The sequence below is a fragment of the Tenrec ecaudatus genome, chromosome 2, assembly GCF_050624435.1.
Source record: "Tenrec ecaudatus isolate mTenEca1 chromosome 2, mTenEca1.hap1, whole genome shotgun sequence".
Taxonomy (NCBI): Eukaryota; Metazoa; Chordata; class Mammalia; order Afrosoricida; family Tenrecidae; genus Tenrec; species Tenrec ecaudatus.
Window position 1 is genome coordinate 171436334 of NC_134531.1, and position 144179 is coordinate 171580512.

At 46.8% G+C, this 144179-nt stretch overlaps 1 protein-coding gene across 2 annotated transcripts; it reads left to right on the plus strand.

Annotated features, from left to right (window-relative positions):
- Window positions 1-18564: 18564 nt before the first annotated feature.
- On the plus strand, window positions 18565-100371 carry ADRA1B (adrenoceptor alpha 1B). 2 transcript variants are annotated; one of them, XM_075543178.1, is made up of 3 exons: window positions 18565-19935; window positions 21815-21913; window positions 99719-100371. In XM_075543178.1, the coding sequence occupies exons 1-3, from the start codon at window positions 18987-18989 to the stop codon at window positions 100324-100326; spliced, it is 1656 nt and encodes a 551-aa protein (XP_075399293.1). In that variant the 5' UTR covers window positions 18565-18986; the 3' UTR covers window positions 100327-100371. The 2 variants fall into 2 exon arrangements, with proteins under 2 accessions (XP_075399293.1, XP_075399294.1); XM_075543179.1 differs by lacking the exon at window positions 21815-21913.
- The last annotated feature ends 43808 nt before the right edge of the window (window positions 100372-144179 follow it).

A 144179-nucleotide genomic window follows, 5' to 3' on the forward strand; every position in this document is an offset into this window, starting at 1 on the left:
TTCCATCGTTTTACCATAACACAAGTCACTTTATTGCTTTTTTAAGCTATTTGCTTTTGTTTAGTGTTCAAATAAAGGATAAATGTGTTTATTTTCAGTAGATTTATCTTTAAGAATCTTGGGCTTAAGATCAAAGGGTTTCCATCTGGTCCTGTACCTGAGAGGATCTTATCAAGTCATTGTCTGGCCCCAGTCTCCCACCTGTGACATGAGGGAAGGTCTACACAGCTTCTGATTGCTGTGTAGAACAATTAGCTCTGATCCTGAATGCTTATCTCCTTCTATGAATATACACACACAAAAAACAACCTCATTGTCATGCAGTCAATCCTGACCCCCAAAAAAACCCAAAAAATTTACTGCCATTGACTCTATGGGACAGGGTAGGACTGCACCTATGGATTTCCAAGGCTCTTTAACTCTTTACTGAAGTAGAAAGCCTTGTCTTCCTCCCATGAAGCAGCTGGTGGTCTTGAGTTGCTGCCCTTGCACTTGGCTGCCCTACAGGTAACCCACCATGCCACCAAAGCTCATCACGAAGCTGTGTAGGGTTTCTGAGGCTTGGTAAAGCTTCGCTGGGGCAGACAGCATCATCTTTCTTCCTCGGAGTGGCTGATGGGTTCGTAACATTGGAGTCACCAATCCGATCCTTCCCTAACAGTGACAAAAGTGGGGCTTACCTGGGCCCTAGGGGACCTGCGTTAATGTGAAAGAATATGCTCTCCTGATAAATACTGTGTGGTTTAAAATCAGCAAAGATCAGAGTTGTATTCTTTCACTATACTTATTCAAGCCGTATGCTAAGCAAACATACTAGAAGCTAGGCTATATGAGAAAGAACTCGGTGTCAGGATTAGAGGAAGGTTTATTAGCAACCTGCTAAGAGTTCACGACACAACCTTGCTTGCTGAAAACAAGGAGGACTTGAAGCACTTGGAGGTGAAGAGCAAGGATTGTAGTCTTCAGTATGGATTATAACTCGATGTCAAGAAGACCAAAACTCTCACAACTGGATCAGCAGACAACATCCTAATAAAGAGAGAAAAGACTAAAGTTGTCAGAGGTCTCATCTTGTTTGGATCCAGGATCAGCGCTCACAGAAGCAGCAGTCAAGAAACCAGAGACAGTGCACTGGGCAAATCTGCTACCCAGGGTCTCGTTAAAGTGTTGAAGAGCAAGGATGTCACTTTGAAGACCAGTGTGTGCCTGACCTACCCCATGGTAGTTTCTATTTCCTCATAAGCATGTGAACGTTGAGCCATAAATCAGGAAGACTGCAGAAAAAAATTGACGGACTTGAATTGTGGTGCTGGCAAGTAAGATGGAAAGTACCATTGACTGGCAGAAGAACAAACAGGAGGAAGAGCAGCCAAAATGCTCTTTAGAGGCGAGGATAGTGAGACTTCAAGTCACGTGCTTTGAGAGGGACCAGCACCGGAAAAAGACACCAGGCATGGCCAACGTTGTAAAAGAGCTAGGACCTCACGTCACTGAGTTGAGGCGGTGGAAATTAACTGGGCAGTTGGAATTGTGAAGGCTAAGCCAAAAAGAAGGGGAACAAACAAGGAATTCAGAGGGTAATATTTTCTTCTGTTGTACATAGGGGCACGATGAGTCAAAACTGACTCGATGGCGCCTAGCGACAAGAATCAGTTCTGACCAACTGCAAAGACCGACACATAACCTCATCCCACCTCCTGCCCCATCCCCGCCCACCCCCCAGCAGGAGGACAGAGAACAGAAACCATGGGGGAAGGGAGACAGTGGTCGGTGTAAGATATGAAAATAGATCATTTATCCAGGAGTCACGAGGATGGGAGAGGAGAGGGAGGAAAAATAGAGGCGCTGATACCAAGGGCTCAAATAGAAAATAAGTTTGGAAAATAATGATGGCAATATATGTACAAATATGCTTGATACAATTGATGTATAGATTGTTATAAGAGGCCCCACTAAAATGAACTTTTAAAAAAAATTCGTTCTGAATTTAAAAGGGTACATTTATGGAGTCAAAAATCTTTTTACAAGTTAACCAAAAAAGTCTAATGATTCAAAGAAAGCATTCTTCTTTAATGGAGATCATCCAACTCACTCCACCCTAGAAAACCCTTTCCCTCCCTAGAGGGAAGAAACCCTAGCATTACTGAGTCGGACCACTATGTGCCAGGCCCGAAATAAAGTCCATTATCTGTATCGTCTAATTAGCACGGTTTCTAACATTTGATTTGCAAGTAACCGGAGGATGAAGTCTCTTGAAGTGTTATTTAGCTTCCATGTCACTGTTGAATGTTAATTCATAACACCCCATAAAGATTCTTGAGAGGAAGAAATGCTTTGTATTCATCTTTATATGTCCCTTAAACTCTAACTCCAGGCTCAGTAAATGTTTGTATCTCCCCTGAACCACAGTGTTTTTGAACTCCATAGAAATTTCTCTCTAAATATCAAAGGGTTGACCAGTTCATCGGTACAAACACACACACACACACACCATTGGTTAAGAAAGTGACTGCCTTAGTTAAATAAAAAGTCGGAGAGGAGAAACAGAAGATTGAGCCATCATCCATTGTTGGCCGAAATTCATCACTTTGAAGAGGTTCCAGCACTCACCAATCCTTGATGAACTTGGCTATTGGACTGGTAGACCAGGAACAGAAGGTTAGCAAAGGTCCGGACTTGGGGCTTACTAGAGGCAACTCAAGAGTTTGGAGGCCTGAGAGAGGGGCTAAGTTGAAAGACAAGAAAGGTTACACAAGGGGAGGTAGATTTCCAACACAAAAGTTACTACAAAAGTAGAAAGATGATTCATTAATAGTAGGTAGATAGATGGGGGACGGGGGAGAGAAATTAAAGCAAATAAAAAATCAAAGCAAATCTCTTGCACAATTTTGCCTGTGGGAAGTGCCAGCTTCAGGAATGAACTGGGCATTTGGAATCACGTAGGCTGAGCCAAAAAGAATGGAGGCTGGGGAATGTCAAAACAGAGAAGGCCAGTTAGAAAACAGCAGTCGAACAAATGTAATCTCTTCTCCACTCATTTCTTCACCCAATACATAGTTTCTGAGAACACGGCTGTTGTCCCACACCAACCCTGGGCCTTGGACGAGCATAGAGAAACACTATCCCTAGATTCATTTAGCTTGAAGTTTGGAGGAAAGGCAGCTATTAATGAAATAATCACAAAAATGAATGTGTAACCACAACCTGAGATAGTTGTTGTGAAAAAGGGGGTGTGGTTTTCGGAGACCAGAAAACACAGGAACCTTATCGAGACTGGGATAGGGAGGGAGCAAGACAGCCTTCCCTGAGAATGTGAACCTTGACCTGAGGTTTGAAAGCAGAGAAGGGGCAAGACTGGCAGGACATGAACCTACAAGAATCCTCCCTAGGACACATCCAGCCAAGTCATTTGCATGTCTGGGCCTCCATAGGACCATCTGTAAAATGGGAGTGTTGGATTAAAATAATGTTCCTTAAACTGGAAACACAGGGAATCTAGAGCCGATGATCCCTTCAGGACCAGTGGTGAGAGTGACGATCCTGGGAGGGAGGAGAGAGGGAGGAAAGGGGGAACCGACTATAAGGATCTACATATAACCTCCTCCCTGGGGGTGGACAACAGAAAAGTTGGTGAAAGGCAATGTCGGACAGTGTAAGATATGACAAAATAATAATTTATAAATTATGTATAGTTCATGAGGGAGGGGAAGAAGGGAGGGAGGGGGAAAAATGAGGACTTGATGCTTAAGTGGAGAGCAAATGTTTTGAGAATGATGAGGGCAATGAATGTACAAATTTGCTTTACACAATTGATGTATGTATGGATTGTGATAAGAGTTGTATGAGCCCCTAATAAAATGATTTAAAAATAATAATAATGTTCCTTACAATGACGTCTGCAGGTCTCCCCCTGTGGAGTATCACTTGGGTTACTTGGGAAAACTAGACTCCTGGGACCTACTAAATAAGCTTATGGGGTGGGGGGAAGCAGGGGGCGGAGCCAAGGAATATGAATGTTAGGAACCACTCGTAGGGACTCAATGCCCCCATATTTCCTCCTTTCTAAATGCCTGGGCTCTTGATGGAACGACACCCGGAAGAAAGGATGTTGGCTAATCCCCAGAAGACTGAACAAAGGAGCTTGCTGAAGTTCCCTGGTGGCCACAAGAGGTTGGATTCTCACACCTGGAGGTGGTCCACCTGTTTTAGAGACAAGTCTCCCACCTTAACTTGAGAGAAAAGCACTCCGGGTTCAATTTTCTTTTTTTCACCAAACAACTCAACTCCTAGAACTTTATTAAAAATGTGCATTCATTGAAATTAACGTCCCGTCCTTTTTCTCCTCTTTCTCTTCTCATGGGCCTAGCCCCCTCTGCAGACTCTGGAACCAGGTGTCAATTTCCCCCTGCCTTTCCAGGGTAAAGATGGTCTGCCGCCAGTGCCGCAGTCTATTAGCCTTCTCGGCTGGTACACAGGAGCATCCCTGCGGACCAGTTCTAAGAGTGACAAGCCAAGCACCTACTGCCCTGGCTGCTGTACGAAGGTGGCTTCGCTCTCCCTCTGCACACCAAACATACTGGATCAACGACTGTGCCTCGTTCCCCAAGCCCATCAACACCCATGGGGCTTGGTCTCTGACCTCATTGGACACTCTCTGTGTGTAGAAATATTCCCCACAAGCCCTGAGCAATTCAGCCATGGGAGCACCAATTTCAGAAGTTACCTCTCAGCAGCTAGATATATTATTTCTGCCACCTGATAGGAACCGTCTGTTAAAATGAAGCCATGCATGCGAATCACATCCCACAGGCTGGCCCACAACAAGCTCTCAATAAATGGAAGCAATTATTGCTTTTATTCTTTTATTTGTATAACCTCACTCACTGCCATCTAGTCTATTCCGACTCATAGCAACCATTTAGGACAAGGTAGAATTGCCCCTGGGGGTGTCCAAGACTGTAGCTCTTTATGGCAACAGAAAGCCTCATCTTTCTCCTGTGGATAGGCTGGTGGTTTTGAATTGCTGACCTTGCAGTTAACAGCCCAAGATGTAGCCACTGGTTGTTGGTTTTTTGTTTTTTGTGTTTTTCAGAGCTACTCATATCAAAGGGAAACAAAAAAAGTTACAATTACTATCAAGTAAAGAGGTAGACGTCTCCCTGAGAGATCAATGAGGAAAATCTATAACTAAATGCTCCAGATACTGATAAATCTGTTATAAATCGTTAAGTTTATATAAAATATCAACACTAACTTGTCTGGATTGAGGGCTTCCCATGTGCCAGGCCCAGTGCCGCTCCCTCCTCACAGCAGCTCTGTGTGGTGAGCACCATCAAAATCTCCATTTTTCAAATCCGTTGACAGAAGCTAGGAAGCGGCAGGCGCTGGAATGTGATCTGTCTGTAGAAAAGCAGTCTGGGGCTTAATAAGCTGCTTCCTTGGAGCTAACTGGCATCCCTCTGCTCTTCGGAGTCTTTATCTGCTTTCCGTCTTGAATAGAGATGGCCAACAGTTGGCTGTCCTCGTGAGATCATGAACCTTTCGAGTCCTTAAAGCCAACTACTCAATCAGGGCTGCCCACCCTCGCTTTCAAAGCGGTAAGACAGAAGTCGCATGCGAGCCCTTCAGCCCACTTGAAGTGTCTGAGGAAGGGTTTGTTGTTAGTGCTGCCAAGTCTGTCCGACTCATGGCAACCCCTGGGCCACAGAACACAACACTGCCTGCCCTGTGCCATGCTCACAATTGGTGTTCGGTTTGGTTTGGTTTTAATCATTTTATTGGGGGCTCATACAGCTCTCAGCGCCATTCATACATCCAGTGTGTCAAGCATTTTTATACAATGGTTGTCATCATCATTTTTAAAACATTTTCTTTCTACTTGAGCCCTTGGTATCAGCTCCTCATTTTTTCCCTCCCTCACCCACCCTCCCTCTTTCATGAACCCTTGACGACTTATAAATTGTTATTATTTTTTCATGTCTTACACTGACTGATGTCTCCCTTCACCCACTTTTCTGTTGTCTACCCCTCTGGGACGGGGTTATATAGAGATCATTGTGATCGATTCGCCCCTTCTCCTCCCGCACCTTCACCTGACCCTCCTGGTGTCGCTACTCTCATTATTGGTCCTGAGGGATTTATCTGTCCTGGATTCCCTGTGTTTCCAGCTCTTATCTGTATCAGTGTACATGCTCTGGTCTAGCCGGATTTGTAAGGTAGAATTGGGATCATGATAGTGGGAAGTGAGGGAGGGAGCATTAAAGAACTAGAGGGATGTTGTATGTTTCATTGGTGCTATACTGCACCCTAAACTGGCTGGTCTCTTTTTTGTGGCCTTTCTGCAAGGGGATGTCCAATTGTCTACAGATGGGCTTTGAGTGTCCACTCCACACTTCTAATTCCCTAATTCTTTTGTTGTTTTGTTTTTATCTGTCTTGTTTTTGTGCTAATTATTGTCTCTGCATGTCTTTCCGGATAGGATAGGAGGGATAAATAATCCAGAGGAAAAAATTAATGACAAAAAAACGAACGAAAAGCTTATAAATAGTTCCAGGTCTGTTTGTTGACCTTCAGGAATGTTTTCCAGTCGAGTCTGATGGGTTCTATGCCCTGGCCCCAAAATCTATTTTTGGTATTCCCTGGGGACGTCATTGCTTTGCTCCTCTTGCTGTTCTCTCATAATTGTTCTTGCGTTTGAGCCCCGGGTGCCATCACTGTGTCAGTCCATTGCCTGGTGGTCTTCCTCTTTATCAATGCCCTTCCACTTTACCGAGCAGAATGTCCATTTCCAGGCCGGCGGGTAGTGGGGGAGCAGTGCGCCTAAAAGGAGAGATTTAATTCTGTGATCTGGCCCCAGAGAGGAGCCCGTGTTTGCATTGCGTAATGGCACTCAGCCTACAGCAGCTTGCCTCCCTGGATCTGTACCCCTAGCCTGCTGAGTTTTGTTCAGAAGGTTCTGCGGTTGAGTTTAGAAACAAGGCCAACCTGTAGCCACATCATCTGTAGATTCAGATTGCCTCCACTCTAGCCCCATCATAGGGTCCTCTTGGGATAGTTCATTAATTTCTCTGATCCTCAGCAGCTTCACTTGTAAATTATTGTTCTTGGATGTATTCAAGTCGGTTCCAACTTACAGTGACCCTGCGCGTGCACAACAGAACTAAGCACTGCCTGGCCCTGCGCTGCCATCCTCACAATGGTTGTGATGTTTGAGCCCATCGTTGCAGCCACTGTGCCAACAACCCCTCTTGTCAAGGGCCTTCCGCCTTTTCACTGCCCCTCCACTTCACCAAGCATGAGGTCCTCCTCCCGGGCTGGTCTCACCTGACAACATGTCCACGGTAAACTAGAACCAAGAGGATCAACCACAAAGTGCTGTTTGGAGGGTGAAATGAGACGGTGCATGTGAATTGAGTCGGCATAATGCCTAATGCCTTCGTTTTCAGTTAGCCCTGGTTTATGACAATAGGGCCAAAGGTAATCCTTACCGCTCAAAGGACAACACTCGAAAGGGCAGGGGTATGAGCTGGGCCTCGCAAGAGCTCACAGTTCATACGACGCAGCCAGCTGCCACAATGCCAGGCTGCTCCTGTCTAGAGCTGCTGCGAAGCCTTCCCTATTCCCCACCCCCAAGAATTCACCAGGGCAGAAAAGTCAAGAAGCCTCCGTCTCCCCTCATCTTTTCACGACTCTCAAGGCAATCTTCCAAGACGGTCTGTTTGGCCTTCAGCAAACAGCTCAGAAACGCTGGGCATTTCCTGTCCCCACATTCCTCATTACCCCCTAGAGATGGGCAAAGAAAACTGCCTCTCACTCCACCTCCTCCCACTTCACCATGCCCAAAACCCAGAACAATGCCATGGGCCATTTTCCAAGCATGCCTGCCCTCACCCAGGATCCTATACATCCCCTCTGCGAGAGAACGGAGTTGAGAACGCAGAGACCATCCTACGTCTTTGCTGCCTTGTCTTGAGCCCTGGGGGCCTGGTCTGTCCCTCCTAAGCCAGACCCTACACTTTGTCCAGATAGGGTTTTGTTTAGCTGCTCCCAGGGAAAAGGTTCCCACCACTTCCTTTAGACCTTTCTGAACTTGGTGGCCACTGCAAGCGAAAAGCCTCCAAAAGCGGGTGGATGCCTTGGTTCAGAGAGTATCGAAGAGGAAGGATGGAGAAATGTGAGACCCATGTCATTTGTTTATGTTTCCTTATTTAACTCACATCCTGGTTCAATGCCAGGCACAGCCCCACATGCATCCTCAGAGGCACGCTCACATTACCCATTATTCTTCTTGGACTGCAAATGCCAGGACGGCAAGGAAGGCCAGCATCCATGCACTTAAATCATCAATTCAGACTCAGCTCTGTGAGAAACGGTAAAACACTGTGCTTGTTCTGCCCAAGAATGAAAGAAGATGCCTCCAGAGCACTGGTTCTCAACCTGTGGGTCGCGACCCCCTTAGTGGTCAAAGTACCCTTTCATAGGCTTCGCCTGATTCATAACAGTAGCAAAATTATAGTTATGAAGTAGAAATGAAACTAATTTTATGGTTGGGGGGTGGGGGTCACCACTACATGAGGAACTCTATTAAAGGGCCGTGGCATTAGCAAGGTTGAGAACCATTGCTCTAGAGAGAGGTAGTTGAGCGAGAGACTACGCAACATAAATAGAAGTAACACAGTGGAGATCCATCCATCAAGGGCCACTGAGAAAGGCCCATATAAGGATGTCAGGGAAAATGGAGGGCAAGGCAGTGTTCAAAGCTCTCAATAGGTTCGCAATAAAGTCCAAGAAACAAAAAGTTCATGAGCCCACCAGTAAGCGCTTTCTCTTATGAAATTTGGAGTTGGAAAGATGTCATTAATACCTACAATGTCACTGAGAGCATCCATGTAGTAGTGGCAGCTGCCTTCGGTTGAGGGATTATTCTGGGCAACTGAGTCTTCTGGGAGCCCTGGTGGTGTAGTGGTTATGAGTTGAGCTGCCCATCACAGGGTCAACAGTTCAAAACCACCAGCCAACTCATGGGAGAAAGACAGAGCTTTGTACTCCTGTTAAGAGTTAGTCTCTGAAACTCACAAGGGCAGTTCCACCCTGCACTACAGAGTCACTATGAGTCAGAATTGACAGTGAATTTGGTTTTGTTTCTGTTGTTTGGGTCCTATGTTAAGTGCTATAGCCTATGTCGCTGCTGTTTTTGTTGTGGTTGTTACTTGTTGTCAAGTCGACTCCAACCCGCTGATGACCTAAGGCACAACAGCACTAAGTGTTGCCCAGCCCTGAGCCAACTTCTTGATTGTACGTGCATTTACACCCTCTGTTGTGGAGTTGATGTCAAACCACTGGGGATTTCTGCCCTTCTTTTTGGCCCTCTACTTTATCAAGCAAGTTGTTGGTTGGTTGGTTTAGTGATTGTTCTTTCATGATAACACACTGTGTGTTTGTCATGCTGCGGTGGTTAACAGGCCTCTGTGATAACTGGAAGCTATGCTACCAGTATTCCAAATGCCAACAGGATCACTGATGGTAGGCAGGTTTGACAGAGCTTCCAGACCAAGACTCCCTAGAAGGGCCTGCCCATCTACCTCCAAGAATCATTGGTGTTGTTGTTGTTATATGCCATCTACTTGGTCCAGTGGCATAGCAACCCCGTGCGTAACAGAACAGAACACTGTCCAGTCCTGCCCCATCCTCACAATTGTTGCTATGTTTCAATCCACAGTTTCAGCCACGGTGTCAGTCCATCTTGTTGGCCACCTTCCTCTAATTTTACTGACCCTCCACTTTACCAAACATGATATCCTTCTCCAGGAGCCAGTCTCTATTGATAACATGTCTCTAAGGAACATCCTGGATATACTTCTTCCAAGACAGATGTGTTTGTTCCTTTGGCAGTACATGACACTTTCCAAATTCTTCTCGCAGTAATTCAAATCCATTCATTCTTCTCTGATCTTCCCTTATTCATTGTCCACCTTTCACATGCTGTGGGTTAGGTCCGCCTCGGTCTTCAAAGTGATATCTTAGCTGTTTAGCACTTAAGGGCCTCCCGGGCAACAGATTTTCCCAGTGCGATGTGTTATTTTATTTCCTGGCTGCTGTTTCCATGGGCATTGCTAATGAAAACAAGTACAATGAAATCCTGGACAACATTGAAAACCTTAGCGATTACAGGTTATATCTGAAGTCACCTTGTGTTAGACTGGGTTCTGACAGAACAGGAAGACTTAAGCTGGTGGATGTCAAGCTTAATGAATCCAAGATGGGCAGTCCTCTAATAGCCCCTGAGATATCCAGCCATAGAAGAGTATAAGCTTCAGTGACTGGTCAATTTGCACTAAGAATTGGCCACATGCTGAATGAAAGCTCCCTCATTCGTATCAAGGCTGTGACCAGATTAAGGATGTCTGTCCTCCCCATGATTATTTTAAAGATGATCCTATCATGGAGTTGACCACACTGTGTTAGATTGCATCATGGGAGAATCCTGACCCATCTAAAGCCTATCACATACCTCATGTTTATAGTAGCATCTCAGGAAGTAGGAAAGCATTATCTCAGATCACAGATGAAGAAGTGGCATGGGAGAGGGTTTACATGATTTTCCCAAGGTCATCCATGTAGTCAGCTGAAGTCACTATTCAAATTCAGGTCTCTCCCAGAGTTCCTGCCATGCTGCAGACGCAGAAGGCAGCAGAGAGCGCGGCTGAAAAGAACTGTGGGCTCAGTTGAGCCTCTGGCTACTGACTCTGGTTCACCCATAGACCATCTGACCGATCTCGAACCAACCCCTCTGCTTTCTGCGCCTCACTGTCCCCATGTGTAAAATAAAGGCGGGGGGAGGGGGGCAAACTTTTTCTATAAAGGCCCGAGAGTATTTTAGGCTTTTCCCAGCAGATGGTGTCTGTCACAACTCTTCAACTCTGCCCTTGTGGTGTGAAAGCAGCTATAGACTATCTGTTCATAAATGGGTGTGGGTGAATTCCGATAAAACTTTATTTACAAAAACAGCCATCTGACTGGGTCTGGTCCTCGGGCTGCAGTTGGCTGACCCCTGCGCTAGATGATCTCTAAGCCCATCTGCTGCTGACATTTCAGAAGTCTGTGATTCAGACTTGTAGCAATTGCGGCTCAGAGGGCCCCACACCATGAAAAGCAACTGTGAGGTGTTTGCTTCCTTTCTGTATCTTGTTGGTTTGGTTTGGGTTTGGGTTTTTTGCAACCTTGGATGGTTTTCATCGATATGGTTAAAAAAATCAATCTCTGAAGGTGGCAATGCCCAGCAGCTTGGGAGGACATTAAGAAGCCAGTTGTCAGCCAGTCGACTCCGACTCGTGTGTGTCAGAGTGGAACTGGGCTCCCGAGGGTGTTCGGTGGCCGGCTGCCAGGCCTTCCTTCTGAGGGACCTCTTCGTAGCCTCAAATTCCCAACCTTTCTGTTGCAGCTGAGTGTGTGACTCACTGGCATCACTCAGGGACTCCTGGGAGGAAGTTGGCCCGCTAAACCCTCCAGCAGCAACGTACCATCTGTCTTTGATGTGGACAAGTGACATCTCACTCTGGGGGAAAGCACTGTGAAAACACAGCTGCATAAGAGAAATCCTGGAGCCACCGCAGTCCCTAGGAAGAGAGAGAGGTGAGCCCCCAGACAGAATCGGTCCAGCACACACGCCTCTCTGTGCTTAGCCTTCGGGGTTGCTGCCTCCAGCCTGTTTTACCCATCCCACCAGCGTGGCCGCCAGGGGCACAGGAAGGACAGCTAGCTCTGCAACACCTGAGAGGACAGGCTGTTCAGATCCCCACCAGGACCCCATGCCCACCCTGGTCAGGCCCCAGACCAGGGCTGCTGATCGTCGCCAAACAAGTGATGTGACTCCAGCCCCTGAATGACTCAGTATTTCATCTCCACCAGCCAGCCTCAAAGGGCTGCCCCAGAGCTCTGTCCGCCCGCCAGGGGAATGCTGTATGGTGGGAGTATGGTGCTAGGGGGGCCTTGTGTAACATGGCGTCATGACTAGAGAGGACACGGTTTTGCCAAGACAGAGCTAAAACCCCTCACTGCGGGGAGCCTCTCACCAGCTGCCTTTGGTGTGGGAGGAAATGTCTTTGCTTCAGTCAATGTCCCTCGCCCAAAAGATACCAGCTGAGCTACAGAAGGCACAAAAGTCTCCTTTGAACCCCCCCACCCCCAAGGCCCCCATGAATAGTGGTCTCACACCTCCCATTCTTCTCGACATGTTTAGCCTCATTTCATGGGTGCTCTGAAGCCCAGCTGTGCCACCTGCTAAGCATGTGACCCTAGACCAGTTATTGAACCCTCTTCAGCCTCAGTCCCCACATCTATAAAATAGCCGTGACAGCAGCCTCCTCTTCCAGGTTGGTTATCAGGATGGAATGAAAAGCGTACTTACAGCACGATGACTAGCACAGAGCACACCCTCAGTAGCCAAGGCTTAGGCAAGGCTACGACGACTACTGCCTACTTTATGCCGGCACTTTGCACACAATCTCACGTGGCTTCTCGCCACAGGCCTATGAGGGAGGGACTGCTCTTTTCCTATTTCACAGCTAAGGAGACTCTTGCCCAGGGTGGTTTCAGTGACTTGCCCAAAGACAGATAGCTAATGAACGAGTGGAACTAGGACACAAGGCCGAGATTGCATCAACCAAAAAAAACTGTCATGGAGTCTATTCCGACTCCACCTATAGAACAAAGCAGAACCTCCCCACGGGGTTTCCAAGGCTGTCAGACTTCACAAAAGCAGATAGCTACTTCTTTTTTCTGAGCAGCAACTAGTGGATTCAAACCATGGGCCTTTTGGTTACCAGCCAAGTTTAACCAGTGTACTACCAAGCTTCCTAGAGATCATTAAACCCACTGCCATTGAATCTATTCCGACTCATCGTGACCCTATAGGGTAGAGAAGAACTAGCCCCATAGGGGTTCTGAAGCTGTGTCACAGAAACAAACTATTGCTGACCTTCTACAGAGTGGATGGTGGATCCGAACTGTTGATCTTCCGTTGGTCATCCAATGCTTAACACATTGCATCACCATGACTTCCTTAAAGGTCATTCCCATTGAGCTAATCCCTACTCATCACCACCCTGTACAGAGTTTCTGAGAGTGTAAAGTTTAGCAGGAGCTGAGAGATTCATGTGTCTCCAGTAGAACAGTTGGTGCATTTGAACTGCAGATCTGTCAGTTACCAGTGCCAGGCGTAACCCGCGGAGCCACCAGGATTCATTTTAGAGGTGGTATAGTAGTTACAATTTGGGCGACAAACCACACGGTCAGAAACTGGAAGCCACCAGCCATCCTGCAGGAGAAAAATGGGACTTTCTGCTCCCATTAGGAGTTCTAGTCTTAGAAGCCCACAAAGGCAGCTCTATCCTGTCCTCTAGGGTTACTTTGAGTTGGAATCAACTGGATGGAATTGAGAGAAGCTACTCAATGATTGAAGCTGGACTAGAATCCAGATCTGCTCTCCCTACTTCCCAGGTGCTGGCTGGGCAGCAAGACAGCCTGATTTAAGGAGCCTCGTCTAGAACCTTGTCTCCTGGAGAGCTCTGCCTTGTCCTCCCCCAGCCCCATGACCTGCCATGCTCACTCCAGGCCCTAATGACATTCTATCTCGGCTGTAATTTCCTTTAGGACTGAGACTGAGCTGTCTGCTGCCCTTCCCCCATCCTTCCCCCCACCCTGCTTTTTTTTATCTCAGCTTGGTGCGGGGAGAAGGATGCACGCTTGGGAGGCAGACAAAGATGCTTTGAATACCAATCCTGCTTACTCACCCAGCCAACAGTCTTGGGCATGTCACGAGACCTCTCAGGACCTCAGTTTCCTCATTGTGCAATAGGGTAATTCCTACCTTGCATGGCTGTGATTATTTGGGTGCCTTGCACAGTACCTGAAGGCTCTCTCTGAAGGGCTCTCTACCGGGACGAGCATCTCCCATGGCACGGAGCTTAGGGTCGGATTATTTGTGCCTAATTTGATTCATCTTTGACTCACCTCAGCCCCTTGTACCTGGATGCTCCTGCTGGTTGACTTGAAAACCAGAAAAGGCTCAAAGGGAAGAATGGCACAGAGTGGCACCAGCAGAGGTGAGAGATTCCCTTCCCTGGAGCCCTGCGCCTCCTCTCGTCTCAGTTTCCCCACCGGTCAAACTCAGTGGGGGCAGCTCCTGCAAGAGGGCTCGCAGAAACGGGAGCTTGCAGCATCAGAGACTTCTAATGGAATCAGATGGATAATGAAAAGGTGCTTTTTCCCTAAGCCTCAAGTGAGTCAGAGCTCTGTGCTTGGCTTGGCCCCAGGGAGTACCAAGAAAATGAAATATCGTCTGTAGCCTCATGACACCTAAACAAACGGTCAATTCCATGGGTCAGATATCATTCAGAGGGGTTACAGGACATCTCCAGTGATGGAGAGGGAAGAACCACAGGAAAGGGCCGTAAGCAAAGGTTCCTTGATGCGCTCCAAGCGCAGGATGGCCATAAAAGCTAATACCTACTTGCCTATGGTGAGATGTTTGTTTTGCCACCTCGAAGTTCACTGGTAACTGACAACATGTCGGGAAGCTGCAGCAATTTTCAGCCTCTCAAACAGGCTCAATAATCTCTTCCACATCCGGACACCTGACACTTGAATTAAAGCATAAACTCTCCTCTCGATAGCAAACCAGTCTCTTCCATAACAAATATAAACCAGTTCAGAGTCTCAGATTTTCTTATTTTCCATTTCTCCCTGGCCTAAAGCCACCATGGGGGGGGGGGGTGGGAATGTCTGCTGGGTTTGCACAGTGCAGCTGGTTACCGTGATTATGTAGTTACGGCCTCGGTAAATTCAATAGTGTGCTGCTAGCTGTTCAATTGCTGGTGAAATTAATGCCCAGGCAAGTGGGAAATGGGCCGCCACCATCAAAATGTGGACTTGGAACTTGCTTTTCACTTTGCCCCTGGTGTGTGTGTGTGTGTGTTTGTGTGCGTGTGTGTGTGTGTGTGTGTGTGCAAACACACACCTGCCTATGTTGAGACCTCCAGCTTTGAGGCCCTTTGCTGGCATCCTCTTCCTCCTCCAACTTCCCACTGGAAGTAAAACCAGTTCAAGAGAAGCATCACCCTAGACTGAGATGAGAGTGATAGGAACTAAGTCTATGTCACTCCCTCCCTTCTCCCTTGTGGAAGATTGGTGGGAGAAGGGATGGTGACAGGAGGGCATAGAAAAGCTAAGCTGCCTGAGACCTCAGACACAATGTAATGAAGCACTGCCCAGTCCTGCCTGGGATCCCATAACCGGTTACAGATTGGAGCATTCTGATGCACAAGATGCTCAATGGCTGGATTTGGAGGTATATTTCAAGGGGCTTTCTTCCTAGTCCATCAAAGTCTGAAAGGTCCCCTGGAACCTGGAGCTAGCTAGAAGACCTCCACGGATCATGCTGGCCCATGTTAGTATCTCCAACCAAGACCCAAGGACAACTTCTCCTCATCCTCAAGACAACAGGCAGAGAGCTGCCCAAATTGTCCCAGTCTCAGATCCCATGGTGAAAGATCTCTTGATCCCCTGAGCAGCTTCTTCCCACAGCAAAGGAAAGATGGTGGGTCTGTGAGCCAAGGAAGCTGGGGTCTGGTCATCAGCTCTGCACCCCAGCACTGTGAACCTGTCGGTTCCTTTTGGCCCTTGAACCACCTCCAAATGGGAAGAAAGAATTGCCGTCACCTTGTGCCTCTTGTTTTCAAATCTTCAAATACCACTTAAGTCAATTCAGTTGAGATAGGGGGAAAATCTGCTTCAGGATGGTCTGTACCACATGATTCCTTAACCTCAGAGAACTTGAAATTGTGAATTTGTGAGTCTGCTTTTGGGTGGGAGAACAATATATTTTCATGTAAAAATATTAAATAGATGGTTGATGATAACTACCTGTCTACCCCCAATGCAAAGGAAGTTAAGAACCTCGATGGGCATCTTAGACGTAAGTCATCCTGAGAGGCCTTCTCATGCCCCACCCCTGACTCTCCTCGGTGGTAAGGACAATGAGGGCAGAGGCTGGAAAACAAGACGCAGGCTTGAGGGCAAGCATGGAGGAGCAACTGGACTTTATGTTTCCACATCCACTGTCACTGCCCATTGCTGCGTCATGGGTCCAGTGACCATTTGACCTCAGGAATGAAATAACTTTCCCTGACCGACAGTCTTCTGACTGTGCCTGCAGAATGGTTATGCTTCTTTCAAAAGATCTCAGTAGAAAGTGAAAGAAAATTCAGTGATCTATAGGAATTCAGTAAATGTGAGCTCCCTCCTACCAAAAGTTGGAGCCCAAAATTTATGATTTGAAAGATAGCCCATCTGAAAATCACTCCTTCCCCAGCCCTGCCCCAGGAGGAAATGTGTCAGCGTGGCCATTAAATGCCCATTGTTGGAGTCGACCTGCACTTTAATTCAGTTCTCAGCTCCTCTACTTGATGCCTGTAGGCACTTGGGCACAGAGTTCAACTTCCCTATACGCTGGTGCCCTACCCACAAAATGAGAATGATAGTATCTGGTCCCTCCCTCTTAGGGCCTTGAGTAAATGCAAAAGTAGCAGTATCTGGGACATACTCACTGCCACGGAGTCAACTCTGACTCTTAGTGACCTCATAGGACAGGGTAGAACTGCCCCTGTGAGCATCTAAGACTGTAACTCTTTTGTGTGTGTATATGTGTGTTTCCTTGTTTTATCATTTTATTGGGGCTCATACAACTCTTATCACAATCCATACACACATACATTGTGTAAAGCACATTTGTACATTTATTGCCATCATCATTCTCAAAGCATTTTCTTTCTACTTGAGCCCTTGGTATCAGCTCCTCATATTTTCTCCTCCCTCCCTCACAACCCTTGATAATATATTTTTTCATGTCTTGCACTGACCAATGGCTCCCTTCACCCACTTTTCTGTTGTCTGTCCCCCTGGGAGGGGGTTATATGTAGATCATTGTGATTGGTTCCCCCTTTCTCCCCCCACCTTCCCCTTACCCTCCTGGTCTCCCTAATCTCATTATTGGTCCTGAGGAGTTTATCTGTCCTGTGTTTCCAGCTCTTATCTGTACCAGTGTATATCTTCTGGTCTAACCATATCTGTAAGGTAGAATTGGGATCATGACAGTGGCAGGGCAGCGGGGAAGCATTAAAGAATTAGAGGAAAATTGTATGTTTCATCATTGTTACACTGCACCCTCACAAGACTGTAACTCTATGGGGGTAGAAAACCCCACCTTCTTCCACTGGGTGCTGGTGTTTTTGAACTGCTAACCACTAATCCATGTGCCACCAGGGCTCCTGGAACATGGGGGTTGCATAAATGTTTACTTGATAAAGCTTTCCCTCTAGTTTTAGGGGCCATGCCTTCTCTCCAAGGAGTCTTGGTGACCCAAACAATTCACTCACTCAGATGCTAATGAAAAGATTCTGGAGTTCACCCTGAAGACTTTGGAAGAAAGGGCTGACAATCTTGTTCCCAAAAGTCAGTCTTTAGACACTCTGTGGAGCACAGTCCTACTCTGACATGCTTGAGGTGGCCACAAGTCAGCAGCAACCTGGCAGCCCTCTCTCCCAAGTACCAGTCACCTGCCTCTGGGGCGTGTCTGAGCTGCTGAATGTACAACGCGGTATCGGTTTGAAAGTTTGAAAGAAGGAAAAATATAAACAACAGGTAGCCAAGAAACCACCAAGTCCCTCCCCCTGATTTTGGAGGTCTCTGATGCACCCCGAATCCTACCTCCAGATAGCTAACTCATTCACCACCTCATTGTGTGACCGGCTGCACACCCCCATGGAAAGCCTGGATTTTCCCAGGCGCACACCAGCCCATTTCTCCCTCCCTGTTCTCCATAGGTAGGAGCCACCTCCTATCCTGCCTGCCTGGGTGTTTATTGTCTGTTTCCACCCATCAGAATGCAAGCTCTTCAAGGGTCTTGGTCTGATTTGTTCTGCTGCAATGCCCACTGGTGCCTAGAACAGAGCCTTTGCCACCCAGGGGTGCTCGATTAACCATCTGATAGCGAGTAGATGGCTCGGGGAGCGAATGAATGAAAGGAAACCCCAAGGTTGTATCAGGGGGCCCTAGAGTTCTCCAGGTGGGAGCAAAGAAGTGGGGTTGGTTTCAGCCCTGACTCCCCTGTCTAACCCCGGAATTCTGCTTCTGTCTTTCAGGTACCAGAAAAGTTGCATGTGCCCCTAAATCTGGGGGTCTTGCTCCAAGTGCCCCCATTAGAGGTAAGCACCCTCCGATCCCTGTTGAAACTGAAGAGCCACCAAGAGGGGAGAGAATCCCAGGATGTCACCCTGGGGTGGGGAGAGGGGATCCCCACGCCCAAGGGACACTTCTGCACCTACCAAGGGCTGTCCCCAGGGCAGCGGGTGCGGCCGCCCTCCGGCTGACCACGGCGGGGTGGCAGCGCCTTTGCTGGACCCGCATTGCCCCCTAGTGCCTTGCGGAGTCAGGGCGCCGGGCTCCCCTGCCTGATGTCACCGCCGTGCAGTCAGCCCAGAGGTGGCTCATTGAAAGCAGACCCTCCTCGGCGCCGGGCGGCGGAGGCGCCGCTGTCCGCAGAGCTGCCGCCCGCCGCGTGCCGGGCCCGAGCCGGGCGTCCGCTCCGTGCCGCCCCTCCGCCCTCCCCGGCGCTCCCCGGCCAGCCCGGCCCGGCGCGCCTGACGTGGACCATTAAACTTGGAGCTGCCGCCTCGTCCCCTCTCCTCCTCCTCTCATCCTCCTCCCTCTGACAGGCGAGCCGGTGAGCGAGCGGCTTGGTGCAGCCAGGAGACGGCGAGCGGGCCAGCGAGCGAGCAAGCGAGGAGCGAGGCTGGGCTGCCCGTGGGGGAGATGACTTCTCGCCAGGAGGGTGCCTCCAGGAAGCCGACCCCGGTGGCAGCAAAGTTTCAGGGCAACTGAGGAGCCTTGCAGCCCAATCACCCCGCTGGCTATGGAGGGCGGACTCTAAAATGAATCCCAATCTGGACACCGGCCACAATACATCAGCACCTGCCCACTGGGGAGAGTTGAGAGATGCCAACTTCACTGGCCCCAACCAGACCTCCAGCAACTCCACACTGCCCCAGCTGGACATCACCAGGGCCATCTCTGTGGGCCTGGTGCTGGGCACCTTCATCCTCTTTGCCATCGTGGGCAACATCCTGGTCATCTTGTCTGTGGCCTGCAACCGACACCTACGGACGCCCACCAACTACTTCATCGTCAACCTGGCGATTGCTGACCTGCTCTTGAGCTTCACCGTCCTGCCCTTCTCCGCCTCTTTGGAGGTGCTTGGCTACTGGGTCCTGGGGCGGATCTTCTGTGACATCTGGGCCGCCGTGGACGTCCTGTGCTGCACGGCCTCCATTCTGAGCCTGTGCGCCATCTCCATCGATCGCTACATCGGGGTGCGCCACTCTCTGCAGTACCCTGCTCTGGTCACCCGCAGGAAGGCCATCTTGGCCCTCCTGACTGTATGGGTATTGTCCACGGTCATATCCATCGGGCCTCTCCTTGGGTGGAAGGAACCAGCGCCCAACGATGACAAGGAATGCGGGGTGACTGAAGAACCCTTCTACGCCCTCTTCTCCTCCCTGGGCTCCTTCTACATCCCTCTGGCCGTCATCCTGGTCATGTATTGCCGGGTCTACATCGTGGCTAAGAGGACCACCAAGAACCTGGAGGCGGGAGTCATGAAGGAGATGTCCAACTCCAAGGAGCTCACCCTGAGGATTCACTCCAAGAACTTTCATGAGGACACCCTCAGCAGTACCAAGGCCAAGGGCCACAACCCCAGGAGTTCCATCGCCGTCAAACTGTTCAAATTCTCCAGGGAAAAGAAAGCAGCCAAGACCTTGGGCATAGTGGTCGGAATGTTCATCTTGTGCTGGCTACCCTTCTTCATCGCGCTCCCGCTTGGTAAGTTGGGAAGTGGGTGTTTGGGGGAGCTTGGTTTGATTGGTGAACTTTAAGTTTTGTGTGTGTGTGTGTGTGTGTGTGATTTGTTTTTTTGGGGGGGCACTGTTTGGGTTGGGTTTGGGCTTTTCTTCAATGCAGTCTGTGTATGTTTAGAGATTGGATAATATTGTTTATTCTGCAAAGCCTTTGCAGATTGGGTAACTGGCTAAGCACCAACTCGGGTGTTAGTGAAACACACGAAGGTACGATTAGCCACTTGAAATATAACCAGGGGAAGGTGATCTGGGATGTGGGATGACTCACTTGGCGGCCTCGGTTTAATCTTGAAAAGGGACAGCGGGCTTGAGCATCACACCGGCGTCCTCTCAGTAGTAATGATGTGTCTGCTACGGCAGCGTCACTAATGCGGCATACAAAATAGTTTGTAGCTGCTGCAGACGCGGCATTCGGGAAGCAGGGAGGCAGCTCGTACGCAGAAAGGCAGTTTTCATTCAGCATTTCCAGAGCTCTTGCCGAGCCCCACGCTTCTCAAGAGCTTTGCAGAGGCGGGCAAGCCTCCCCCTCCTGCCTTGCTACCACCTCATTGCACACTCGTCATTACCGCTTAATAAGAGTCTTTTACAACCACACCAGCCTTGAAGTTCTCTAATGCTGGAGATACGAAAGAGACGATGACCAAAGGGGCACACACGAATCCATTTGCATCCAAAAATGTGCCCAACGCCGGTGACTTACGGAATGTCCCAGAATTTAAATTGTAGTTGCCAGATTTTTTTAATGCAGGTGAAATGGAATTAGGTGGATGCCTCACCATCTGCCCCTCCTCCTTCCCTCCCCACCTCCCCCCTGGTTTGGTGGTCATCCTAACTGAATGGTCCAAATGCCCCCTGCTTTTTTCTAAGGAAGCAAAGGTTTATTGCTAGGAGATAAACCTGGAGGAAGGTAGTGTGACATGTTGTGCACATGGCATGGGAAGCCCTAGTCGCCTCTCTAAAGCACTGGTCCACTTTTATGTCTTCTCGTATCCCTGGGGGCACGCCACAGAAATGAATGGAGGGATGTGAGGATGGCGCAGTCGTGCGCTGTGGTATGGGCAGAGGCAACAGCTGCTACCTGCCCTGGACCGCATGTGCCTGCGATCACCCCAGGGCCTCAGCCGGGATCGGATAGAACCAAATTCCCCAAGGAACTGGAATTCTGAAGGCACACTGCTCTCAAGAAAAAAAGGAGGATAAATAGAAAGGAAGTAAAATATTTTATCAGGAGTTTTCCTTTTTAAGAAAGGGGTCAGGGGAGGCTGGTTAACCTCCTCCCTATGTCATCTTTTCCAAGGCTGGATTGCAGGCTAATGCTTTTCTGAAATGTTTTCAGCAGTCTCCAGTAGACACTCTTGAAGGTCAACCCTCGAAAGAGAAGCAAATCCCATTGCATAGAAGCTCTCTTTTCTTTCTTTCCTAAGCTTTCCGTGTCCTTTCGTCGACTCACTGAGGTGACAGCAGAGGAAAGTTCATGCTGGGTTGCAGCCCTGGGCGGGATCATGGTTGTACACAGAAGTGATTTCAGCCACTTACTATGGGCAAGCGACTACTCCTCTGTGAGCCTCAGGTTCTCCATCTGAAAAATGGGGCTAAATAATCATTCCCCTCATGGGATTCCCACTGATGCATGGAAGGGCTTAGCACAGCATCTGGTACACAGTGAACGCTCAATGAGAGCTAGCTGTAGGTTGGACAAACTTTTTAAAAAACCCAGTCCCCTCTAGGGTGACTGAAAACCCTCTGCGTTTTCTACTCCACTAATGTGCCAATCCCACGCCAATTACTAAAGACACAGAAGAGACCAGATGTTTCCCACTTCTTCCTTGTGCCTGTCCATCCAGACAGTGACCAGAACATCCACGGGATCCAGAAGGATACAGGAGGAGGATCAAAGGCTCAGACTTCGGCTGTAGAGGACAGGGGACAACTGCTCCAAATAGGTGAGGCGGTTTCCAGCATCCTGGCAGGGCAATCTCAATGCTCCCACAGGGAAGGGAGCAATAGTTCTCATTCGGGCTTTGCTCTCAATCCGCTGTGTGACCTCAAGCTTGTGGCTTTACTTCTCTGGGCTTCAGGTTGTGCTTCTGGAACAAAAGAGAGTTGGATTACATTGAGGGTTGTCAACCTTCCATAAAGTGTCAGAACGACAAATCACCTGTCAAAGCTGATAAAAACGTAGCTTCCTAGCCCATCTCTCAGAGAATCCAATTCAGTAAACCAAATGAATGCCAACAATGTATGCATCCATCAGCCCACCCAGTGACATTGGAGAGGTGGTCCACAGACCAGACGTGGAAGGTCTCTGGCCAGAAGGACCCTAAGCTTCCCCAGGCACCATCATCCCGGATGCTGGGGGGTAAATACTACAAGGCTTAGACCTTCCCCACCTACCCACTAGTGCGGCAGATATGGCTTCTCTCTGGATCTTGTTCTTTCAGCCACCACCACCAGTTGCCGCTGAGTCAACACGGACTCATGGCGGACCTGCCGTGCGTCAGCGTAGAGCTGGCTCTGGGGAGTTACCCAGGGCTGGTTTGGAGTAAGTCAATCCCCAGTCTTTTCTTCCAAGGTGCCTATGGGCATACTCAGACCTCCACCTTTTCCGTTCCTAACAGCATGTTACGCATGTGTACCACCTAAGAACTCCTTCAAGTCATCAACCTTCCTCACTTTCTTCCCTCTCTCACTCACTCTCCCCATCTCTTCCCTCCTTTCTGCCCACCCTTCTGAGCTGCTGTGACTTCCTGGTATTTCAGGTTCTTGGCTTATTCATCTAGGAAGTGAGATCTCTTTCTAGGCAGGTGCTATCAGGACTTGCCTCTCCCATCCTTGCAAAGAAAACCTTCTGACCACCACGCTGTGGTCCTCGAACTGCCTCCAGAGGTACTGCCCCTCACTTGACTTCGTCCCCAGTCTTCTTCCAGGGAAACCCAGCTGTTGGGGAATGAAGGCTATGAACCCCATGCAGGCAGCACTGCCTTGGGTTCGGGATGACTCTGAAAGATGCCCAGGGCTTTACACCAGGGGAGATTCGTGAGTTAATGCTTTCTTCGTAATTAAATGGACAGAAAGCAACCCAGCAACATGGAGATGGGAGTTTTCCCCTTTGCCATTTCAAATAACACCCAAAGAGAACCAAATACAATAGCAAGATCTAGAACAACGACTCCTTTGGAATTGGAAAAGGGCTCCAAATTCGAAATTTTCCATGGAAACTTTTCCCTCAAAAAGATAGAAAGCAGAGGTGAGAGCCTGTGACTGGCCCACTCAGAAGAGCAGGTGGGGGTAACTTCCCATTGGAGATAGACTCCCAGGTGCCGAGATGGCACGAGATTTCCTTAGCTGTGTTTATTTTCTCTGTGGGAGAGAAGGATTGGGATTCTTCCTCAGAAGGAGGGGACGTGCCCATGGATCCCAAAGAACCCAGCGTAGGGTCACGTTTGTTTTCTTACGCCCTTATTTTTATTTTCTGAAGTATGATCAGACTGCCCGCAGAGCAGGGCCTCGAGTCTCCTGCTGGGTCCACCGCACCTGTAACACCCACCCTAGCTCCTCCCAGCTCTGTGGCCTCACACCAAGTTGGGCCAGAGACCAGCATTCACTTGCTCAGCAGTAGAGACAGACCCTGCCAAACAAGGACCTCTTTATTCGGCCCCTGGCATCAGGCCAGGGAGGGACAGGAAGTAATTGGAATATAATACTGCAGCATTTCCACTCGATGGGCCACAGGCAAGATACTCAAGAGGATCTTTAGCTGCCCGGCATTGTAACAAAGTGCTGCTCCCATCTGCTTCAGGGAGGCCTGGCCAGGCTCTCAAGAAGTGGCTGGAGTATGGCTACTGGACTCTGCAGTGGGGGTGGGGCGGGGGTGGGGCAGGAAGTCCTGGGCAGCCAAACACTGGGACCTTGCCTCGCTCCAAATCTTCCTTCCGTCTTTTAAAATGCTGAATGGCACCAAGAAGCCATTATTGAACTAACTGCTTTCCCCTCCAAATAAATGAAGGGCAATTTCAAAGAAACAGTTGTGCTCTCTCTAGTACTGCAACCAAATAGAATTGCTCTCTCCATTGATTTGGTTCTCTCATTCGGAGGGAGGCTGCTCCCCAAAGAGTAAAGGGAGGGAGAGGAAGGGTCTCACAGGTAACTCGGAGCAGAGCCACCCCCACCAACACACATGCTGATGCTCCAGCTCTGAGACTTCGAAACACAAGCATTTGAGGTGCTCGCAAGGAGAGGACTTGGTTTGTGTACTTGATTTTTGCACCCAGGGAAGCATTTCTGGAAGAGAGAAATCATTCATGAAATCATTACTGAAGACTTCCTAAAGCGCCGGTTGGCACTCCTGGGTGATGCAAACAGTTGATGGACTTGGCTACTAACTAAAAGGTTGGAAGTTCAAGTCCACACAGGTGCCTCAATGGCAAGTCTGATGAGCTACTTCCCCCAACACCAGCCATTAAAAACCCTATAATTTTTTTTGAAAACAATAGTAATAATAAATAAAAGCTCTCCAGAGCACAGCTCTAGCCAGACTCCCCCAGGAGTCACGATCAACTTGACATCAGCCGGGTAAATCGTTGTATGTGCGGGGCATTATACTAAACACTGGGTTGTTGAGCTACACATCAACCTGGCCCCTGCCTGCAGGAGACTTGCAGGATGTCACTATTGAGTGTGTACTACATATCAGACTCTTGGCTAGAACCTTTAGCGATGTCATCTCACCGATCCTCACAGATATGCTGCCAGGGGAGAGCATCCGCTCCCTCTTTACAGATGAACATACTGAGTTCAACATGGTGAGTCTGCTAGCTCAAGGTCACACAGCAAGTAGGAAATAGAGCTCAGAGTTGGACACACATCTGTCAGGACAGACCTGCTCTCATCCTCTGGACTGAGGCCATGCCTGGTCTCCTTGCTCTCTGGTCCTAGCCTTCTTTCGTAGCAAATGCTCTCCAGGAACCCCAAAGCCATCTTCACGCGTTCCCTATTGTCCAACCTGTTGCAAGACCCTGCCTTCCTTCCACTCCTCAGTCAACCTTGATGAAGAAGCCATCCATGAAATGATGAAGAAGACAACTCACATTGTAGCTCCACACCTTCTGCGCTGTTATGCTGATGCCTGGAAGTTGGACGCATTTGCCAGTCGTTCAAGTCATCAGGGAGGAGCTTTCCTCCCCTCTCATCTCAAGGCCCAGGTCCATATTTTTTTTTTAGTATCTGTTTTTATTTTTTTTTAATTTTAACAATTTATTAGGGGTTCATACAATTCTTATCACAGTTCATACATATACATACATCAATTGTATAAAGCACATCTGTATAGTCTTTGCCCTAATCATTTTTTTCTCCTCTTTTCTTTTTTTACATTTTATTAGGGACTCATACAACTCTTATCACAACCCATACATATACATACATCAATTGTATAAAGCACATCCATACATTCCCTGCCCCAATCATTCTCAAGGCATTTGCTCTCCACTTAAGCCGCTTGCATCAGGTCCTCTTTTTTTTTCCCTCCCTCCCCTTTCCCCCCTCCCTCATGTGCCCTTGGTAATTTATACCTCGTTATTTTGTCATATCTTGCCCTATCCGGAGTCTCCCTTCCCCCCTTCTCTGCCGTCCCTCTCCCAGGGAGGAGGTCACATGTGGATCCTTGTAATCAGTTCCCCCTTTCCAACCCACTCACCCTCCATTCTCCCAGCATCGTCCCTCACACCCTTGGTCCTGAAGGTATCATCCACCCTGGATTCCCTGTACCTCCAGCCCTCATATGTACCAGTGTACAGCCTCTGTCCTATCCAGGCCTGCAAGGTAGAATTCGGATCATGGTAGTTGAGGGGAGGAAGCATCCAGGTCCATATTTTAATCATTCAATTGTTATGCCCTGGATTAATATGTATTTGTGAGTGTCTGTTCCAGCCAGGCCTGTGATTGGTACTAAAGTTGAAGGAAGAGCCAATCAGCTGTGCTTGTGTGCTCAGAGAACTGAGTTCTAGCAGGTAACACAGGGATTCTGAAAAGCGCTTGGGCAGAAATAAACCTGAATGCAAATTGTGATTCCTTGGGGGGAAAGGGATAAGATGCTGTAGAAATACGTTGCACGAATCGGCGGACCGTGTTTAGGCAGACTCCTGAACAGTTTGAGGTGACAGTTTGTGAAGAGGGCGAGTAGGAGAAGGATCTGGGCAGCAGGAAGGGCAGACCATGCTGAGGCAGGAGAAGGTGAGAACGAACCAGGGCTGTCTAACAGAGGGCAGGCATGCGCAGAGCCGAGGTGGAGAGGTAAGCCGAGGCGAGGCCCTGCAGGGAGCCTGAGGTTTTCTCTTAAGTACCCAGACCACATGCAGAGTTTGAAGCAGATGGGAGATCCTATTTGAGTTGTATCTTTGAAGGAGGGCTGAGCCTGCTGTGTAGATCACAGCCTAGAGACAGGGCCCTCCGCCACAGGGAGAATGGTGGTGGCTTGGCTTAGACCAGGGTGGTGGCAGTGGTGGTGGGGAGCAGTGACAAGCTCCAGGACTTGGGCGTGGGTGGGCTGTGGTGTAAGAAAGTCAGCGAGAGAAACAAATGTGTCCGGAATGATCTCCAGAACTTTCCATGGAGCCACTTGCATGGGTGGAGGCACCATTGACTGAGAAGGAGAAGACTGAGGGAGGGCACTTGGCTAAGAGGATTCCGTCAGACTCTCCTCAGACCATCTACCAGACCCCACACCAGGAAGAATCCCACAGACACTCTCATACATTGAGCAAACTGGAAAAAAAAAATATGTCACCACCCAAGACCCAGGAGAGAGGGGCAAACCTATCTGCTCAGGAGCAGCATCTGTAGCCGGGGGGTGGGAGGTGCTGGTTTTCAGGAGCCTCGCCGCCTGTATCAGAATCTCTACTGGTAGGGAGGCTAAGACTCTCTGTACTAAGTTTCTCAGTTGCATTTTATACGGTCAGCACAACATAGGGCCTGGGGGGCCTGAAAAGAGGATCCCGGGAAGATCCGCACAAAACTTGGGCATGTATGCCTGAGGGCATCAACAAGCAGCCCCCATCCTGCCCAGGCCTCTTGGGCCAGTCCATGACAAAGGTCGCAGGCCAGCTGAAGGGAAGGTGATTTTTTTTTAAGTAGAACCTGGAGAAGGATGAGAGAATGAGTGTTCTGGAAGGATGTCCAACAGAGCAGAAACACTGCCCGGCGCTGAGTTAGCTGTGGTACTGGTCATCGCATCAGCCCTGTCTCTAACATGAGAGGCCTCCTGTTCTGTGAGGGGCTGGACTTTGCTCCAGGTGATGCAGCCAGTAAGCAATGGAGCCTGTCTGCTTCTCCAGATGTCATGCAGTCAACATGATCTTACCCCTACGCATCCTGGTGCCATAGGTACCACAGTGGGTTATGTGGCTGGCTGTAACTTCGAGGTCAACAGTGGGAGTCTACCAGCCACTCCTCAGGAGAAAGATGAGGCTGTCTGCTCTCATAAAGAGGCACAGCCTTGGAAACCCAAAAGGGACTCATCTACCCTGTCCCATCAAGTTGCTATGAGTTAGAATCAAGTCGGTGGGAGTGAATGATAAGATATTAGCCCTGCTCCTTCTATAATGCTGCCTGAGCACTGATCCCAAGTCCCATGTCCATGTGTGACAGACCGCGTTTCCACTATGCATGCTGGAGTGACTAAAAACAACTCCCAAAAAGCTGCATTTAAAATTTAAAGAACTAAATGTATTCAACATAAATGGCTGTCCTTTTATGCTAAAGGCTACGCCCTTCCTATTTGAGATACTCAGATGGCATTTCTTTGATGGAACGGTGATCATAATAGGTCATAATGATAGTAGTGTGTTGTTTTTCTGTCTTAGTGTCCTCCTTGTTAAAATAACAGGCTTATAGCCCCATGTCAATTCCTTCCCCCCTCCAAATTTTTTGTGTGTGGAAATTTTAATGTGACTCTCCTAAAGCGTTGGACTCCAGGAAGACCATGGTGACTAGACACAATAAATATTTATGGGAAAAGAAGAACAGAGGCAAGCTGAGAGGGGAGAGGAGCAGCAGTGAGTCGGCCTCCGCTTTGCTGTGAGAGCTCAGCCCACTGTGGCAGAGGGCCAGGAGAGGGATAGGATGGTGTGTGCCGAGCACTACCTGTATGATGCCACAGGAGACGGGGTAGGGTGCAGGGGTCAGTGATGGAAGCACCCAACCCCGTTGAGGGAAAACAGGCCAGGGAACATCAGAAGGTGCTTGTGTAGCAGCAAGGCCAGCCGAGACAGGCTCATTAAGCTCTGTTATGCAGGAGATGCCCTTTACCTGAGTATGTGTGCGGCTCAGGGAAATAACTGATGGCTGACAACCCATGCTGGGCAATCCTTTCTGCAACCACTGTGTCCCTGGCCACACATCATGATGATGATAATATCAATGCTGTTGTTAGGTGTCTTCAGTCCGTTCTAACTCACAGCCATCCTGTCTCCCAGAACAAAACGCTGCTCATGACAGCACTCTCCCCACAATCATCCCCATGCCTGAGCCCATTGCTGCAGCCACTGTGTTGGTCCATCTCGTCAAGGGACTGACTCCTTTCCGCTGACCTTCTCCTTCACTAACCTGGGTGACCTTCTCCGAGGACTGGTCTCTCCTGACATGTCCACAGCACGGGAGATGAAGTCTTGCCATCCTCGCTTCTAAGGAGCATTCTGGCTGTATTTCTTCCCAGACAGATCTGTCTGGGAGCACTCAGGCTGTATTTCTTCCCAGACACATTTGTCTGGCAGTGCATGGTCCTTTCACTATTCTTTCCTGGCACCGAGGTTCCGATGCAGCCGGTTTCCCTGCTCTTCCTCACTGTGCACCCTGCATGGGCAGATGAAGCCATGGACTATGCTGTGGCTTAGGATCCACAGCGGGACAGACTAAGCGATAAGTGGTGATGGGCGCGGCTACTGCCCCAAATTTACAAATAAGGAAGGTCGGCACGTCTGGATTGCCCCCAGCCACTCGGTTAACTAATGACAAGATCTGGTCTGGAATCTAGGCAACCAGTTAAGACCCAGTGTGGATCTCTGAGCCTCCATTTAAGCGAATGCAAACAAGATCCCACGTCTTTACTGACAAGGAAGAAAGGAAGGACACGGGTCTGCCTGCCCCTCCACAGCCAAGAGGCGCCCTTCCCTGGTGAGGCTGCAAAGACTACGAGATGTAAGCTGGTCTCTCACCGGGGAAGCTGGGCTCGTGAATTAGCCATAGTTTAGAGGCTCAACCTCACAGCTCACTAGTATTAATGCCACATACGATTTTATCCAGTGTGGGGAAGCACACATGGCTGGGTTCTTTCCCCCACAGATCAGCTTCCGGTGGCATGCACTTCAGGCATGCTCCACCACTCACCTGCATGAGGTGCCAGCGCCACCTGGCCCGCCCCTAATGTTGGGGGGTCAGCCACCGGGCCTGCCTGCCTGTGGATTTCACAGGGCCAGTTAGTTAGCACAGTGAGCGAGGGAGTGTGTCTAGAAGCCACTTTTCTACCCCATGGTTACATGGGCCAGAAGCAACCTAACTATACAGAGAAAAGGGCCGTAAACCAAGTACTGATATACCAAAACCAAACGTCCTGCAAAGAATTGATCCTGACTCATAAGACCCTCTCGACCATGGGAGAACTCTCACGGAAGGTCGCCAAGACTGTAAATCAGTACAGAATGACACACCCCTGTCTTTCGCCTGAGGAGTGGCTATTGGGTTTGAATTGCTGACCTTTCCTGGTGGACTTGAACCGCAAACAGTTCAGTCAGCAGCCGGATATGTAGCCTACTGTCTCCACCCCCACCCCCCACATCCACCTACCCCCAGGGCTCTACACCGGGCCACCACATCTCTGCAAGAGTACCTTGAGGAAATGCAGTTTCACTCAACTTCCTCTTTCCTGGCTCCAAAAATACCTCTTAAAATACTGCCAAGCTTCCCTCCAACTTCTGTTGGAGCTGTGCGTGATGTTTATATCCCAGGGGGCTTTAAGGGCTGCTCTCTTTGTGGAACCAGCTTTACCAGGTGGGGGTCTGGTTTGGTTTCCTGTGGTGCGTCCTGGCGGTGCAGAGGTTAAAGTGTCTGGCTGCCAACCAAAAGATCAGTGGCTTAAACCCAGCAGCACCTCTGGGGGAGAAAGAAGAGGCTCCCATGAAGATTGACAGCCGTGGGAGCCCCTGCCCTGTCTGGTTGCTAGGGGTCAGATCGGCTCAGTATCTTTCTGCTGAAGAGTGGCTGGGTGGGTTTGAACCCCCAACCTTTCAGTTAGTAACTGACTGAAACCCGCTTTTGACACCCAGGGTCCCTCAAAGATGCCCATATAGCACCCTCCGTGTGGGGGAAACATGGCAGAGGGCAGGCAGAATGGAAAGTTGGTGAGTTTAAGGGACTGCACTGAATCTGCCAGATGATCATAAGGAGAGGGCCTGAGGCCCAGTGGGCGCCTTTCTCCCCTCTCCAGAGCCAGCTCTCGCCAGCAACGCCATGACTGACCACATACTCGGTAAACAGCTGGGAGTCGTCCCGCCTAACCCAGGTGCTCACGAAGGTTGAATCCATACAGAAGGAGCAGCTCTGTGCGTCCAGCAGAGTTAGACGTGTGAGCTGATGACAGAAAGCGACTCCCCAGTTCTCAAGCTCCCCTGGCGTTGGCCTCCTACTGTGCCTTTGCTTTTCTTCTTCCCTCCGCCGGGACTGCCCAAACCCTGACCACATCTGAGCCCTGCGTTCTGTCGACTCCTCTCTCAGGAAGCCTCCCCTGCTTGCCACCCCTTGAAAGATAAGGACTTACGGTGCTTGCCACATTTTCCCATGGAGCTGGGGGCTGATGTGCACACTGTAGCTGCAACCCCTTAGCTGCCAGACCGCAAACCCCTGGAGGGTAGGGTCCAAGGTGGAATCGTTTCATTGCCCCTCGTGGCCAGAATTTAGCAAATTTTCTGTAAAAACAGTCCAGACAGCTATGATTCCTAGTGTGCCCAGGGCATCATCTCACACCTGTACCTCCCAACAGGGGGTATCCATGAATTGCCCATTTTATAAATGATGAAATGGACTTACGGAAGTTATGTGACCTGGGCATAATTCCTTAAGATTATCACAAACACATTAAAAGGGAACTGTTATACACTGTTTTCTAAAACCAAAATGCCCATATGGGGGTCAATAAAGAAGTCTTGGATAGGTGAAACCCAAAGTGGACTCAAACTGTTGTGGTCAGCTGCTGTCAAGTCCGTTGCAGCTCATTGCAACCCCGTGTGCAGCAGATGAAAGCCCTGCCAGCCCTGAAGGAGCCTCTCAACTGTGTCTTTCAGCCAATTGTTGCAGACACCGTGTCGATCCATTTCCTGGAGGGTCTTCTGTTTTATTGCCCCTCTATTTCACCACCCTTGATGACCATGTCAGGGAACTGATCTGTCCTGAGAACATGTACAGAATTAGTAGGACAAAGCCTCACAATCCTTGCTGCCAAGGACATTCTGGCTGTACTTCTTGTGGGATACCAACCCCCACAATCAAATGGGTCGAAGAGGCAGTTGTGTCATTGAGGGGTAAAATTAAAGAGACGTCAGACAAGATAAAGCACCCAAGTGTTCACCTCCGGGACCGCCATCAGCCAGATTTGCACAGAGAGAGAGAATATATTTCCAACCAAGGCTTATATACTTTCGGGGGAGGTGGGAGGTGTATGTAATTACAGGTAATTGCATGCATAACAAAGTGGGCTCAACCCTAGCCCTAAAGGTCCCAGAGTACACAGGAGGAGCAACCTAACACCAGTCCCTGGGGCAGGTATAGGGGAGTGACTGTCTTCAGAGCCTAGAGAGCAATAGCACACTTCTGCCCCTATAGATAAAGCTGCCAGCTACGTAGCAATCTGTCTTGTGCTTGTAAAAGGTAACTTTGAGGTAGCACTATTATGGGGAACAATATTAATTATAAGAATGTGATTGGGACTGGCATCCAACTCACAAGGGTGACGTCCTCCCTTCACCCCAGAAACACAGCCTGCCAGGCTTCTTAATATATAAAAATAAATGATTCATCCATATACACTCTTTTCCCATTCTCTGATTCCCACAACTTCTTCTAAAACAGATTTGTTTGTTCTTCTGGAAGTCCCTGGTACTGTCAATATTCATCGCCAGCACCATCATAGACTCAAAATTGGAGCTTCAAAAGAGGACCCGCCTGCTGCCAATGGGCCCCAATTTCTCTCACCTTACTAGCCCTCGTCGCCTTTATGTCACCTCTGGGAAAGATGTGACCTGCCTTTGACCCCAAAATAAACAGGAGAGGAGGGACCAAGTCTGATAACTATATCAAGGCCAGTGCTCACTGCTCAGGACCTTTTGAGGCTCCAGGTCCTGAGCAGTGAGTACTGCCCTCACCACCAAACATTCGTCAAGCACAGACACCCACACGATCGAGAACAAATGGGAGCAAGGCCAACGACATGCTGGTGTTTTCCATCACAGCTACTTTGATTTTTTTTCTTCGATATTAAATTCTTTCCAAAGACAGTGGAAAATGTCCCAACGCTGTTAGTGCTCTATGGATGCACGGTGTCTGTTACCGAGCAATGGAACACTGCTTCGTAACGAGGCAGGCATGGAGCCCAGTGTGTCTGCGGCGATCCCTGTGCCAGCTAGCAAAGCGTCATTCATATTATAACCAACCAGTTGCAATTGCGTTTATTCCAACTCACAGCAGCCCCTTGAGTCACAGTAGAACTGTCCTCTCTGGGTCACCAGAGGATGATTTTTCAGAAATAGCTCTCCAAGCCTTGCTTTCTTGGTGCCTCTTGGTGGAGTCAAACCAAAGCTTTTTGGGTTAGCAGCCAGGGGTTGGCTCCATCCAACAGGGAATCTGATTATCACTGCTCTTGCTCTTTCCTTGTTCGGTGCCATTGTTTCTGTTCTGACTCACCGCGACTCTGTGTACAACAGAACAGAACACTGCACCATCTCACAATTGCTGTCATGTTGGAAGCCATTGCTGCAGCCCCTGTGACAGTCCACCTCCAGAGGGTCTTCCAATTTTTTGCTGACTCTCTATTTTAAGAAGCATGTTGTCCTTTCTGGGGACCGTTCTCTGCTGATAACATATCCAAAGCACATGAGATGAAGACTCGCCATGCTTGTTTCTGAAGAGCATTCTGGCTGTACTTCTTCGAAGGCATGGTTATTTGTTCTTCAGGCAGTCCGTGGTTCTTTCAATAGCCTCCACTAACACATAACTCAAATGCACCCCCTCTTCTTCAGTCTCCCTGATTCAATGTCCAACTTTCACATGGATCTGAGGGGACTGCAAAGTCTCTGGCTTGGGCCAGGTTCACTTTAATCCTCAAGGGAACATCTTGCTCTTTACCACTATAAGGAGGTCTTGGGTAGCCACTTTGCCTAATACTATATGTCATTTGACTTCTGGACTGCTGTGTCCATGAATGTTGATTGTGGACCCAGATAAAAAGAAATCCTTGACAACTTCAATCTCTTCTCTGTTTATCATAATACTGTTTATTGGTTCAGTTATAAGGGTTTGTTTGGTTTTTTGTTTGTTTGTTTTTTCCCATCCCTGGTGGTGTCGTGGTTACGTATTGAGCTGAGATCCACACGGTGGGCAGTTCAAAACCACCAGCAGCTCCATGGGAGAAAGATGGGGCTTTCTACTCCCATAAACAGTTATAGTCTCATCCCTAATAAAATGTAAAAAAAGAAAAGAGAAAAAATGATTAGGGCCAAGAATGTACAGATGTGCTTTATACAATTGATGTATGTATATGTATGAACTGTGATAAGAATTGTATGAGCCCCAATAAATTGTTTAAAAAAATAAATAAATAAAATAATTTTAGTTTTATAAACACATTAAATAAAAAATGTTTAAATCAAAAAAAAACAGTTATAGTCTCAGAAACTCATGGGGGAGGACAGGGAGAGGTCCCTCTGAGCCAGCATTGACTCGATGGCAGCAAATAATGTGCAGTTGTAATCCATATGCAAGGCTCCAGGCTCTGGTCACTTTCATCCTTTTCATTTTCAAAACTGTGTCAACATGAACTGTATAAGCATCTCTTGATTTTAAATTCTGGAGTGAGGCTCTGTATATCCAGTAGCTCCGTCCCACCCAGAGCCTGGTGTGGGGCAGGAGGAGGGAACTGACACCGACAGCCCTAACAGCCTGCAGAAAGTAATCATTGAGATCAGTTTTAAGGAGCAAAGAGTCGACTTTTTGTGTGTGCATTTTGTGGGCACCAAGAGCTACATAAGTGTTGCTTGGAAAACTCAAACATATCCTTCATTTAGTGAGCTTGCCCCTGGCTCCACCAGGGAGCCGGGATCTGAATCCGTAGCTGACTGGCTCCAAATGCTGCGCAACTAGGCACAGAGAAGGAATGCAGCCACTTCAGCACAAGACAAATGGTGTGATAAAAACGAGGGGTGTTTCCGGAATTTAGGAGAGGTGGAAGAAAAGAAGATTTGGGGGCAGGGTGGAGGGGCACGGAAAGAAAAGCACCGTCAGGATGTGTCCAACAGGAGCTGCTGCGGGGGGGGGGGGGACCCCTTTCTACCGGAGCCCCATCATCACAGCTCCTGGTAAGATCCAGCCCGCCCCAGCCCAGGACACATTAGGATCCATTCTCAGCTGGCAAACCTGTGGCCTTAAGATCTTCCAACACCACCCGCTTGGCCGCAGCCATCGGCAGCACATTGGAAGCCCTTTGAACAACACAAAGTGGCCCTCTGCGGTATGGGCACACACGCTGTGCTAAAAACGTCACACCAAAGAGCAGGCCCAAGTGTTCCGAGACAGAATGTTCTAGCACACACAAGGGGCCATTGCTCACAGAATCCAATTTAACTGCTGCCAGGGGTGTCCGCCATGGCATCTTGCTCACTGGCATGTAGCTGCCACTTTGCACGCTTTTGAAAATTCTTCTTCAATATAGTCTCCTGCCAAGCTAGCAGGCATGGCTTCGAGGCTGCGCTCATTCAGCACCTTGGCTGTGCCCCAGAAGGAGGTTAAAAATGGGACCAAGGGCAAGCCAGGCTCACTGTCATTGCAGGCATCTGCCCCGGGGCTCACACCATCAGCACAGAGCTGGGCGGAAGTCCAGGGAGACAGCTGGTGGGGGACGAGAAGCTTCCACCAATTGGAACAGCAACACAAAATATTACCTCCACTTCATAGATCCAGGCCATCGATTGTCCTCCGGCACCAAGGGAAAGTGGTAGGGCCTCTCTCCGCTCTTTCAGGAACACCCCTCGCAGCCCATACATGACTGTTAGTCCCTGACCCTATAGAACTTGCCTTCACACAATGGCTCTTGGGCTTGTTTTGTTCTGTGGAGTCTTTTGGCAATCTGGTGAAGCCTCTTCTCAAACCAGATGCATAAAAGCAGACATAGGAAACCAATTATAATGAAATACAGTTATCATCGTGGTGAAAGAACAAATGTACTATAGAACAATGAACGTCCTTCTTTGTTAGCATATTAAATAAACAAGATCGAGGAGCAAGTCAGATAACAACTATAATTTTAAAGTAGTGGCAAGTGGAAGGACTGTTTCAAGATATCCACAACAAATAGAAGGTAAGGTTACACATCTGACTTGGTGACAAATCCTGCTGAGTCTACCGTGGCTTGTGGCCTGCATTCCTATGGAAGAAAACGCTCATTTTCAGCTAAAGTTTTGGGGTTTTTTTTAAGTACCCCCCCCCCGCCCCACCATCCCAGTTCACACATACCCTCAGCCAGGTTAAGAAACTGCCATCGGACCTTTAAAAGATGTGTTCGAGAATGTGAGGTTTGCTGTAACATTGCTGATTTCTTTTTACAAAAAGAATACAATTTGAGTACCACATGGAACTTGGACTGTGCCATGATGCTGGGTGGCTATTTTGACTGATTACTTGTGGAACCTTTTTTTGCCCCTAAATTTTATTTTGTTGCTGATGTTGAGAATGGACACAGCAAAACAAAGACCAATTCAACAGTTTCTACATGTGCAATTCAGCGACGCTGCTGGCACGCTTTAAGTTGTGCAACCGTCCTCCCCCTCATGGCTGAGTTGTTTCTCCCCATTAACAAGAGCTCTCTGGCCCTTGAAGCTTCCAAGAAAGAGCAAGACACTCAAGGCAGACCTTTTGCTACTAGTTAATCTAAATAAGTGTTTGGTTTAAAGATGCTTAGAGACTGTTTGGGGCTGACGATGTAAAGATTATCTCAGAGTAATCATTTCAGAGCTTCATCCTCACTCCCTGGACCCAGATTGTGATCACTTATCAACCCACTGGTTTCTTCTTCACAAACTGAGTGCATGGAGTTGTATTTAAATCAGAAAGAGTGCAAAATTAAACAACGGGGGGAAATGTTCTGTTCGCGCCAGAGCCTAAGACTTCCATCTCCCATGCAGTCGTTTCCTCGAGAGCAAACACAGTTACCGGTTTTCTGTGTGTGAACCTGGAAATACAGGATTTCCTTAGAGACATACATATATGCAGATATGCTTATGTACCAGGGGCTTCAAAAAGTTTGTGGAGAAAATCCATAGTAGATGAATTCCATGTTCCCAAGATCGTTTTGAAGTTCCCTCAAATATGTATGTGTGTTTGAGTGTCTACCCTATTTACTATTCTAAATAGTATCATTCAAAACACAATCGTGGAGCTTACAGTTTTCATTCGACAGCATCTCTCGGACATATTTCTATGTTGGGTTGCACAGAGTTACTGGCCTTCGTTCTTATGGCTGCACAGTCTTCCATTTTATTGACTTGTCTCCTTATCAGTTTCCTATTTGATTGATATTTCGGCTGGTTTAGGTTTTTATGATTAATAATGTTGTTTTGATATACATCTGTGCCCACATATTCAGGATAAATTCCTAGAAATGGGATTGCTAGGGCAAGGAATATTTGGTGTAATAAGATTAGCCGGATGGTGTTTAATTTTATTAAATAAGGGATTTAAATTGCAAAGTAGTGTCAAAAAGCCTACTGTATTAAAAAGCATGATCTGTGAGTTAGAAGAAGAGTTCATGATATTTAAATTAAATAGGCAAGTCTCTGAGTAATGTGTAAACCCATTATTCATAGCTACTAACCCGGTCACCTCAAGAGAGAGGATTGGATTAAGTGAGAGAAAAAGCTCACTTTTGATGCATCTCTGTATTATTTTATGTCTTCTAATAGGCAAATATTTTATTTGTGAATAAGAACATTAAATTAAGCAAATGTGATAGAATATAAACTGGACTTCAATAGAATTCCAATGGGAACTACTTCTCAGTTTAGCTTTCTTCACTAAGAAGAATTTTAACAGAGACTCTGTCAATGACCAAAAATGAAAAGGTTGCTTTTCCTAATAATTTCTATTCTAATTTTACCTGTTTGAAATAAATAAATGTGTATTTGTGAGTGTGTGCAGGTGTGGTATGCACGTGTGTGTGTGTGTGTGTGTGTGTCCCACGTGGTGGCCTCCAGCCCTAGAACCTCTGTTATTACTTGGGCCTCTCCCTCTGCTGTATACAGCCCTGCTCACTCTTTCAAGATCAAAACATGTTGTAAGGCTGCCCGTGACAGTTTCCAGTTTGGTTTGGTTTTTCAGTGTGAGTTTTGTCTCACAATAACAAAAAATAATTCAGACACAATGGCAAGGTATAAAAAGAAAGGAAGAGAACCCCCCATATGTCTACCATCTGTAAAACCAAGTTTAATAGTTTCCAGGAGAAAATTATATTTTCCATCATACATATTAGCTGCTATTTCTTATTTTTGAAAATGATCTATGCCAACTTGTTCACCCCATGCTTTCTTCACTAGGAGTCAAGCATCGACCTCGATCAATAAATCTAAATCTTTTCATTTTTTAATTTCTCTATTGTTCACATGTTTCATAAGTCACTGTATCCTACCATAGAAATTACCATAATGTGTGATCCAATCCACTTATCTAAGACATTACACTTACTTAAGTAGACAGCGCACAGGCCTGATATCACCTCCACAAGATATATGCAGGGATGATAGTATGAAAACATGCCCCTTTCATGTTCCTGTCCCCACCCGGCTCTCCCCTCTGGATACAGCCATGCCAACCCATTCCTTTGACAACTTTTCAGAGATACATATAAAAAGAGACTCACTGAAAAAAATAAACTCACTTGTTCTTTCACAGAAATGAAGCGCACTGTAAACACTATTTAGCACTTTGTTTTCTTACCTGAATAGATCTTGGCGGTCTTTCAACTTCCATACATAGAGAGTGCCTCCTTTCTAACAGCTGCATAGCGCTCCGTGGTTTGGTTTGGTTTTCCATGTAGACCTCTATGGAAGGATAGTTAAGCTGTTTCCAGCCTTCAGTTACTACAAACAATACTCCACTTGTACTCCACTTTCCACACCTGTGATATAAGATAAAATGATGGAATTGGACTATTTAATCTGAGCAAATTATTTATCTTTATCAAGATTGACAAATAATCCTTCACAGAGATTGCAGCAACTTACATTTCCATGATCCTCATAGAAAAGTGTCCACACACACATATTCACCAATAATGTGTTGTCTAACTTTCTAATCGCAGCCAGTTTTTCAGACCATGCTTTGATACATGAGCTCTCCAATCGTTTCTTATGTTTAAACGAATCCTTCCCTGCCTGGGCTCCTCCCTGCCTGGGCTCCTCCCTGCCTGGGCCCGTGAAGTTTCTACATGTGGCTCAGGCGTCATCGGTGACCCCTCATAGTGATAAGATGGCTTGAAAGCTTTAAATTCTTCCAACTAATTTGGTGTCAGCTTCCCATGGTTCAGGGTTATCAAGCTGCCCTCTTGGAAGGCAACACCCCGTCCACCAGGCAGCCCGACAAGGCAGCGGCCTCAGAATGGGTGCCTTTTACCCAGGACCCAAGAACAAAAAGCAGCCACCTAGGGTGAGCGTAAATCTTTATCTTCCTTAAGGCTTTCAGGCTCTCCTCATCAGTGGTTCGGGCCCAGCGCTGATATCCTCCGATTTAAAGTCATAACAAAGGAGACTCCGTTGTCCCGTGAGCACTCAGAGGATGAGTTCATAAGGACGGAACCAATCCTCCAGGTCTTCGGTTGGCTCCGCCCGGGAGCCTACGCAGGTCCAGGGAACTCAGTGCACTGCCAGCATTGAGACAAAGGCATGACAACTGCACCACGTTTTATTTGCAAACTTCAAACTGGCTCGGGAAGAATTGGATATGGACTCGAGCACCACTGGAGAAGTAAGGAGATGGCTCCGGGTGCCCGTTTGGCCTCGTTAAAAAAGGTTTCTGAAGGGAAGAGTTGGTGAGGGGCATCATTTGATCCTGATCTTGAACTGGCAGTCTGGAAGAATAGGCAGGGTTATTTTCAGACTGTACTAAATCTAGAGGTGTTAGAACCAACCGTGAAGATAAAGCAGGGACAGGGTGAACTTTGACCCACTCAGTGCCCACTGGTGGCCGGAGAAGAAGCAAAGCCACGTGTCTGTGATCAGAGCTGGGCAAGCCTTTCCTTATTCCTCTCTCTGTCATCTCAGCCCTCGGTCCTGGGTCCTGGGTCCTGGGATAAAGCTCGGCACCTGCCCCTTCCTTTCTCTGGGGCATCCGTGCTGGTTCTTCATGACTCCTGATGGCACTGGGAGCTTGGGACGCTAGGAGAACCAAATCAAACAAGGCAGCGGCCGGCAGGTGGATTCTGACATGTGGCAAGCCTGCCTGTGTCCAAGCAGAACTAGGGTTTTCTGTGGCTGCTACCTTTCTTCTGAGATGTCTCTGAGTGGACTTGAATTGCTCACCTTTCCACCAGTAGCAGGATGTCTATCCACTTGGTCATTGAGGAACCCCTTGTGGAAAGAAGAGGGACAGAGAATCAGAAGAAGCTTGCTCCGGCGTCCTAGCTCTCCACTCATCCCTCTAAGCCAGTGGTCCTCAACCTTCCTAATGTCTCGACCCTTTCATACAGGTCTTCATGTGGTGGTGACCCCCAACCATCAAATTATTTACTTTGCTAATTCATAACTGTAATTTTGCTACTGTTATGAATCGGGCAACCCCTGTGAAAGGGTCATTCGACCCCCAAAGATGTTAAGACCCACAGGTTGAGAACCACGACAAGAATTGACTTCATGGCAGTGAGATTTTTTGCTTCTAATAGGAGGACAGGGGAGCCCTTGTGGGTTACATGTTGGGCTGTTAACCGCAGGGTCAGCAGTTTGAAACCACCAGCCACCTGGCAGGAGAGAGGCTGGAAAATGAAATCAATCATGCATACCAGGGTGCAAGCCCCATGGGGGTTGTCTGTGAGCCTGCCTCAACTGTCCGGGTCTGAGACCCTGTGAGCCTCACGGCTTGGGATGGGCAGTGTAGCCAGCCCAGTGGCTCCGCAGGAGACAAGACAGGGGGATCTACTTCTGTTCAGATAAAGCTCATTGTCCTCCAGTCCATCCTCTGGTGGTATGGAGGCTAAAGCGCTTGGTGGGCAGTTTGAAGCCACTCTGGGAGGAAGCAGGGGCAGTTTGCTTCCAAGAGGATTCCAATATGGCCTCACCTGTGAAATGTGACTGGCGCCGCCAACATCATCTAATGGCTGTTGCTGTTGTTGTTGCTGTGCGGTGTTATCGAGTCCGTGCCGACCCAGAGCGACCCTATGCACACCAGAGGGACCACTGCCACACCATGCTCACAGTTGTTCTCTTTGAGCCCACTGATGTAACAACTGCACCACTCCATCTGGAGGGCCTTCCTCTTTTTCGCTGCCGCTCCACTTTACCAAGCGTGGTGTCCTTCTCAAGGAGCTGGTCACTCCTGACAACCTGTATGGGAGCTGGGCTCCCGCCATCCTTGCTTCTAAGGAGCATTCTGGCTGTACTTCTTCCAACACAGACCTGTTTGTTCTTCTGGCAGTCCGTGACACTTTCAATATTTTTCACCAACACCAGAGTTCAAGTGCATCGGTTTTTCCCTGGTCTCCATTATTCTTTGTTTTTTAATCACTTTATTGGGAGCTCTTACAAATATCATAACATTCCATAGCTCAATCACATCAAGCAGTATTGTACAATTGCTCCCACAATCCCACAAAAAAAAAACACATTTTCTTCCTTCTTGAATTCCTTGATATTAGCTCCTCTTTATACCCTACCTCTCCCACCCTACCCCCCAGGAACCCTTTTTACTCCCTCTAATAGTGTAATTGTGGTATGTGGTATAAGATATGGTAAGATATCCTACGCCATCCAATATGTCCATTCACATACAATTAATTCTGTTGTTTGTGCCCCTAGAGTGGGGTAAACAGTCGTCGATAGTCTCAGCCCCACCTTACTCCTACCCTTCTCCCGCGCCCGCAGGGAACCATTACTCCCCTTACCGTTTCTAAAGCATTATCTATCTTGGCATTCATGTATCAAACAATCTTAATTAAGCAAATAACATGCACAAGTTTAACATGATTAATGAGGGAAAGCAAATAAAAATCATAATACTAAGGGGAGGAAATATTAAAGAACTAGAGGGTAGTGATATGGTTCATCAGTGCTATACCACATCCTGGGTTTATCATCCCTCCCATTTATCCTTTCTGAGAGGAACTGTCCAGTTATCTTACAGATGGATTTTGGGTCTCCACTACATCCATGCCCCTTCACATTGATTCAGTTGCTTGGTTTTGAACTTCTGATATCTCTTCCCTTGGACACCTCACGATCACGCAGCGTGGTGTGCTTCTTCTATGCAGGCTTTGTTGCCGCCCTGCTAGATGGCTGCCTGTTTAACCACAAGCCTTTAAGACCCTAGTCTTCCTTACCCAATGTCCAACTTTACATGCACATGAGACCATTGAAAATGCCATGACTTGGGTAAGGCATGTCAAACAGTAGTGACAAATAAATTAGAAAAGAATAAATGAAAAGTATTCAGCTGAGTGCCACATTATTCCCGAAACATCAGCTCTACATGGGTGTGACACGCCAACTACAGTATCCACTTTGGAAGCGAGAGCTAATCATTACTTCCTAATCCTATCATGATTTTAGTAAACTCTGTGAATGGGCTTTGTCCTTAGAGAAAGCAAAAGGGGGACTTGCTCATTTCCATTAAAAAGTTGGGGTTCACTCTGTTAAGAAAGACAAAAAGGGTCTGAAATTAAGTCAATTACTGGCCAGAATGATGAGAATGCTAGAAAAACATCAGAAGAGCTCAGCCAGCATTTCTCCTCATGTCTCTCCCACTTTCTAAGATCGTTTTCATAATCAATCATGAAATGGTTCAGTCATCCAAAAAAAACAAAAAGTAACTTAGAGACACCCATGCACCTTCCAGCCGGATTTCATAAATGTTAACACGCTGCTGGGTTTGCAGAAAATATTTCCTCTTTTAATAAATAAAATGTTTCAAATGCAGTAAAGAGACCCCACACACATCCCATTCACCTTTCTCCTTCTCAGAGGCAGCCACCAACACCCTGAATAGATTTAAATGTGTACTCAAAGAAGCAAATTGAATTACTTGCCACCGGTGAGGCTCTAGGTTACGGTATGTCAGTCCCGGGTTTAGTTCCAGTTCCTGCCTCTTACTTGCTGTGGGACCATTGGAAAATTATGCAACCTGTTTCTCCTTTGCCTGCCTTTCTAAAAGCCAGCGAAGAGCTCCTCCTGTTCCTGGAGTTACTCGCGGGGTGAAATAGAACTACTCCTGTTAGGCAGAGGTTCTCCCAAGGGACACGATGTCGTGGGTTACACGTTGGGCTGCTAACAGCAAGGTCAGCAGTTCAAACCCACCAGCCCCTCTGAGGAAGAAAGATGAGGATTTGACTGTCACATGTGGGGTGTGCTAGGGGCATCGAGCAGCAAGAGGCCTGGGGTGCTGCCACACATCTCTATTGCACGAGACAGCCTCTAAGGACAGGATCGTCAGGCCCCCAACATGTCAGTCACGCTGCTTTCGGCAAGCCCTGACGAGAGCATGCAATGCCTTTATAAGGGCTCCAAAAACGTTTGCTCAATAAACAAAATGATTCTAATTGTTAGCCTTTTGTTGTTTTGAGGACATCGTGCTAAATGCTTTTCCATCCGTTACCTCCCCAGTCTCCAATGAATTGCCCTGTTTGGGAAACGAGTGATCGAAGGCATTGTTTCTTCTGCACAGCTAAGAATGTGTGTGTCACAGCGCTAAGTCACAGACACACTCTTTAATGTAAAGCCGCATGCTAATAGAGTAATTGGGATTTGTGACTCAGCGCCTAGCCTTCCCTGCCCTCAGTGAAGAACGAATTGTATCGACACTTTCAGCCACAAAATTGGTTCTTTTAGACCACAAATACCCCTTCAAGCTAAGCAGGCTCAGTGACTGTCGTGGCAAGAAAGCAAAGCAAACGCCATCATAATTAGATTTTCTTTGGCCTCTGTTAGCAAGGATTGCCTCTGCAGCGCTCACGAAACCACAGAAACCAGGAAGGAAAGAAGGACGCACGCTGCTCTGGTTTCTCACCTCCCCAGCTTGGGTGGAATATGCTGCCCATGGCCATCCTAGAGGTCAGCATGGTCACCTGTGTTGTCAGCAAGCATCGGACGTGGGCAGCCTAACCTGCTGGGTCTCTGAGCGTGGTCCCCCGCCCAGCAGCGTTCCCATGCCCCGGAGCTCGTCAGGAATGACAGTTCCTGGGTCTCACTCCACACCTCCTGACTCAGAAACCAGGCATCATCTCCGGCCTTTTGGGTCTTACCAAAGCCCTTCAGGTAATTCTAGGGCACACTCAAGCTTACAAATCGCTCCCCTGCTAAAATTAGGTACTCCATGTCCTGTGGGTCAATCTTTTGTTGACCTGTCCCTCTACGCTCCCAGCACCTTTAGAAGTAGGAGAGCGACCCCTTTCTGACTTTTCTCTTTGGCCAGATGCTTTACATGGATTGTGAAGCTTTTACAAGATAAGTCTAAGAGAGATACGACATCTCTCTTTCCAGATAAGAAACCCAAGGTTTAGAGAGCTTGAACAAACTGCCGGGTCATGTCTACAGAAGAAGGCTGGAACCAGGTTCTGATGCCAGATCCTATCTTCTGAGTGAAGACATTCCGCTGTCCTTTCATGAAGCATGAGACCAAGCACAAGCAGGCCCGCCCTGTCTGGGACACTTTGTGAGCCCTGTCAGGTGCGTTGTCCCCATTACCTTCCCTGGGGCTCACCTGCTCACAGGTGCAGTTAACCCCAATGTTCTGATACTGCCCCCTAGAGACCATGACTCCCCACATTGCAATGCTTCACTCAGCTTCACCTGAGGCTCTGGAACTTCAGGTCCCCATGCTCCCTATTAACTGTGGGACTCTTAACTTATTAACTTACGTACTTGACTTCTCCATGCCCCTGTTTTTCATCTGTAAGTCAGCTATAATAAGACATGTATATCAAAGTTGGAGGGCGCGCTGGTGGCACAGTAGTTAAGCATTGGTTTGCTAGCCAGGATTTTAGCAGTTCAAATCTACCAGCTGCTGAAGGAAGACAAGGCTTTCTACGCCTATAAAGAGTCACAGTCTTGAAAACCCACAGGGGCAGTTTATTCTGTCCTATAGGTAATCAAAATCTACTCCATAGCGGTGCGTTTGGGGTTCTTTGGTTTTAGCAGGGTTGGTAAGAGAATTAAATGAAATAATTAATGTGAGACTATCTCACCCCGTGCCTGTAGTGCATAGTAGAAGCTAATTAGCTCTAGCTTTTCTCCCATCCTCCTCTGCACACCTGTGTGTTCCTTTGTTGTTCTGATGGGTCTCGGGTGACAGAGGTGAACAGCCTCCAAGGGTTTTCTCAGTGATCATAGTGACAGGAGCAAACCATCAGGCGTGGCTTCTGCCCAGCTCTGCGGGCTTGAACTGCCACCTTTTAGGTCAGCTTAAAAAAAAATTTTTTTTTTAAATACTCACTGCCATCGAGTCAATTCTGGCACACAGCATCCCTATAAGATAAGCAAAACTGGGCCGGGGGTGGGAGGGGATGGTTGCATGGCTGTAAATCTTTATGGAAGCAGAAAGCTTTGTCTCTCTCCCTTCAAACGCCTGGGGAGTTACAGCTGTTGACTTTGGAGTTAACAGCACAACCGCATAACTCACAACAGGACCAGGGCCTAAGCTGTTGCCCCATCTGCAAGTCTTTGGAAGTCTTCTTTATCAACCAGTTAGTTAGGATGCTGTGCTTATCCTCATTAAGATGTTAACTCATAGTAATGGCCTCCTTTAGTTACTTCCAAAGAGGCATCGACATTTCCACAGTTTGAAGCCATGGAGTGGTGCCTAGTGGCAACCATAAGGATCCTGGAAGACCAGAGGGGGCACCTTTTGAAGCAGTGAGCTCAGTTCGCCCCGCTCATCACTCCAGTGCAACTCTGGTGGACCAGGGAGCCTGAGAATTGATGAGACAAGAAAGAAAAACAGACTTCCAAAGCTGCATTTGGCTTTGAAGCGGGGGAATGAAGTACAGACATCTGAATCTTGAGTAGGTAGAAACGCTGTGCAAAAGAAGTGAAATCAAAGACTAATGAGTCGTTTGCCAACGCTTAATACAATTGCTTGGGATCTGCGTAGTTAAATGTAATGAAGCTTCATTAAAAAGTAGTTATAACAACTAATAAGACCCTAATTAAATTAGCTTTCACTGGGCAAGCTGCTTGCTAGGTCCTAATTAGGTTATTTGCTGCCATTGGCTTAGCCTGAAAGCAAGAGAAGACGGTACATTTTCCACGGTGCCTAGAAAGCTGGGCCTCTGGTCTTGGGCAGGAGATGCAAAGAGACTCCACGTGTGGGGGCAGCGAGAACACAGTTATCTTCCACACTCACTGCCATTGAGCTGATGCCCAACTTTCAGTGACCCTATAGGTCAGGGGAGAACTTCCCCCTACGTTTCTGAACCTGTAATTCTCTACAGGAGTAGAAAGTCTCATCTTTCTCCTACAGGTGGCTCGTGGTTTCCAACCACTGACCTTCTGGTTAACAACCAATGATTACAGTTATCTTAGGTCTCCACAAAATAGCATGTGAGCAGAATGAAACATCTCAACAGGTCTCTTCACCCTTAGAGGCCAAACAATGTTCAAATGGAGCGTGGAAAGATGGAAACGTCCACAGTTTCACTTCAGGGTTGAGCAAATCGAGGTCATGTGAGAAGCTGTGTGCCCCAGGTGCCCCAGCATGGAACAATGCTCCCCCACCAGTTCTTCCCCCCGTGCTCCGGAATATAAGAGGACATGGCATGGGGCCACTGGACTGAAGGCAGTGGAGCTTCTGAGGAAACATTCTCCCCTGCTTTCCACCTTTGAGAGCTAGATTTGGTTTCTGGTCAATGCACCTCACGTGCGCCGCTGCCTACCTATCCGTGGAAGCCGTGTGTTGCTAGGATGCTGAACACGTTGCAGTGGAGCTTCCAGGCTGAGACGGACTAGAAAGAAAAGTCTAATGGTCCCTTTACAGACATCAACCAGTGTAAACGTCGTAGATCACCTTGCTCCAATCTGCTATGTATCCTGAAAATGGTGCAGGGCCAGGCAGCAAGGTGACCATGAGTCGGAAACTGATATAAGGGAGCTGACAAGCGGAGCTAGCTGCTGGTACAGATTTCCATTAACAGTGTTGGACCCTCACAGGCGCCATCCTTGAAGGTGTGCGAGGGCGGGTGGGTGACGTATTGAGTGGATGTGATCGATTGCTTACCCCACCCCCACCCCCGCTTGCACTGTGGGTTGGACTTTCTCCCAAGCCAGCATTGTGTTGCTGTCGAAGTGATCTTCCGAAAACACAGAGCCAGTCACGCCAGTGCCCTCTGAGCATCTTCCTAGCTGGGACCCAACCTACTCTCCCAAGCTCATCTCTCATGACAGCTTTGTGCTCAAGCAAAGTGGAATCTCTATCATCTCTCTGTGGGCAATTTGCATAGGCTCTCTTATTGTCAGTTTTCTGCTTATGGAGTGGAGATGATGACAATACCTACATTATTGGGTCAGTAAGAAAACTGAATTGTAACAATGCAGGTGGCCCACAGGTGCGTCTTACTATCATTCCACCAACCTCAGGCTGCAAAGAGCAGGCTGCCTTCCCTGAACATGCCTGGTTTTTTCACACCCCAGCCTTTGCACATGCTGGTCTCCCTTCCTGCCATGCCCTTCCACCTCTTCTCGCCTTCATAAATTATTATTATTATATGTTCTTTCTGTTCTCGTTCCAGCCCTTCAGAGCCTTGTCACACAGGGCCTTCATATGACCCTCTCCCCAAGGAGACTTGGTCTCACCTAGTATGGTGACAGCCACACTGTGAGACTCAGAAAATGAATGAAATCCAGTCACAGGAAACATGAGGAGGAATTGTGGGAGGCCCGTGAGGCTCGAGATTGAGTCCAATGTAACTTCTGCTCCTGGTCTCCAAAGCTCAATATATAGATGAATTGTGTGTGTGAGTGTGTGTGTGCATTCATGTGTATGTGGTCACATACCCACACACTACACACACACCACACACATACTCCAAAGTATTAACAGTAATTATCTATAGTCTTCAGTGGGTTTTTTAACATCTTAGGCTTCCCTGTAGTGAGCTTGTATTGCTCTTATAAACAAGAAACAAACAAACAAAAACCAAGATGATACTTTAAAGCAGGGCAGCAGCGGCAAGTATAAAGGAGATCCATTAAGTGCCGACTTTGAAAACACAGCCCCTGCAAACACTGGGAGCCCCTGAATCTGAATGTGGAACCGTTCTGACTTCCAGCAGTGCAGTCGCGGAGTTTCTACTCGGTGATGTCTGTGACAGGAGCGAGTGCCGAGCCACAGGTGCCGACAAGAAGGCGGCCCACTTCCCAGTGTCCTCTGGGTTACCTTCTCAGGAATGGGGAGCTTGTGCAGGCAGCAGAGACACACCAAGCCAACCAGTCAGTACAGAAGACACTCACCGCCGAGGACTAATCTTACTTACATGAATTGAAGTTGGATGAAATTTAAAATTCAGTTCTCAGTTGCAGTGGTCACATTTCCAGTATTCAATAGCCACACCCCGCGAGTGGCTCTTGCACTAAACAGCACCCATTTAGAACATTTTCTTTCTCCCGAAAAGCTACATTGGATAGAGCTGGGAGTGTTTGTCAGCTTGCGCTAATATGGGTGATGAGCTCTGAAAAACAATAAACAGACCCATTTGCCCCGTGAATATGCTCTTCCTTGTTTAAAAATAAAAAAATCTCATAGCAACGTGAGATGGTTCAGCTGTTTTGTAAATCCAATTGGCAGCTCCTCAAAAAGACAAACGTAGAGTTATAATATGACACAGCAATTTCACTCCTAGGCATATACCCAAGGGAAATGAAGACATAAGCTCATGTATTGAACATGTGCACATGATTCATAAGCACCCTTATTCACAAGAGCCCCAGACTCTAAATAACCCAAATGCCCATCCAGTAAAGAATAGATAAACAATATGTGGACGGGCTATCTACAGGGATAGACGGTCCATTAGTAATCGCCATAGACTATGAAGGGGAAATCATCTGAGAGCCTGCTCATCGGTATGGGTTTCTTTTTTTCTTTTTTTTTTTTTTTTTTGGTATTGGTTTCTCATGTCAGCGATGGAAATGTTCTAGAATTGGATGGCAAAGGTAGCTGCCTAACTTTGTGAATATACTAAAACCCACTAAATTCTACACTTTAAAAGGCTACTAAACTTCATGATGGTATGAATTGTATCTCTGCAAACCTGCTATTCAAAAATAATCTCTTCTAATTGAGAAGCAGCCCAAATGGCCATGCATAGGCAAATGAAGTAATGAACTCTTGACACATCATTACAGTGGACTTCAATGCAGCTGATTAAAAGAACAAATTAGATCCGCATACTAATTAAGAAAGAGCTTCGAGACAGATTGTAGAAGGGAGGAAAAAGGCAAGTTTCTGAAAGTTCCATACAGTGTGAGGTGTCACACATATATATACAAAAATCCCCAATATTGAATTGTCTACGGGTATATGCAGGAACCCGGTGATGTAATTGTTACGCATTGGGCTGCAATCCGCAAGGTTGACGGTTTGAAACCACCAGCCGCTCCATTGGAGAAAGACAGGGCATTCTACTCCCATAAACAATTACAGTCTCAGAAACCCACTGGGGCAGTCCTACCCTGTCCTGTAGGCTTGCTGTGGGTCAGTATTGACTCAGTGGCAATGAGGTTTGACAGGCATGTTTATGAAAGTTCAGTGGTTAAGCACTCAGCTGCCAACCTAATGGGCTGTGGTTCGAACCCCCACCCTCTCCACAGGGAAAAGATATAGCCATCTGCTTCCATAGACATCAACACTTCTACTCTGACCTCCGGGGCTGCTGGGAGTCCAACTTGGCTTCACAGCAAGGAGTTTGGTTTGGTTTTGAATATGTATGAAAGAAGATTTTTTTAATCATTTTATTGGGGCTCATACAACTCTTAGCACAACCCATACATACAGCAATTGTGTAATGCACACTTATACATTCATTGCCCTCATCATTCTCAAAATTCGCTTTCCTCTTGGATTTCTGGAATCAGTCCTCATTTTCCTTTTTCTCCTCCCCCTCCCTCCCCGCTCCCCCCTCCCTCATGAACCCTTTATAATTTATAAATTTTTATTTTATCTTATCTTACACTGCCTGGCATCTCCCTTCACCCACTTTTCGGTTGCCCACCCCCCAGGAAGGAGGTTATATGTGGATCCTTGTGATCAGTTCCCCCTTTGTAACCCCCCTTCCCTCCTGGTATCTCCACTCTCACCACTGGTCCTGAGGGGTCCATCTGTCCTAGATTCCCTGTGCTTCCAGTTCCCATCTGTAATGCTGAGCGTTCTCTGGTCTAACCCGGTTTGCAAGGTAGAGTTGGGATCATGATAGTTGGGGGGGAGGAAGTGTTTAAGAACTAGAGGAAGGTTGTGAGTTTCATTGTTGCTACACTGATCCCTGAGTGATTCATCTCCTCCCCACTAGCCCTCTGCAAGGGATGTCCAGTTGTCTACAGGTGGGCATGGGTCGCCAGCATGTGCTCCCCTCATATTTTTTAAAAGAAGTTTTTGCACCAGTAAGATATCAATAGTTTTGCCTCTTATGAAAGGGCTGGAATTAGAGGTGGAGGTCAGGGTCTGTTCTTAACTTTTTCCAGCAAAGAGTATCCATTCATTGTATATGCAAAGGACAATTTTCATAAAGATCTCTTTATGAAAATGAAGCACGATTAGACTATCTCGGTGAAAGGTAAGATAGATACGATGACAATGAACTTGAATGAAGTAAACAGCTGAAGTATGTCCCGGTCCTTAATCTGTAACAGGAAGCCCTTACTCCTCAGGGGCTTGGGCTAGACACACCACAAGGCCAGCGCCCTCAAACTGAAAGGCTCCAGAGTCCCATAGTGGTGCAAATGATGGGCGTGCTCAGCTGCTACCCAAAGGGTGGAAAGCGGAGTTCACGTTCCAGAGGCACCTGGAAAGAAAGGCCTGGCGATCCACCTCCCCAAAACAGCTGCACTGACACACGTGGGGTTGCCGTGACCAGAGTCACCTTGACAGCAACTGGTCCATCCAGCCAGAGCCTCACACCGGAGAGTCCCGAAACTCCGGACGGTGACCTGATTAAAAGTCGTCACCATGCCGTCCTCTCTCCGATCCCTGTTATCACCCCTCTCCAACAGACCCGTCTAGGCAACACCTCAACATTCTTGTATGCGTCTCTCTGAAATGCCCTGAATGAATGGGAGGCCGTGCCTGAGCTTCTGCAGAGCGCATCAAGGTACCACGTGGGACGTATTTCGGGGAACGTTTTTCTAAGCGATCCAGATGTGGAAGAGTGTTGTCGTTTCCTGGAGTCCCTCCCCGGCTGTTTTGCATCTTTTCTTTTCCAGATCCTAAGATTGTTATTTTTTTTTTTTGAAAGGGGATAGTTCATTAAAAAGAGATGGCCTCTTTCTCATCTCATCTAAAATTCTACGAGGATTTCTTTCCAGGGCTTCAAACTGGTTCCTTCTGGTTCTGCCCCCTGCTGAATCAGATAAACTGCATTTTCACAAGATTCCTGGGCTGACTGACAACACACCTGGCTCTCATGCTCACTTATTCTCCCTGATCCCGGCCCAGGTTTATTTTTCTGGGTCCTCTCACTTCCTTTCAAATCAATAGCTTTTTACCAGACACCAAGGAGCACATGGCTCGGTGGGTTACTTGTTGAACTGCTAACCTCAGGGTTGGTGGTTCAAACCCACCAGCTGCACCCCAGGAGAAAGATGAAGCTATCTACGCCAGTAAAGATGGACACACAGCCTCTGAGCCCCTAGCGAGCAGTTCTATTCTGTCACAGCCTTCTCGAGATGAAATTAACTCGATGGCAGTGGGTTGTTTGGGGGACATTACCATACAATAAGGTTCTTTACCCAAGAAGACTGGCCAGCTCCGGTACATCAGCATTCTTTACCCTGAGAACTTCCATTCTCGAAGGTTCTAGTCCCTTCTGAATTCTTACACGCAATTTTGTTTGTTTATAAAAACCTTTTGAGAGACGGGTGCACTCAGAGAGGCCCAGGAACAAATGGCCGCATTGGTTGCAGCAGAGACTTGGCAATCTGCTCTCCCCACTGCCCACGTCTTTGGCCTGCACGTGGGGACAGCGTGCTTCCGTTTGTTACACGGCTGGCTCAGGCGCAGTGTCTGCACACTGCTCATCCTTTTAGACTTTGCAGATTCCATCACCGTGCCTTTTGAAGAATGACCCCAAGTAGCACAAAGTCTCCGTCAATCAGTTAATTACTGTGCAACCCTCCGAGAACGGCTCACACCTCACCCAAAACAGACAACCAGAACAGTGCTGCGGAAAGCTGGTGTCTGGGCTCACTGTGTTACCACTTGCAAAGTGCCTCTGATAAAAGGATTCCTTGTTCCTGAGGAAGGAGTCAGGGAGGGCTCTGGGGTTGTGGGTGCAGGAAGATCTCACGGGGACCAGCCAGGGAGCATGGCCACGATTTTCCCGCTGTGCCAGGCGCCATGCCGAGTGCCTCGCGCTTGCGATCGATCGCCTTTCATCTTTACCCCGCACCTTGGGCAGCAGTGCTCTTCGTGGTAGCCGCATTCGACAGATGTGGACATCGGAGATTGAAAAGCTTACAAAGCTCACACAGCCGGTTGGTTATCTATTAAGTACCTACTATGTGCCGGGCCCTCCTCTATGTGCTGAACATACAAGAACGAACAAGGCAGGCAAGGCAATCCCCATCTTCACGAAGCTGACCATCTCAGGGGGACGGACATGGAAATGCATACACCTAGAAAGTGGCCTCGTGGGCACAAAGAGCGGGCCGTCCTGAGCCGCCAGCTCACGGTTGCTGTGCGCTCCAGTCCTTGCTGCAGCTGCCGTTTGTGTTGAAGAACCTCTAACCTCACTGTCCGGCACGCTCCTAGACAAGATTCTGTTGTGATCCAGGAAGTTCTCGTGGGTTAATTTTCAGAAGTTGGTGGCCAGGCCTTTCCTCTCGGTCTCTTTGACTCCATGAAACCTGTGGACACCCGGCTGGTGTGCAGATGCCTGTGACACAGCTTCTAGTCTCCTGGCAGCTTATCAGTCAAGCGAAAGGGGGCTGATGAAGCCGAATTTTACAGATGTAGACACTGGAGTTCAAAGACTGAAATGCTCATAAAGACCACACAGCTAGCTGCCCACAAAGCACGTTCTTAGGTGCGCACCTCTGTTATAAGCACTGCAGATCGGTGAGTAAGCACAACAGGTAAAGTGCATTTCTTCCCAAGCGTGCAGTCCTGTGGGGAATGGACATGGACAACGCATCGATGAGCAATATATCAGATGATTTTAAATATAACTATGTACCAGGTAAAGTCCTTTTAAATAACATGTGACCTCATAGACACTCACGGTCCCAACCTCTGTAAAGTCTGTTTTATTAAAATTCCATGTCCGAGCAATGATTAATAATTACACATGGGTGTGACTTTCTGATGTGCATCAAAACATTATTATGATATTTATTATTATGTCATGGATGTTTGAGTGCATCTGGAAGTGGCTCTGTAATGGTTTTTATGCATAGAGGACTCCACTAGATATAAGGGAATTTCAACGTTCATGGGAAAATTCAATTACCTTTCAATTCCATTTTACCATGAACTCTTTGAAGCCCCCTTGTGCTATATATACGAAAGCAAACATTTGACTGACTGACATTAAATATGAACTGCACCTAGCTACTCTACCTTACATACAAATTCAACCTGAAGACAAACTTAGGAACAGAACCCGTCATAATCCTGGCACTGACTGTATAAAATATGATACTCACGTAACAACCAGCTCACAGACTGAACCAGGGCCATGAAGTGACAGATGACTCACTGTATGCAGAAATAAAGGTAGTGGCGTGCTAAGGGGCAGGAGGTGAGGGTCAAGGTGTGAGAGGGCTGACGGGGGAGGGCTTGGTGACAGGTGTTGAGTAACGTGAAGCAGCCAGGCAGGGATCTGACCAGGAAGGATTTGGGGGCAGCAGTGAGAGAAAGCCCCGAGGTCCTGAGGTAAGAATGCGCTTGAATGGAAAATGGCCACCAAGGAGACGGAGTGAGAGTGAGAGTGAGAGGAGGCAATGGTGGTGTCAGGTAGGAAGTAGCATGAAGATCTTGCGAGGCCTTGCAGGTCCTGGTAAGGACTGGAGCGATTGCTTTAAGGGCAATAGGAAGTCACTGGAGAGTTTTTGAAAGGAAATGTTATTATCTGACTTATTTGTTTTGTTTTGGTTTGTTTTTATAGTGGTAACGAGATATATATATATATATAACAAATAGTTGCCACTTGAACATTTTTACATGTGTAATTCAGCGACACGGACTGCATTAATCATGTTGTGCAACCTCCCCAGTATCCACTGCCAAGTGTTCCATCACCATCAGAGAGACACTCGGAGTTGCTCAGCACTGACTTGCCCTCCCCCCTCCAACCTCCCCGGATAACCACTAAGTCACTTTGGTCTCCATGCATTTGCCTGGTCTCCCTCTGGTTAGTTGGATTCAAGTTTATGTCAGCGCTCAATGACCGCCCCGTGCGTCAGAGTCGAACGGCCCCATGGGATTTTTCAGGCTGTAACCATCTAGAAGCAGATGCAACCTTCTGGACAGGCCACGCCTGTCTCCCAAGGCACCTCTGGGTGGATTTGACCCGCCACCCTTTCGGCTAGTAGTCAAGTGCTGAATTGTTTGCACCAGCCAGGGGCTCCTTTGCCTATTGTAGATAGTTCATAAGTGGGATCACACGTGACTTGTCCCTTTGTGCCACTTCCTCCACCCAGCATCATGTTTCAATGTTTCAGAACAGCGCTACCTCGGAAACATGCTGACTTGCGTTTTTAAAGACCTCTGCTGAGAAATGTAGAGGCCTGTAGGGACGCAACCGTGAAGGCAGGGGAGCAGCTGGAAGGCCAAGGAAGTCATCCAGGAGAGGCCAGTGGCAGAGGTGGGATTGCACTATGCTCTTACATGTAAATATCATCCAGGGGTTCCCACAGTGGGAAATAGCACCCCCTTTAGGGGGGTACTGGAACCGCCCAAACCAAACTCCCTGCTATCCAGTCGATGCCGACTCAAAGCGACCCCATAAGACAGGGTAGAACTGCCCCTGTGGGTTCTGAGAGGGTAACTCTTCACAGAGTAGAAAGTCCTGTACTTCTACCACAGAGCAGCGGTGTTTTCGAACTACGGACCTTGCAGTTAGCAGCTCAAAGCATAACCACTGCTCCACCAGGCCTCTTCTCGGAACTCTGCAGGCAGCCGCAAAGGCGGGGACTGCGCATTATCCTAGATCATGGGCCATAGTACAAAACCTTTCCATTGCCAGGGGGAAACCAAGTAATGTTTTTTTTCCTGAAAAGGAGGCAGTGGGCCAAATAAGTGTGGAAACGTAAGAATGATCCAACATAATTCCTGTCGTTGGTGTCGTTAAATGGCACACCTGTGAGAGTGGAATTGGAAACTGTTCTTCTTTTTTAACAATTAAAAAAGAAAGAAATCCCCCAACACACACACACACACACACACACACACACACTACACTGCACTACACTATCCAGGAAAAAGTCTGACCCAGGACATCGCTCCATCTTCAAACCTTGTCTCGTCTCTTATTGCATGCCTGAGTACAAAGTCCGCGTTATTTCTCGTTCTTTAAGTAAACATTTTTACTGTAGCTGGCGTGCATACCAGACAGTGTACTGATCATGAGGGCATCTCTTGGTCATGTTTCATGAAGTGCACACTGCCCTGTAACCACCAGTCAGAAGAAAAGAAAAGATTTTCAACATCCCGGAGTCCTCCTCGTGTCCCCTTTCAGTCACCCTCTGGCATTTAAACTATGCCTGTCATGTGTTTTACTAGAATGACATTCTCTAAAGCTGATGTTCTCAGGCTTGCTTAACCTATGACCCCGTTTTCGGGGTCCTGTGCTCTCTGAGCGTCCTGTGCTCTCTGCCTTCGGAAACCGTCCTACAGCCGCCAAGAAGGTCTGGTTGAGAGATGTCATGTGGAATATAGGCTTTTCATGTAAAAGAGTTTTGTACATGAAATTCTAGTATAATATTGAGTCTGTGTTTTTGAAACTTGGCAGAAATTCCCACTCCTTGATTCTGTTATGCTTCCTCTTGGGAATCCAACTTCACGTCCGTCCCTGCTGGTGGGGGTGGATGTTGCGTCCGCTGCGACTCATGGCAAACCTCGTCTGTCGCAGAGGAAACTCAGCCTGGCATTTTCACAGCCATCACTCTGCGCGAGTCCGCTGTTGACACTGTCGTGCAGTCGTCTTCATTTGAGTGTCTCTCGTGTTCGCTGACCCTCTGCCTTATTAAGTGTGGTGCGTGGGAAAGCTACTGATTGGTCTTTCCAAAACAGTCCTTGTTAGCAGCATTCCAATTTGTTCAACTGTCCGGCAGTCCACAGGATCTATTCCTCACGATGCCACTGTTCAAATACATCCGCTCCCTGTCTTCCTTTTCCTCTGTCCAGCTGGTGCTTAGAAGGGCATCACGCTTAGTAACGTGGAGGGGCAGTGAAAGAGAGGAAACCCCGCACGACCTGGATCGACAGTCGTGGCTGCACCAACGGGCTCACGCTTTGGACTGCTTGTCAGGAGGGCATGGGTCGGGGCAGTGTTTCCTTGGGTCGTTCTTGGTCAGAACTGACTGGACGGCACCTAACAAAAAGTGGTGCCTGCAGGTGAGGCGACTGATTGGGCCAGGTGCCAATCACGTCACCAAAGTGACGTCTTTGCTTTGGAAAACTTTAAAGAGGGTGTTTGGCTTGATGCAGTACCTCATTTGATTTCTTGGCTGCAGCTTCCATGGACCTTGGTTGCTGATCCGAGTAGAATAAAAGCTACTTCAATGTCTTCTTTATTTGCTGTGATATTGTTGAATTCTGGAAAGCCTCCCCGTTACCTTGTGTAGAACAATCTGAGAATCCAGTGCCTGGGTACTATGATTCATGAGTCTATGAAACCGAACAGAGGCATCATTTCAATGCTAGGTACAGGAGATGAGTCACTTTGACGGAGAACTAACATTTCTTGAGCACTTACTATGTCCCCAGCGCTGGCTAGAGGTTTCAATATGCTATCTGATTTCATCTCCAAAATCCTTTTGGGGTGTTACACTTCCCCCCTCTGTACAAATAAAAGAAAATCTTTAACACCAAGTCTCAGGAGTAATTGCTAAAATTGACCCAAGATCTCGGGGCTCCTAAGTGACAGAGCTGTCCTTGGGACCTGCTCAGTCTGGCTCAGAATCCACTGTTCATCTCATTCAAGCCTCGCTTGCGCTCACCTTCCTGTGCTCTGCACTAAATAAATTGAAAAGCTTGGTCTCGACGCTTGGTTGTTGCAATAAACCCATTTCTTCTAATCCCTCCCTTTGTCCATTCTATTTACTGTGCTGACTTTCAAATTAATAGTAAAGCGATTCATAAATGAGATGGGGAACCTGGCTGTGACTTTGCTTCTTTCCAGAATGCAAAGGCTCTTTAAGGCTGATGGCGTTTGATGCTAGCTGTAAATCCAGGAAAAAAATGAATGAGCGCAATTTCAACCACCCAACCCAGAGCCCGGCCACGTGAGGGACCCCAGAGCCACATTGCGTCACCATATTATGGCTTCTGGAGAAAGGAGCCAACAGTTAACAAAGCAATCTAGATTGACCACATAACGTCTCTGGGAGGGTGATTCGTGTCATCGGCTTTCTGCAAGCTCTTCCAAGCTCGAGCTGGCCCTGGGTTCGTCAGCTTTGCGTCATAAAGGGAATTGATTTGATCAATTACACTGCTGCCTCCTAATTAGTAAGCATGGCCACACTTGCCTATTGGTTTCCCTGAGATGAGACTTGGGATTCTAACTGCAGAGCAATTTTCGTAGCTGAAAGCCGCTATACCTTTCATCCTCAATCCAGCCCGTGTTTCCTGGAAGTAGGCACAACAGGCCTTCAGCCCACGACTGGAGACACGCGTCCTGCACTCGCCTGCATTGCGGCACAGGGTTTTCAAGAACGTTCCTCCGGTTTAAAGCCTGCCCTCGCTTGCTCTTCAGGAATCGACCTTCCCAAAGCCCCTGGACCTTCTCACGTTCGCCTGAGCATCTCAGTGTCTTCCAAGAGAAGAGGACATGACCCCGTTTTAGACACAACAAAGGAAGCTTCACCAGAAATGATTAGTCCAAGACATAACCAATGGTTTCCCACTTAGCCATCTCTATTTTTTAAGAAAACAGCTTTGATTGGCTTGCCAACAGAGGTCTTGTTGCAAGATGCTACCGATGCATGCTCATTTTAGAAAATTTAGAAGATGCACAAAACCAAAAGGTCATAAAAAGCTGCCCCTCGGACATGGCCGCTGAAGCGCTGGATGCAAATCTGAGCAGCCATTCTTCGACAGGCAGAGAGCATACATCCCAGGCTCTGACCTGCTCTTTGTCATGTGATAGATGAGGAACAATGTCCCAATCGCATTTATTAACTTAATCCTCTTGCTGGTTGAATTGTATGGACCATTAAACCAATCCATTATGTTGGATATTTGAGGCAGTTTCTAATTGTTTGTGATGATAATCGTGCTTTAACAACATCCTCCCATCTAAATAATAATAACTAACATGTGTTATTTACGATAGCTCAGGCACTAGGGTGTGTGTTTTACAGGATTACTTCACTTAATCCTCCTCAGAATCCTTTGGGTCAGAAGAATTAATTCCATTTTATGGGTGGGACAACTGAGGTCTGGGGAAGTGATGTATCGGTGATGTCCTCGGTGGTAAGTGGCAATGCGGAAATGTCCCTCTCTGCAGTCTGACGCCGGCTGGCACCCTTCACTGTGAAGACATTCTTAGCCTTATAAGTTCCAGGTAGCTAACTACGCAGACGTAGAGGACTTTGACTCACATCACCCAGTTGTCCCTCAGAAAGCACGTGCAGCCCTTAGCTCACGCGTGTTCGTCACCACTTGAGTGAATAGCCACAGAGATTGCTCTTTGATACCCGCACACACGTTAACATACAACTATGAATGGGATGGAGGTCGGCAGGTAGATGATCAGTTAGCCATTCGACACGGTGTTCGCTTGCGCCCCCACCTTGTAACATCCCTTGTGCCGTTTCCTGCCGGTGGTTTCTGCTTCCATTTCTCTGTCCTCTCTCATCCTTCTGGAGCGTGTCCTTGAGCAAACAATGCTCTTTCCGTGGCCTGGTCTTGACTGCTCCACGGTCTGCATCCCTCCCTGGGTGACTGTTCTCTCTGGGCACCCGTCCGTTGTTTGGCTGAAAGTGACGCCGTGGAGTGAGTGTATTTCCAGACCGGAGGGATGCTCACAGGCCATATTCGTGGGGGCTTCCACCCATCTTTAGCCAGCCGGAAGTCTGGCCTTCCTGTGATTCCGACCACAGTTGTCTCCCACTCTCCCCAGGACCTTCCGTTGCTCGTTTGCTCTGTTCCATCGGGAAATGAAGTCCGGAGAGCAGAGCGCTCACTCGTGCTCTTTAGAGCAGGCGAACAATCCGGCTCCTAATGGAAACTGAGTTTCTTTCAATCAGTGCTTCTGGTTGGGTTTAGGGTTTGGGCTTGGTATGTAGGCCCCTTTGAGATTCTGAAGGAAGAAAATGCGCGTGTAAACATCCAAAAAAAGGAATAAAGAAATCAAAACAGTTGCCCCAGCATCCCTTCTGACTCACGGGAGCCCCGCTGACGGGAATAGAGCAGTGTTTGCAGGGTGTCGATGGCTGTAACCTTTCCGAAGCAGATTGCCAGGCCTTTCTTCCGGGGTCCCTCTGTGAGGGTTGAAACCAGTCATCTTTAGTTAGTAGTTGAGCACAGAACTGCCCAGATACAGGATGCCTGCTCTTCCTGAGAACCGACTCAGCAACGGTCAACCTGAAACCAAGCGCAGGCCCGTGCTGCTCTTCCCAGGTCTCCCGTGTAGCGATCCTGCTGTATAAGGACCCAGAGCAAGGGGTCCTGCAGTAAAGACGCCCAGCACGGTGAACCTGCCAGTGAAGAGAGTGCTGGTTCAGCCAATAAGCTGGGTAAGCACAGCTTACTTCTGCTTATTTACCAAGCTGCAGCGAACGATTTCACTTGTTTTGGCCACCCCATCTTATATCCTGCTTCTAAGTCTGGCTGGCATCTGCCTTTCTCCCAACCCCACCGCACCTTCCCACGGATTCAAAGCCTGTTCCTCAATTTATAATCCCCAACAAGGATGAAGCACCCAGGAAGCAAGGGAAACGTGGGCTTCTCTGTGTTTACTTACTAGTCTGTAATGAACAGTTTCACATGTTTTCCCCACAAAAAAATAAACAGACTCACTATCGTCAAATTGATTCCAACTCATAGCCACCCCATAGGACAGAGTAGACCTGTCCCTGCAGGTTTCGGAAGCTGTGGTAAAAATCAACGTGAAACTGTTCACTAATAATTCATCAGTAAGCAACCGTATCGTTTGTGCTTACCTTGCGTATTGTGTAATCTGGCCGTGGGAGAGGGGTCCAGCACTGGACTCCCTCCTCCTGAGATGATGCTGTCTTCCACCAAAGCAACACATGACTAAGTGGATGGGGGTGGGGGGGGAGACCAGCAGGCCCACAGCCCTGCCTCCTCTGAGGGGGGAAGGGGACCAGCAGGCCCACAGCCCTGCCTCCCCTGTGCCTTCAGCAGCTTGAGAACAGTCAGTCCTGAGTCCCACGTGCTCCTGCGGCTTCAGAAGAGCACGTCTTGGGTGCTCCTGCCAAGGGATTCTGCACAGCGATTACGGCCTTGGTTATCTTCTCTTACATCTTCTCCTTTATGGTTTGGAAAGCCTTGCCCCGAATCCATCCAACCCACACCACGCCTGCCCACCTCTGAGTCAGTGGCTTGGACCAAGGTGGGAGGGAAGCACAGACTAGCACTGTGTCTGAGTACCAGCTGCAAATGCTGCCGGCCCAGGCTGACTCTCATGTGAGCCACCTTACCCGTGCCTCGAGTGTCCCTTGGGAGTCAGGGGGCACGTTTCATAACAATCCATCAAGGCTCAGTGGCAGTTTCAGAGTTGGGGGTGCAAGGAGACGAAGGAATTAGCACGCTTTAGCAAACTGCCTGTTGGAGTGACCAGTGGAGAAGTCAGCTCCGTCTGGATAGACAGACCACCATGACACACACTCAAGGGGTCCAGCAGCTCCTCGGCTGGAATCTAAGAGGTCCTCACCTGGCCACCCACCCACAGCCACGTTTAAGGTCTCATTTTATACAAGATGACCATGTTCTTGTCAGAAAGGATGGAGTGGGGCTGGGGAGACACTGTGACCTGTTACTGCCCAGTTTAATTCTAGGTGGTGCTTTGAGTTAAGTATTGGGCCGTTAACCTCAAGGTCAACAGTCCAAACACATCAACCTGAGGGGGGCGATGGGAGAAAGATAAGGCTCTCCGCTCCAGTAAACGCGCCCAGCCTGGGAAACACGAAGGGGCAGCTCTACGCTGGTCTCATAGGGTTGCTGTCAGTTGAAATCGACTCCGTGGCAGTGGGTTTGGTTTAGGTTTTCAGCACCCAAACTTTAAACAAGTTCGTTCCCGTTCAACAACTGCCTGAGCCTTTGCCTTTCCTCCCCAGATGGTTAAAAAAGCAAGCTCTCTGCTATCGAGTCAACTCTGACTCATAGAGACCCTGTAAGGTCGAGCAGAGCTGCCCCTGTGGTGTTCCCGGACGGTAACTCTCTACAGGAGTAGAGAGCCTCATCTTTGCCCCACTCCCCAGATAGACTGAATCAAACGCTGCGTGCTAACAAGGTCCTTAGGTGAGTCTCTCTTTTTGTTAATTTTCACAAATCATTTGATTGGGGGCTTACAGCCCTTTTAACAATCCATATGTCGATTGTATCAAGCACATGTGTACATAGGCTACCATCATCATTTCCAAAACAATTTCTTTCTACTTGGGCCCTTAGTATCAACTACTTTTTCCCCTCCCACCCTTATGAGTCCTTGATAATGTATAAATTATTTTTATTTTCATATTTTACACCATCTGCTGTCTCCCTTCACCCACATTTCTGTTGTTCAGAGTGGGGGAGTTGAACATTGATCATTGCAATTGCTTCCCCCTTTATCCCCCTTCCCCCTACCTTCATGGTATTGCCACTCTCATCATTGGTCCTGAGGGGGTTATCTGTCCTGGATTCTGTGTGTTGAGAATTCTTATCTGTAGCAGTGTCCATGCTCCAGTCTAGCCAGATTTGTAAGATAGAACTGGAGTCATGATAGTCGGGGGGGTGGGGGGAAGGTTGTGTGTTACATCAGTGCTATACTGTACACTGACTGACTCGTCCCTCCCTTGTGACCCTTCTGTGAGGGGATGTCCAATTGTCTACAGATGGGCTCTGGGTCTCCATTCCGACCACCTTCGTTCTCATTGAAATGGTTGTTTGTTTCGGGTCTCCTGATGCCTGAGACCTAGGTAATTGTTCTGTCTACATAAAAATCTCCAGGGGATCTACAAAGATGAGCCAGTTCAACCCTGATGGATTCTATCTTATGATCTCTATTATTTCTTTTTCTCCACCCCATGAAAACTTTCCCTTTGCACTATTCCCTTGTTTTTATTCCTGGCATTGCCCATTTGCAGATGAAGGGAAGTTCAAGGAGCTCAACATCCCTTCTCTCTGCAACATGAAGGGTCTAAAGGGCTTACGTTCACAAGGCCAAGAGACCACAGAAGGATGAGTTCTCTGTTCAAAGTAATGCTCTTTTCTCCTGGATTTGACTTGGCAGCTGAGTCATCTGAAAACCAGCTTAGTTACACCCACACATGACTCTCTTCTTTGACCCGCTGCACCTTCTCTGTGGAAGCTGCTTCACTCTCTTAGCACTTGCTTTCTTGGAAAGTTAACCTTGCTTCCCAAGGCCATCACAGCAATAGATAAGAGGGTAGGGACGCATGGTCTGTGATTCCACACCAAACCAACCCACTGCCCTCAGTCCAGGCCCACTCACAGTGACTCGCTAGAACAGGGTGGGCTGCCCCTGTGTCTTTCTGAGACTGTAACTGTTTACAGCAGTGGTTCTCAACCTTCCTTTGATACAGGTCCTCATGTTGTGGTGACCCCCCAGCCATAAAATTATTTTCATTGCTACTTCATAACTGTAATTTTGCTACTGTTATGAATTGGGTGACCCCTGTGAAAGGGTCATTCAACCCCCAAAGGGGTCACGACCCACAGGTTGAGAACCACTGCTTTACAAGAAGCCCCATCTGTCTCCCATGGATTGTGACAGGACTCTAAAATGTAATCACTCGGGGGCTCTGGACAAGCTTCATCCTCTAAGCTTCCTTTTCAGCATCTGCAAACTGGGGACAATCTCTGTATGCCCTCAGAGAGTTGTTTGGGGACAATAACCCAGAAAATATGTGCTGGTTAATTACTTGGGTAAAGGGATTGCTTATGATGCTGACCACCTAGAACTTCTCAGAAGATAGGATAGTAACTCCTCTGAGCCTTGTGAACGTCATTTCCAATCAGGATTTCCTCTGCCTTCTGTAGTGTTCTGTTTGGGGTTTTTTCTAATACCTGGAACTCTCTTCAGTAAAAGGGCATTGCTCACATGAGTATTACCAAGGGACTTAGGGTTTAGATCAGCAAACTGTCTAAATGGCGTAAACCACGACTTCGAAGCAGACGGAAGGTGAGTGGGCCTTCCTCTGTGTTTCCTTTAACACCACAGAGTTGGTTGAAAATTTTGTTTGGGAACGCCGTCCTTTTTTTTATCATTTTATTGGGGGCTCGTACAAGTCTTGTCACAATCCATCCATCACCTGAATCAGGCATGTTTGTACAGATGTTGCCCTCTTTCTCTTCTATACATTTACTTTCTATTGAGCCCTCGGTTGTACCAGCTCTTATTTTTTCTACCCCCTCCCCCCGCACCCTCATAACCCCCCGAGAGATGGTAGTTTGTTATTATTTTCTCTCTCACACCGACCGCTGTCTCCCTGCCCCCGTGTTTCCTGTTGTTCTTCCCCCTGTAGAGGGGTGCACGGTTATATGTTGATCGTTGCCATCGGTTCCCCCTTTCTCACTTCCTCTCCCCCTCGTCCCCCTACCCTTCTGGTATCATTATTCCCACTCCTGGATTCTGTGTGTCGTGAACTTCCATATCTTTTCTACACCTGAGTCCATGCTCCGGTCTAGTATGAATTCAGAAGCAGCACTGGGGTCATGGTAGTGGAGGGTGAGGAAGCCTCAAGGAACCAGAGGAATATAGTGTGTTTCATCGATGCTTTATTGTACCCTGGTGACTCATCCCCATCTTTTGAGTGTCCCAGAAAACAGTCTTTTTACCGGCATTGATAGTTAGCATTTCCACCTGGGCCCTAAGGACAACAATCCCATCAGGAGCAGGATTGCCGGGTTGCCCGCCCTCCCGTCTCTGTGCTCCTTCCATGGCTTTGCCTGAAACTCTGCTGTCAGTAAGGGAGTCAGTAGACAGTGCCAATCAGGCCTTGTCCGGTGGAAGAGGGAACATGGAAGTAACCACAGCAGGCGTCTTCCCGCCATTTCAAGTTGAAATCGTGAGCAGGCAGGATAGGAAGCCGCACGCTGGCTTGCGTTTGCTGAGACCTGTTCTCAGGAAAGACTGCTCCGCCGCTGCCCTCCCAGGGCTCGAGTCAGAGCTTGGCTCTTGACTGGTCAAATCTGCTTCTTGACAGGAAGTCCCTGACATGCATGTGAAGGGGAGGCTAATGGCCTTCTCGGTGGCCACTCGGTCATCCCGGGGACCTGGTGCTGGCCCCAGGAAGGGCCAGGGTTGAAGGTGCTTCAATATTTCTGTTGTTGTGAAAACACACAAAAAGCACTGCATAATATTTTCTTTTGATTTATCAACTTTCATACAATATCCATCTAATTGTGAAACAGTGCCATAATTTAATAACCCAGTAGGGAATCCACTTTCTTGGTCCCCAAGTTAATACAAGGTGCCAGGTTGTGTTACCCAGAAAGAATAATTTTTCCCTTTGGATTACAGTTAAATTTACTCCAATTTCTTTTATAAGTGTGTGTGTGTGTGTGTGTGTGTGTGTGTATGAAAGACTTATGGATCCAAATTATTAGCCCAATCAAACCCAAACCGCAAAGCCTCCAACAGACGGGTCACACAGCCAGCACTTACTGTTCCTATGGACCAGCTCCAACACTGCATTCTGCTTCAGGTTCTCAAAGGCCGACTAGTGACAAGTCTGTTTCCATTGAATTATAGAAACCATCTCCAAATGTACCCGGAAAAGTGAGGGTCTTTCCATGATTTCTGGAGACTGCTGTTGGACCTGAGTGGGGTGGGGTGGAGACTGGTGGGAGCTCTCACTGACTCTCTGAAAACGCTGCCACAGTCGCTCGGGTCATGCTCAGCGCAGCTCACGAAGACGCAGACCAGGTGAAAGTGAAAGAAGCTGGTTTGCTTGGCCGAAGGAGCGCATCAGGACACATGTGGCCAGAAGAGCTTCCTGAGCAGCAGGCTATGTGGGCAAGGAAACTGGAGGAAGGGTCCCAGCCTGGGAAGGGACGATCTTGGCTGACTGGATGACGCAAGTGGGGAAGTTATAGGGTACTTCTGGGTTTGTATGTGCTCACAGAAATTTTTTGAGCTTCAAATGGCTGCCAGGAGGACAAGGTAGTAGAACTGCCCTGCCCCAAGCCCTCAGGGGGTGATAATTTATCAAATGAAAAAGGCCTGATGCAGGCATGTACAAGCTGAACAATCCAGGTGAGACGTTCCTGAACTCCAGCTTCTTGTAACTTTTAGGCAACTTCTAAGAGGCCAATACTACAAAAACAGGAAACTGGCACTGTCTCAAGTAAGTTACCGTCGAGCAGCCCCTGCGGTTTGGGGCGCTTGTCTCAGTTATTACATTCAGATCACCATCATCATCTTTATTTTTTCCAAAGTATCATAAGGATTGAGCTCATTTTTAATTATTGTGAGATCGAACACTGTAAGAAATCAGATCTCCTCTCTGAAATTAATAACCTTCATAAATCAAATGCTCTCAAAGACGGCTTGCCCCTCTGCCATCACGCCCCCCACACAAAAGAGACGCTATTCCCTGCCATTCTGGCTCCTGTTTGGTCAGAATTTGGTGAAGATTAAAGTGTTTTTATAGGAAAGTTATTTGAAATCAGGGTTGTCGGGACACTATTCTTTTTTTAGGATATTATTGTTATCATTTTATTGGGACTCTTACAGCTTTTATAACAATCCCTGCATCCATTGTGTCAAGCACATTTGTACATATGCTGTCATCAACTTTTTCAAAACATTTTCTTTCTACAGCTTTTTTTCTCCCACCCCATCCTCCCACCCCATGAACCCTCGATAAACAATAAAGTATTATTATTCATATCTTTCAACATCCACTGTCTCCCTTCACCCATGTTTCTGATGTTCATCACCTGGGGGGGGTATTAATTTCAATGGGTTCCCTCTTCTTCCCCACACCTTCCCCCTACCCTCATGGTATCACTACTCCCATTATTGTTCCTGTGGGGGTTAGCTATCCTAGATTCTGTGCATCAAGAGCTCTTATCTGTACCAGTGTACATGCTCTGGTCTAGACAAATCTGTTAGGTAGAACTGGGGTCATGATAGTGGGGGAAGGGTTGCATTAAAGAACTAGAGGGAAGTTGTGTGTTTCATCAGTTCTATACTGCACCCTGGCTGACTCACCCCTTCCATGTGACCCCTTCTGTGAGGCGATGTCCATTCGTCTACTTATGGGCTTTGGTTCTCCACTCCGACCCCTCACCTTCACATTGATACAATTGTCTAGTTTTGATCTTCTTATACCTGATCCCATCGACACTTTGTGATCACACAGGCTGGTGTGCTTCTTCCATGTGGGCTTTGTTACTTCCCAACTAGATGGCCACTTGTTTATCTTCAAGCCTTTAAGACCCTGGACATTATATATTTTAATAACCAGGCACCATCAGCTTTCTTCACCACATTTACTTATACACCTACTTTGTCTTCAGCAATCGTGTTGGGAAGGTGAGCATCACAGGATGCCAGGTTATTAAGACTAAGTGTTCTTGCACTGAGGGAGTACTTTAGTAGAGGCCCAATGTCCATCTGTTACCTTAATACTTAACAAATAAATATAGGTACATAGGGACACTATTCTTACTAAGGTTTGTTTCAATTAACACCACCTTCCCAAACTGTCACCCCCACACGTCTCTCCATTCCTGTCTGTGACCGGTTCTAGGCGGCATAACCACACTGAAACTTTCAGGGACATAAAAAGTCTTAGAGTGTGGGCCTTATTGGGGTGGCGGAATGCTCCATAGCTCTGGACTCGGGCCTGAAATGGAATATCGTCTCCGCCACTGTGAAATCTTGAGCAAATTACTTAACCATCCTGAGTCGTAGCTTTCTCAGCTACAAAATGGGTGTGATAAATGTGCCCCCCTTGTGGACTTATGGGGATTAAATGAAATAACTGGTGAGATCTCTTCGCTTCCCAAATCAGTTGTACTCTCCTTGATTAAAATGCTGAGCCCAGTTCCAGGCGCTTAGAAGATCTTCCGTAGAAACCTGCTGAGAAGTGGATCCAAGTGTGGGGCTCCCAGTTGAGAGTGATCAGTTTAAAGGCTATGCCAAATTGAGAATGGAACATTTAGTTATAGATAGAAATGTGAAGAAATTAGTATGTTCTGAAAATCTAGATTTCTTTGAGAAAAGGAACTATCGTTATCTGGAAAAATACCTTAATTAGAACTGAAGGTCTAGGTGGAATTCCTTTCTCACCAAAACCACCCTATCTATCTCCTCCTGATTCTCCAGCAACAAGGCTGATGTCAAGAGTCCCAGAAGAGAGAGAACAGAAATGCATGTCTTAAGAGGAATTTCTATCCCCAATGTACAAACAATTAGTTTCTTTGATATGTCCCTACTCAATAGACTTGGACCTCATGAAGAGATCACTGAAAATATGTGTGGAACAGCAAAGCGTGGTGAAGAAGTAAGCTAGTATCCAGCTATTAGAAAGAACAGCATCTGAAGATAAATAAACAGCCATCTAGCTGAGAAGCAACAAAGCCTACCAGCTGTGTGGTGTGCTTCCTTGGGAAGAAGCACAGCAGCCTGTGTGATCACGAGGTGTCAATGGGATCAGGTATCAGGCATCAAAGAACAGAAAAATCATATCATTGTGAATGATGGGGTGTGCAGAGTGGAGACCCAAAGCCCATCTGTAGGCAAGTGGACATCCCCTTACAGAAGGGTCACCGGAAGTTGGTGAGCCAGTCAGGGTGCAGCATAGCACCGATGAAACATACAACCTTCCCTTAGTTCTTTAATGCTTCCTCCCCGTGCCCTGCCCAAACTATCATGACCCCAATTCTACCTTATAAATCTGGGTAGACCAGAGGATGTACAGTGGTACAGATAAGAGCTCCAACATAGGGAATCCAGGACAGATAAACCCCTCAGGACCAATAATGAGAGTAGCGTGACCAGGAGGGGAAGGGGAAGGTGGGGGTAGAAAGGGGGAGGTGATCACAAGGATCTATATATAATCCCTTCCCAAGGGGACAAACAACAGAAAAGTGGGTGAAGGGAGACATCGGTCAGTGTAAGACATGAAAAAACAATCATTTATAAATTATCAAGAGTTCATGAGGGAGGGAGGGGGTAATGGAAATAAGCTGATACCAAGGTCTCAAGTAGAAATAAAATGTTTTGAAAATGATGATGGCAACATAAGTGCAAATGTGCTTGACAACATGGATGTATGTATGGATTGTGATAAGAGTTGTAAGAGCCCCCATCAACTGATTTTTTTAAAAACCGTCTCTGAAGTCTTAAAGACTTGTCTTCAAACAAGCAGCCATCAGCCATCTAAGTGAGTACCAACTAAGCCCACAGGCGAAAAGCACACCAGCCTGTGACCCAAGGACTAAAAATAAAAAACCCAAATTCAAAGGAGGGAATGGTTCCAGAGTTTAAATTGTAAACACCTGACTTGCAGAAGGCACTGGATGACAGTGGAAGGCCAAAATCCATTTGCAGGATCCGCACGTGGGTTAAGCCTCTGGTGAATTCCTCTGCCCGGCGCTGAGGGCTGGGGATAGGGGTGCTGTCACACAGAGAGCACTGAAAAGTTAATTGTGGCAGGCCCAGGTAGGTGAAAATGTACGCTTTATCATTTGATGTCTGATGTCACTTTTCACCCGTTTTAAGGTTGTTTCCATTGTTAATTATTCTGGTCTCTTTTCCATTGACATTTTTCTATGTGTTTTGTCTAGTTGCTGTTGTCTTTTTCATTTGCTTCCTGTTTGTCTGTTGTGTGCTTTTTCTGTATGTGAAATTCAGGATAAGTGGCTCTTACAGAGACCGTTTGGATTAATAATTGCTAAGGGCATGGCATTCAGGAAGGCTGGGGGGAGTGGAAAGCTAGCAAAATGAGGGGGGAAGAAAGTGCTCCGCAATGATTGTGGTAATGACTGCACCACTCTTCAGATGATTGAAGGATTACATTGTATGATGTGTGAAGAAGATGCCAATAAACCATTTTTTAAAAAGGAGGATTTGGAACTCCTGTTGTAATCTACAGAGGAGCCCTAGTGGCACTGTGGTTAAAACACCCCACTGCTTACTGTCAGGCCAGCAGTTTGAAGCCCCCAGCTGCTCCTTGGGAGAAAGACGTGGCAGTCTGCCTCTCTATAGACTTAGCGCCTGGAAGTCTGGCGGGGGCAGGTTGAGTGCCCTTAGGGTTGCTATGAGTCCAGATTGACTCAGTGGCCGTGGGTTTGGTGGGTGGAGCAGATGAAGAACAGCAGACCTGGGTGAGGCGGGGGGGAGGGGAGTTGGGTGCCGTGCCGCCATCGAGCCAACACCTCCTCATAGCCACCTTATATCTGCTGTTCCCGAGTGTCATGGAATTGGTGCCAGCTTCGCAGTTCACAAAGTAGGCCTGTCCCACATAGAGCTTTCTTGCTGCAATCTTTAAAGAAGCCGTTTACCAAGTCTTTCTCTTGGGGAGTCAACGGTGGGTTTGAACTGCCAAACTTTCAGTTAGATGCTCAGGGATTAGCCACTGGGCCACTGGGCTCCTTGCCTTTTGTACAATGGAGCTACAAACATTTCCCTCCCTGCAGCACCCTCATGATCCTTCCAGTTGTTCGACTGTGTGACCGGCCACACGGCTGTCATCGTAAATGCTTGAGGTGAGTGACTTTATTGTTCCTGTGGAGCCACTGGCTCCACATGGTGTAAGCAGAGGAGGCCGTCAAGGAAATAGAAGCCCAAGAGACAGGGCAGGCCAGCAGGAACTTGGTCCCCGCCACACTCCAGGAATCCAGGAGCACAGGGAGGGCTTTGACTTCCAGGTTTCCCGCAGCGAGGTGCTCAAGACCATTTCCCGGAGCTTCTAGGAGCAGGAAGAGGCTACACACATCCAAGGAGCATAAGCAGCACTATTTAACTCATTCAGGATTTTTTCATTTAAATGAAGAGAAAACATTCTCTTCTGGCCACAGTCAACAGTCAGCCCTTTCAGCCCTCTGGTGTACATCTCAGAGTGTCTCAGGGAATTGTCCTCAAGGTACTTCCACCAAGAGGTTTCCTAGCCAGGGGAGAGCCTTTGTGCCGAGAGAAATGGCAGGAATTATTTCAAGGAAGTGGGATTTATGGATTGAATTGTGTATCCTCAAACACATGTTGGGACCCTAACCCTTATTCCGGTGGATTCGATACATGTTAGAAAGAGGGTTTCTTTCTTATGTTACTAAACCATGCCAGTGTAAGGTGTGTCCTAAACCTAATCCTCTCAGAGTTCTCGAAAGAGGAGACAGGGCACAGAGCAAGCACAAAGCACAGTGCTAGGGAAGAGCACCAGGAACTGAGGAGGTCAGGAGCTACTGCAGCCAGCTGAGACCGGATCTCCCCAGAGCCCTCCAGGACCCTTCCTCTGGAGTCAGTGCCCTGAGCGCAGACTGACCCATAAGAAAAAATCCTGGGGCTGCAATGATGAAGTATTCAGTGGCTAATGGAAACGTTAGTGGTTCAAACCCACTTCTCTACAGAAGAAAGACTTAGCTATCTGCTTCAGTAAAGATTACAGCCAGAAAGCCCAAGGGACACTTCTACTCTGTGACTCATAGTCTTGCTGCAAGTTGGCATCTACTCAGTAGCATCCAGCAATAGCCACAAAGTGGGAGAAAAGTATTGCCTGTTCTTTAAAGTCGCCCCCTTGTGGATTTTCTGTTATAGCAGCATTTGGAAACTTTAAGGCATGGGGTTAAAAAAAAACAACCCCTAGAACAAATCTGCAGAGAGAAGCATGTGCAGCAGCTGCAGCGGCTGCAGGGATTAATGGTTGCATTCTACATATCTGTGGTCCAGAGCCCTGTGCTGGCCTCGTGGGAGACAGAGGCTCCCGTGAGAAGGTCAGAGCGATCCTAAAGACCGTGCGTGGACTGCAGGAGTCAAGGAAAGCTTGACCCCAGATGAGGGCCCTCGGGGGCTGGTACCTTCCAAATGGGGCCAGACAAATATAGAGAAGCCCAGAGCCTGCCAGCAGTCCCAGGCCCAATCTGAACCTGGCAAGCCGATTTAGAAATAGGAACAAAGTTCTGCGTGCCAGCAGCCCAAGGAAAGAACAAAGAGATGAGTCAGAAAGAGGCGGGCAGGGAAATCAGCAGAGAGGAGCTGAACGGAGGGATGAAAGACGTCGCACGCAGCCTAATGGCCTAAGTGGCCCACTCTCGAGTTGTGCCATCTGATTCCCCAAGGCCAGTAATTGTCCCTGTTCTGTGATGGAGCCTTTCATCCAAAGACTCCCAGGCCTTCCAGCCGACCCACGGACCCTGTGCAACTTCAGAGGAAAGGATCAAGTATTGTGCGGGGCTGTTTGTTCTAGGCTCAACGACAGCTGGCTGGAGGTATGTTTGTACCTTCTGCCCAAATGTCTCCTCCGCTTCTTTAATGGGGAGACCACAAAGCTTAGAGGCAAGGACAGAGAAGGGTGTGGAAGCTAATGTAACCCCCTCATTTCTTTCATGAAGGGCCCAGAGAGGTGATGGCCTGGCTGAAAGTCCTAACAGCTCCTAGCTCAATGCTGATTCGCTTCCTCCCGCTCTATCGTTCTGAAGGCCTTCCGGCAGTACAGTGGGTTGTGCATTTCGCTGCTAACCGCAAGGTCACCAGGTGGGACCCTGCAGTCTCTCCAGGAGAGAAAGATGAGCGGACAGATCCAGTGAAGATGTCAATGCCTCAGGCTCTCAAAGGGCGTTCTGCCCTGTAGGGTCAAGATGAATACAAATCAACTTTTGTTACTGTTGCTGTTGTTGTGTTTTTTAATTGTTATGAAGAAACCTTGATGGTGTTCTTGGCTAAGTGTTGGACCGCTTGCTCCATGGTCAGCAGTTCAAACGCACCAGCAGCATCTCAGGAGGAAGACGAAGCTGTCTGCTCCCGTAAAGATGCACAACCCTCAGAAAGCCTATGTAGAGTCACACTGACTTGGAATCAACTCGAAGGCAGTGGATTATACCAGTATGCACTCAGCTGCTAACCAAAGGGTTGACAGGTTAAGCTACCGAATGGCTCTGCAGGCAAGCTGCTTCCATAAAGATCACAGCCAAGAACCCCTATGGAACAGTTCTGCTTTGTCGAATATACTTGATGGGACTAACAGCAACTGCATGCGTTCAATCTCTCTCTCTTCCTACCCCACAGACACCCTCCCCCCCACACACAAACACACGAATAAATACAAATCAATATCTGTTCCTTCGTTGCTAAAAAAATAAATAAATAAAAAGTGAAAACCATCCCATAAACCCATTCTCCAGAGAGAATGTATTTTCATCCACATTTTTCTCTGTACATATCTAATACAAAAGTACACATGTACACAGAAATTTTTTTATATAAAAATCAGGTACTACAAAGCATTCTCTCCTGAATAGCTCTTTAAAAAATTTATGTCTTAGACATCATTCCATATAAACTTAGCTTATCATAATAATCGATAGATGATGTCTTGTAGTATAAATGCTACATGATATATTATTGAAAATTCAGATTCTTCCTCTTTTTTTTAAGTAAAAGAACATGATTCCATTTCCTCATACTTTCATCCCAGCTCACTTTAGGAGTACTTCTGTAGGATGTACTGGATATATATATTGTGTGTGTGTGTGTGTGTGTGTGCGCGCGCGCGCGCGCGAGCATGCACGCACACACATCCAGGTGCCTTGAACTCATAGAAATCCCATGCACAACAGAACAAACCATTGCACGGTGCTGAGACATGCTCACAATGGGTCTTCCGTTTGAGGTCGTTGTGGCAACACTGGATTAATTCATCTCCTGAAGGTCCTTCCTCTTTTTTGTTGACCCTCTACTTCACCAAGCATGACCTCCTTTTCCAGAGACTGCTCTCTCCTGACAACATGTCCGAAGTCAGAGACCAAGTCTCGCCATCCTCACCTCGAAGGAGTATTCTGGCTGTACTTTCTCTAAGACAGACTTGTTTGTTCACCTGGCAGCCCTTTGTACTTTCAATGTTCTTCAACAACACATTTGAATTGCGATTCAAATTCATCCATTTTTCTCTGGTCTCCCTTATTTAATGACCAAATTGCACAAGCATACATGGCAATTGAAAATACCCTGGCTTGTATCAGGCACAGCTTAGTCACAAGGTGACAGCTTTACTCTTTAACCCTGTAAAGAGAACTTGTGCTGCAGACTTGCCTAATGTAATATGTTTGATTTCTTGACTGTTGCTTCCATGAGCATTGATTGTGGATCCAAGCAAGATGAAATCCTTGACAACCTAAATTTTCTCTATTATCATGATGTTGTCTGTTCATCTAGTGAGGAATTTTGTTTTCTTACATTGAGTTAAATCCATACTTTAGGATGTAGTCTTTGATCATCTTCCTACAGAATTCTTCTTGGCTTTCAGCAAGTAAGATCGTGTCATGTGAATATCACAGGCTATCAATGAACCTTTTTTCAACTAATGCCAAATTCCATTTCTTATAGTCCAAAATTTCTGATTATTTGCATAGATTGAGTAAGTAGAATGAAAAGCTACATCTCTAATGTACACCTCTCTTGATTTTTAAGCTATACACAATTCTCTTACCCCTTGATTTCTGTAGATATTCCACATGAGTACAATAAGTGTCCTATTCTTTTAAATATCATTCCTAGTGTGTTATGATCTATACAATTAAATGCATTTGTGTAGTCAATAGTGCACAAGTAAACATCTTTTCGGTGTTCACTGCTTTCAGCCAAGTTCCATCTGACGTCAGCAGTGAGATCCCTCCTGCTACATCCTCTTCTGAATCCAGCTTCAGTTTCTGGCAGCTCCCTGCCAATGTAATGCTGCAATCACTTTGGGAATATCTTAAGCAAAATTTTACTTACATGTGATATTAATCAAAAATTGCTGAGTTCTTTTGGGTTGCCCTTCTTTGAAATGGGCACAAATAGGAACCTCTTCCAATTGGTTGACCAGGTAGCTGTCTCCTAAATTTCTTGGCATGGATTAATGAATTTTTCCGCTGCTGCATCAGTTTCTTTGCTGCATCAATTCCTGGAGCCTTGATTTTTACTAGCGCCATCAGTGTAGCTTGGAAGTCTGCCTTCAGTTCCACAAGTCCTTGAACACTGACTACCTCGGGAAATGGTTGTATGTCGACCAATTCTTCTTAGTACAATATATTCCTTCCACCTTCTTTTGATGCTTCCTAAATCATTCAATATTTTGACCCGTAGATTTGTACTAGCTAATGCCAATTTCTACTCAAAATTTATATTCCCAGCCAGAATATATGAGAATATCTGCTTTTCTACTTGAGCAGAAGCAATTTTTTCAACTCTGTCAAATTCGTAGACTTAAAATAGTTTGCCACCTTTTAATTTGCATTATTTATTTGTAGAAGAATTTTTTGTGTTACCATTACTGCATTGGGTGTCCGTTGTGCTTTTTCCTGTTACTTCTTTATCCATATAATTTGTGTAGTGTTTTTGTTTGTTTTGTTTGTTGTTTTATAAACAGTTTTACTAAAACATAATCCAAATATCATACTATTCGATAGTTCAATCAGATGAAGAAGTGTTGTACAATCATTTCCACAATGAATTTTAGAGCTTTTTCTTATGCTCTTTGCCATTAGCTCCCCATTTGACCCCAAACTCCCTTGGAGTATAGACCCCCAAGGGAACCATGGAGGCAGTTACTGCATCTATCCCTTCGTGGATTCCATACACCAAAAAAACATATGAAAATACAAAACAAAGAGTCAAAAATCTAACAACAATAATAAAATAAGACAGAGGGAAAACCTCAGTTACAAAAAAAATCAGAAAACATATTAAAAACTAGAACAATTTTAAAATGAGTCATAAGGGAAATCAAAGGATAAAGTGTTAGATTGTAACCTACCTGCTGTCATAATCTGCTGTCAATGCATTCTGTCTGATGACATGGCCATTCACATCCCAGATCTCCGTTCAGGGGGGGTTCACCGAAGGCTTCATCCTCGTACATGCACTATATTTCCCCTTCACTTTGTTTTAACTGCTAGAACTTTCACTGTTAAAAAGTGGATCAAATCAGATGTTACAGTTTAACCATTCAAATCAGATGCTACCTTTTAATCTACTATAATCATCTCTACTAATAGAATCACAATCTATTATCATCATATCCAAACTATCCCTCTTATCCCTTAACTATGGTCAGAGGGGGGTTTCATCTATGTGTACATACTGCAAATGACTTTTGGGCTTCCACTGTCTTCTATAATCTTCTGCAAGGCAGCAGTTCACAATTTAAGCTCTCATCCCATGCCTTCCTTCATATCTGGATTAGGTTACATTCTAGTTTCTTCACTGCATTTTGCTGTAAGACCCTGATCTCTTCAGGAGCGTGCATATCATTGTTTAGTATTTTTATTGAGTTGTTTTCCCTTGTGTATTCAAAGTAGAGCATTATATATTCAAAAAATCAAATAAAAAACTCACTGCCACTGAGTCGGTGCCAACTCATCGTGACCCTATAGGACAGAGCGGAACCGACCCTGTGCATTTCCAAGACTGTAACTATTGGGGGGACTAGAAATCTCAGTCTTTCTCCAACAGAGGAACAGGTGGCTTCAACTTGCTGACCTTGCAGATCACAGCCCAGACCCTACCACTATGCCATATTAGAATTCATTTAAATTTAACTGTTTCCCCATCAGCCCAGAGAAGGACAATCACCCTTGGATGCTTACCTGAATGTGTCCTGGCTGAGGATCACTGTACCAGGGTTGCATAGTCAGGTTGTACGGTCCCAGGGAATCCTCTGGACCAGTATCATAAACTCTGCACCTGAAACAATGTATGCATCCCAATCATGGCTCCCAGCCCACTTCAAGAGTCCCACCAGTAACTAGGATGTACTGATCTGTCACTAGCCATGGCTTCGTGGGAGTTGAGCTGCTAATCACAAGTTAGCAGTTCGAATCCACCAGCGACTTCGAGGGAGAAATGAAAAGGTTGTTGACTACCATGCAGCACTGTAATCCCAGACACCCACGGAGGTCGTTCTCTCCTGTCCTATGGACTTGCTGTGAGTAGGAATCGACTCTATGGCAGTGAAGTTGGAAGGTTTTGGTATCTCAGCAAACCCTGGGACACCATTATGACTTCAGGCTAATGGTCTCCCTTATCTGGGTGACAATTCTGTGTAGTTATCTTGTTCTTGTCCCATCTAAGACTTGAATGTTCTCTTTAAATTAAAAACTCTATATATCTAAAGTAAGATTCTTTCAAATAAATTGTTTTTGAAGTTTGAAATATATAAGTGAATGCATTTGGACTTACCTTTGCATAGCCTGAACTTAAATCAAGCTTAATCTTCCCTGTTTCAAAATTGTAAAAATATTTATCTATATCTGTTAATATTTTAGTGATTTTATTGTTTACATTTAAAATCATTTGAGTTTGTTTTAGTATAAAAATTAAGTGTAAAAAATATTAAGTGTAAACTAACCTTGACTTCTTTTTAACTAGCTAACCTTGTCGTCTCATTATTCAAGCACATATAAAAGTGACATATAAAATTCCCATGGATATTTGGTTGTCATTCTGCTGATCAGCTTTGCCTATTCCTGACCTAATATTTTGTGATTTGATCATTGTTGTTTCCTTATTACGATGTTACAATAAGTTTAATATCTGCAAGGATGGTTTTACATGTCACCTCCATACCTACCCCCTCCATTTCTATTTAGTCATTTCATTTAACCTGCCTATATTCTCAGTTATTCTTATAAAATTTTGCTATTAGGTTATTGAGGATGGCCCTTTCCACAAAAATTCTTGTGTTGTGATTTAATTGTTTTAAAACTCACAGGTTAGTTTGGGGAGAATTAGGGTTTATTTGAGCAAAGACTTCTGTACAAGGGCAAGATGTGCTTCTTTATTTGTATTTTATCCCCCCTTTGAAAGGTTTTATAGTTTCCTTCACCAAGGTTTCGCCACTGCTTAGTCTCTAAAACTGTCCAGCAGGGAAATTACTGTTTTCAGTGAGATCGGGGCATGGAACAAATTCAGCTTGGCATCTAAGAAAAGCCCTAAATTCTGGGGAAACCTCCCATCCATCTGCTCCCAACTCTGGGCAAAGCTGACTAGAAGCCGAACGTTGGCCAATAGAGAATTGATGGGCACCAACAACATGCCCAAGGTCTACATTACAACTAGAGACACACGCCCCGCCTTTGAGGAGCTCTTGTGCTACCCAAGGTCGCTGAGGGTACATCTCTTAAGAATGTACTAACCCAGGTATTTGGGACGTGGTTTTGATGAGAAAAAGCACCTTTGTTGAGTATATATGTTATGTACTTAACAGATACTTACTAAGCACGCACTATAAGCCTAGCTCTGGGTGAAGGGCTAGAGGAACAAGACAAAGAAGGAGATTGTAATAAAGAAGAACAGACTCTTAAATAATCAAGTGCATTAGCCACTGCCGTGCTGTGGGGAGCATAGCAGGAACTCCTCGTCGGAGCCTTGGAGGCTTCTGGAGCGTCTATGAATGGACGTGAAGGGGATCTGTAAGCCCCTGACATCGCGTGGTGCTAAATTAACACGTGACTAGCATTATCAGATGGAGTCCTGGTGGCGAAGTGGTTACGTTGGTCTGCGATCCACAAATTCCCTGGTTCAAAAGCATCTGCTGCTCTAAGGGAGAATGAGGGGCTTTCTACTCCCGGGAGCAGTTAGCGTCTCAGAAACTCACAAAGGTAGCTCTACCCTGTCCTCTGGGGCCACTTGATAGATAGAGACAGACATGTGGAGGGGAGTTTGGATCTTTCGTTTGGAGCGTTGTCAGATCCTCAGAAGACTCTGTGACCCTCTCTCTCAAAAAGTTAACGAAGACTGGCGAAAGTGACACAGATTCTAAATGGTCCTACTTAGAGATACTGGCATGTTAACTGTCCAGATAAACTATATGAAAAGGCATGATTTTTAAGAGATCATTTTATTGGGGACTCTTAAAAGTCTTATCAAAACCCATACACCAATTGATCAAGCATGTTTGCACATGTGTTGCCATCATTATTTTCTAGACATTTACTTTCTATTGAGCCCTTGGTATCAGCTTCCTTTTTGTTTCTCCTTCCTCACCCCCTCGTGGCCCCTTGATAAATTATAAAGTATTATTATTATTTTCATATCTTACACTGGCTGCTGTGTCCCTTCCCCCACATTTTCTGTTGTTTTTCCCACTGGAAGGGTGTGTGTGGTATGTGTTGATCATTGTGATAGGTTCCCCCTTTCTCCCCTCTTCTCCCCATCTTCCCCCTACCCTTCTGATATCACTACTCCCATTCCTGTTTCTGGCTTCCATGTGTCCTGAGCTCTTTTTTTTTTCTTTTTAAAGATCAGTTTATTTGGAGGCTCTTACAGTTCTTATAACAATCCATACATCAACTATATCAAGCAAACTTGTACATATGTTACCATCATAATTTTTCTAAACATTTTAATCATTTTATTAGGGGCTCATAGAACTCTTATCACAATCCATACATACATCACTTATGTAAAGCACATGTGTACATTCATTGCCCTCATCATTCTCAAAACATTTGCTCTCCACTTAAGCCCTTGTCATCAGGTCCTCATTTTTCCCCTCCCTCCTCCTCCCCCTTCCCTCCTTAACCCTTGATAATTTATAAATTATTATTTTGTCATATCTTGCTCTGTCTGATGTCTCCCTTCACCCCCTTTTCTGTTGTCCATCCCCCAGGGAGGAGATCACATGTAGATCCTTATAATCGGTTGCCTCTTTCCAACCCACTCTCCCTCTACCCTCCCCATATCGCCCCTCACACCCCTGGTCCTGAAGGTATCATCCACCCTGGATTCCCTGTGCTTCCAACTCCTATCTGCACGAGGGTACATCCTCTGCTCTATCCAGACTTGCAAGGTAAAATTGGGATCATGATAGTGAGGAGAAGGAAGCATTTAGGAACTAAAGGAAAGTTGTATTTTTCATTGTTGCTACATAGCACCCTGACTGGTTCATCTCCTCCCTTAGACCCTTCTGTAAGGGGATATTCAGTGGCCTACAAATGGGCTTTGGGTCTCCAATCCGCACTCTCCCCCTTCATTCACTATGGTAAGATTTTTTGTTCTAATGATGCCAGATACCTGATCCCTTTTCACCTCGTGATCACACAGGCTGGTGTGCTTCTTCCATATGGGATTTATTGCTTCTGAGCTAGATGGCCACGTGCTTACCTTCAAGCCTTTAAGACCCCAGACGCAATCTCTTTTGATAGCCGGCACCATCACCTTTCTTCACCACATTTGCTTATGTACCTGCTTTGTCTTCAGGAAGGTGAGTATCATAGAATGCCAATTTAAAGAAGAAAGTATTTTTGCATTGAGGGAGTACTTGAGTGGAGGCCCATGTTTGTTTGTTTGTGGTCTTCTGATGCCTGTTACACGAACCCGTCAATACCTCATGATCTCACAGGCTGATTTGCTTCTTCAATGTGGGTTTTTTGCTTCTCTGCAAGATGGCTGCTTGTTTATCTTCAAGCCTTTAAGACCCCAGATGGTATATCTTTTGATAGCCGGGCACCATTGGCTTTCTTCACCACATTTGCGTATGCACCCATTTTGTCTTCAGCGATTGTGCCGAGGGTGAGCATCACAGAATGCCAGTTTGTTAAAACAAAGTGTTTTTGCCTTGAGGGAGGGCTTGAGCAGAGGCCCGAGGTCCGTCCACTACCTCAGTGTATTAGAAGAAGCACTGTTATGAATAGCATATGTGAACAAGTCTAGGTTTCTCTCATCCCAGACCCCTTATATTCAAAATTCAGAGGTAATGCCATTATTATTTATGCAACCAAAACACTTGGCCCGGCATCCACCACATGTCAAGCTAAGAATGGAGCTGCTGGTGGTATCGCATGAGAGGATGTTTATAAACACACCTCCTAATAAATATCGTATGTTATTCCCCACCATGGCGTCAATTCTGACTCCAAACAGCTGTGTGTGGGGTTCCAGGGCTATATACATCCTTACAGAAAAACCCATCAGCCACACCATCACCACTAGGGCACCACCTAAAAAGGGGCTCCTTTTTATTTTAATTGCTGTCAGATCAATACCAACTCCTACTGACGCCATGTGTCACAGGGCACCCAAAACCCGATAGGATTTTCTGAGTTGAAAGGGACAGAGAAAACAGCTCGCCGAGGCTTTTTTCCATGAAGCTGTTGGGTGGGTTTGAACAACCGACCTTTTGGTTAATCCAGCAGGCCTCTTTCAGTGGAAATGGTAGCTCTGCTGATTATTATTGTTTCCAGGATTTGCTTTAAAAGTGAACACAGGCCTATTGGCCCCAAAAACATCACATTTATTGTAAATTTTTACTGTTTCAATCCCAAATTAAATGTCAAATGAAATGGGGAAAACCTCGAAAGAAGAGTCCACATCCAAGGAAGCCTCTGCACAAAGCTGGTGCTGAAAGAATTGGCCACCGCTTGGCCATCTGTGAGTTTTTATTGGGCCAGACTGATTCATTTGAGGAGACTTGGCTTGGCTGAAGAGGTAGCCAAATTCTCCTAATAAGAGCCATATTGAAACAGAGTTATGCTCAATTTACAAGCTGAACCAAAAAATTGGTTTCATCGCCCACCGTCTTCCATGTGGTCATCAGCTTGTCTGACCGTGAAATAAGTCTAATCAAAATTTGTAATCCTAGAGCCCCAGGTGGGGTAGTGGTTATGCTTTGGGTTGGTAGCCACAAGGTTAGCAGTTCAAAACCACCAGCTGGGGGGAAAGAAGGGGCTTTCTATTCCTGTAAAGAATTATGAAGCTGATTCCAGGGTCTCAAATGAAGAGAAAATGTTTTGAAAATGATGATGACAACAAATGTGCTTGACACAATGGATGGATGGATGGATGGATGGATGGATGGATGGATGGATGGATGGATGGATGGATGGATGGTGATGAGTTGTATTAGCCCCAATAAAACGATGTTTTTTAAAGAATTATGGTCTCAGAAACTCACAAGGGCAGTTCTGTCCTATCTTATAGGGTCACTACGAGTTGGAATCAACTCAACAGCAGTGAGTTTGCATTTGAGAGAGTTCCAGAATGTCAGTGCCAAGCGGGATATTAGAAACCACCAACCGATCCTGATACTTTATGGATGCGTTAAAGGATGCTTTCAGTTCCCAGGTGTCTTTGCTGTCTCCAAGCCTGTTCATTGATCCGTTCCTTCAACCACATTTGGTGAACACTTGTGAACGGTGGACTACCTAAAGAATATAAAGACCCACCCTTGGTGCCCTACGACTAAAGACACACAGACAACTTGAGAGCTCGCACGAGGCAGGCGCTGTTCCAACAGCGAGAGGCTCACTTCACACCTGTCTCTCGCCCTGCCTAGGAGGGCACCTTGGGCACGCGCCTCGGCCTGCACCTCCTTTTCTCCATTTTCCCAATGGAAATCTCCTCTGGCTCCAAGAGCTGTTGCATGCGTTAAAGGAAATAAGGCAGGGAAATTTAGCCAACACATCCTTTCAGCTCGTTTGTTTTTATTTGTTTTAATAATGTACCATGGGTTTTCCCAATTACAAAAGTAGTGCATGGAAAAAATTGTAGAAGACGTCAAGAAAAATCCATGCCAACACCCCACACACCAGAAATAAGCACTGTTCATGTTTCGGCGCCTGTCCTTCCAGTCTTTTCTGTACATTAAAACAGTCAAAATTTAAAGCATGGCATCAAGTTGGCCCCAGGTGTGTCAGAGTAAAACTGCTCCTAAGATTTCCAGGGCTGATTTCTCAGATGTAGATCGCCAGGCCTTTCTTCTGAGGTACAGCTGAGTCGACTCCAACCTCCAGTCTTTCCATCAGCAACTGAGGCTTTTAACTGTGTGCATCTCCTTTGTGTTCATACACATATATCAAGGTCTTCAAAATGTTGGTGGGGAAAATGGAATTGAAAGATAATGAGAGTTTTTTGTCATGAATCTTTGAAGCGCCCCCCCCACACACACCTTCTCCACCATCTCTGTGAGGTCTGAGCATTGGTAATAGCCAGTGCCTGCAGGCTGGGGCATGCATTTGGAGATACGGGGTACTGTGGACCACCAGCCTCCCCTCAGGTGTAAGATAAGGCTTTCTACTCCCATACAGAGCTACCGTCTCGGAAGCCCACAGGGCAAGTCTACCCTGTCCTATAGGGTCGCCATGAGCTGCACTTGACTGGTTGGAATTGAGCATGAGTTTCACTGACCCTTAGAGAAGTTTCAGATATAGAAAAAGTTGATCGCTGATGGAGTGGATGTGACCTAGGTCAGTTACTCACTACCATCATGTCGAATCGGACTCACAGCAACCCGCTGTGGGTTTCCAAGGCCATAGATCTTTACAGGAGTAAAAAGCCTCATCTTTCTCCCAAAGAGCAGCTGGTGGTTCTGACCTGCTGACGTTGCAGTTAGCAGCCCAACGCATAATGTCACTGGGGTTCCAATATTAGCTAATTAGTTGATAAAAATAATGTCTACTCTATGCCAAGCTCTTTCCTATTTGTTTCATTTATTCTCTTTGTTGTTGTTGTTGTTTTGGTTTGGAGCTTTCTCTTTCTTTCTTTTTTTTTTTTTGTTTGAACACATTTTATTTTTTTTTAACAATTTATTGGGGCTCATACAATTCTTTTCACAGTTCATACATATACATACATCAATTGTATAAAGCACATCCATACAGTCTTTGCCCTAATCATTTTTTTTCTCTTTTCTTCTTTTACATTTTATTAGGGACTCATACAACTCTTACCACAATCCATACATATACATACATCAATTGTATAAAGCACATCCATACATTCCCTGCCCCAATCATTCTCAAGGCATTTGCTCTCCACTTAAGCCCCTTGCATCAGGTCCTCTTTTTTTTCCCCCCCTCCCTCCCCATTCCCCCCTCCCTCATATGCCCTTGGTAATTTATACATTGTTATTTTGTCATATCTTGCCCTATCTGGAGTCTCCCTTCCCCCCTTCTCTGCTGTCCCTCTCCCAGGGAAGAGGTCACATGTGGATCCTTGTAATCAGTTCCCCCTTTCCAACCCACTCACCCTCCACTCTCCCAGCATCGTCCCTCACACCCTTGGTCCTGAAGGTATCATCCACCCTGGATTCCCTGTACCTCCAACCCTCATATGCACCAGTGTACAGCCTCTGTCCTATCCAGCCCTGCAAGGTAGAATTGGCCAGTGCGATCACGAGGTGCCCAAGGGACCAGGTATAAGGCATCATGCAAAAAAAAAAAGATATAAGTGTGTGTATGTATGTGTATATATGTGTATATGTATATATGTATATATATCATATTAAATGAAGGGGGAAGTGCAGAGTGGAGACCCAAGGCCCAAGTGTTGACCAATGGAGATCCCCTCATAGAGGGGTTTAGGAGAGGAGATGGATTAATTAGGGTGTGAGGTAGTATCGATGAAGAACACAGCTTTCCCCCAGATCCCGGATGCTTCCTCCCCCCAACTACCATGATCCGAATTCTCTTTCTTTCTTTTTATTGTTTCATTGATTCTTTATCCCAGCTTCCTGACGGAGGTGCAACGGCATTTCTAATTCACTTGAAAGAACTGGATGGTGGTTGTGTTTGGTTTGGGTGGAGTACAGCCTGAAGGGTGCGCCCTAGAGCTGGCTGGGCCGCACAGTCATCCCGCACAACTCTGAGATCTGGGAGCACACTATGAACCACCAGCAGTCACGGCTTAGCGTTCAGCTTCTATTCCACAAACACGCCCTATTTGTAGGGGTTCGCAGAAGGCTGGCACCCTGTCCTGCCAAGAATGCTCCTCCCCGTGCTGACCCTGCACAGCCTCTGCCTTTGCACCCTGCCTTCACTCACTCACAGCCTCCGCCCTAAGGACAGAGCATACGGCCCCTGGGGATTCCCGTGACTGTCCATCTGTAAGCCTCATCTTTCTCACAGCGAGCAATGGGTAGTTTTGAACAGCTGACCTTGCAAGTATCTGGCAGCCCAATGTGTAATGCACTAGACCACTAGGGCTCCCCCGTGAACTTCACCGCACTTTACCTATCTTTACCCTCTTCTCAAGCCCCACTTCCTACCCCCACCACCCACCCGCCCCAATGAAAGAGTAAAACCATAGAAATGCCCCCCTCCCCCAAGTATTTGCTTTTTATCCCTCTAAGTCGTTTCAGGACTGTCCATTGACCAGCTTAACAAGTCTAACCACGAGGCAACCAGGAGCGCTCAGAGTGCTTTCCTGGGCTCGGCCTGGCTGCCAGTGAAATCACTGTAGGTTTGGGCAGCATGTGTTTCTTATCGCTGCTGGAGCAGAAAGATCACCAAGGGTGGTGAAGACCAGCGCATCACTGTCCTCACCGCTGAGGAGGCTCTTTCACTGCCGTCGAGTCAATTCTTGCGCGTAGCGACCCTAGAGGCCAGCGTCACACTGGGCAGCCCTACAGCACGGCTCTCTGGCTGTCGTCACAGGAGGAAGGGCTCTTTCACTGTCTATAGATCCAGCCGCTCTCCTTCCTCATCTCCATAGAGCATGTGTCGTCTCCTTGTGTGCTTGCCAGCAGTGTTGGCGGCATGGCGGGTCGGGCATTGAGCTGCTGGCCAGTAAGTCCAGGGTTTGACCCCACTAGCCACTCCAGGAGGTGGGGGGAGATGAGCTTGTCTACTCCTGTTAAGATTTAAAAGTCTCACAATCCCAAAAGGGCAAATCTACTCTGTCCCTTACAGTCACTATGAGTCTGAATCAACCTGGTGGCAGTGGGTTAGTTTAGGGTTCTCTACCTAATCTGAGAAGCCCTATTGTCGTGGTGGGTTACCCAGTGGGCTGCTAACAAGGTTAGCACTTCAAAACCACTAGCCACTCTGTGGGAGAAAGATGAGGCTTACCACTCCCATAAACAATTAAAGAATTGCCTACCTTAGAAATCCGGCTAGACCAGAGCACGTACACTGGTGCAGAGAAGAAAGAGCTCACAACACAGGGAATCCTGGACAGATAAATCCCTCAGGACCAATAATGAGAGTATCAATACCAGGAGAGTAAGGGGAAGGTGGGGGGGTAGAAAGTGAGAATTGATCACAATGATCGATATATAACCCCCTCCCAAGGGGACAAACAACAGAAAAGTGGATGAAGGGAGGCAGTAGTCGGTGTAAGACATGAAAAAAATAGTAAGTTAAAAATTAAAGGTTAAAAATAGTAAGTTAAAAATCAAGGATTCAAAAACATTACCAAGGGTTCATGGATGGGGGGAGAATGAGCTGATACCAAGGGCTCAAATAGAAAGAAAATGTTTTGAAATGATGATGACAACAAATGTACAAATGTGCTTGACACAATGAATGTATGTATGGGTTGTGATAAGAGTTGTAAGAGCCCCCAATAAAATGACTTTTTTAAAAAGAGTTACAGAATTGGAAACACACCGGGACAGTTCTACTTTGTCCTGCAGGATTGCTATGAGTCAGATTCGACACAATGGCCCTGAGTTTGGTTTGGGACTTTGTTTCTTTGTTTGTTTTGGTATCTAATCTGCTTTTTTTATACCTCAAAGGCGAGTTGACTTGAGACATCCTGTACTAATGTTAACACAACAAAGAAGCCCCTGTTCTCAAACAGGACCACGTCTACAAGTCTGTGTATGAGTTGCCAATGGAGTTGCTTCCACGCCGAGCAAACCCCAATCTTCCCGAAACACCGCTCACCCCCACCGCTCATCTTCGTTTGAGCCCTTTGTTGCAGCCTCTATGTTGATCCATCATTTTGAGGCTTTTCCTCTGTGTCACGGACCCTCAGGGGGATCAGGAGCCCTAGAGCCATAGTGGTTACAAGTTGGGCTACTAACTGCAAGGTCAGCAGTTCAAACCACTAGCCACTCTGTGGGAGAAAGACAAGGTTTTCTACTCCCAGAAAGAGTTACAGTCTTGGAAACCCACAGGAGCAGTTCCAACCTGTCCTATAGGGCCGCTATGCGTGGGCATTGACTCAGTGGCATGAGTTAGGTTTGAGTTTGTAGGGATTGGGACTACTACACGTCCTTTGCTGGGGGTCAGGAGAACCCACACAGTTCAGTGCCCAACGGTGTGCATGGTTGTTTGAGGCAGTGGTTGGAAATGGCATGAGACACCTGAGTTGCTTACTCATTCATTCATTTCTTCACTGAAACAAAATATTGATCCAGCACCGACTTTGCGCCAGGGGCTAGGCTTCCCTGTGAATGGAGTATTTCCCGTTCACTTCTCTTCCATCTTTCAGGCTTCTCAGGAAGGAATCCCTCTCCGGCTAGGGTTAGCATGTCTTCGACACCTCTCGGCCCCGGCTTCTCTCCTTTTAGAGAGAGCAGCACTCAGGCTTGCCACTCTGTGGAACTCTCCAGAAGGTGCTGCTGACGTTTTGTTTCACTGCGTTCTTTTCCTGCTGTGAGTTGATCTGTTTGCAGCAAATGAGGAGGGTTTGAGAATAGTGAAGGCAGGAGGAGAGGAAGCAGAAGATGCACAGAGAGAGAGAGGTGGGAGGAATGAATGAGATGGAGCACAAGGCATCAGCATCGCTCAATGTCAAACAGATGGTTTACTCGGTAAACCTTCACCCAAGTAAAGGATGTACAGATGGGGGAGTGGTTGATGCTTAAGGAAAACCTAGACTTGACATGGCTAAGTGTTAACCCTTTAAGACTGAGGACGACATTCCTCTGAAAATTGCTGGAAGGTTGGCTACCGTTTCAGCAGGTTCAGGGAACCATCTGAGTTCGCCTCGGCCAGCACAGTGGGCTGCGTCTTCATCACCTCCATCATCATACAGGAGTAGGGCTGGCAATAGCTAAAGCAGTGACAGTCATAGCAGTACCAGTGCTTGAATTGGCAACATTCACAGTAGGCAGGACAGCCGTGCTCGCTGAGTCCTTCCAGTGTGCCAGACGTGTCAGACAGAAGTTCTGTCATGCACACAGAAAACAACTGTCCCCGCTCGGGCTCATGAAAACAGTAGTGCGTGTGGTCCTTTAGGCTAATTGTTTCCTTGAGTGTTTCTTTTCTACAGTCGTCTTTGCTATGGGTGGAAAGAGACCAAGAGTTGTATTTTAGAAGGCTATTCATGAACCTTTAAGGCTCTGGCTGCTATTCACCAAAGCTGCATGTAGGCCATTGTTCTTATGGACTATGCTATACCCACTGACCTAGACAGCCCATGAGACTTTGGTGCTAGCCCTTCAAACCCAGTGGCTCATTCCTTCCAGGAATTTGGTTATGGCTAACAAGTCTGCATAATTTTGCCCCATGTGTGCACTATTATACCAGAATCATATATAAATCTTCTTCTCACTGCCATCAAGTCAATATCAACTTATAGTGATCCTAGCTTTACTGCAGCAGAAAGCCTTGTCCTTCTTCCACAGGGCACCTGGTAGGGTCAAACTGCTGATCTCATGGTTAGCAGCCCATTGCTCAATCCACTGCACCACGAAGGCTCCTGATATACAAGTGGGTATCCACAAATATTGGGTGCTTCTTAGACATAATGAAATCGTTCACAAGATTGGGTTTCTGGGTTTGGAGGCTTAGCATCAGAGTGCGATGGACTAGCTAGAACAACTCAGTTCGTGGGCACACCATAGATCGCAAAGTCCCTTTTCTGCACCCCAATATGATGAGTGGCGTCTGGTCTTCAAAGCTTGAGAGCAGCCATCCGAGAGACAGCGATTGGTCTCTGCTCGTCTGGAACAAAAGACAAAGTAGGAAATCAAAGATTCCGAAAAGAAAGCAGTCCGCCGAACTAATAGTCTACGTGAACCGCAGCCTCGTTTTTCTTGAGACTGAAAGTGAAGGGCATCCAGCTACCACTCCCCCTTCCCACCATTTTTTAAAAAACCTCTCTGCCCTCAAGTCAACACTGACTCAGACCGTAACTGTTTACGAGAGCAGAATGCCCACTCTTTCTCCGGAGGAGCTGCTGTGGTTTCAAACTGCCAACCGTGCGGTTTGCAGCCCAACGCATAACTACTAACCCTCTAAGACTCCTCCTTTCCACCATAGAGGGGGAGAGGGGGAAATCTGGAACAGAACTCTAATTGCTATAGAGTTCTGACTTACTGTACCCACGGCGACTACAGAACGCCCACGATTATCTCTCTGAAATATGCTTTAAACCTGAAACTCAAATTAGCCCTTGAGGTCACCCGTTAGCTAAATAACAGATTGGCTCATAAAATATATAATATTACTCGTGCATAATGAGCTTCTTTTAAAATAAAATCTATAGGAGTAACAAATGGTCCGCGACTCTGGAAAGCAAAGAGGGAGGGAAAAGTCCTGGGAATGGTTCAGCTGGACAGGCTGAATGAGATCGCTGAGCAAACCAACATCAAATTCACTGACATCAAGTCGATACCGACTCATCGCGACACTGTAGGTCAAGGTGGAACTGCCCCTGTGGGTTCCCGAGGCATACGTAGAAAGCCGGTCGTTTTTTCTTGAGGAGTGGCTGGTGGTTTCAAACTACTTACCTTGCGGTTAGCAGCCCAGTGCATAACTGGCACCAGGGTTCGTCAGAGGATGACGGATTGTGGGAAATGCAACAAATCTTACCCACTAATGTGTGTAGGATTTGTTAACTGGGAACATAATTTCCTGTGTACAGTTCCACCTTAAACACAATAAACTATTTAAGGAATAGGTAAATCAGCCAATGATAACCCTACGGGTCATCATCAGCTGAGCCAACTGGATGGCAGCAAATGAGCAACAACTTCCCACCTGAGGAGTGTGAGCAAGTCCTGGGCCACGCCCCTGCTGCCTCACAAATGCCTGCTGGTGGCAGCCCCGCCATTCACTGAGGCTCAAGGAGCAAGGGCTCTCCATTCTGACTAGCCATGACTCTGGGCGCCAGGCAAAGAACAGCCGGATGGTCTCAGGAAGAGAGGTGGAGCCAGGCGTGGGGACACTCACAAGGGAGGGAGGGAGTGGCAAGCCAAGAGTCCGGGAAGCCCTAACCCCAGCACAGGGCACTGGCCTTCCAGGAACCAGTTTACTGTTTACTTCCTGTTGATGGTCACTCCCGGTTTCTGGCCGCTCTGCCAGGCCCCTCCCCTCCCCTCCCCAGGAAAAGATATATGTTGGTGCCCAGGAGAAAAGATCCCTGTCACTGGCTCCCATGCATGCCAAAGAGGCTAAGCACCTTCCCTAGTCAACTGTGCATTTCCCAGGCGCTACTGTGCTGCTGTGGGGAGAGGGGAGAGGGGGCAGGAAAAATGTGTGGCATCTGTGACTGCCGGCTGTTCCGTCCCGGGTCCACACTGCCGCCCAGTGGTGGGCCGGGAGAAGCAAGCGCACCCAGCGGGAACGGCTTCAGGAAGTGTGAAAAGGCCCAGCTCACCACAGGGGGGAAACTGAGGCCCACAAAGGAAAGCGATTTCCCAACAGTGATGCATCAAGTTTCCATAGGCTTTCTACCACTCCATCCTCAGCCCGACCCATGGAGGTACAGGAAGGGTACCTCCTGCTGGATGTCTCCAGTGGGGCCGACTGCACGCTGGCAGGAAGCATACACTGCCCATCTCATGTAAGCCCCATGGGGGCCCAGAGGGATTCGATCTGTTATTTTGCCAGTGGGGAACTGAGGCTCGGGGACTCTATGTAACGTGTTAAAAGGGAAACCAGGATCCTAATCCAAAGAGTCTGATTCCAAATAGAAGAGGGAATTCTATCAGAAATTGAGGAGTCCTGACAGCATATTGGTTTCCCATTAGGCTGTTAACCACAGGTTGGCAGTTAAAGCAACCAGGTACTCCACAGGAGAAAGATGGGGCTTTCTACTCCCCTAAAGACTTACAGTCTCGGAACCCCACAGGTGCAGTTTACACTGTCCTCTAGGGTGGCTATGGGGTGGAATGGACGAAGCATTGGAGCTACGTTTTGTCATAAATCAGTGAGGACAGGTTTAAGGTGGACCAGTCATGCTGGGGTTTGAAGAGAAAAAAAAAGATGGGATAAAACGTAATGTAAATGACAAAGGAGGGTGTGGTCATTGTTCACCTTCCAGACAGGAAGGCATTAGAAAGCAACCCTGAGAGGTGGAGGAGGGGAGGAGATGGGCTTGTACGTGTGTATGAAGTTTGTGAGGGGAAACGGGTGCCATCAACTCAGAAGGTGATGTGCCGACACTAACATGTGAAACGGACCTGGTAGATTCTTCACTCTGGAATTAATCCTATAGACACTCTCAAATGACCAACACAGAGAAATGCTCAAGGCCATCATACCTTCGGCTTATAGCAGCCAGATATTGGAAACCATCGATGTAACTGTTATTAGGGAAATGGCTAAGAAGCCCTGGTGGTGCAGTGGTTAAACTCTCGGCAGCTGGTCAAAAGCTCAGCCTTTCCTTGAAGATAAACGAGCAGCCATCTAGCTGAGAAGCAACAAAGCCCACATGGAAGAAGCACACCAGCCTGTGTGATCACAAGGTGTTGATAGGACAGGCATCAGGCATCAAAGAACAAAAAATCATATCATTGTGAATGAGGGGTAGTGTGGAGTGAAGACCCCAAAGCCCATCTCTAGACAACTGGAAATCCCCTTAACAGAAGGGTCACAGGGAAGAGATAAGCCAGTCAGGGTGCAGTGTAACAATGATGAAACACACAACTTTCCTCTAGTTCTTCGATGCTTCCTCCCCCCTCACTATCATGATCCCAATCCTACCTTACAAATCTGGCTAGAACAGAGGACGTACACTGGTACAGATAAAAGCTAGAAACACAGGGAATCCAGGACAGATAAACCCCTCAGGACCAATGATGAGAGTGGTGATACTAGGAAGGTAAGAAGAAGGGAGAATAGAAAGGGGGAACTAATCACAAGGATCTACATATGACCCCCTCCCTGGGGGACAGACAACAGAAAAAGAGTGAGAGGGAGACACTGAACAGTGTAAGACATAATAAAATAATAATAATTTATAAATTATCAAGGGTTCATGGGGGGTGATGGAGAGTGAGGGGGGAAATGAGGAGCTGATACCAAGGGCTCAAGTAGAAAGCAAATGTTTTGAGAATGTACAAATGTGCTTGACACAATGGATGGGTGTATGAATTGTGATAAGAGTCGTATGAGCCCTCAATAAAATGATTTTTAAAAGAAAAAAAATCAGCCTTTCAAACTCACCAGCTGCTCCACAGAGAAAATACCTGGTGACCTGCTCGTGTAAGGACCGTCGCCTTGGAAACCCACGGAGGTAGTTCTAGTCTGTCCCCGGGGGTCAAGATGAGTCGTAATTGCAGCATCTAACAAAGAAGAACCAGAAACAAGACAAAAAGCTCCTTGAGCACGCAGGACAGCGTGACATCCGTGTGTGTGTGTGTGTGTGTGTGTGTGTTTGCAATGGCCTCTTGACACTCAGGCTTCCCAAGAACAAGAGGACTCTGCCCCAACTCATCTTTGCATGCCCACAACTTTGGACTAGTACCTGGAGTTCAGCAGATGCTCGAGATCTCTAGGATAAATAAATGCACAAATGAATGGACACAAAGAAAAATAGCTATCGTAGGCGAGATTCCCTGGGTGTATAAATGGATACTGAACTCAGCTGCTACCTGAAAGTTTAGAAGTTCAAACCAGAGGTGCCTCAGAAGAGAAGCCTGGAAATCTACTGCAAATAAATCAGCCACTGAAAACCTGATGGAGCCAGGTCTACTCTCACATACATGATGATGATGGCAACTGATTTTGTCCTCCGTTCGTATCTCAATCCAAAATGAGGCAGAGTGTAGCCCTTTCTTCAAGGAGCCATTGTGGTCACTGAATGAGCTGGTGGTGTAAAGCGTTCCACACTGCGTCTGTACCCGGCACACACAGTATAAATGGGGGGGGGGGTTCCAAATCATTATATTGGGGGCTCTTACAGATATTATAATAGTCCATAAATCAATTATATCAAGCAAACCTGTACATATGTTGCCATCATTTTTAAAGCACTATCTTTCTACTTGAGCCCTTATCAGCTCCTTTTTTCCCTCCCTCCCCCACCTTCCCACCCTTGTGAACCCTTCATAAATTTTTTTCATATCTTACACCGTCCACTGTATCCCTTCACCCACGTTTCTGTTATTCATCCCCCTCCCTCGGTGGAGCTTATACATCCATCATTCCTATTGGTTCTGCCTTTCTCTCCCCCTCCCCCCTTTCCCTTATGGTATCCCTAGTCACATTACTGTTTCTGAGGGAGTATCTGCCCTGGCTTCCATGTGTCAAAAGTTCCTGTCTGTGTTGATGTACACACTCCGGTCTAGCAGGATTTGTGAGGTAAAACTGGGGTCATGATAGTGGGGGGAGGAAGCCTTAAAGAGCTAGAGGAATGGTGTGTGATGCATTGGTGCTATACCGCACCCGGCTGAATCGTCCCTTCCATGTGACCCTTCTGTGAGGGGATGTCCATTCGTCTACCTATGGGCTTTGCTTCTCCCCTCTGACCCCTCACCTTCACATTGATATAATTGCTTGGTTTTGATCTTCTGATACCTGATCCCAATGACAAGGACCTTGTCAAAACTCAGAGCACCCTCTTCTGCCCTGATTTGAGGAAAGAGGTCAGTCTAGGTGCAGTTCTGGGTGCTGTTGGTGGCTCAGTGACAGAATAGTCCAGCCTTCTTTGCAGCAGTCTGGGTTGCAGTCCCAACCAATAACCTGCTGAGTCCACGCACAGCCACCGCGATCTGTGGGCGTGTTAGCATCCAGCATGTGCACCCGTGTCGGCAGAGCTGCCAGAATAAGACAGACTCGGAAGAAAGGTCTGGTGACCTACTTCCAAAAATGAGCCATGCCTCAATTTTCAGCCAAACAAATAGGCAGGTCTATAAGAGGAACAAGCACGCTAGTAAGGCCCAAGCACATGAGGATAATCGGTCATTTGAGATCCAGCCAGCATTTGCCCAGGGACAAAGTTCCAGGCGGGTGGGGGAAGAAGGGGGACTGGAAACAGGAAACACAAGGAAGAAATGGGATCGATGATGTTTCATGGTGGTGATTGCAGTTCATGAGATGAAATAAAATCTATGAATTACTGAATGGAAAAGCAATTTTTTCTGTAAACCTTCACCCAATTCATAATTAAAAGGTTTTTTATCTGGGTTTTTTTAATCATTATATTGGGGGCTCGTACAACTCTTTACATAATCCATACATCCATCCATTGTGTCAAGCACATTTGTACATTTGTTGTCATCATAATTTTCAAAACAGTTTTTTCTACTTGAGCCCTTGGTATCAGCTCCTCAGTTTTTTCCCCTCCCTCTCCCACCCTCCTCCTTCATGAATCCTTGATAATTTTTTAATTATTATTTTTTCATGGCTTACACTGACCAATGACTCCCTTCACCTACTTTTCTGTTGTCTGTCCACCTGGGAGGGGGTTATATGTAGATCATTATGATCAGTTCTCCCCCACCTTCCCCTTATCCTCCTGGTAGCTACTCTGAATATTGATCCTGAGGGGTTTATCTGTCCTGGATCCCCTGTGTTTCCAGCTCCTATCTGTACCCGTGTACATGCTCTAGTGTAGGCATATTTGTAAAGTAGAATTGGGGTCATGATGGTGGGGAAGAAGCATTAAAGAACTAGAGGAAAGTTGTATGTTTCATCGGTGCTATACTGCACCCTGACTGGCTCATCTCTTCCTTGTGGCCCTTCTGCCAGAGGATGTCCAACAATTAAAAGTTTTTAAAAGAGAGAAGCAATGAAAGCTTAAGCATCAGTCACAACACTCTGGATCACAACCGTCTGATTCCACAAGCAACCACGTGGTGGTACATGACCAGGCAGTTCCCACTTGCCTGTGCTATTGTGCATCGGGTCACCTTGAGGCCAGCAAAGCTGTGATGCCAGCTAACACCATCAGCAACACCTGTAGAGCGGGAGCTCACAGCCAGATGACTAACCCTTGAAGCGCTGTGGCTGGGTCAGCCTTCGCTAGGATCCCAGCCATCTCCCCGCCATCTCCATGCACCCGCCATCACTTAGTTGCTAAGCTGGGAAGGAGGAGTCATGGCTCTCTCCGTAAGAATAAGCTAAACCCCAAAAACCCAAGAAGGTGAAGTATAGAGTCAGGAAGCTCTGGTGCAGTCTAAAATCAACTATAAGACCTGGCTGGTATCCAGCAGGCCTTGAGGACGATGACGCCAATTAGAGCAGCCAGTTCACAGAGAGGACCACATGGACAGCCGCACTATGAGACATGACACCCCTCACTGACCCACAGCTCTACAGAGGACAACACCAGAGACACAGTGTGGGAATTGCACCTGATCTGGTTCCGCCACATCGAGGCAAAACACTAAGGGGGTGCAACAGAACAGCAAGGGAATGGAGCGGTGAAGTCCCCAAGGAATGCTGAAGGTGGCCTTTGGGGCCAGGGCATGGTGACCCAACAGACTGGACTGGAAAACACTCCTAAAGGACAACAAACGATTGTTGGACTAACTGCAAGCTTTTTGTTGTTGTTGTGTTGTGTGTGGGGGGGGGGTGTCACTGGTTTATTGTTGTTGTTTTGTTGTATATTGTTGCTTAGTTTTGCTCTGTCTTGGTTTTGTGCATGTTATTATCTCCACAGGTCTGTCTAAATAAGATAGGCTGGATGAAATATCTGGAGGAAAAACAACGGACAGACAGTTCCGGGGGGACATGGGAAAGGGGGAGGTGGGGGGAAAGGAAGTGGTGTTAACAAACCCAGGGACAAGGGAACAACAAGTGATCCAAATCGGTGGTGAGGAGGGAGAGGGAGGTCTGGTAGGGCATGATCAAGAGTAATGTAACAAAGAGGAATTGCTGAAACCCTGGTGGGGACTGAGCATGATAGTGGGACAGGAGGGAAGTCAAGGAATAGAGGAAAGAGCTGGGAGGCAAAGGGCATCTATAGAGGTCTAGATAAAGACATGTACATATGCAAATATATTTATATATGAAGATGGGGAAATAGATCTATGTGCATATATTTATAGGTTTAGTATTAAGGTAGCAGAAGGACATTGAGCCTCCACTGAAGTACTCCCTCAATGCAAGAATACTTTCTTCTATTAAACTGACATTCTATGTTCACCTTCCTGATGCAACCACTGAAGACAAAGCAAGTGAATAAGCAAATGTGGTGAAAACAGCTGATGGTGCCCGGCTATCAAAAGATATAACACCTGGGTTATTAAAGGCTTGAAGGTAAACAAGTGCCCATCTAGGCTCAGAAGCAACAAAGCCAACATGGAAGAAGCACACCAGCCTGTGTGATCATGAGGTGTTGAAAGGATCAGGTATCAGGCATTATCAGAACAAAAAATCATACCATGGTGAATGAGTGGGGGAGTGCAGAGTGGAGACCCAAAGCCCATTTGTAGGCCACTAGAGACCCCCTTGCAGAGGGCTCTCAGGGAGGAGACGAGCCAGACAGGGTGCGATGTAGCAACAATGAAAAATAACAACTATCCTCTAGTTCCTAAATGCTTCCTACCCCCCGCCCCCACTATCATGATCCCAATTCTACCTTGCAAGTCGTGATAGGCCAGAGGATGGGCACTGGTACAGATAGGAACCCGAAATACAGGGAATCCTGGGCAGATGATCCCTTCATAACCAATGGTGTGAGTGATGATACTGGGAATGTAGAGGGAGGGTGGGTTGGAAAGGGAGAACTGATTACAAGGATATACATGTGACCTCCTTCCTGGGGGACGGACAACAAAAAAGTGGGTGAAGGGAGACGTCGGACAGGTCAAGCTATGACAAAATAATAATTTATAAATTATCAAGGGTTCATGAGGGAGGTGGCAACAGGGAGGGAGGGTAAAAAATGAGGACCCGATGCCAGGGGCTTAAGTCGAGAGCAAATATTTTGAGAATGATGAGAGCAATGAATATACAAATGTGCTTTATACAACGGATGGATGTCTGGATTGTGATAAAAGTTGTATGAGCCCCTAATAAAATGATTTTTAAAAGACCTGGCCTCTGAGAGACTACCTTCAGCCACCGTTGGGTCTCTGTATCCCCATCCGTCAAATAGAAGGTCAGGCTTGTCAGATTGCTCTCATTCAGATAAGCAACAAATATGCTTTTCATTCAACAGACACACTCCATCTGCCTTCTGCTTACAAGGACCTGTTTATGGGGGTGTTCTGGGAGATTCAAAGAGGATCCACAGTCTGGGCCTGGGGGATCTCAAATGAACCCAGAGGCAGGAGAGGCATTTAAAAGTCACCTATCATAGGGAAGAGGCGCTCTAGCAACGCTGAGCTTGCACTTACAAAATGTTCTGTATAGTCCAATTCCATTTTTTCTTCAACAATTGCATATATATATATATATATATATATATATATATATATATATATCCAATGGAAACATTCTGGAAGTGTATGCCTTGTGGAAGTATACATGCCTTATGGAATTATACATTCCTTGTAGAATTATACATGCATTTCAATTTTTTCCTTTTTGATTTTCTATATTTTATCATTTTTCCAGAGTATAATTATTAAATGGAAAAGCTATATTCTTTTTATTCCAACAGAATTTAATCTAAATCCTAACTATATTATAAACAAGCTAAGTGACACAAGACAAATTGCTTAGCCTCTATTAAGTTTTAGTTGACATACATTTAAATCATAAAGGGTTTTGTTGTTTTGTTTTGATTTGTCTTCCAGTTTAACATCACCATAAATGTTTGAGGCCTACAAATTCAGAGAGATGCTTTAATCATGTTTCTCACTTCCTGACACCTTATCACGAATGGTCTCTGCCAGGCATCTCTTATGGATTTATAGCCTTTGATCTCCTTTTCTATTTCTTCCCCTCTACTCTTTAGCAGCTATCTTGTGGTTTGTGTGTAATTTTGTATTTGAAAATGTTCCTGAGAACTGTGAGTTGTTGTTGGGATACCATGTTATTTGTATGCTAATGTGTTATAACTCTCATTCTATTCCCCCACTTTTTCACTAAGGATGATGCATTTAATATGAGCATGTCATCTGAGGTCTCCCCAGGCTTTGTAATTTCCATGCTATGCAGCCACCCAATTTCCCTTTCTATAATCCTACTGTGAGACCCCCAGATGTTCCCTCACTCCCTGTCACCAAAAACAATGCTGCCATGAAATGTCCCCAAAACTCTCCACAGACCTGTGTGAAAGGTCTTTGATGCTTGACTCAAGGGCAGACCTGATGGGCCACAAGGGGTGTACAAGACTCTTCCCTCACTGCCAACAAATAGATGCCAACACACTGTGACTCTATAGGACAGGTGAGAACTTCCCCTGTGAGTTTTCAACACTGTCAGTCTTTACAGGAACAGAGAACTCTGTCTTTCACCCAAGGAGAGACTGGTAGTTTCAAACTGTTGACCTTGTAGTTAGCAGCCTAACTCACAACCACTCCACCACCAGGGCTCCTAGGTGATACAGATGGATGGCGAAGTGCTTGACTACTATCCAAAAGGTTGACAGTTGGAACTTCTCCAGGGGCACTGTGTTAGTCTGGGTACTTTAGAGAAACAAATCCACAGAAACTCATGTAAAAGAGAGAGTTTTATATAAAGGTTAAGTGAGCATCAAGAAAACATGCCAACCCAGTGCTGCCCAAGCCCACAAGTCCAACATTAACCCATTAGCCCATATGTACCACACCAGTCCACAAAGGCCTCCTCCAGCTCACAAAACAGACACAACGATGCTGACTCCAGGAGGAAAGCAAGTTAGTGAAAGTGTAAACATTTCAGCATTGGCAGGGGTCTCCACACGGCTGCTCCAGCACCCAGGGCTGCATCGGGGTAGGTCCACGTGGCTTCTCCTTGGGGATGTCTTGCAGGAAGTCAGCCTTGCAAGCTGAAGCTGGGAACTGCTAAGGCAGCCGCACCTGTTCCGACATCAGAAAGCAAGAGACTTGAGAACTCGAAAGGCGAGGCTCACCGAAACATTTATCCCTCCGCCCTACAATTAATCCCACATGTGTTTATCGGCCAGGTTGGCCCAATAAACTAACTAACTCAGGCACCTCCAATGAAAGACCTGGCAATCTACTCCTTCAGAACCCTAGGGAGCAGTTCCACTGTGCACCTATGAAGGTGCCGTGTGTCAGAACCACCTCGACAGCCCCGCACGGCTGGTTACTGCTTAAGGTGTGCGCGCATCACTGTGGTCGCACCAGCCATGCAGAAGGCTCCCGATGCCTCCACACCCCTACATGTGGCACTGTCTAGCTCCCCAAGTCTTGCCATCCCAACGGATTTATGTGCTATCTCTGTGGCTTTCATTTTCATTGGACTAGACGCTATCTGGAGAATTTTGTCATGTGCTTTTTAGCTCTTTACGTGTCTAGTTTTGTAAATTGCCTGTACATATTTCATCCCGTTTTTCCTTGTTTGCAGAAGTTCCACGTGTATCCTACACTGTAATCTTTCGTTTTAAATGCTACACACATTTTTCTTCCATTCTACCACCGCCCTTTAAAGTGCTGCTCCTCGTCCCCCCCGAGCGGGGTCAAAAAAGATAGCCCTTTACATTTCTTCTATTCTGTACACGTTTACCATTCACATTTGGGTCTTTGAGACATCTCATATTTGTCATGGAAACAAACCACCGTATAGTTCATGGAGTTCTGAGAAGCAAAAAACAGTAAAGAGCCCAACACAGGACCTCAGCATTCATTTAAGTAGACCGTGGTAAGCGCTGCCCACAGGAGTTTGGATACTATTTAGCTTGATCAGGAAGGTTTGGTGGAGGGAGAGGAAGGTTGGTTGACTTGCTGAATTTTGTTGAAAAAATATACATAGCAAAACATATACCAGTTCAACCATTTATTCGCATGCAATTCAGTGACATTAATTATAGTCTGCAAGTTGTACACACACTCTCACCCTCCTTTGCTGAATTTTTCCTCCCCAATAAAGTTAGCTCACTGCCCAGAAGCTTCATGTCTTTCCAACAACCTTTCTAGCTGTGAGCAGCTTGACTTCCTATAGATAGAGGTTCAAGATTGCAGAATGCAAAGCAGATATGACTGACTAATTAAGCTAAATCCCTGGTGTCCAGAGCGCTGGTGGAGCAGTGATCAAGCACTGAGCTGCTAATGGACTCATTAGTGAGAGGCTTGGGGGGGTGTGTCCGTGTAATGTGAGTAGGAGTCAGAATCTCCACGATGACAGGCGGGGTGGTTTAAAGAGCCCTGGTGGCGCATCTCTTAAGCACGTGGCTGCTCACCAAAAAGCGGTTTGAAGGGTGGAAAATGTGGCAGTCTGCTTCCACCTGGGAAACCCTACGGGGGAGGAGGTCCTCCTCTAGCCTCAAAGGTCGCTGAGAGTCTGAATAGGGGGGGGGGCGGTTTGTTTGTTTTGTTACAGTAATTGAGAGATGACTGCAGGGATGTCTCCGGTGTGAGGTGTCAAGGTTAGAAGCAGCGGATGGTTTGAGGCCCTGCGATGGGAAGGCGCCCATCCAGGCAGAGGAACTGGCCTGGGAGAGCTGGGCTGAGCTCGTGGGGGGCGAGGGTCTCTGTACTCACAGACTGCTGTCTTTCTGCCCTTATCCGCCCCGCCCCGCCCCACCCCCGCTGCAGGCTCCATGTTCTCCACCCTGAAGCCCCCCGACACCGTGTTCAAGGTGGTCTTCTGGCTGGGCTACTTCAACAGCTGCCTCAACCCCATCATCTACCCGTGCTCCAGCAAGGAGTTCAAGCGCGCCTTCCTGCGCATCCTCGGCTGCCAGTGTCGCGGGCGCCGCCGCCGCCGCCGTCGCCGCCTGGGCGGCTGCGCCTACACCTACCGGCCGTGGACGCGCGGCGGCTCGCTGGAGCGCTCGCACTCGCGCAAGGACTCGCTGGACGACAGCGGCAGCTGCCTGAGCGGCAGCCAGCGGACCCTGCCCTCGGCCTCGCCCAGCCCCGGCTACCTGGGCCGCGGGGGCGCCGCGCCGCCGCTCGAGCTGTGCGCCTACCCCGAGTGGAAGGCGCCCGGCGCCCTGCTGAGCCTGCCCGCCCCGGAGCCGCCGGGCCGCCGCGCGCGCCACGACTCGGCCCCGCTCTTCACCTTCAAGCTGCTGGCCGAGGCCGAGAGCCCCGAGGCCGACCGCGGCGCCACCAACGGGGGCTGCGAAGCCGCGGCCGACGTGGCCAACGGGCAGCCGGGCTTCAAAGCCAACATGCCCCTGGCGCCCGGGCAGTTTTAGGGGCCCTGCCCAGCTTCCTTTCCCTGGGGAGGCGTCATCGTGGGGGGAGGGCAGGGCGGGCGGGGTGGGGGAGGGCAGTGTCCGAGCCGGGTAGACACGGGCCCCCCCCAGGGGAACGGGAGGGAGGGGGCGGGGGGTCGAGGGGCAGCTGCTTTCTGGCAGGGGCATGGGTGCCAGGTACCGTGCGGAGAGCTGGGCCGAGCATGCTGAGAGCCGGGGTTCACCTCCTTCTCTCTGTGTATATAGCTACAATGAGTCTCTCTCCATGTATTTCACCGTGGGTACACGTGAGTGTCTGTGCCGTGTACCTGGGGTCTGCATGTGTGCGTGTGCCGGACAGGCGGGTGTGCGCCCAGGGGACAGCCGGGGCGCTCTTATCTCCTGACTTCGTACCTCCCCAGACCCTCCTTGTACTTCCCAGAACGGTGGCACCTTGGGGGGCGGAAACAAAGTCAGACATTAAAGGTTCATTCTCCTGTGTGGCTTTGAGTCTTGTGAATGGAGAAGCAGCCTGTGTCTGGGATTTCCGTCAGGTATGTCGCAATGCCCCTCTGCTACAAGTCCTTTTCTGCCCTCTCCTGGAAGCCTGCTGGCTCTCTCTCTCTCTCTCTCTCTCTCTCACACACACACACACACACACACACACACACACACACACACACACATACAATATCACTGATACCGACTCATAGGGACTCTATAGGGCAGGCTAGATCTGTCCCTGTGGATTTCCCAAACTGTGATTCTTTACAGGAGTAGAAAGCCACATCTCACCCCACTCCACCCCCACCCCGCATGGTTTCTAGCTGCTGACCTTGTGATTAACAGCCCAACAACCACTACACCACAGCCCCAATGGCTTCATTTTTGCTGTTGCTGTCGCTGCCCTTGGGCAGTTGTGCTCTCTTGGACCTGCCCCCTGCTTCCCGAATGCCTCCTTAGTGTCAAAGACCTCCTGCAACTGCTTCCTGCAGCAGGCTCTATTGATCAATGTCTGGCCTGATGCCTAGGACAACAACCCTGATGACAGTCCCTTGGCCAGCACCCTCATTAAGCTGTCCCATGAGAGGCCCCAGGATCCAAGCTGAAATACATATGGGCTGTTCCAGATCAAGTTGTGTCCCCTCAAAATTGTTCTTCGTCTTCTGTGCCCTTTATTCTGACTCATAGTGACGCAAAGTACAGCAGAACGAAATCGGTGTCCATCTTAACCTCTCTGCTGATGGTCATCTAAATGAGTTGTCGTGTTGTTAAGGAGTTATGCTGGATTAGTGTAAATAGTAGGTATGTCTTGAGTGGATCTCTTTTGATCTATCAAAAACTAAACTCGCTGCCTTCCAGTCCGTTCCAACTCACAGTGAGGGACCCTATAGTGCAGGGCGCAAATACTCGTTTGGGTTGTTCTTGCCATCTTTATAGGAGCAGACAGCCTCATCTTTCTCCAGTGGAGCAGGGGGTGGGTTCGAATGCAAGCCAGCCAGGCGATTATAGAGTAAGACGGATGTCTGACACGTGGAATTGACCCCAGAACCAGGAGCAGAAGTTGAAGAGTAAAGGCCTTCCTCCAGAGCTGACAGAGAATGAGAAAGTGGCCTCCCCTGGAGCCAGCACCCGGGATTCAGACTCCTGACCTCCTTACCCTGTGAGAAAGCAAGTTTCTGGTTTTGAAAGCCCCCCACCCCTTGGCTATTTCTTCTAGAGCAGCACGAGGTAACGCGGACCAGAGAGTTCCCTTCTGCGCCCAGACATCTCCAGGTGCCCGGACATCTTGGTATCGTTAGCTGCTGGGGATTGTCCACGGTGGAGGTTTCGTGTTGCAGGTTCCGGGACTCCCTCTAAAAAAATAAATGCACATGCAAATATATATCATTTTAGATCCATGTTTTCATACCAGTGCAGGTAACTCACTCCTGTTTAAGATCTCGTGCACTGAGCATGATACCCTAGACCCGCAAGTTATTTCAGCTAAACTGGATCTTAGGAATGATCCCGACCAATCCTCTCATTTTCACAGACAGGAAAACATAAACAGCTCCATCAAACCACATCAAAGATAAGAGAAGGTAGGCCCATGTCTCCTGCCGCCTTGTCCCGTGCCCTCCTGGGGTGGAGGCCATTCTCGCACAGAGCAAAAGTCTCTTCTTGTCCTTATGAAAAAGGGGGGGTCGTGTGGGAAAAGAACCAAAAGAACCTGAACCTCGTTTCCAAGGAAGATAGAAGAGCTTGGACAATCCTCCAGAAGCCTTTTGTTAGCAACACAAATCTTTGAAACCAGCCTTTCACAGAATCCTGATGCAAGAGCTTCCCAGAGTGCAGTGGGGCAAAAGAGGACACTGCCTCACCTTGCTCTACCTCCTCCCTAGTCCTTTCCTCTGGCCCACCCTGGGCCTAGGGCTCCACACAATGTGTCATAAAAATCACTGAGTCTAGTTCTACTGAATGGTATTTGGAGTCAATGTAAATTGGATTTAAGTCTTGACTTGGTATGTGCTTAGGCAACTCATTTTGCCTCTTCTGGCCCATCCATCTAATGGGTATGACCAAGCCAGCACAAAGGATTCAATGAGATCACTGTGGTTGAAACACTGGGCTACAGATCAACTGGACAGGTGGAAGTTCTAATTTAGACCTCAGCTTTTGGAAGCCACAGGCACCAAAAGCATTTCCTGGGCTGCCTCAGACACTGCTGGTGTTTGGAGGCCACCCAGGCAGCAGGGAGGCAGTGACTGTCTGCTACTTCTGACCAGGAGGAAAGCTCACCCAGCAGGGATTCCCATTCCCCCAAAGAGCTGGGGTCCAGATCTGCTCCCAGCCAGAACCTGCACAGTGCTGTGTGTGTCTCCAGGCCTCAGCACTAGGGCCAGGTCTAGTGTGGACCCAGGGCAGATAGGTTCTCGCCACTCTGACTTCCTAGCTGGCAGGAAAGCATCCCTACCTCATATCATCCAGCTGCCAAAGCACTGCTGGATTCCAGGGTGAAGGGCCAACGCCTGAGAAGGCGGGCAGAGGCATGGATAAATCTGTGAGGCAGAGGAAAGAGGCAAGTGGTTGGCAAAGTGGAGCATCTGTTAGTCCTCTGGACCTGAATTTAGACTATTCCTCTACTTCTTATTAGCCATGTGACCTTGAGCAACTCAATTCAAGGGGTAAAGTGCAGTTTCCTTAAGGACAAAATAGAGGACCAAGACAAGATCCACTTTGTAGGGACACTGGGAAGGTCAAAGGCTAAAGGGTAAACTGATTAACCCCATGCCAGGCACATGTAAACGTCCAGAGAATGGTAGCTAGTAGGAGAGGCATTAATTATTGGGTTAGGCATTAATGTCCATATATGAAGTTTATACATTAGGAAGGGAGGGACAAAGAAAACGACTTGAGGGTGTTAAAGACAAAAAAACATAAGTTTCATGTGTAGCAATGGGAAATGTGCTACTCAAAGAGTAATCTGTCTGATAAAAATAAAACTAAATAAAATGGTCCAAAGTTGTTAGCATAATCAAGGTGACAAGCAAGAGTGGGTCAGTGAGGAAAGCAGAGAGTCCCAAAGACAGCGCCTAAAGGAGGTGCTTGAAAGGACCCCTCACAGCACCTCTGCGCAGCACCGGTGTCCATCGTGGCTCTGCTCCGAGCCAGGGCCCCCGCCAGCGGCAAGGCTGCCTCTTCTTGCAAGTCCACTGAGGATGCTGCTAGCACCGGCCTCATGAAGCTGGGACAATGAATCAAAGAAACAAACAGGAAATTGCTTGGCATAGAGTAGACACTATTTTTATTGACAAAGTGGCTTATATAGAAGCCCTGATGATGTATGTGTTGGGCTGCAAACTGCAATGTCAGCAGTTCAAAACCACCAGCGGGTCCGCAGGAAAAAGATGTGGCTTTGAACTCCTGTAAAGATTTACAGCCTTGGAAACCCACAATGGCAGTTGTACTGTAGGGTCACTATGAGTCAGAATTGACGATGACAGTGAGTAACTGGCCTATATTACATCCATGCCAGCAGTTCTCAACTTTTCCTAGATCGGACGCTCCTCTAAGGATCAATGAAACTCACTCAATTCAACCTCAATTCCAACTCATTGCAGCCCTGTAGGCAGAGTAGAACTGCCCCCTGTGTGTTTCTGAGACTGTAACTCTGTACAGGAGTAGGACGCCTCATCTTTCTCCTGTGAAGAGACTCGTGATTTCGAACTGCCGACCTTGGTTAGCAGCCAAATGTGTCACCCATTTCTCTACTTAGTATCCTGGATACAATGAAAGCTAGAGGAAAGTGAACACAAATGCCCAAAATGTACAATTCCACACCCCTTCTAAGTCTCCTCATGGCGACAAGGGGCCCACAAATCTGACTCCCTCAATATACAGAAGAAAGAGTGCCCTGCAAGCGCCCTGTTGGCGCCACAAAGACAACTGAGGAGACCAAGCCCCAGCCCCCGGGGAGACCACAGCCTGGTTCAAAAGGTGAGCCAGGCACCAGGTTATGAGACAGGAGCAGAGTGGGCCACTGCCATCTCCACTTGGTGAAACCCGAGCAAGCGTCAGTTCCATCCTCAAAGCACAGGGCAAAGGTGAAGTGTCCTGAGCTCTTGAAAGGGCGCTGCCCATCAGCTCCATGGCTGTGATGTTTTGGGTTCCGGGGTTTGGTTAGGTTTGGGTTTTGTGGCCTCAGCACCTAGAGTAGTGTGGTTTATAAGAACACAAATGGAAAAAAAAGATCAGAAATGGATCGCCTCGGTCAAGGAGGTTGGAAAGTCTGGATTCAGTGCATGGGCCAGGCCATCCTCTCTCTGTCACCGGGGCTAAGGCCCTTGGCCGTCTCTTTCAGCTTCTGGTAACCTCGGCTCTTCCTGATGGGCCTGCTACTGGATGCGACACCCTCCGTTACCCTACCTCTGTGTGTCTTCTCCTCTTTGACAGACATCAGGCACACAGGTTTGTGTCCAAAACAAACTCTAGCCTCAGTATCACCTTCCAGTCGATCTAACTGAGAACAGCTTTGAATACCTTCTTTCCAAACCGGGTCTCCTTTTCGGGGACAGGCGTTCAGACTTCAAAGACCTTATTGGGGGATACAATGGAATCCACAATGTCGTGCTCAAGAAACACCTCTGAATGAGCAAGTGTGTCTTACCGTGCTGTGAGGGAGCAGGGGCCTGTGGAGACGCGTGGGGGGATTCCTACTTCTGACTGGCTAAGGCGGGCTCCACTCAGAGAGGGCTTCCTGTCGGAATCCCAGATGTCAGCGGGCCCTCTCAGCTGTGCAAGCGCAGTCCTTCCATGGCTCCTGTCCCTCAGTGGACAGGGTCAGTCTGCAGCCCCCAAGTCTGTGCGTGTCTCTCAGCTAGAGACGACGCTGCGCTCTGGCGATCGGTGACTCTGGCTCTGTTCTCCTCTCCGCACTGCACAGAGAGCTACCTTGGGGAGACAGCTTCATTGGGATTAGTCAGGCAAGCAGCTTTGGTCCTTGCTGACGTCTTTATCCAGAGAGGAGGCAGCTTCATAAAAGGCTTGCGGAGCCACTTGGGAGCAGAGGAGAGCTCTCAAACCTGGCAGTTGCCCTTGTGTGTCCTGTCAGCCACCCCTGTCCGATGCCGATGATGGCACCACACACAGCGCCTGAGAGCCGGCAGCCCCTCACACCCGGGCAGTATCTAAGTTGTTCCTTTGTCCTTTCATTCACTCAGCTGCACACGGATAGAGGCCCGGGACACAGAAGAGATATGAGACACAGTCTCGGGTCTCACAAAAATTTCTGGCTTTGACTCCAGTTTTCAGCTTTTCCTGGTCTCCTCTGATGCCACGGCCTTCTGGCCACCTCCTTCCTCCACAGCAGTCAGATGACGCTACCTCCACAAAGCCTCCGGATGCCATGCAGACAGGCGCCAACCCTGACTCTCCTGAATCCCCCAGGCCCTTAGTTAACATATCTCTCCAATGGCACTTGGTAATATTCGCCATTTATCAAGCAAGTAGGGAGAAAAACTGGACTTTCAAGTCCCATACACAGTGACAGCCTCGGAACCCACAGGGGCAGTTCTCCCCTGTGCTATCGGGTCACCGGGAGCCAGCATCACAGTGAGCTTGGTTTGGTTGGTGTCAAACAATTACTGCATTCTTGGCATTGCACAAAAAGCACTATCTGTCCTATCATAACTGATCTTCACCTCACGCTTGAAGGCATTCCCCTTTTATCGATCAGGAAAACGGACCCTCAGAGAGATGGGCAGCTTGCCTAAGAAGATACCACTAGTGTGCAGGAGAATCACGACTGTCAGGAAATTGTCGGAGTCTGTGGCCCAATGCTGTTATAAGAACCTCCTTTTCTTAGTGTGCTCCAAAACACTTACTTCATTTGTCATTGAGCTGAATCTGATTACAGCGACCGTACAGGGTCGGGATGGAACTGTCCTGTGAGGTTCTGAGGCTGTAACGCTTTCCAGCAGTAGAAAACCTCACCTTTCTCCTGTGGAGTTGCTAGGAGCCTGAATAGGGACTAAGGGGGGTTGTCTCCCAAGTGCTTGCATAGGACCAAAACAAAGGAATTGGAAGAAATCAGGCACATTAAGGAGACACCTATGGAAAAGATCCAAACTGAGCCTGCTCAGACACAAGTCCTTTCATCTCAGCCACATGACATCACCAGGTGCACTTAAACTCAGCCAATGAGGTTGGCCAATACCTTCAACCACGCCTCCCAGCCAGAGGTGCTAAGAGCCTGCCACAGGAAGGCCACGCAGTGTGCTCTTGCGGGTCGGAAGGCGGGGCCGCACACACACACAGCCCATCTCTCTCAGGCTTCTCTCTCAGGGAGCTCTTTTGGGATTTTCTGCTCTTGGCCCCTGGATTTCCTGTGAATACCTGAAACTTTCCTTTTCCTCAGAAAAGTCACTTTGATTTTAAAAAGTGTTTCTTCCCGGTGAATTATTTCAGCGTTGTAAAGCAAGAACTGAGGTATACCACCCCAGAAACCTAATAGAGTAACTGGTGGTATTGAACTGCTGACCTTGCAGTTAGCAAGCCCAATGGGTCCCCACTACACCACAGAATCACAGGCTATTTCTCCTGGGCTGGTGGCTCAGTGGCACACCGAGGATCTCTGTCTGCAAAAATAAAATGGCGTGAACGGAGTGAATTCTGTCTGCGTGGGAGGACAAGCTGTGGGTGTCTCCTGGAGGCAGTAAGAATTCTCTTCCCGTCTGGAAGGGTCCTCTCTGTTTCTCCTTCTGTTAACCTGCATTGCCCTCCAGCCCCTGCTAGTGGTACTGCCATCCCACTGGCTCCGACTGGCGGCCACACCATGTGTGATAGAGCCAAACGTGGCCAGCCCTGAGCCATCTTTGCCACCATTGGGATGCTGCAGCCACTGGGTAGGACCCCCCATTGCTGCAGCCATCGTGTAGAGCCTTCCATCATAGGGGCGCCTCTTCCAGCTCTATCTCAGACAACATTCTGCTATGGTCCATAGGGTTCTCATAGGCTGATATTTGGAAGTGATTCGTCGCACCCTTGTCTGAAAGCGCCGCTGCACGCTGCCCTCCATGCTGACATTAGGAATCCTGGGGCATAACTCCCAGCATCGCAGAAACAAACCATGAGATGTGTGCGTGGTGCTCCAGCAACCATCTAAGTTTCTTTCCCTGTGTGAAACCCCCCTTCCCACCAATGTTTATACGCCAGTGTGGCACCTGCTCTCTCTGCGGTCCCGCCTCCATCCACTGCTAACGGGCTTCATTCATGCCGACCGCTCCGAGAGCCGTGTGGATCAGGGTCATCAGGGGCCTCAGTGCTACCAAAGCTAGGTCTCCGGTTGGTCCTCATCTTGCTGCCTCGCAGCAGTGCTTAGTACAACTGAGGATGCTCAGTTTTTATTTTTAACCATTTCTTTCACCCAGACTCCAAGCCGCCTCTTTCTTTCTACCTCACTGAAGCTTCACAGCATCTAGTCTGGACCCTTTCCTTGTCCTAACCTCTAAAGGTAGAGGTTCACCAGGGCTCTGCTCTGGATCTTAGTCTGGTGCCCGGTGAGTGCATCCACTCCCTGGCTTTACTATACCGCACTGTGGTGACTGCCCGATGGGTGTCTCCAGCCAGGGCTTCACACAGAATTCCAGCTTTATAGGGCGAAATGCCTCTTAACACGGTTACTTGAGGTCGAACATCAAAAACAAAACCAAACTCACTACCACTGAGTTGATTCCGATGTACAGTGACCCTCGAGGACAGGGTAGAACTGCGCCTGTGTTTTTCCAAGATTGTAGCTCTTTACAAGAGCAGAAAGGCCATCTTTCTCACTCAGAGCAGCTGATGGTTTTGAACTGATGACCTTGCAGGTAGCAGCCCAGAGCTAACCAGTAAGCCATTTCAATCTTAACATGCTCCAAAGTGGCCTCTTGATACCCCCATCGTCTCTCACTCCTCCTAAAGGCAGCAGCATCTTTTACTTGATTGCATGCATGCACACACACACACCACAAACAAAAAAGCCCTCTCTCCAGTTCTCATAACCCATTAAAAGGTCTGCTGCCCATACACCACCCCTTTCGTGCATTTCATAGGAGTCGCTTCAAAAGAGGAGCCCTCACGTTTGGCTGGGGCACTCCTCCAAGAAGAGGGAAGGGAGAAGTCCATCCACTTGATGCTGCACTCTCTGAGACAAGGCTGCAACAAAGCCACGGGCCTCCACAGGCAGGAGAGGAGAAGCTGACTGGGAAATCAAGATAAGACCGGAGGGGAGCATCTCCATTTCAGAGGAGGTGCTGGCATTTCTGTTGCTGAGTGTGGTGGGCCAATGGGGAGGAGCAGCTTCACATCGGGAAGGGATGCTGAACAATATGGTCCTGGGTAGACACTAGGAATATGCTTCTACTCAACCCTCCATGAACCACGCCATGGACTAAGCACCATGATGACCTTAGATGCTGGCCTGACAGGGAGTATGGCATCCCCTAAGGGTCACAACAGAGGGATTCGATGTAGACACCTAACTGAAGGAAATGGTCCATACCTCAAAACTGCCTGCACCCTTGGACTTAGGACTGAACTTTCTTCATGGAAAGGAAGCAAAGGATGACCACCCAAGACTGTGGTCAGTGGGCCTTGTGTGGGACCCTAGGTTTAGTGAGTGTCCAATGAAAAGAGACTCAGAACTGCCCTCTATTTAGTACCTCAGTGCTCGCCTTGCATTCGGATGGCAGGCTTTAGTCTGATAGGCAAGGATCTGTACTGACAAGAAATGCTACTGGAAATTTTCTCTTAGCACCAACCCCCCTGTTTGTGTAAATAGAGCTCAGTCAATTAAGAATTCAATCTGTAGAAAGCAGCGACTCATGAACTGAAGTTCACAATTGGACTATCGTCACATAAATTCCTCATGTCACCCGTATCTTAAATTCTATGTCATTGGATAAGTTACAGATGTTATCAATGCAATCGTCTTGTACCCCAAGGGGATAATTGACCATGTTTTTTGGTTCCGTTTCTTTGGTGGGTGGGGGGTGGGGAGTTTGTTTGCTTTTCTGCTTTTTGTTGCTGTTTTTCGTTGGTTTTTGGTTGGTGGTGGTGGAGGTGGTTGGTGGTGGGTTTTGTTTTTGTCATAATATGGCTGCCAAAGTAAACCAGAGTCATTCCTAACCCAAGGACAAGCAGTTGTATTTTGGGCTACCATGTAATTCTAGCCCCAATCCAAGAACAGTTGGCTCTTATAACATGGCCCTGCTTGATACTCACCTTCATAAAATGATCACTGATGAGAACCAATAAAGAGGTCTGCAGGACTGGCCATGACCCCAACTATATGGACACCCCACCTCCTCCCTCCAGAAGAATTCAATTCAAAGGACAGCACTGAAGCTACAGCTCAGGGAGAGGGGCACATCTGATCAGAGCACACAGGAACAAATGAAGAGAGAAGGAGAGAGAGTGGAACACATCTTGGCCCAGCAAGCCTTGAGGATGATATTCCTGCTCAAAGAAGCCAATGCAGAGAGGACCATAAGGCTGGCCCTACCATGAGACACGACATCCCTCACTAACCCATAGTGCTACAAGGATGTGCAACGGAGCAAAGCAATGAAGTCCCCGGAGAATTACAAAAATAGACTTTGGGGCTAGGGTGTGGCACCCCATCAGACTGGACTAGAAAATACTCCAAAGGTCAACAAACAAACATGGAACTATTTATAAGCTTTTTTGTCATCAGTTTTTTTGTTTGCTTTATTTTGTTGTGTGGTTTTGCTCTCTTTTGTTTTTATGGTTATTATTGTCTCTGAAGGTCTATCTATATAATGTAGATAAGATAGGATAGGAACTGGGTTTTAACAAACCCACGGAAAAGGGAACAACAAGTGATCTAAAAGCAATGGCAAGGAGAACATAGGATGTCGAGTAGGGCTTGATCGAGGACAATGTAACCAAGAGGAATTATTGAAACCTGAATGAAGGTCATAACATGAGAGTGGGACAAGAGTAAACGGAAATAGAGGAAAGAGCTAGGAGGTAAATGGGCATTTATTGAGGTCTAAATACAGGCATGTACATATGTAAATATATTTATATATAACAATATAGTAAATAGATCTATGTACATATATTAAGTATTAAGGTAGCAAACAGACATTGGGCCTCTACCCAAGTACTGCCTCAACACAAGAACACTTTGTTCTAATAATCTGGCATTCTGAGATGCTCAGCTTCCCAATGGGTGCATAAGCAAATGTGGTGAAGAAAGTTGATGGTGCCCGACTATCATAAGATATAGCATCTGGGTTCTTAAAGGCTTGAAGATAAACAAGCAGCCATCTAGCTGAGAAGCAACAAAGTCCACATGGAAGAAGCCTGTGTGATCATGAGGTGTTGATGGGATCAGGTATCAGGCATCAAAGACCCTGAACAAAAAATCATATCGTTGTGAATGAGGGGGAGTGCGGAGTGGGGACCCAAAGCCCATCTGTAGACAACTGGAATTCCCCTTACAGAAGGGTAGAGGGGAGGAGACGAGCCAGTCAGGGTGCAGCACAGCACGGATGAAACATACAACTTTCCTGTAGTTCTTTAATGCTTCCTCCTCTCCCCTGCCCCACCATCATGACCCCAATTTTACCTTACAAATCTGGCTAGACCAGAGCATGCACACAGGTACAGCTAAGAGCTGGAAACACAGGAATCCAGGACAGATAAACCCCTTGGGACCTGTATTGATACCATGAGGGTAGGGGAAAGGTGAGGGGAGAAGGAAGAGAAAGGGGGAACCAATCACAAAGATCAACATATAACTCCCCCAACCCAGGAAGACAAACAACAGAAATGTGGGTGAAGGGAGACAGTGGAGTAGACAGGGTACGATATGAAAATAATTATCATTTATCAAGGAGTCACCAGGGTGGGAAGGTGGGAGAGTGGGGGAGGGAGGGGCAAAGAGGAGTTGATACCAAGGGCTCAAGTAGAAAGAAAATGTTTCAGAAATGATGATGGCAACATATGTACAAATGTGCTTGATACAAGTGATGCATGGATTGTTATGAGCCCCCGATAAAATGATTTATTAAAAATAAATAAATATAGATAGATAGATAGATAGAGCACCTGTCACTTTGTAACTCCTTGCCTGTGTTGACCCTGGACAGACTGCCTGGTTAGCTGTTTATTTTCTAACCTGTCTCCTCATTAGAATGCAAGCCCCACTCCTATAGGGGAGAAAGGGGTGGGGGTGGGGGAAAGCATCCGTTTTTATTTCTGATTGCCCAGTTCATAGACTAGTAAATGGCACACAGCAGAAAATCCCTAACTATTTGTTGGATGAATGTGTGGTGGGAGCTAGCACCTGCCCTTTCTACTCTTGCATTCGTCGGTAACGTGGGGTCAGCTGTGACACCTGCTCCAGGTCTTACCTAAAAGCCCGCAAGGCTGGGGGGCGGGGGAGGGGAGGGGAGTAGGCGCCTGCCGCGACTCACGGTTTCTCGGCTTGTCGCCGGTCACACCCCGCCTCCCGCGAGGGCGCAGGGCCGTGTGGTGGGAAGCGCCCTGGGCTCGTTTCCAGAAACCAAACAGCGCTTGTTTCCGTGCCTTTCAAATTAGCCGGAGAGGTTTCAGTTTCCTCCTTTGCAGGCTCATAAATAGTTATCGTTCGGGTTCTGTGTTTTCGGCCGCCGCCAGGAGCTCGGGTCAGCGCTCCCCAGGCGGGGGCGGGGGGCAGGAGGGGGCGGGGGGGGGCCCGTGCCCGCCCCGTTGCAGGAGTCTCCCGCTGCACCGCGGACCGCCGCCACCAGTCTCCCGCTGCGCCCCGCTAAGCAGGCAGAGCCTCGCAGGCCGCCCTCGCAGCCCGAGCGGGGTCTTCCCTGTGTGCACGAAGCCTGGAAACTGTTTGGAGCCACTGTAGCGACCGAGAACGCTGCGCAGCCCTTTCCCGCTCCGCCCCCAGGGGCTTTTTTGCAGGAGGGTAGACTGTGATGCTGCGGCCCCTGGCGCCCCCAGCTGTCCACAGCGCATAAGCGATGGAAGAGCTGAAAAGACCTGATTTACAATTCAGTGATGGGATTCAAATCATTGAACAACCGATTTGCTGCCCAAGTGGCCGATTTTAAGTATTAAAAAATATATATACTGAAGGTCGTTTATTATTTTGTACAGTTAATACTTAAATAGGAACGATAAAAAAGAGGTACACAATTATCATAATATTACATTGAGTTTTAAAATATTATTGAAAAAATATTAATACCTGACAAAAAGAAAATCAATAAAGCTTATTTAAGATAGTTCCATAATGCTTCTTGATTGGCACCCACACTTGCAGTCTTCTTCGCTTTTATCCAAGCATCATCGGCGGTGTGATTTATCCCTACCCATCTTTTCACTGTAGGAGTAGGGTCTCATTGCTCTACAAGTAGTCTAGGCATAGTCATTGTGTGTGATAGATTATGGAACCGGGAGTGGGGTACTGGAGAAACAAATCATAAGATGGAGAGGAGATGTTTGTTTGACCTCTCCCTCATGGTAGTGCTTTTCTTTGGCTAGCCAGAGGTCAGATAAAGCCACACTGTTTAGTCCGTTGTTTTCTGGAAAGAATATGGGAAGTTAAAGTTTTGATTATTTTGTTTGGTTGTAGTCTGGTTATAATATATTTGCCATCAGGCACAATGTGTTAGTCTGGGTAGACTAGACAAACAAATGCACAGAAACTCATATGTATATAACAGAGACTTTTATATAAAGGGTAAGTGTACATTAAGAAAGCATCTCAACCCAGTGCTGTCCAAGCCCATAAGTCCAACATTAGCCCATATGTCCCACACTGATCTACAAAGTCCTCCTCAATCTCACAAACACATGCAATAACACCAACTGCAGGAGGAAAGCCGAATCAGTGGGCGTGTAAGCGTACATCAGGGTAGGTCCGAGTGGCTTCTCAGGGATGTCTTGCAGGAAGTGAGCCATGCCAGCTGAAACAGGAAACTGGCTAAGGCAGCTGCACCCTGGTCCAACCAAGAAAAGCGAGACTCACCAAGCCATTTTCTCTCTCATCCCTTCAATTAATCCCATATGTGTTTATTGGCCAGGTTGGCACAATAAACCTTAACTATCTCAATCTACCCCTTGCCAACTTGGCACCTGTACACAATTCTTTAGCCTAACAATTGCAGTTAAGTAGCACCTACACTTTAATACTATAATCCTATGAATATATTCCCCCACCTATGAAAGTTTATAAACCAACCACTTCATGACTCTATCCCCCCAATTTTGGGTATCTAATTTCTATACTGCTCACTTACATCAGCCCAGTGCTCTGAGGAGACAATCATATTTTTCGATGTGAAGAATCTTCGTTCCAGTTGAAATCTTGTAAAGTCCGCATGCATAAGCATAGTCAAATCAGGACAGGCCATCCAAAAAGTCAACAAAAATATGTACCAGTTCACAGGCTCAAAAAATCTCTTTACCTGGTCGGGTTCTGGTCAGCTCAATGTGGGCTGCCTCACTTAGCCTTCCCAAGGTGCCCATTGGTTGCCTTGCCTTTAAACCATGGGCTCTCACAAATACTCAATAAGCCTAACCCCCTCGTGGAAGGTCATGAAATTTAGAGCAATCAACCCGCTCTCATCTTCGCCTCTTTTTCCTGTAAACCAAGTCCACAGGTGTCAGTGACCAAACTCAACCAGTCTCTTTATTGCTGCATTTCTCCCACTTCCCCTCAAGAAATAGATCCAGATGGTCAGCTTGCATGCATTTCAGCCTGCCAACAGGCTCCCTTTAACGTTCAGTCCTAGAGAGGAGTTTTCTTCATGGTTCCAGATTGCTTCCAGCTTCTGACAAAGACCTGGGTAGGGCATGTCTTTTCAAAGCTTTCTTTGTGGGCATGGCCTAACCCCATCTAAAGATCAAATTTTAATGGCTGAAAGCAAGTGGGCTTACAAGCTTTCTATTTTCATACTTCCCTATAAACATTTCTATAAATCTTATATTAATAATAAGCTGAAGAAATGGGAGCGGTCAAACAAACATCTACTCTCCATCCATGATTTGTTTCTCCCGTACCCCACTCCTGGTACCATTCTCTGTATATATTAGATTCATCTTCAAAAACTCCTTTCCATTTCTGCTGCACATACATTGTTCTGATAATGTTTTTAGCTTTTTTTTTTCCTAACACTTTCTGGAATTCCATAATTCACTCAATATCTCGTGGGAACTTGAGGCATAACACAAACCTGGCATCCTCTGATTGTTTGGCACTTTTTTCTTTACATTATTGGTTTATTTACTGAAGTAAAAATTGCAAGTGGATAAAAACGTAGTATTTCATCAAAAGTATAACCTGTTTTATGAAATAATTAGGTATTACAAACATAGTTCCACCTAATTTTTTATACCTATGGACAGAATGAGCATTACTATGGGCACTGAGAATAAGCTATTGCACAGATGAACCTTAAAAAATAGTAAGGAATATAAATTTGTGATATCCACTTTAGAGATAACCCTGATAAGAAGTGCCATGCTAATAATCAACTCAATAACTCAAAAATTTAGGTATCGGTTCTGCCCAGCTGGTAAAAACTGGCTGAATCCCACCATTGCATTCAACTGCTCTACCAACTTCGGTCGATGTCTCCAAATATTCTCAAATTCAAGATCGAGTATCCTTAACCTAGAGTCAGTGTTTTGCCTTCAAGGCCTGTCAGATTCCCCTAAAATGTTATGCAGAAGTTTGTGCCTACGAATATTTTTCTGGAAGGGTGATGTGAGAAAAAGAGGAATGGAAAGAATGTATGCAGACAAATTCTTTAGTCTCATATTTTAAGAAGCCTGGGAGGACAGGATTCTGGGTGAAGGGAGGCCTTTGTACTTGTAGGTTAAAGATGACTCCCAATAACATTCTCATAAGTAAAATTAATCCCCACAATATCCTACCATATCAGTGCAGTGCTTCCTTAAGTTACTTCTGACAAGCACCTGGCTGATTTCTCTGTGACCAGCAGCTTTATCTACAGGAGCAGACATGCTGCTATTGCTCTGGCTGCTCAAGGGAGAGTCACTCCCCCGTTACCTGCCCCAGCACTGGTGTTAGGTTACTCCTCCAATGAACTCAGGGACCCCTAGGGTTAGGGTACAGTCCGCTCTGTTACTATGTGGGTACCTGTAATTAGAGGGGCTTGCATGCCCCAAGAGTATACAAGGTGATGAGAGAATACAGTATCTCTCTCTGCTCAGACCTGGCTCCTGGAGCCATGGCAGAGGTGAGCACCCCAAAACTTTTGTCTGTCTCTTAATTTCTTCTCTTCAATTATACAACAAACCCTTAGGGCCCATCTGGATGTGAGGCTGGATCTCACAAGGTGGCAAATAACTAGCATTTTTATGGTTTATGGGCCATGTACCAAGTAATGTGCAAGCCATTGCTGGGAAGTGTTAGCCAAGCTGATAAGTCCCTTCTCCTCACAGATTGGACAGTGTGTGGTAGGCCGAATTAATATTTTTAAATGCACTGCCATCAAGTCAATAACAATCCATGGCGTCCCTATAGGGCAGAAAAAACTGCCCTTTGGGTTTCAAGATTGTAACTCTTTGTGGGAAACGTAGAGAGCCTCGTCTCAGGAAGAAACAAGGCAAGCACTGAAGAAGCAGATTCACTGAACTTCCCTCCTGTGCCAGAGACCTCTAAGACCCTTTCCTCAGGATCTCTTGGGTGAAGTGAGAAGATCAAACTCAGTTAACCTTCTTTCCTACCTAAGCTGGGCTGAAGGATGTGGGGGCTCCCCCAAGCTATGTTGCTGATGGAAATGTGTAGAAGGGAAGACAGCGGATAGTGTAAAATATGAAAGCAATAATAATTTTTAATCATTTTATTAGGGGCTCATACAACTCTTATCACACAACTCTTTACAATTGATGAATGTATGGATTGTAAAAAATAATAATAATCTATCATTTATCAAGGGGTCATGGGGAGGAGGGGGGAGAGGAGCTGATACCAAGGGCTGAAGTAGAAAGAAAATGTTTTGGAAATGATGATGGCAAAAAATCAAGTATAAATGTGCTTGATACAATTGAAGTATGGAATGTTATAAGAGCTGTAAGAGCCCCCAATAAAGTGATCTATAAAAACAAAAACATTACTTCTATATAAAAAGAGCTTGGAGATTTTTCCAGATAAAGCAACACATTCCTTTTTCAAGTCATCACTCAAGGTGAAAATGCCGTTGGTCCTGAGCCACGATCGGTTGCAGGTAGAATCCGAGGAATCCAGAGAGCTGTCTTTGGCAGCTTTGCAGATGTGGATTGGCGGACCTTCCTTTCTAGGCCATCGCTATCTAGAAGTTCCCGTAAAAGAACAGCAGGTAAGTCACCACTAACCTGGAGATAGTGAATGCTCAGAAAATAACCCCCAAAAAATTGGACTGTGATCTGCAAGGTCAGTAGCTCGAAACCACCAGCTGCTCTGCTGCAGAAAGATAGGACTTTCTACCCCTGTAAGGAATTACAGTCGCATAGTCACTGCATCACCAGAAAAACCACGGAGCCTGTCCTTCCCTGCCTCTCTCAGTCAGGATCAACTCGATAGCTGAGTTTGGAGGCTTGGGGTATCTTCTGAGCAGTCACAGCCCACAGGCCAGTGGTGGCTTCCCTGTGGCCTTTTCTTTATTATTATTATTATTATTATTACTAGGGGCTCATACAACTCTTATCACAGTCCATACATACCTCAATTGTGTAAAGCACATGTGTACATTCATTGCCCTCATCATTCTCAAAGCATTTGCTCTCCACTTAAGCCCCTGGCATCAACTCCTCATTTTTCCCCCCACTTCCCTCTACCTCATGAACCCTTGATAATTTATAAATTATTATTTTGTCATACCTTGCCCTGCCCAACACCTCCCTTCACCACTTTTCTGCTGCCCATCCCCCAGGGAGGAGGTCACATGTAGATCCTTCTAATCAGTTCCCCCTTTCCAACCCACCCTCCCTCTACCATCCCAGTATCGCTACTCACACCACTGGTCCTGAAGGGATCATCTGCCCTGGATTCCCTGTGTTTCCAGTTCCTATCTGCATCAGTGTACATCCTCTGGTTTAGCCAGACTTGCAAGGTAGAATTGGGATCATGATCGTGGCGGTGGAGGGGTGGTGGGGGGAGCATTTAGGAACTAGAGGAAAGTTGTATTTTTCATTGTTGCTACATCACACCCTGACCGGCTCATCTCCTCCCCGAGACCCTTCTGTAAGGGGGTGTCCAGTGGCCTACAAATGGGCTTTGGGTCTCCACTCCCAACTCCCCCCACCGTCACTATGGGGTAAGATTTTTGGTTCTTTGATGCCTGATACCTGATCCCTTCAACACCTCGTGATCGCACTGGCTGGTGTGCTTCTTCCATGTTGGCTTTGTTGCTTCTGAGCTAGATGGCCACTTGTTTACCTTCAAGCCTTTAAGACCCCAGACACTATCTCTTTTGATAGTCACATTTGCTTATGCACCCATTCGGCGATCATATCATGGAGGTGAGCACACAATGATATGACTTTTTGTTCTTTTGATGCCTGATACCTGATCCCTTTGGCACCTTGTGATCACACAAGGGCACCATCAGCTTTCTTCACCACATTTCCTTATTCACCTGCTTTGTCTTCAGCGGCTGTGTCAGGAAGGTGAGCATCATAGAATGCCAATTTAATAGAAGTATTCTTGCATTGAGATAGTACTTGAGTGGAGGACCAATGTCCGTCTGCTACCTTAATACTAAACATATAAATATACGTATATAGATCTATTTCCCCATCCTCATATATAAATATATTTGCATATGTACATGTCTTTATCTAGACCTCTATAAATGCCCTTTGCCTCCCAGCTCTTTCCTCCATTTCCCTTGCCTTTCCTCCTGTTCCACTATCATGCTCAGCAATTCCTCTTGGTTACATTACCCTTGATCATGCCTTACCAAGCCTCCCACACCCTCCTCACCACCAATTTGGGTCACTTGTTGTTCCCTTGTCCCTAGGTTTGTTAACACCACTACCATTCCCCCCACCTCCCCCTCTCCCATGTCCCTCCGGAACTGTTGGCCCCATTGTTTTCTCCTCCAGATTGTTCATCCAGCCTATCTTGTTTAGACAGACCTGCGGAAATAATAACATGCACAAAAACAAGACAGAGCAACAATATACAACAGAACAACAACAACATACCAATGACAAAAAAACACAAGAAAGAAAAGCTTATAGTTAGTTCAATGATTATTTGTTGGCTTTTAGGAATGTTTTCCAGCCCAGTCTGTTGGGGCACCATGCCGTGGCCCCAAAGTCCACCTTTAGCATTCCCTGGGGACCTCGCCGCTCCATTCACTTGCTTTCTGTTGCACCCCTTAGTGTTTTGCCTCGATGTGGCCCTGTGGTCTTTTTACCAGAACTTCGAGACAGCAAGTGGCTGATGCCTAACTAAGGATGACAAACATCTTTTCGTGTGTCTAGAAGCCCTCTTTGTTGATGGGATGCCAATTGATTGCTTTTTAAATTTTTGAAAACTTTTTTATTGTGAATTGGGTGAAGGTTTACAGAACAGATCAATTATTTTACATCCAACTGCCCACATTCTGTTTCACCTCATTCAGTGGAATCCTCTCAACACAATACCATTCACTCCCCACCTCCTCCCTAAGTTCTCTACCCCCACCCCTCCATCTCTCCAAACCCTTCTGAACTTTGTCCTTGGACAAATGCTGCCCCTTGACCTCAGATGGTCTATTATTCTAAGATGTGCGTGCCTTACTAGTGTTGTTGCCTGTATAAATCTAAATCTTTTTTGGCTAGAAAGTGAGCCATGGGATTGAGATCAGCTCCAGATCCGAAAGGTAGCTAAGGGCTGTAGTCTTCCACCAATCTCTACTTGACAAGTAAGCCTGGCATCTGTTATGATTTGGGGTTTTGTCACACATTTCCTCCAATGCTATCCAGAACCTTCCAACATGATTCCCTATCAGAGTGGTTCATAGTGGTAGCCAGGGACCATATAACTCTTCTGTCTCACAGTTGTGAAGACTGATATTTTTATCAACCATTAATCCATTGGGCCAATTATTTCCATGTGTCTTCAAATTTCATAACTCTTCTTTTCTCTGAGAAGGGAGACATCAATAGTTGCCCCTTAGTTGGTGTGGCAGTTACATAATCTACTGTCAACTGGAACAAAGGGGTGGTGTCTAGCCTGTCAATCAGGTCATAGCCAAGGAGGATTCAGTGTGGGCATGGTCTTCTGAAGATTCTGAGAACTTCGGTCTTCCTCCCTGGAGAGGGACACACACTCTCCTGTTGACAAGCCACAAGGAGCTATGCTGATGGCAGCCAGTGCCCTGGATCTAGAGGACCCACATGGGGACCCACACCAGCACAGAGATGCTTCCACCACCACTGGACCCACAGGACTTTCCATTCACTGGCCTGTGATCTTCCTGCATTTGCGATCATTGTATGTGTTGCATGAGAGTAAAGAGGAATTTATACACTGGTATCGGACATATGAGCTAATATTGGACTTATGGACTTGATCTGGACTGGGCTGGATGTTTTCTCAATATAAAATTATTCTTTATATAAAGCTATCTCTTGTACATATATGAGTGTCTATGAATTTGTTTCTCTAGTCAACCCAGACTAACATAGATGGCCTCTCTCAAGTTTTTAAGACCCTATTCATTCTTCAGCAAGGTGGGAAGTAGAACCCTGTGTTTGTGGACTCTGTTACGTTGTTTGACCTGGGGTTGCCCCTCTTTTGGACTTTTTTATTAAATCATTTTATTGGGGGCTCATACAACTCTTATCACAACTCATACATACATTCATTGTGTCAAGCACATTGGTACATGTGTTGCTATCATCATTTTCAAAACATTTGCTTTCTACTTGAGCCCTTGGTGTCAGCTCCTCATTTTCCCCTTCCTCCCGCTCCCTACTCCATGAACCCTTGATAATTTATAAATTATTATTATTTTGCCATGTCTTACACTGTCCGACATCTCCCTTCACCCACTTTTCTGTTGTCCATCCCCTAGGGAGGGGGTTATATGTAGATCCTTGTAATCGGTTCCCCCTTTCTACCCCACCTTCCCTCCACCCTCCCAGTATCATCACTCTCCCCACTGATCCTGAAGGGTTCATCTGCCCTGGATTCCGTGTTTCCAGTTTCTATCTGTGCCAGTACACATCCTCTGGTCTAGCCTGATTTGTAAGGTATAACTGGGGTCATGATAGTGGGGGTGAGGAAGCATTTAAGAACTGGAGGAAGGTTGTATGTTTCATCATTGCTACAGTGCACCGTCAGTGGCTTGTCTCCTCCACAATACCCCTCTGTAAGGAGATATCCAGTTGTCTACAGATGGGCTTTGGGTCCCTACTCTACATTGCCCCTCATTCTCAATGATATGATTTTTTTGTCCTTTGATGTCTGATACCTGATCCCTTTGACACCTCGTGATCACACAAGCTGGTGTGCTTCTTCCATGTAGGCTTTGTTGCTTCTGAGCTAGATGACTGCTTGTTTACCTTCAAGCCTTTAATATCCCAGACGCTATACCTTTTGATAGCCAGGCACCATCAGCTTTCTTCACATTTTCTCTGTACCTGCTTTGTCTTCAGTGATTGTGTCGGGAAGGTGAGCATCATGGAATGTCTTTGGCTTATCTTTAATGAATTGTTTTTGTTCTTTTTACTGAGTTGTAATATTTTAGATGCAAGTCTCTTATCAGATATGCACAGCACAAAGACTGTCTCCTAATCTATGTCTTGCTTCATCTTCTTAATGGAGTCTTTTGAAGCACAAATATTTTTACTTTTAATGAAGTGCAATCTGTCATTTTTTAATCACTTGTGCTTTTTATTATCCTATAAGTTACATTTTTAATTTTAAAAGGAAGCAAATCCTGCTTGTTTTCGAGACTGTAGAGAAAAGGTCGGCCCATGAGCTGAAGGAAGCAGGATAAGTGGAAATGCTTGTGAAGAGAGGGGAGGGACGATTGAGCTCAGTTCATAGGCCTTTCAGAACTTCATTGGTCCCTCAGCTGTGTAAGCAGGGGGAAGGCGCAACACCCCACGTCATTAACTAATGACTCAGATACATATGCAGTTGCAGGCAGGATAAGTGTAATCATGCTGAGTGCTCAGAGAACTGGTCAGGCTCCAGGCTTAGCTGGGCTGGGGGAACAGAGCTTGAGCTGAGCTTGGAAGGTGGAGTGGGAAGGAAGAACTCGGGACAGAGGGCACAGCCCAGGCAAACACTGTGGCAGGAGGATGCTTTCTGAAAACTAATGTGGGTGGGTGTTAGTCTGGGCAGACTAGGGAAACAAATTCATAGACACTCATATGTGTATAATAAAGAGCTGTATAAGAGGACCTGAGGCCAGGGGCTTAACTGGAGAGCAAATGCCTTGAGAATAATTGGGGCAGGGAATGTGCGGATGTGCTTTATACAATTGATGTACGTATATGTGTGGATTGTAATAAGAGTTGTATGAGCCCCTAATAAAATGTAAAAAAAAAAAGAGCTTTATTTGAAGAGTAATTGCATATTAGGAGAACATCCCAGCCCAGTCCAGATCAAGTCCATAAGACCAATATTAACCAATATGTCCAATAGCATTCTGCAAATTCCTCAGACTCACACAACACATGCAATGACACAGAATGCAGGAAGATCACAGGCCAGTGGTGGAAGATCTTGTGGATCAAGTGGCGGTGGAAGCATCTCACACTTACAGGGGTCTCCATGTGACTCCTCCAGCTCCAGGGCTCTGGCTCTAGGCTCTATCTGTGCAGCTCCATGTGGCTTGTCAACAGGGGTGTCTGGCAGGGAGAGTATGTGTTCCACCTCCAGCAAGCTATTTATCTCTGTAGCGCCTCCAAATGAGGACATCAAGCTGTGGCCTGATTGACAAGTTAAACTCCACCTCTTCTCTCTTAATAGTCTCAAGTTGACACCAGATTATGTAACTACCAATGGGTGGAAAGAAAGAGAGGGTTATAAGGAGGTTGGAAATGCAGGCAGGGGCAAGTCCGTGCAGGTTCCTGGGGCCTCAGCAGTACTTTTGTTTTCATCCTAAGAAATTAGAAAGCAAAAATGGTCATGTGCTAAGACCATTTGGATGTGTGGCATCCAAATCCATCATGTGCATTTTGAAAAGATCAATAAACTCTTGAGTGAATGGAGTAAAGAGGAAAAGGGTACTGGGAACCAAAGTGAATCCATCTTCACCTCCCACTTGAGGGCCTCATATAACTGAACCCAAGAGGACTCCTGCTCAGAGGGCACAAAAACCCAATCTCTGGACAATAGTCTTTGAGAAACAGGATGCAGCTTTAGAACAAGCCCCTGAGCAAGGAACCAGGTGGAAGATTCCTCAGGTGTGACTTCTGCATAAGTGAGGTTTTAAACTTTTATGCACTCGGTAAAGGGAGGTGTTATATATATATACATATATATATATTCATAACATTTCTTTGGAAATTTCATGTTTGTGCAGCTAGAGTACGTCGGGGTTCACATGATACTTTGTGCACTCGTGTTCATAAGTGGTGTCCTTCACATGACTGGTAGGAGCGTTTTCATGGGGACAATGGCATCTTGTTCTCTCGGTACCTGCAGGGTTCAACTGTGCAGGCTTGGGGGCTAGAAAGGAACTGACCTCAGTTGGGGGCCGTCCTTACGGTTGTTTTTCTGCAAAACAACTGAGAGGAAGGAAGGAAGTCAGCTTTTCTTTTCTCTGTTAGCAGACGTGATTGGAACCTCGTCTGTATAAGTTTCAACCCAACCCACGCCCTGAGTTTTGACAGTGTCTTAATCATAAGGGATAAGGGCATGAAGTCTTCTGCCTACTTCATGCACAACAGGGGTGAGGTGAAAGGGCATGTCCACAGACTTGTTTGGCAGCCTTACTGGCTTGTGGTCTCAGAGGAGATACTAAAGTAAACAGGCCAGTAGCTGATAACCACCAAGACATGAAGTTGGGTATAAGGTTTATAATGCGGGGCCCACATAGCAGTAATAATAACAAAACCAGACAGGGGGTGCCGCCGCCAGTGGAAAGCAGGAAACCAGAGCATAACCCATGAGCACCGGCCTGCCTTTCTACCTCCAGAGGATGTGCCCAAAGACATTGTCCAAAAGGCATTTGCTTGTATTGGTCTTCTTATTATTAAAAGATCATTGCATTGGAGGCTCTTACACCTCATATAACAACCCATTCATCAATTGTCGCAGGCATATTTGTACATATGTTGCCATCTTTTCCAGACATTTACTTTCTATTGAGCCCTTGGTATGAGCTTCTCTTTTTTCCCTCCCTTCCTCCCCACCACCCTCGTGACCCCTTGATAAATTATAAATTATTATTATTTGTATATCTTACACTGAGCACTCTCCCTTCCCCCATGGTTTCTGTCTATGAACCATGGCCCTGGGGGTGTGGTTATGTGTCGATCATTGATATCAGTTTCCCCTTCCTCCCCTCCTCTGCCCACCTTCCCTTTACCCTTCTGGTATTGCTATTCGCTTTCCTGTTCCTGGATTCCATGTGTCACAAGCTCTTATCTCTTATCTGCACCTGTGCATATGCCCCATCTAACCCGCAGTGAAAGGTAGGACTGAGGTCATGATAGTGGAGGGCGAGGAAGCCTCAAGGAACCAGAGGAATATTGTGTGTTTCATTGGTGTTTTACTGCACCCTGGTATTTATTTCTGATGGTTTGTAGCTTTTCCTCTACTTGTCCAGAAGTGTTAACCTATACATAGCAAGAGGTATTGGTTATGGTTCAACTCCTCTAGTTCCTGATTATTTATGGACATATGGCAATCTAGTTATCCATCACTGCCCTGGCCAAGAGGTCTAATGGCCTTTGTTGAGTCTAGATCACTTCACTGATTGCATGAGAAAGAAAAATGTGAATAGTATCAGAGAAGCTATACATCACGTATTCTAAATACTCCTGTCCTGTAACATTAAGATTCCAAAGGCGGTCCGCCCTACACGGAGTCCTCTATCATGGGACTGAATGGAGTGCCTTTGACGGGCAGTAACGAGCAGAGATAATGTTGCAGCATCTCTGAGGGACCTGCTTTTTGGAGGGGCCAGCCATCAGTCAGGTAAGGTTTCTGGGGGAGGCACCATCATAGGGAGTATTAAACACCCTTGCCATTTGGGTGAAATGTGGACATTTTAAACTGTTAAGGGTTCTCCAGGTACCTTGTCCACATAAAAATGTGAATCCAACTAGGACACAGGGAAGTGACCTCTTTTTCGTTTTCACTCTGACTGGGCTCACAGTAAGGTTCAAGAGTTGGGTATGGTTCCTAGCACTGCAGCTGCCAAGGTTTTGAATAATCCTTGTAGGGCCTGTTGATACCATTGGGGTGTCTGGGTAGGGAGCAATTCTGGGATACACATATAGACAGTATCAAGTTGGAAGTCTGGCCTCATGCCTGACTACGTTTCCCAGGGACCGTTAAAGACACAAAGTCACCACGTGCCCATCTTGGGGCTCCTGAATTAGCTTCTAACAGCTGAAGGGTGAGGAACGCACCTTCTTATACGCCTGGTATTATCCCAGCCCATGGGTTTCTTAACTCTCGGCGAGAGAGGGTCTCAATGACATAGCCAGCATGCTGAGAGATTTCCCCTAGAAATCACGGCTTGTGACAGTGGGATCAGCATGGTACTCTTCCTGATTTACCAAATACCCTGGCTGGCATTACATCTATTAGCATGTTTAGCACAAGATGCATTGTAGGTAGTTGAAGTGGGTTACATTCATAGACAAGAAAAACCTTAAAGAGCTCAAGAGCAAACACAAGATGACCATGATATAAAAGACAAAGACTAGGAAGATGAACAAGACACACAAGTTCATGGATTACATGAATGTCACCTAGTGTGCCGACTCCAACCCTTACCTTAAATAGGGCGACTGGCAGTGATTTAATTCAAGCCAGGCTGACATCTTGACACAGGCTGCCCAAAGTCTCCACAGTGCGGTTTATCTTCTCAGTCTTGCCCACGGACTGGAGCCTCCAGGAGGCACGGAGTTTCCCTCTAACACGTACGATTCCTCATCGTTGAGTGGTGTGCGCAGTACAGATTCTTCCACTGCCACTCGGAACTGAGTAAGGCGGACTAAATCTTGAGACGATTTTCTGGCCCAAGGCTTTGGTGACCTCAATTGCCTTTTCAGTTCTTCCAGGAATAGCTTCTACTCATCCGGCAAAAATATCTACCAAAAACCCAAGTAGTTGGACCCTGCAAGGGCCAGAGGCATTCCTGTAACGTCTGTTTCAGTCTTCACTGGGCCTGGGCAGCAGACATGTATGCCCACCACCTGGTCTTTGAGTTGTTCTCTGCACAAATAAAGCATTGCTGTACTGTTCTCTGAACAGTGCATTCCATGTTGGATCCTCTAATACACCTGAACAACCAAACATGCAGCGCCTCTCTCCCACACTGGCTGCTCTGATGTACTGCCTTAATGACAGGGTCTATCTGGCTTTCGGGAACAAGGACACGAACCTCAAGATTGCATACCCCAGAAGACCCAGAACAATTATACCAATGCGAACAAGGTGGGTCATAGTGGAGACCCAAATGCCATCTGTAGACAATTGGACATGCTCTTACAGAAGGGTCACAAGGAAGGGATGAGTCAGCCAAGGGGCAGTATAGCACCTATGAAACACACAACATTCCACTAGTTATTTAATGCTTCTTTCCCCTAGCCCCCACTATCATGACCCCAGTTCTATCTTATAAACTGGGCTAGAGGTGAGCATGTACACTGGTACTGAGGAGACTTCTCGACACATAGAATCCAGGACAGATAAACCCGTCAGGAACAATAATGGGAGTAGGGATGCCATAAAGGTAATGGGAAGTTGGGGTGAGAAGGGGGAGAAAGGGGGAACCAATTGCAACAATCGATGTATAACCCCTCCACACCCAGGGGGGGATGAACAACAGAAATGTGTGTGAAGGGAGACAGGAGACAGTGTAAGATATGAAAACAATAGTAATGTATAATTTATCAAGAAGTCACAGGGGAGGGGGGGAAGAGCTGATACCAAGGGCTCAAGTAGAAAGAAAACATTTTGAAATGATGACAGCATCATATATACAAAAGTGCTTGATACAGTGGATGTATGGATTGTTATAAGAGCTGTAAGAGCCTCCCAATAAAATAATTTATTTTTTCCAGATAGGGCAAGATATGACAAAATAACAATCTATAAATTATCAAGGGCTCATGAGGGAGGGGGAGCGGGGAGGGAGGGCGAAAAAAAGAGGACCTGATGCAAAGGACTTAAGTGGAGAGCAAATGCTTTGAAAATGATTAGGGCAAAGAATGTACGGATGTGCTTTATACAATTGATATATGTATATGTATGGATTGTGATAACAGTTGTATGAGCCCCTAATAAAATGTAAAAATAAAATAATTTATTGTTTTCTTAAAAGATTGAGTATACAACCTGGCTTCTATTTTCTCTGTCAAATCCCCTATTTTCCTGCACAGTTTACATCATGATGGGAAGTTTGTGAGTGACATGAAGGGCACTCTGACTTAGGAAGGGCATGAAAACATTGACAGGGATCTCCAAAAAGTGAAATGTCATCCTACCAAACCCCCTGTTTTAGGCCTCCTCTGGCAAGCCAAAGACGAAGAATTTCTGGGATGTTCTAATTGTTTATTCCTGGGGTCTCCGGGGGCGCACTGGCAGTCTGAGATTGTTTGGAGGGTCAAGGTTAGGCCACCGCTCAGCCCCTCGGCACTGTGTTTCCCAGCACTGACCTCTTTTCTTCTTGCACCAGACGAAAGCTTCGTAAAGACTGATACTCTGCCCAGCTTGAATGGTGTGTGACAAACTGGAGCTCAATAAAGCCTCAGTACAGTTTGGATCGTCTTGATAGGCCAGAAAGTGATTTTTTTCCAATTGTACAGATCACGTTGAGAATCTGGAGCTCATCCTGCAGGCTTTTGCCAAGACAGGCATTGCCCTACTGTGAGGGGTGTGTGCTCTGGCCACAGTGAGCACCACATAGGATGTGTCCCAGGGAGACCATTCCTGAAGCTCGGCCTGGTTTCCCTGTATCGTCTGGCAATCGGGAAACCAATGGATATTTTTCCACTGGAAGTATAGAGGTGGCCTCTGAAGCGCATGGTGTCTGAGGAGTCAGGTGGAGGGGCCAAGGTTGGCAGCAGAGGACTAAAGGGGTCTGGTTCCTCTGAATCCGGGAGAAAAGGATTCTGAACCATCCGTTTGCACAGTTTCTGGAGATTCTCATTCTGTTATAAAGCCATACAAACTTAAATACATGGGACTTTATCCTACCTTTCTCTCCTTTTATTAAATAAATCTAGTTGAAATATGGCATTAAAATCAAGTGTCCAAAAAAAACCCAAGTGTCCATTAGACCTCCACTCAAGTACTTCCTCAATGCAAGAACACTTTGTTCCATTAAATTGGCATTCCATGATACACACCTTCCTGACGCAATCACTGAAGACAAATGTGTGCATAAGCAAATGCGGTGAAAAAAAGCTGATGGTGCCTGGCTATCAAAAGATATAGTATGTGGGGTCTTAAAGGCTTGAAGATAACAAGCAGCCATCTAGCTCAGAAACAACAAAGCCCACATGGAAGAAGCACACCAGCCTGTGAGACCATGAGGTGTCGAAGGGACCAGGTATCAGACATCAAAGAACAAAAAATCATACCATTATAAATTAGGGTGAGTGCATAGTGGAGATCCAAAGCCTATCTGTAGGCAACTGGACACCCCCTTACTGGAGGGTCATGGGGAGGAGACGAGCCAGTCAGGGTGTAGGGTAGCAATGATGAAACATACAACTTTCCCCTACTTCTTAAATGCTTCCTCCCCATACTATAGTGATCCCAATTCTGGCTAGACCAGAGGATGTACATTGGATTAGATAGGAACTGGAAACACAGGGAATCCAGGGCAGATGACCCCTTCAGGACCAGTGGTGAGAGTGGCAATACCTGCAGGGTGGAGGGAAGGTAGGGGTAGAAAGGGGGAACAGATTACAAGGATCTACATAAAACCTCCTCCCTGGGGGACGGACAACAGAAAAGTGGGTGAAGGGAGACATTGGACAGTGTAAGATATGACAAAATAATAATTTATGAAGTATGAAGTATTCATGAGGGGGGGAAGTGGAGAAGGAAGGGAAATGAGGAGCTGATATTAAGAGCTCATGTAGAAAGCAAATGTTTTGAGAATGATGATGGCAACAAATGTGCTTGACACAGTGGATTGATGTATGGATTGTGATAAGAATTGTGTGAGCCCCCAATAAAATGATTTTTTTTAAGTGTCCAGTTCTTGAACCGCTTTTTTGCTTGACCTAAGCTGGTACTTTATCCAGGCCATATTACAGAAACAAATAATAATTTCTCTTTCTTCATGGGTTTATAACTAAATTGTGACCAATTTTTCAGGAGCTATTGGGTGAGACTGAATTCCAGATGCTTATCTGATTACCCATTCTTTAGCTAGCACTCACTCACACATACTTCATCAAGCCTCGAAGCCTAAACCAGAATAATTTAATGACTAGAACCTGACCAGGATTCAAGTTATATTTGCCTATGGTCAAAAGAAATCATGGAGATCAGACCTGGTCTTCACAAACTCAGAAATACATTCGCAGAAACATTTAGTCGAACCAAACATCAATCTCCCAGCAAATGTATCACAATTATATATATATCCCAACACAATAAATTCCAATGAGATGCTTATTATATAGCTATTATAAGATAAAGCAGCTTACCTAAAAGATGTCTTCAACTAGGATAGTTTTAGATTCATTAAAGAATGTTGTACTTCGAGCCAGGATTACCTCTGCTTTGGACAGAAAACTCATTGCTAGGTGCAGGCTGGGGTTCAGTATAGAGTCTTCTTGTGGTTCGCAGGTGCCAGGCTTCAGGCAGAAAGATTCAAAGGACCTATTTCTCCCTTCGTGATTGCCAAAAGTGTAATCGACCCCCAAGTAGATCCTTGATTCTTGTAAACAAAAATCCAACCTCCGGACAACTGTCGTTGGGAAAGAGAAAGTAGCTTTATTACACGGCGCTGTGCAGGGAGCTCGGAGAGCTGACTCCCCAAATAGAGTTGACACCCTCCTGGGACCGGTGAACGGGACATTATACATAGTGTGTATTACAACTTAAATTCTGAGCCCTATGTTTTCAGAAGGCAAACAGTGGGAGCCCTAAACCCATGTTGCGCTTCCAGAGATTCCACCTCTGTTGGGTTATTTTGCCCATTGCGTAAAACACTTTGCCCTCATGCAAAGTGGATTTGCTGGAACCGCCCTAGCCATCCTGGGGAGCGGCAGCCTCACCTTCAGGGACTTGTCCCAGCGCATGTGTCCCACTCCTGGTACCTTTCCCACATCCAGGGTCCCGCCTATGACTCCAGTTAATTGATCTGCCCCCAACCGTGGCCACCGCATGGCGTCATGCTATGACTCCTTGGAGTCTTTGTCTTTCTCCTGTCAGGACTTCATAAAGGGGTTTCTATAAAAGAGCTTGGAACTGGGGCTCCTTTTCCCCAGAAACAGTATTTATTACACTTCCCGGAGCCACGCCCCTGGGCTTGGATAGAACCGAGCTCCATGGAGCTTTCACTGGCTGTGATGAGTCAGAAGTCAATCCCAGGCCTTTCTTTGGGGGTGCTTCTGGCTGGGTTTAAAGTGACAACCGTTCAGTTAGGAGCTGAGCACTGAGCCACTGACACCACGCAGGGACGCCAACACCTCTCTCTCTAACATTTACTATCCCTCACTCTCGTCCTCACTCTCTCCTTTAAGAAAAGAGACAGTAAACCGCAGACTCAGAGCCTTGGACAGGCAGCTGGAAAGGTCAAGTGTAGGAACATTACTTTGTTTTCATTGTGCGTACCTTCCCTGGGGACGTCTCTTACTGAGCACGTGGCACTAATAGTTCTACTAGGATGGCAACAAGTTTTTCCCCTTAAAAATTGATTTTTTTAAGTGAACAAAATGATGGTGTTTTTATAAATTCTATTTAAATAATAGAAAATTATACAAATAGCAAAAATCATTGTGGGGATCAGCTAATTGTTGAAGCTTAGAAAACGGTATCATATTTGAATACAGATGTCATATCTCAAGGAACCTTTAGAAATTAAAGGCTGTGGACAGAATGTTGGCTAACACTGGGATTGTTAGCTCCTGCCCACCTCGATTCTCATCATTTCTCATTTAACCTTTAGAAATTAGAGGCTATGAAATTAGAGGCTGTGGATAACATTTTGGCTAGGACTGAGGTTATACCAGCTCCCACCTTCCCCAACCCTGTCTGTGTAATGGAGCAAGGGAAAGGATCCCGGAGGCAGTTGGAACTCAGTGAGGGGCTGGTCTTTCATGCTGAGCCTGAGGCTAACTGGGGTGGGGCTCTGTGGCTACTCCTTCAGTGAAGCCTCAGCAGGGACAGGGGAGAGGCCTTCTGGAGCTGTGCTCACCCTGTGGGCCGCAGATGCCGCTGTCGGAGGCAGCTCCTGGCAGCAGTGAATGAGGTCAGGCCGGCGCTCAGAGTCCCGCACGCACTTCGTGTCTGGTTACACGTCGTCCGAGCATCCTCAAATGCTTGCAATAAGCACCGTTTCTAAGAACACGACCTCGAGAAAGAAAGAGCTGCTCACGACAAAATATAACAAAGCAATGTTCTGAGTTTCTACCCTTTCGAAGAGTCTTCCCGGATAAGAGGACAGACACGATCTTAGGCGAGTTTCCCAATGTCCACCAGATGGGTGTCTTGAGAGCCTCCAGACGGAACCGTGGACATAACGCTGCCTGGAAATAGGGAGGGGTGCGGGTGCGAGTCGGTAAGAAATGCTAGGATGGCACTGAGGAGACGTAGTGGAAACGTCCGTTAAACGGCCCTTCACGAGACGGTGTTTTGAAGCCCACTCTTCCCTCACACAGACCTAGCTCCGAACAACTCACTTGTTTGGTCCCGGCCACCAGAGCTGATAGCCACAGGACAGAGCACGTCCTTAAAGCGCTAGTTCTGCCCGTGCTTGAACACTCTCATCCAACCATCTCTTCTCCCCGCTAAACAGAAAGTCATGTTGATGTTTTGACTCAATCTATGTCCTGAATCAAAGTATAACGGGGTACAACTCCCTAGAAGGACTCGACTCCAAAGGACACTGCCATCGGGTCATTTTTGGACTCATCGTGACCCTCGAGGAGAGAGTGGAACTGTCCCTGTGGGTTGGCTAGACTGTAAGTCTGTACGAGAGTAGAAAGCCTCATCTTTCTCCCACAGAGGGGCTGGTGATTTCAAACTGCTGACTGGGGTGAGCAGCACAGGGCATAACCATCAAGTCAACGTGGAGCCATACCGACCCGATGGGGCAGGGCAGAACGACCCCTGTGAGTTTCCAAGACGAACTGGGACCAGGAGCAGAAAGGCCCGTCTTTCTCCCAGGAGAACCTGGTGGTTTCGAGCTGCTCACCTTGCACATCGCGGCACAACTCTGCACAGCGCATCCAATCATTTGGTGGGCGTTCCAGAGGCGTGGATAGAAGAGCCGCGTTGAGAGAGCCGCTGCACAACATGGAGTGAAGCGTTTTTCTTGTCTTGCAAGCTTGCTGTTTGGGGCAGCATCCAGTCTTAGCACCTTTCTATCACTCTGTTAGTGAGAAACCGGTGAGCTTTCTCTGCTCTGACATGCTGCTTTCGGTCTTACATAATTTCCCACTTCTTCGGGTGTTACCGTAATTCATTTTCCTCATGACCGTGTGCACTCTGTGATAATGTATGTTAAACGTGTTTCTCAGCAGGAGATCCTAGGCTTCACCATTCACCAGACTGCCGAGGAAGTCCGCAGAACACAAATGAGATGAACACCGAGCTCCTGGACCAGGGACTATGGGCCCCTCTGGCTAGAAATGAAACAGTCATCAGCGCTTGTGGTCATCTTGATCAAGTCCCTGCAACTCTGCATTTCCTCAGTTTTCTCCTCTATGAAATAAGAAGGGCACTTGTCTTGTCTAGCACAGTGCTGTTATAAAATCGTGTAACATATAATAACTTAGGGGAGAATGTATGTTAAATGAACTTGGAATACATAAACACATGAAACTAAAATGAGATTTCATGGATGTAGCTCCAATTTTCCTAGGTTCTTTGAAAACTGGAGCCAACAAGGCTTAAAAGAGGGAGGAAGAAAAATGCCACAGGCTAACCCTAGTCATTTGCTCAGCAATCTCTGAACTCCCTGCCAGCGAGTCCCTTCCAGCTCATGGTGACGCTGTAGGAGAGGGTAAACTGGCCCCTGTGGGTTCCCAAGGCTGTAGGTCTTTGGGGAAGTAGAAAAGCTCATCTTCCTCCCTTGAGGTAGTTGGTGAAGTGGAACGGCTGACCTTGCAGTCAGCAGCCCAAACAGAACATAACCCACTATGTCAGCAGGGCCCCTATCACAGGGTAATCAGACAAAGTACAGGAGAGTGCAGAAAACTAGTCTGTTGCCTTCATAATCTGTGCCTTCAGCCAGGCTGTGAATGTTTACTAAATATCTACTCCTTCGAGAAGTCTGTCAAACGCCCCGGGTCATTGGGAACATGAAGAGATCTAAAATTGATGGTGTGGGTGGGGCACGGAATGTTGGCTGGGGTTTGATCAGGGGCAAAACAGCCGAGAGAAAATACTGAGAGTCAAATGAAAGCCGAACATGATTGTGGAACAGGAGGAAAGTAAAAAGAAATACAGGGGAAAACTTGGAGGCAAAAGACAGTTACAGAGGTATAAATATAGGCATGCACATATGGAAATATATTAATATATAACATTAGGGATATAGGTCTAGGTATATATACTTAAATGTTAATTATTAAGGCAACAGACAGGCACTGGGCCTCTACTCAAGTCCTCCCTTAACACTAGAACACTTTGTTTCTAGTGACCTGGCACTCTGTGATGTGCACCTTCCCGACAAGGTCACTGAAGCCAAAATGGGTGCAAGACCAAATGTGGTGAAGAAAGCTGATGGTGCCTGGCTAACAAAAGAGATAGCGTCTGTGGTCTTGAAGGTTTGAAGATGAACAAGTGACCATCTAGCAGGGAAGCAACAAAGCCCACATGGAAGAAGCACACCAAGTACAACATGTGTCTGCTGAGGTAAGCTTTTTTTAAAAAAAATTCGTAAGGGGCATAGGGAAAAAGCTACTGTATACAAACATTCCTGGGGTGAGGACCACGTAGTATGGCAGGGACCAGACCAAATACAGAGGTGCACATGGTAGACAACTAAAAAGGAGGTGGGGAAAGGACAAAATAAAAATAATAAAGAAATAGCTAGCGGGGTGCACAGGGCAATAACCCACCCAAGGAGAGGGTATTGCTTATGTCTACACAGGGAAAGAGGTACCAGACTTCAACCCAGTGCTCCAAGATGTGAGTGCAGCATGCCAGCATGGAGTAGGGAACAAGTGGAGAGGTCTGGGGGGCGGGCCGCAATCCCAACTACTAAGTGGGCACCTGCCCCTCCCCCCAGAAGAATTTATTCCAAAGGACAGCATTGAATCTGCAGCTCTGGGAGAGGGACATATCTGATCAGAGCACACAGGAGCAGATGAAGGGCCAGGAGGAGAGTGAAGCACATCCTGGCCCATCAGGCCTTGAGGACGATGTTCCCTATTAGAGCAGCCAATCCACAGAGAGGACCACATGGCGGGCCCTACTAGGAGACACAACGTCCCTCACTGACCCAAAGCCCTACAGGGGACAACACCGGAGACACAGTGTATTGCACGCGATCTGATCCTGCCACACCGAGGCAAAACACTAAGGGGGAGCAAGGGAACAGAGCAGCAAGGTCCCCAGGGAATGCTGAAGGTGGACTTTAGGTCCAGGGAGTGGTGCCCCAACAGACTGGACTGGAAAACACTCCTAAAGGCCAACAAACAGTCCTTAAACTAACTACAAGCTTTTCTTTCTTGATGTTTTTTGGTTTTTGTTTTGTCATTGGTATGTTGTTGTTCTGTTGTATATTGTTGCCAGGTTTTGCTCTGTCTTGTTTTTGTGCATGTTATTATCTCTGCAGGTCTGTCTACATAAGATAGGCTGGATGAACAATCTGGAAGAGAAAACAACAGGACCGACAGTCTGGGGGGACATGGGAGAAGGGGAGGTGGGGGGAATGGTAGTGGTGTTAACAAACTCAGAGACAAGGGAGCAACAAGTGATCCAAATTGGTGGTGAGGAGGGTGTGAGGGGCCTGGTAGGGCATGATTGAGCATAATGTAACCAATAAGAATCGCTGAAACCCTAGGAGGGGCTAAGCATGATAGTGGGACAGGAAGAAAGTCCAGGAAAATAGAGAAAAGAGCTGGGAGGCAAAAGGCACTTATAGAGGTCTAGACAAAGATATGTACATATGCAAATATATTTATATATGAGGATGGGAAAATAGATCTATGTGCCTATATTTATAGTTTTAGTATTAAGGTAGCAGACGGACCTTGGGCCTCTACTCAAGCACTCCCTCAATGCAAGAATACTTTCTTTTATTAAATTGGCACTCTATGATGCTTACCCTCCCAACACAACCGCTGAAGACAAAGCGGGTGAACAAGCAAATGTGGTGAAGAAAGCTGATGGTGCCCGGCTATCAAAAGATATAGCATCTGGGGTCTTAAAGGCTTGAAGATAAACAAGTGGCCATCTAGCTCAGAAGCAATAAAGTCGACATGGAAGAAGCACACCAGTCTGTGTGATCACGAGGTTCTAAAGGGATCATTTATCAGGCATCAAAGAACAAAAAATCATATCATTGGTGCACACCTTCATGATATGATTGCTGAGGACAAACAGGTGCATAAGCAAATGTGGCAAAAGAAGCTGATGGTGCCCAGCTATCAAAAGGTATAGTGTCTAGGGTCTTAAAAGATTGAAGGTAAACAAGCGGCCGTCTAGCTCAGAAGCAACAAAGCCCACATGGAAGAAGCACACCAGCCTGTGCGATTACGAGGTGTCCAAGGAATCAGGTTCAGGCATCATCAGAACAAAAAATCTTACCATAGTGAATGAGGAGGGGAGTGCAGAGGGGAGACCCAAAGCCCATTTGTTGGCCACTGAATATCCCCTTACAGAAGGATCTTGGGGAGGAAACGAGCCAGTCAGGGTGCGATGTAGCAACAATGAAAAATACAACTTTCGGGGAACTGATTACAAGGATCCACATGTGACCTCTTCCCTGGGAGAGGGACAGCAGAGAAGGGGGGAGGGGAGACTCCGGATAGGGCAAGATATGACAAAATAACGATGTATAAATTACCAAGGGCACATGAGGGAGGGGGGAGCGGGGAAGGAGGGGAAAAAAAGAGGACCTGATGCAAAGGGCTTAAGTGGAGAGCAAATGCTTTGAGAATGATTGGGGCAGGGAATGTATGGATGTGCTTTATACAATTGATGTATGTATATGTATGGATTGTGATAAGAGTTCTATGAGTCCCTAATAAAATGTAAAAAAAGAAAAGAGGAGAAAAAAATGATTAGGGAAAAGAATGTACAGATGTGCTTTATACAATTGATGTATGTATATGTATGGACTGTGATAAGAGTTGTATAAGCCCCTAATAAATTGTTTTTAAAAAATATGCGCAAACATAAAAGGAAAAGTCTACATTATGTAAAAATTATATAGCAAAACAAATAAGTGTGCAATATTTCAACTTTATTATTCCTAAGAATTAAAAAAATGATATAGTGACCCGAAGGTTAAAAAAATGATTGAGGATAAAAGATCTGCTTCCAGATCTTACATGTACCAGTGTACATGCTCCAGTCTAGCCAGATTTGTAAGGTAGAATTGGGGTCATGATAGTGGCAGTGGAGGAAGCATTAAAGAACTAGAGGAAAGTTGTATGTTTCATCATTGCTTTACTGCACCCTGTCTGGCTCATCTCCTCCCTGCGACCTTTCTGTAAGATGTCCAGTTGCCTATAGATGGGTTTTGGGTCTCCACTCCATACACACCCTCATTCACAATGATATGATTTTTTGTTCTGGGTCTTTGGTACAGATAGGACCTGGAAACACAGGGAATCCAGGATAGATGATCCCTTCAGGACCAGTGCTGAAAGTGGCGATACTGGGAGGGTTAAGGTCGGGTAGAAAGGGGGAGCCAATTACAAGGATCTACCTATAGCCTCCTCCCTGGGGGATGGACAACAGAAAAGTGGGTGAAGGGAGACACTGGACAGTGTAAGATAGGACAAAATAATAGTAATTTATAAATTATCAAGGGTTCATGGTGGGGGAGAATGAGGAGCTCATACCAAGGGCTCAAGTGGAAAGCAAATGTTTTGAGAAAGATGATGGCAACCAATGTACAAGTGCGCCTGACACAATGATGGACAGATGGACTTTGATAAGAGCTGCAAGAGCCCCGAGTAAAATGATTTTTTAAAAATCTTTCTACACATTGCTACATTTTCAGTCACAAAGTTGTTACTGAGTGAAAGCCTTTTATTTAATCTTTCTCTTTTTTTCCCTTTAATTACTGGTTTATTCTCAGAAAGTCATTAATGAATTGATTGTGGTGATGATTGCACAATTCTTTTTAATATGTTTAAACCACTGAATTATATAAGTGTCGATACAACTGTCTTTAAAAAATTTTAAGTTACTGGTATCAGCTCACAAATGCCTATTACCACAATATGAAAGCTTCATCACCAGGAAATGAAACAAAATGGTCACTAGAAGACCAGCAGCAGCAGCACCTGCTTGTGGTCCATGCAGATGAAACCACGTGATTTTCACTAGGCAATAATGACAATTCTGACTGAGGTTCAAAAACTAAATTAGCATAGAGTTGCTTTTACAGGAGATGCTTTTTAAATGTTTTTATTGTGCATTAGGTGGAGGTCAATAAGAGCGGATCATCAGTTTCACATTGGACAAGTCATACACATTTTGTTTCGATTCCTCTCTTAGCATAGAGTTTTTAGCCTTTTAGGTATATGGATGATGTTAACTGCGCTTGTAAAGAAGTGTTTTTCTTGTCATAGCTAATCATAGGGATTTTTATTTACAGATGGAATTTCTGCTGGAACACTGCACAAGACTTGTGTGCACAGTCATTTTGGATCACTTCCTCTGAAGATGATGTCACTCGCGCGGTTTGCAAGCCGCCCTCCCTGCCCCTCCTGGTGATGCCACTATGTCTCCTAACTCAGAATAAATGATTTGATCAGCTGACAAGCTGCAGGCAGGGAAATGATGAAAGCTCGATTGTCTCAATTATAGGTAAGGCACTAAGTGATCTCTTTTTGGTCCAAATGACCAAGGTTGAAGACAGGCAAGGGCTGGCCAGCTAGATGAGGGGGAGCAGGAGGGCAGCCTGGGCAGCCTCCTGAGGGAACTCTCTCCAAAGCCATCAGTCTCCATTTTATAGGGTCCCTTCAGCCATCCACTACCAGCATTATGACCTGGCCTTAACCAGGCCCTGAGCCATTTGCTTGACAATGAAAAATGCTGAATTTTTCTGCCAATTATCTATGTCTCTTTATTTTCATAGATATAAATCACCTTCAAAGACTATTCTTTTTGTAGTGAGGGCTATTTTATTTATCCATCTCCCTTTGTGCATTTAGAACTTGGATCTACTCATTCGCCAGACTTCACTAGCCTGCTCTGTTCTACTAGGCCTTGGAGAAAACTTTTGACCTCTCTGAGCCTCATATAATTTGTAACCTAAAAAAAAAAATCCATTAGTGTGTAGTCAATTCCAACTCGTGAGAACATGGTGTGTTGCAGAACAGAACTGTGCTCACAAGGTCTTCATGGCTGTGAACTTTGGGGTGCAGATCACCAGGCCTTTCTGCCAAGCTGCCTCTGTGTGGATTAGAGAAGCTGGACTACATCAAGAAGCATGTGACATCAGGGTTGGAGAAAGGATCCTTAACAGCCCGTGATGTGCAGATGATACAACCTTGTTTGCTGAAAGTGAAGAGGACTTGAAGCACTTGCTGATGAAGATGAAGGACTGCCGCCTTCGATACGGATTGCTATTCAATGTAAGAAAACCAAAATCCTCACAAATGATCAATGGAGAAAAGAATGGCGCCACCAAGGCTTTCGTCCTGCTTGGATCCACAATCAGTGCTCACGGAAGCAGCGGTCAGGAGATCAGATCATGAACTGCACTGGGCAAATCTGCTGCTCAAGACCTCTTGAAAGAGCTGCAGAGCAAGGATGTCACTTTGAGAATTGAGACGAGACTGACCTAAGCCATGCTGTTTGCCATCACTTCATATGCATATGGAAGTGGGACATTGAGTAAGGAAGCCCAAAGAAGAATTGGTACATTGGTGCTGGCAAAGGATGCTGAAAGGACCATGGGCGGCCAAAAGCATGAACGCCTGTTTTGGAAGAAGAACGGCCAGAATGCTCCGTAGAAGCAAAGACAGGGAGACACGTAAGGAATGGGAGGACACAGCAGCGGCACCAATAAACTCACCCATAAGAACAACTGTGAGGATGGCGCCGGACCAAGAGGTGTTTTGTTCTCTTGCGCAGCTCCACTGTGTGCCAGACCAACTTCATCACACCTTCACGGGAGGCAACCACACATGCGACTACCTGGCACTTGAAATGAGGCGACTGCAACCAAGGACCTACGCTTTCATCTTTAATCGAACTTAAGTTAGTTTTCATGTAAAAATTGACATACAAATCTGTTATACGACGAGCATGTTGTACATGTTATTCTACCTTTTTAACTGCTAATTCCATGAAATCTAAATGTAGATTCAGATGTTTTTTAAAACTTAATGTTCAAATCGAGATATGCTCTAATAGACACATGGCTTCAAGGTCTTCATATGAAATGTATGATGCAAAATATTGCATCCATAATTTTTATACTGACTAAATGGTAAAAGGATAATATTTTGTACATGCAGGGTTAAAGAAAATAGGACTTAAAATTTTTTCACCTGTTTTACTTTTTGTAATGTAGCTACTAAAAATCTTAAAGTTACATATGTGCCTTCATGCGATTTCTACTGGACATCCTGCTCTGAGGGAAAACAGAAATCCAGACATTTTAAATGTGCTGTTGACTCGACGTCAATCCCTGATGAGGAACCTGAATGTAAAAGTTGAAACTAGAAAGAAACAGCAAGCAACAACATCCTCTGGTCACACTGTAGTAATACAAGTGAACCTCTCTCTTTTAAGTGCGTCAGCAACACACAAACCAAACACACCGCCATCCAACACTTTCTACTGCACATTGGTTACACACGCTTTGCACTGTCATCCTTCTCACTATCGCTCCCTAGCTGTTTCTCCACATTCATCTACTCTGCCCGCTAAAGCTCTTCCAGGTGCTTTAAACTTGCTGTTGTCCATCGGAGCTCACTCACCGTTGCTGTTGCTAGCTACTGTGCTACAGGTTCTGCCTCCCAGCGACCCTCCAGAACCTGCTCCAGAACCACCCTCACAGCCCCAGCCATATTGGACCCCATTGTTGCAGCCACTGTGACAGTCCATCTCATTCAGGGTCTTTTGGTTTTTTTTACGACTTATTTTTTCAAGCAGGATGTCCTTCTCCAGGGGCTTGTCCCTTAGGAAAACATGGCCAAAGTCAGTGAGATGACATCTCGCCATTCTCACTTCTAGGGAAAATTTTGGCTGTACTTCTTCTAAGCCCACAGCATTTTCACTATTCTGCTTCAACATTATAATCTAAACACATGAATTCTTCTTTGGTCTTCCTGACTTAAGCCACATGCAGAAGAGGATGTAGAACAAGGGATGTCATTACGGATGTTAGATGGATCTTGACTGAAAGCAGAGAATACTAGAACTATATTTATATATGTGATTATATTAAATATATATATATAAATAATTGCATGGACTGGATTTTGTGAATAATAACAAACCATGGATAAGATTGTGAGAACTGGGAATTCCAAAACACTTCACTGTCCTCATGCAGAAACTAGATATAAACCCAGAGGCAGCTGTTAGGACAGAACAAGGGCTTGTAGGTGTGTACAGGGTGGGATACGTTCACCACACTTACTCAGTCTGCATGTACAGCCCAGAATCTGAGCAACTGGACTATGTGAAGAAGAACATGGCATCAGGATCAGGGGACTCGTGCACAACCTGTGATATACAAATGACACAACTTGGCTAACTGAAGGCAAAGGAAATTTGAAGCACATACTGAATCGGATGTGTATAACCTTCAATAAGGATTACACCTCAACATACAAAAAAAATTTTTAATTCTCACAACAGTATCAAAAGGCAACATCATGATAAATGTAAAAAGTACTGTGATTGAAGTGGATTTTATTTCATTTGATCCCACAATCAATACCCATGGAAGCAGCAGTCAAAAAATCAAAGTTCTAATTGTACTGGGCAATGTTGCTGCAAAAGATCTCTTTCGGATGTCACTTTGAGGAGTGAGGTAACCCTGAGCCTAGCCATATTTTCGATCACTTCATATGCAGAGGAAAGCTGGGCAATGAACTCATATAGATGAGTCTTTAGAACACTGCCATGCTCAAAGCAAAGATTCCTTAGTAATTGAACTAAGCAGTTATTTCATTTAATAATGGTTTCATATGATAGTTTCTGTTCCAAACAAAAGATTACATTATTTTTTAAATATACTTATTTTAACATGAATAAAGACTATTTCCAGGCAATAGATTTAGGAGTTCACCCATTCTCAAAGGACCCAATAAATCTGGTTCCCCTGATAACAATGATCTACATATAACCTCCTCCCAGGGGGGTGGACAAGAAAAAAGTGGGTGGACAAGAAAAAAGTGGGTGAAGAGACAGTGGTCAGTGTAAGACATGAAAAAATGTTTTATATATTATCAAGGGTTAAAGAGCAAGGGTGGAGGGGAAGGGAGGAAAATGAGCTGATACCAAGGGCTCAAGTAGAAAGCAATTATTTTGAGAATAATGAGAGAATAATGAGTACAAATGTCCTTGACACAATAGATGGATGTATGGATTGTAACAAGAGTTGTACAAGACTCCAATAAAATGATTTTTTAAAAGAGTTGTATGAGCCCCCAATTAAAATGATTATTAAAATAATAATAAAATAGATAAATAAAAAGATAACCAGGGATTCAAACCATGGCAATCTGACTTCAGAACCTATACTTTGAACCAACACCCAAACCAAACACATTGCTGTCAATGCCATTCTGAGCACAACAATAGGAAACACTGCCTCCCTGCACCATCCCCAGATCGGTTATGGATCAGATCTCTGGGATCCCCATGTTTACCTTCGTTAATTTTCAGAAACAGCTCTCCAAGCTCTCCCTCTTTGTGTTAGTCTGGAAACTCCAGTGAAATCAGCTCAGCATCATAAAAGCACCTGCACGCCTCCGCTCACAGATGAGTAGTCACTGCCCATGAAATGCATGGGCCAGGAATTGAATCTGGGTCTCACACACGGAAGTTCAGAATTCTACCTCTGAATGGCCCACCGAAGCCTGCTCTTTGGGGGTTACAGTCTTTTTTTTTCTTTTTTTTAAATCATTTTATTAGGAGCTCATGCAACTCTTATCACAATCCATACATATATCAATTGTGCAAAGCACATTGGTACATTCATTGCCCTCATCATTCTCAAAACATTTTCTCTCCACCTAAACCCCTGGCATCAGTTCATTTTTTCCCCTCCACCCCCATTCCCCCTTCCCTCATGAACCCTTGATAATTTATAAATTATTATTTTGTCATATTTTGCCCTGACCGACATCTCCCTTCACCCACTTTTCTGTTGTCCATCCCCCAGGGAGGTCACATGTACATCCTTGTAATCGGTTCCCCCTTTCCAACCCACCCTTCCTCTGCCATCTCAGTATCACCACTCACACCACTAGTGTTGAAGGGATCATCTGTCCTGGATTCCCTGCGTTTCCAGTTCTTATCTGTACCAGTGTACATACTCTGTTCTAGCCAAATTTGTACAGCAGAATTGGGATCATGATAGTGGGGAGGAGGAAGCATTTTGGAAAGAGGAAAGTTGTATATTTCATCATTGCTACGTTGCACCCTAACTTGCTCATCTCCTCCCCAAGACCCTTCTGTAAGGGGATGCCCAGTGGTCTACAAATGGACTTTGGGTCTCCACTCCGCACTCCCCGCCTCATTCGATATAAGATATTTTTGTTCTGACAATGTCTGATCCCTTCGGCACCTCATGATCACACAGGCTGGTGTGCTTCTTCCATGTGGGCTTCGTTGCTTCTCAGATACATGGCCGCTTGTTTACCTTCAAGCCTTTATGACCCCAGATGCTGTATCTTTTGATAGCCGGGCACCATCAACTTTCCTCACCACATTTGCTTACTCACCTGCTTTGTCTTCAGCGGATATGTCGGGATGGTGAGCATCATAGAATGCCAGTTTAATAGAAGAAAGTATTCTTGCATTGAGGGAGTACTTGAGTGGAAGCCCAATGTCCTTCTGCTACCTTAAGACTAAGCCTATAAATATATGCACTTAGATCTATTTCCCCATCCTAACATATAAATATATTTGCATATGTACATGCCTTTATTTAGACCTCTATAAATGCCCTTTGCCTCCTAGCTCTTTCCTCTATTTCCTTTGACTTTCCTCTTGTCCCACTATCATGCTCAGCCTTCATTTGGATTTCAGTAATTTCTCTCGGTTACATTACCCTTGATAATGCCCTACCAGGTCTCTTACACCCTCCTCACCACCAATTTGGATCACTTGTTGCTCCCTTGTCCCTGGGTTTGTTAACACCACTACCTTTCCCCCCACCTCCTGTTCTCCCATGTCCCCCCAGAACTGTCAGCCCCATTGTTTTCTCCTCCAGATTGTTCATCCAGCCTATCTTATGTAGACAGACCTGCAGAGATAATAACATGCACAAAAACAAGACAGAGCAAAACCAAGCAACAATATACAACAGAACAACAACAAACCAATGACCAAAAAAAAACACAACAAGAAAGAAAAGCTTGTAGTTAGTTCAAGGACTGTTTGTTGGCCTTTAGGAGTGTTTTCCAGTCCAGTCTGTTGGGGTACCACATCCTGGACCCAAAGTCCACCTTCAGCATTCCCTAGGGACCTCGCCGCTCTGTTCCACTGCTGTTCTGTTACACCCCCTTAGTGTTTTGTCTTGGTGTTGGGGGTTCAGATCAGGCACAATTCCTACACTGTGTCTCCGGTGTTGTCCCCTGCAGGGCTATGGGTCAGTGAGGGACATTGTGTCTCCTAGTGGGGTCGGCCATCTGGTCCT

Bases quoted from the DNA above. Each gene is read 5' to 3' on its own strand.
- ADRA1B (XM_075543178.1), top strand. From the start codon at position 18,987: ATGAATCCCAATCTGGACACCGGCCACAATACATCAGCACCTGCCCAC. The intron at 19,936-21,814 runs GTAAGTTGGGAA...CTGTCCATCCAG, and splicing joins CTTCATCGCGCTCCCGCTTG to ACAGTGACCAGAACATCCAC. The intron at 21,914-99,718 runs GTGAGGCGGTTT...CCCCCGCTGCAG, and splicing joins GGGACAACTGCTCCAAATAG to GCTCCATGTTCTCCACCCTG.